This window comes from Rhinoraja longicauda, chromosome 36 (genome assembly GCF_053455715.1).
Source record: "Rhinoraja longicauda isolate Sanriku21f chromosome 36, sRhiLon1.1, whole genome shotgun sequence".
NCBI classification, from domain to species: Eukaryota; Metazoa; Chordata; class Chondrichthyes; order Rajiformes; family Arhynchobatidae; genus Rhinoraja; species Rhinoraja longicauda.
Window position 1 is genome coordinate 8,098,791 of NC_135988.1, and position 144,179 is coordinate 8,242,969.

General features: G+C 47.6%; 1 protein-coding gene across 1 annotated transcript; it reads right to left on the bottom strand.

Annotated features, from left to right (window-relative positions):
* Positions 1–14,861: 14,861 nt before the first annotated feature.
* Positions 14,862–79,564, bottom strand: LOC144610289 (zinc metalloproteinase-disintegrin-like MTP8). Its single transcript, XM_078428879.1, has 24 exons — positions 79,460–79,564; positions 71,217–71,305; positions 68,718–68,794; positions 64,506–64,584; positions 59,854–59,930; positions 58,163–58,346; positions 55,959–56,021; positions 54,329–54,397; positions 51,495–51,664; positions 49,249–49,330; positions 48,018–48,148; positions 46,900–47,077; positions 44,455–44,544; positions 42,449–42,644; positions 36,069–36,168; positions 33,605–33,770; positions 33,242–33,310; positions 30,908–30,980; positions 29,783–29,888; positions 23,942–24,032; positions 19,469–19,531; positions 18,446–18,517; positions 17,896–17,952; positions 14,862–15,014 (listed from the first exon to the last, which is right to left on the bottom strand). Exons 1-24 carry the CDS (start codon positions 79,518–79,520, stop codon positions 14,982–14,984), a joined length of 2,376 nt encoding a protein of 791 aa, XP_078285005.1. The 5' UTR covers positions 79,521–79,564; the 3' UTR covers positions 14,862–14,981.
* Between the last annotated feature and the right edge of the window lie 64,615 nt (positions 79,565–144,179).

Here is a 144,179-nt window from a genome sequence, read left to right on the forward strand (position 1 = left end):
AACCAGACGCCAGTTGCCCAGATTGACTACTCTTCACAAGATCATCAACTAGGACATCGACCTCGATGCTGATTTATACGTCAAAGAGAAAATAACAAGGTCCGGAAGAAGCCACAACAAGCAAGTTGTAGTTCAACAACACACATCTACTCGGTGGCACAGCGGTAGAGTTGCTGCCTTACAGCGAATGCAGCGCCGGAGACTCAGTTTCGATCCTGACTACGGGCGCCGTCTGTACGGAGTTTGTACGTTCTCCCCGTGACCTGCGTGGGCTTTCTCCGAGATCTTCGGTTTCTTCCCACACTCCAAAGACGTACAGGTATGTAGGTTAATTGGCTGGGCAAATGTTTAAAGAAAATTGTTCGTAGAGTGTGTAGGATAGTGTTAATGTGCGGGGATCGCTGGGCGGCGCGGACCCGGTGGGCCGAAGGGCCTGTTTCCGCGCTGTATCTCTATAATCTAAAAAAACTCCCAACATCCAGTCATTTTTCCCTGAAGTAATTTCCCTCTGGAATGCCCTCCCACAATCCTCTGTTGATATGCCCCGTGACGTAACCTTCAAGACCTCCAGGCCCACAGACGGCAAAGCCTCGACCAGGCCCACTCTCGTCAACTTCCAGTATAGTCCCCGGTGAACTCTTCAAAGGTGATGACTGCAAGATACAAGATGTTTCCACCTTGGGGGAAAAAGGTTCTGACTGTCTACCCTATCTATGCCTCTCACATTTGTATGTGCTTCTATCAGGTGTCCTCTTAACCTCTGGCGTTCCAGTGAAAATGGCCAACCTCTCCTCATGACTAATGGGCAGCACGGTGGCGCAGCGGTAGAGTTGCTGCCTTACAGCGAATGCAGCGCCTGAGACTCGGGTTCGATCCTGACTACGGGCGCCGTCTGTACGGAGTTTTACGTTCTCCCCGTGACCTGCGTGGGTTTTCTCTGAGATCTTCGGTTTCCTCCCACACTCCAAAAAGACGTACAGGTATGTAGGTTAATTGACTGGTTAAATGTAAAAATTGTCCCTAGTGTGTGTAGGATAGTGTTAGTGTGCGGGGATCGTTGGGCGGCGCGGACTCGGTGGGCCGAAGGGCCTGTTTCCGCGCTTTATCTATAAATCTAAATCTAAAAATCTAAAATCTAATAACAGAAAAAAAAAGTAATGGCAGCAAAAAAAGGGATTTAGTTCTACCATCCTCTTTATTCCCATTCACGTACTTATGGCTTATGGCAAATAAAATTTTAAGCTGATACTAAATTGAGGGAAATTTAATTGGGGGGGGAATAAAATGTGAATAGTCGAGGGTTGGTATAAATGGTTGGTATCTGGTCGACACAGACCCAGTGGTCTGTTCCTATAGTTTAGTTGAGTTTATTATTATTGTCACCTGTACCAACTACAACAAAAAGCTTTTGTTGCGGGCTATACAGTCAGCAAAAAAGACTATATACGATTACAATCAAGCTGCCCTCAGAGTACAGGTAAGGGGTACATCATTTAGTGTAAGATAAAGATAGTTCAAAAATATAGTTTAAAAAATATTATATTCTCTCTGTCACTCTACATTTCTTTGCATTTCTACTTTCCGTTTCCCCCACAACGTTATTCCTTTTTCCTCTCTCCCCTTCAAATCTTTTCTCTTTCTCTCTGTCTCTGTCTCTGTCTCTGTCTCTGTCTCTGTCTCTGTCTCTGTCTCTGTCTCTGTCTCTGTCTCTGTCTCTGTCTCTGTCTCTGTCTCTGTCTCTGTCTCTGTCTCTGTCTCTGTCTCTGTCTCTCTGTGTCTCTCTGTGTCTCTCTGTGTCTCTCTGTGTCTCTCTCCCTCTCCCTCTCCCTCTCCCTCTCCCTCTCCCTCTCCCTCTCCCTCTCCCTCTCCCTCTCCCTCTCCCTCTCCCTCTCCCTCTCCCTCTCCCTCTCCCTCTCCCTCTCCCTCTCCCTCTCCCTCTCCCTCTCCCTCTCCCTCTCCCTCTCCCTCTCCCTCTCCCTCTCCCTCTCCCTCTCCCTCTCCCTCTCCCTCTCCCTCTCTATCTCTGTCTGTCTGTCTCTCTCTGTCTGCCTCTCTCTCTCTCTCTCTCTCTCTCTCTCTCTCTCTCCCCCTCTCTCTCTCCCCCCCTCTCTCTCTCTCTCTCTCCCACTCTCCATCAGTGTCTCTTTCCACTCCCTGAGTTATCCACGAGCTCCCTCTAGTGCCCACTGGCTGAATCAATGCTGATTCCACCAACAGGGAAAACATTTTGAATGCTGTATAGTGTAAAGATTCTACAGGACAGGCAGCATCCGTGGGGAGTTTAGTTAAGTTTGGCAATACAGTGCGGAAACAGGCCCTTCGGCCCACCGAGTCTGCACCGACCAGCGTTCCTTCACGCTAACACACACGAGAGACAATTTTCCATTTACCAACCCAATTAACCTACAAACCTATCCGTCTTTGGAGTGTGGGAGGAAACCGGAGCACCCGGTGAAAACCCACGCAGGTCACGGGGAGAACGTACAAACTCTGCACAGATAAGCACCCATTGTCAGAATCGAACCCGGGTCTCTGGCGCTGTAAGGCAGTTGCTCTACCACCACGTTTCGCATGGTGGGGCATGGTGGCGCAGTGGTAGAACTGCTGCCTTACAGCGCCAGAGACCCGAGTTCGATCCTGACCATGGGTGCTTGTTTGTACGTAGCTTGTACGTTCTCCCCAGGACCTGCGTGGGGTTTCTCTGAGACCTTTGGGTTCCTCCCATACTTCAAAGATGTACAGGTTTGTAGGTGATTGGTTTAGTTTAAATGTAATATTGCCCTTAGTGTATGTAGGGTAGTGTTAATATGCAGGGATCGCTGGTCGGCGTGGTTTCGTGGTTTTTCCTGTGGTTTCTGCGCTGTATCTCTAAACTAAACTAAAGGAACCAATTCACACCTCTTCTATTCTTATCTCAAACCTTTTGTATTTTCATTACTGGTCTTTGTCCAACCATCTGCCCATTAGACAATAGGCAATAGGTGCAGGAGGAGGCCATTTGGCCCTTCGAGCCTGCACCGCCATTCAATGTGATCATGGCTGATCATTCTCAATCAGTACCCCGTTCCTGCCTTCTCCCCATACCCCCTGACTCTGCTATCCTTAAGATTAAAAAACACCTTCACCTGTATCCACCTATTACCCATCAGGCTTTGTCCCACCTCATTTTCTCTTCCAGCTTTCACCAGGACCAGAGTGGCCGAAGGGCCTGTTTCCGTGCTGTGTTTCTCCAGGTCTCTATGAGTAACCCATTACATCCATCGTGACTGCTACACCATTCATTCAGTAAGATTATGGCCAATCTTGGACTCCAGCACCACTTTCCTGCACTAATTGCCACCCCTTAATCTCCAATTGAATTTGTTGAATGATTCAATATGATAATCAGCAGTTGAAGCAAGTATTTAAGGGTGACACAAATTGCTGTAATAACTCAGCAGGCCAGCCACCATCTGTGGAGAGAATCGATAGGTGACGTTTTGGGTTGGGACCCTTCAGTTCCCTCCACAGATGCTGCCTGACCTGCTGAGTTACTCCTGCACTTTGTGTTTTTCCTCAAGATTCTAGCACCTGTAGTTTAGTTTAGTTTAGTTTTGAGATACAGCGTGGAAACAGGCCCTTCGGCCCACGATTTACAGAGCCAATTAACCTACAAACCTGCACGTCTTTGGAAACTGAAGCAAACCAGAGCAAATCAACGTGGTCACAGGGAGAATGTACAAACAATGTACAGACAAGCACTGGTCTCAGGATCAAACCCAGGTCTCAAGGCAGTAACTCTACCAATGCACTATTGTGCTGCCCCATGGGCCTCCTCCATTTTCACTGTGGTTACTTGCATCTCTAGTTAAGGGAGTTAGTTCATTGATGCACATTGGGGTGGGAAGAAAGGGGTGGGAAGGAGGTTGGTTTGGGCTGATCAGGCTGGGGACAGAGTCTGCTTGGTCCAACTCACTGGCGCTACCTCCACCCTCACCCTTGTGCTCACATCAAGTGGCCTACTGCTGTTCTGATTCCTACTGTTCTTGTGGTTGGATTATAGCCCTTTTGCGTTGCAGTACCCGTTGGTCCCACTGGGTGTCAGGACAAACCTCAAAGTGTAGTCTCTCCTGCCAGTTAGTCCGGTTTATTGTCACGTGTACCAAGGTACTGTACAATTAAAATATTTTTTGGCGCGTGCTAATCAGTCAGCGGAAAGACTACACATGATTACGAGCGAGCCACCCACAGTGTACATGTTAAAGGGAAGCATGTTTAGTGCAAGATAAAGTCCGATTAAAGATAGTCCAAGGATCTCCAATGAGGTAGATGGCAGCTTGGGGCCCACTGTCTCGTTGGTGATTTAACGGTTCAGTTGCCTGACAACAGGTGGGAAGAAACTGTTGCTGAGTTTGGAGGTGTGCGTTTTCACATTTTTGTACCTCTTGATTAATCGGAGAGGGAAGAAGATGGAGTGACCGGGGTGAGACTCGTCCTTGATTATAGAAACATAGAAGCATAGAACATTGGTGCAGGAGTAGGCCATTCGGCCCTTTGAGCCAGCACAGCCGTTCAATATGATCATGGCTGTTCATCCAAATTCAGTACCCCGTTCCTGCTCTCTCCCCATATCCCTTGATTCCGTTAGCCCGAAGAGCTAAATCTAACTCTCTCTTGACTACATCATTATGTTGGTTTTACAGGAGGTTTGCAAAGCTGTCAGGTGCTGAGCCAAAGGAACTGAGGGGCAATGAGAGCAGACTGCATAAAGGTCTGAAGGATCCCGACCCACAACGTCACCTATCCATGTCCTCCAGAGATGCTGCCTGACCCGCTGAGTTACTCCAGCACTCTGTGTCTTTCTCTTGTAAACCACCGTCAGCAGTCTCTTGTGTCTCTGATCTTAATATTCCCATCTATGTTATCAATCTTCATAGCCTCACCTTACATCGTCTAGAGCTCTCCAACCTGACCCTAATGCCATGACCTCCGCTTGCCCTATGACCCCTCGCGTGCTATAACCTGCACCAACCCCACCAACGAGTCTGAGGAAGGGTCTTGACCCAAGGAGTTACCCTTTCTTTCTCTCCCGAGATGCTGCCTGGCCCGCTGAGTTACTCCAGCTTTTTCTGTCCACCAACCCCTACCAAATCTCCCCACCTCTGTTATCTCCTGCAACCCTATAACTCCACTCTCTTGTTCGACCCACCTGCAGCCCCACAACCCCATGCCGATCTCTGTAGCCTCTTCCAATCCTACAAGCTCTCCCTATCGCTGTAACCATCTCCAGCCCAACAACCCCTCTATCTCTGTAATATAAGAAAATAACTGCAGATGCTGGTACAAATCGAAGGTATTTATTCACAAAATGCTGTAGTAACTCAGCAGGTCAGGCAGCATCTCAGCGGAGCAGGAATGGGTGACGTTTCGGGTCGAGACCCTTCTTCAGACTGATGTCAGGGGGGCGGGACAAAGGTCATAGGTGGAGACAGGAAGATAGAGGGAGATCTGGGAAGGAGGAGGGGAAGAGAGGGACAGAGGAACTATCTAAAGTTGGAGAAGTCGATGTTCATACTACTGGGCTGCAAGCTGCCCAGGCGAAATATGAGGTGCTGTTCCTCCAATTTCCGGTGGGCCTCACTATGGCACTGGAGGAGGCCCATGACAGAAAGGTCAGACTGGGAATGGGAGGGGGAGTTGAAGTGCTCGGCCACTGGGAGACCAGTTTGTTCAATGCGGACCGAGCGCAGGTGTTGAGCGAAGCGATCGGCGAGCCTGCGCTTGGTTTCGCCGATGTAAATAAGTTCTATCTCTATCTCTGTAACCTCCTTCAGTCCTATAACCCCTCCCCACTTCTAACGACCTCCAGTTCTACAACCTGTCCTGAATTTTGTTCCCTCCTCTAGCCCAACAGTCCCTCCCTACCTCCGTGACCACCGCCAACTCCATCACCCTTGCCTTCCTCTTTAACCTCCTCTAGCGCACACACCCTTTGACATCCCTTCCCTCCTCCAATTCTTGGCTTCATCCCCTAAATATATTTTCCATCCCAATTGGTGACGATGTCGTGAGCTGCCAATGCCCTATGCAGTGGAATCGCACACTGACATGCCAGGAGCGAGTCACAGAGTGATACAGTGTGGAAAGAGGCCCTTCAGCCCAACTTGCCCACATGTCCCAACCACACTAGTCCCACCTGCCACCATTTGGTCCTTATCCCTCCAAACCTGTCCTATCCATGTACCCGTCTAACTGCTTCTTAAATGTTGCGATGGTCCCAGCCTCAACTACCTCCTCTGACAGCTTGTTCCATACACCCTCCACCCTTTGTGTGCAAAAAGTTAGAGTTGCTGCCTTACATTGAATGCAGCGCCGGAGACTCAGGTTCGATCCTGACTACGGGCGCCGTCTGTACGGATTTTGTACGTTCTCCCCGTGACCCGCGTGGGTTTTCTCCGAGATCTTCAGTTTCCTCCCACACTCCAAAGACCTACAGGTATGTAAGTTAATTGGCTGGGCAAATATTTAAAAAAATTAAAAAATGTCCCTAGTGGGTGTAGGAGAGTGTTAGTGTGCGGGGATCGCTGGGCGGTGCAGACCCGGTGGGCCGAAGGGCCTGTTTCTGCGCTGTATCTCTAAATCTAAAATCTAAAAATCTCCATGCACAAATCCTTCCTATTGCACCATTTAGATTTTTTAGATTTAGATTTAGAGATACAGCACGGAAACAGGCCCTTCAGCCCACCGAGTCCGCGCCGCCCAGCGATCCCCGCACATTAACACTATCCTACACACACTGGGGACAATTTTTACATTTACCCAGTCAATTAACCTACATACCTGTACGTCTGTGTTACATACCTGTACGTGACGTGTTACTGAGGAAGAGGTCAGGCCGTGAATGGCCTCCGCCCACTCACAAGGCAAGTGATTGTTTCGCCGAAGGCTAAAGGTGGCCGGGGGAGGAGAGGAACGACAGTTCGCAGGACGATCCAGACCATGGCGATGTCTGCAACAGGCCTTCATGACCAGCTGCAGCTGGCACTCTGAAAATGGTGGCAAAACCTGGCGGCTCTTGCACTCCCCCCCCCTTCTGTCGTGGGGTAGACTGACGCTCCTCCCACACACCCCCCCCCCTCCCCTCTCCACAAATCTTTGCACATCCCCACTTGTGATTTTAATTTAATATTTCGTGTTTCTTGCATTTTATGACTGCTGGCAGATCAATTTCCCTCCTGGGATAAGTAAAGTTCTATCGTATCATATCGCATCGTATCGTATCGTTATCATATCCTGTGTGTACTCAGTGGACTGTTTCTTTACATTCTGTACTTAATTATGGACTGCACATGCGTCGGGCTGTACATCTTACTGGTCTGTACACTGTGCGGCTTGGTGGCGCTGCGGTAGAGTTGCCGCCTTACAGCGAATGCAGCGCCGGAGACCCGGGTTTGATCTCGACTAAGGGTGCTGTCTGTACGGAGTTTGTACGTTCTCCCCGTGACCTGCGTGGGTTTTTCTCCCAGATCTTCGGTTTCCTCCCACACTCCAAAGACGTACAGGTTTGTAGGTTAACTGGCTTGGTAAATGTAAACACTGTCCCCAGTGGGTGTAGGATAGTGATAATGTGCGGGGATCGCTGGTCGGCGTGGACCCGGTGGACCGAAGAGCCTGTTTCCTAGGGCTGTATCTCTAAACTAAACTACACGAAAAAATAATTTCACTGTGTCCTGGTACATGTGATAATAAAGAACCATTGAACCATTGAACCATTGAACCATTGAACCATTGAACCATTGAACCATTGAACCATTGAACCATTGAACCATTGAACCAACCCTCTCCACCTCCTGCTCTCAGTGCCTCCATCAGACCTCCTGATGTGGTGGGGACCCGATGGCATTTCACCAGAACCCTGTGTCCTGTGGCCCTGCTTTGACCTCTATGCTCCAGTTGCTGGTGTCGGACGTCAGGGCTCTGAGTCACACTGCGTCACACGAGGCCGTGGCCTCTGCTGACCACAGCTGAACCAACGTGGTCTCCTCAAAGGGAAATGATGGATGCGCATGATGAAGCTGTATTGGCCGGATGACGTTGAGCAATAGCACTGTGCAGCCACTTCACAGCTCCGTGACACCAAACCACAGCATTGCTCAACCAAGTCAGTCAGAGCTGGGCCGTCTTCCCAACATCCCTGCAGTTTCCATATCCGACATACGTTCATGTCTTTCCTAACGACATCCATTCAGTCCATGGAATCTATGCCAACTAGAGTCATAGAGACATCTTGCACCGAAACAGCCCAACTCGTCCATGCCGACCAAGACGCCCCATCTACACTAGTCCCACCTGCCCGTGTTTGACCCATATCCCTCCAAGCCTTTCCTATCTATGTTCCAGTCCAAACTCAGAACAATCTCACTCGAAGGTATTTATTCACAAAATGCTGGAGTAACTCAGCAGGTCAGACAGCATCTCTGGAGAGAAGGAATGGGTGACGTTTCGGGTCGAGACCCTTCTTCAGACTGATGTTAGGGGGGCGGGACAAAGGAAGGATATAGGAAGATAAAGGAAGAATGTCCACTTTGAAGAAGTTCTCCTCTCTTCGACAAGAGTTTAGCACCATGCTCTCTCGCTGCTCCCCCTCTGTGATTTCTCCTGCCCTCCTACTCTACCACCACATATTGACCCTAGATCCTTCCTTTGTCACGCCCCCCTGACATCAGTCTGAAGAAGGGTCTCGACCCGAAACGTCACCCATTCCTTCTCTCCTGAGATGCTGCCTGACCTGCTGAGTTACTCCAGCATTTTGTGAATAAATACCTTCGATTTGTACCAGCATCTGCAGTTATTTTCTTATACAATCTCACTCACTCAGTCACCTTTCCCCGTAATGAATGAATGAATGAATGAGTGAATGAACAAGTTTATTGGCCAAGTATGTGCATATACAAGGAATGTGCCTTGGTGCTCCGCTCACAAATGACAACACAAACATACAGTTAACAATTAAGAATAAAGCATAACCACATCAAAACAATAAGGACACAACATTACGGTCTAAACACGTCGGGGAAAATAAACCAGAGCAAAAAAGAGACTGCAGACTTTGGTTATTGAGTAGAACTATTAGTAACCTAGTCCCTTCACAGTCCGTCAGTTCCTCCCAGATCCTAACATTGTGGCACGGTGGCGCAACGGTAGAGTTGCTGCCTTACAAGGCTTGCAGCGTCGAAGATCCAGGATCGGTCCTGACTACGGGCGCTGTCTGTACGGAGTTTGTACGTTCTCCCCGTGACCTCCGTGGGTTTTCTCCGAGATCTTTGGTTTCCTCCCACACTCGAAAGACGTACAAGTTTGTAGGTTAATAGGCTTGGTAAATGTAAAAAAGTGTCCCTGGTGTGTGTGAGATAGTGCTAGTGTGTGGGGATCGCTGGTCGGCGCGGACCCGGTGGGCCGAAGGGCCTGTTTCCGCGCTGTATCTCTAAAGGTGGAGGCCGATACAATAGAAGCATTTCAGGGGCCTCTGGATAGGCGCATGGATGCACGGGGAATGGAGGGACACAGATCACGTGCAGGCAGAGGAGATTAGTTTGTGTTCATCACCAACATTGTGGCATGTTCCTGGGTTACTCTTTGTTATGTTCTACGTTCTATCTCCTTAATTTGGGACTTTTGCCCCACCAGGACAGACGGTTCATCAGCTGAAAGGATGGAAAGTGGCAGTCAGGAGGATTGTGTAATCTGGTCATGTAATTTAACCCTTTCAGTGTGTGGAAGCTTCAGTCTGACAAGGGATAAGCTGGCTGTGTAGCAGAAGGACCTTCAGACATCCTTTGACGTACAGAACAAGGTTCTTGATAGACATACTTTGACATACCGCTAGCTAACGTATAAGGATAGTCATCCTTACTGAAATTAAATGCAAATAAAGGATTGAATAGCACATAGTTTTATTCGATACTAGACCAAGTGGACCCGTTTGGCCTCCCCTCCCCCCTCCCCCTCCCTCCCCTCCCCTCCCCTCCCCTCCCCTCCCCTCCCCTCCCCTCCCCCCTCCCCCTCCCCTCCCCACTTCCCCTTCCCCCTCTCCATCCTCCTCAACCCCCCTTATCCACCTTCCACCTCCCCCCTCCCTCCCTCCCCCCCCTCCCTCCCTCCCTCCCTCCTCCCTCCCTCCCCCCCACCTTCCTCCCTCCCTCCCCCCCCTCCCTCCCTCCCTCCCTCCTCCCTCCCTGGGAGGTAGATTTAAACTTTAAAATGTGAATAATTGTAAAAATATAACACCGATTTCAATAAAACTACTTGCTTTACCATTAAAGGGATGACGGTGAGTAAGGTGGGCCTAAAATTGTCAAGCTATCGTGTACCGTTTTGGCTGTAGTTTGATCACAAATAAACAAACAAACGAGAGTTTTAGTATATAGATTAGTGTCTTCGAGAATGTATTGTGATTGATGATAAGAAATGGGTGGTTCGGTGGCGTACAGAGCTACTGCCTTACAGCACCAGAGACCCGGGTTCGAACCTGACCACGGGCACTGTCTTTACGGAGTTTGTACGTTCCCCCTGTGACCTGCGTGGGTTTTCTCCAGGGTCTCCAGTTTCTTTCCACACTCCAAAAGCGTACAGGTTTGAAGGTTAATTGGCTTGGCATTAATGTAAAATTGTCCCCAGTGTGTGTAAGATAGTGTTAGTGTGCGGGGATCACTGGTCGGTGTGGACTCGGTTGGCCGAAGGGCCTGTTTCCGCGCAGTATCTCTAAACTATAAACGAAACTAAAAATAAAGGATTGAATAGCGTGTTGTTTTATTAGATATCAGTGTATTCGGGTATATATTGTGATTGATGATAAGAAATTAGAGAGTGCGCACGATTTCAAAGGCCAAAATCTGTATAAAAGCTGACAGGGCCAAGTTGAATTTCATAGAAACATAGAAAATAGGTGCAGGAGTAGGCCATTCGGCCCTTCGAGCCTGCACCGCCATTCAATATGATCATGGTTGATCATCCAGCTCAGTAACCTGTACCTGCCTTCTTTCCATACCCCCTGATCCCTTTAGCCACAAGGGCCACATCTAACTCCCTCTTAAATATAGCCAATGAACTGGCTTCAACTACCTTCCGTGGCAGAGAATTCCACAGATTCACCACTCTCTGTGTGAAGAAATGTTTTCTCATCTCGGTCCTAAAAGTCTTCCCCCTTATCCTTAAGTTGTGACTCAGAAGAGTATGGTAACTGGGAGTGTTCTGCTCTCATGCACAAGCTGAACAATGAATGAGAGTTGTCAGAGTCCAGTTGATCGGCAATGACAAGTGTCGATAATCGGATCACGAGAATGGTCCTGGGAATTACTGGATTCACGCACGAGGAACGGTCGATGGCTCTTCATGCTATTCAATCCTTTATTTTTAGTTTAGTTCATAGTGTTGTACTCACTGGAGTTTAGAAGGATGAGGGGATCTCATTGAAACCTATCGATTAATGAATGGCCTGGATAGAGTGTATGCGGGGTGGCCAGAGGGTGGTGAATCTATGGAGTTCATTGTCGCACGTTGTTGTGGAGACTAAGTAATAGGGTATTTTTAAAGCGGAGGTTGATAGCTTCTTGATTAAGCGTGTCAAAGGTTGTGGGGAGAAGGCAGGAGAATGTGGCTGAGAGAGAAAAATAGATCAGCCATGATCGAATGGCAGAGTAGACTCGATGGGCTGAATGACCTAATTCTGCTCTTATGCCCTTTGATATTATTATACTAGTTCATCACATCAAACTGATGTATCCTCCTGATATACAGCCCTGGATAGCTCAGTGAATTATTCTGCTGGAGAACTCCACATGGTCACATTTGCTGGATGCCTTTTCAACAATGACAAGAGAATAAGTAGAAAACCAGGACTTTTCATTTGATTATTTTTATTTGAGAATAAATTGCACATTACCTCCACCTTTAAATGGATGTCAAATAGAGTCAGCCATACAGCTTGGAAACAATAGACAATAGGTGCAGGAGTAGCCCATTCGGCCCTTCGAGTCGGCACCGCCATTCAATGTGATCATGGCTGATCATTCTCAATCAGTACCCCATTCCTGCCTTCTCCCCATACCCCCTGACTCCGCTATCCTTAAGAGCTCTATCTAGCTCTCTCTTGAATGCATTCAGAGAATTGGCCTCCACTGCCTTCTGAAGCAGAGAATTCCACAGATTCACAACTCTCTGACTGAAAAAGTTTTTCTTCATCTCCATTCTAAATGGCCTACCCCTTATTCTTAAACTGTGTGGCCCCTGGTTCTGGACTCCCCCAACATTGGGGACACGTTTCCTGCCTCTAACGTGTCCAACCCCTTAATAATCTTATATGTTTCGATAAGATCCCCTCTCATCCTTCTAAATTCCAGCGTATACAAGCCTAGTCACTCCAATCTTTCAACATATGACAGTCCCGCCATTCCGGGAATTAACCTAATAAACCTAAGCTGCACGCCCTCAATAACCTGCATGCTTCCTTTCAGTGACTGATGCACTAGGACACCCAAATCTCATTGTACGTCCCCTTTTCCTAACTTGACACCATTCAGATAATAATCTGCCTTCCTATTCTTACCACCAAAGTGGATAACCTCACACTTATCCACATTAAACTGCATCTGCCATGCATCCGCCCACTCCAACAACCTGTCCAAGTCACCCTGCAACCTCATAGCATCTTCCTCACAGTTCACACTACCACCCAGCTTTTTATCAACTGCAAATTTGCTAATGGTACTTTTAATCCCTTCATCCAAGTCATTAAAGTATATTGTAAATAGCTGCGGTCCCAGCACCGAGCCTTGCAGTACCCCACTAGTCACTGCCTGCCATTCTGAAAGGAACCCATTTATCCCCACTCTTTGCTTTTTTTCTATCCATGTCAGTACCCTACCCCAAATACCATGTGCTCTGATTTTGCCCACTAATCTCCTATGTGGGACCTTGTCGAAGGCTTTCTGAAAGTTGAGGTACACCACATCCACCGGCTCTCCCCTGTCAATTTTCCTAGTTACATCCTCAAAAAATTCCTGAAGATTAGTCAAGCATGATTTCCCCTTCGTAAATCCATGCTGACTTGGAACGATCCTGTTACTACTTTTCCAAATGCTCTGCGATTTCGTCTTTTATAATTGACCCCAGCATCTTCCCCACCACTGATGTCAGACTAACTGGTCTATAATTTCCCGTTTTCTCTCTCTCCCTCCTTCACATCCTTCAGTCCGATAAGATGTCCATCTAAACTAGTCCCATTAGTCCACTAAACCTTTCCTATCCTTGACAAGTCAAAATGTGTGTTTAAATATTGTTATTGTACCTGCCCCAATCAGTACTTTTAGTTTGCTTTAGAGATACAGCACGGAAACAGGCCCTTCGGCCCACCGAGTCCGTGCTGACCAGTGACCCCTGCACACTAACACTATCCCACACACACTAGGGACAATTTACAATTATACCAAGCCAATTAGCCTACTAGCCTGTATGTCTTTGGAGTGTTGGTGGAAACCACAGTTCCCGGAAAAAACGCAAGCAGGTCATGGGAAGAACGTACAAACTCGTACGGACAGCACCAGTAGTCAAGATCAAACCCGGGTCTCTAGCGCTGTAAGGCAGCAACTCTACCGCTGCGCCACCGTGCCGCCCCAAGAAATAAGGCTGCATACAATGGCATACAGTGGTGGGACCTCTCGTGGCACTTTCAATATACCTGCCACTCTGTATGAAAAATTTGCCACTCAGGTTTCTATTACATCCTTCCTTTCTCCCCTTAAATATCAGTCCTCTAGTTCTTGATTCCCTCACCCGGAAAAGACTCCGCATTTACCCTATATATTCACCTCATGATTTAATACACCGCTATAAATAAGATCACACCTCAGCCTCCTGCGATCCAAGGAATAAAGTCCTAGCCTGCCCAACCTCCCTGTAGCTCAAGCCCTCGAGTTCTGGCAACAACCTCATGCATAACCTCTGCATAAAAAAATAAATGATGGCATTTTTCTTATAGCAGTGTGACCAAAAGTGAACACAATACTCCAAATGTAGTCTCACTGGCGTGTTGTACAACTGTAACGCAATGTCATATCCCTTTGTTATCACCTTCTCTACAGCCAGCAATGGACCATTGTTCGATCCTTGGCCATCCGTGCCGGCTCCGATTTGTTCTGTACCTTTTCATATCTCTGTTTCCAACTCCCCAGAATCCCAGTCTGAAGAAGGTGCCACGACTCGAGACGTCACCTCTTCCTTTTCCCCGAGAGATGCTGACTGACCCGTTGAGTTACGCCGGCATTTTGTGTCTGTCTTCAGTGTGAACCAGCACCAGCAGTTCTTTCCTACACACCATGCTTCCTTCTTTTTCCAGACCAGAGACTCTATTTCTCTAGTCATCTAGTGGATGCTTATTCCCACCTTCCTCGTCCTCCACTCTACAAGAAACATGCATACTCTCACTGTGACCCTTATAGAAACATCCCCACTTTGCACACATCGATAATCTCCCATGTAAAATCCCACTGATCATTATAAGAAAATAACTGCAGATGCTGGTACAAATCGAAGGTATTTATTCACAAAATGCTGGAGTAACTCAGCAGGTCAGGCAGCATCTCGGGAGAGAAGGAATGGGTGATGTTTCGGGTCGAGACCCTTCTTCAGTCTGAAGAAGAAACGTCACCCATTCCTTCTCTCCTGAGATGCTGCCTGACCTGCTGAGTTACTCCAGCATTTTGTGAATAAATACCCACTGATCATTACCAGAGGCTGTTGATGCATCATGTACTCTCCTGCCTTTCCCTTGTCAAGATAGAGACAAAGGAGTCCTATTGCTTTGCATCCTTGGCTATAAGTCAACGGAATAAATAGAGAAGAAAAAACCTTTGAGAATTTCACCGCTACAACATATAAATAAACAGAACAAATATTGCAAGCTGCAGGTAACTGAGAGGTTGCAGCAGTTGGTTCCCATCTGATGTTCAGTTTCTCGGTTTGTTTGGAGGCATCAAGACCTGGAAAGAAGTTATTGATACATTCAGTACGTTCCTTAAAACACACACGTAAGATCGACAGCCTGAAGAAGGGTCTCGACCTGAAGTGTCACCAATTCCTTTTCTCCGGAGATGCTGCCCGACCCGCTGAGTTACGCCAGCATTTTGAAATTGCAGAGAATTGTGGACACAGCCGAGACCATCACACAAACCACCCTCCCTTCCACCGACTCCATTTACACCTCACGCTGCCTCGGTGTGGAATTCTCTGCCTCAGAAGGCAGTGGAGGCCAGTTTGTTGGATGCTTTCAAGAGAGAGCTGGATAGAGCTCTTAAGGATAGCGGAGTGAGGGGGTATGGGGAGAAGGCAGGAACGGGGTACTGATTGAGAGTGATCAGCCATGATCGCATTGAATGACGGTGCTGGCTCGAAGGGCTGAATGGCCTACTCCTGCACCTATTGTCTATTGTCTATTGTCTATCAGGGACCAGTCACACTCCCTCTTCTCCCATCAGACAAAAGGTATGGAAGTGTGAAAACGCACACATCCAGATTCAGGGACAGTTTCTTCCCAGTTGTTATCAGGCAACTGAACCATCCTATCACCAGCAGAGAGCAGTCCTGAGCTACCATCTACTTTATTGGAGACCCTCGGACTATCTTTGATCGGACTTTGTTGGACTTTATTTTGCACTAAACGTTATTCCCTCTATCAAACATCTGTACAATGTGGATGGCTCGATTGTAACCCTGCATTGTTTTTTTTGCTGACTGGGCATCACGCAACAAAGGCTTTTCACTGGAGCTCGGCACATGTGATATTAAACCCTCAAACTCAAACCTCTCGCACTATCATGGATTTATTTTCTAATTGCATCCTAATGTCTTTTTTGCGCACTTTATTTTTCATTTTACAGTCTTGCAGAATTTATGTGTATGTGTGAGTTTATGTACCTTTGAGGTTGCTGCAAGCAAGATTTTCATTGTACCCAGACCTCACCGTACACGTGCATATAAAACAATAAAGTAGACTTGACAAACCGAATGGCCTTCTTCCGTGCTGTAACTGTGCAGCAGCTCTGTGTCTCCATACAGAGAGATAAATAATGGCCAAGGTGAAAACCAAGATGGCGCCCAAGCCAGGCGACTCTCTGCTTGCTGGTCCCAGAAGTGGATCTGCATTCACTCATTATAATCGCTCCACTCTTTCAAACCTCTACTCCATCATCTGAATTTCTTACTTTAACTATGCTCTTCTTAATCTCCTCTCAGATCTGCCACAGACTATCTTTAATCGGACTTTACCTTGCACTGAGAGTTATTCCCTTTATCCTGCATCTGTACACTGTGGACGGCTCGATTGTAATCGTGTTCAGTCTTGATGCTGACTGGTTAGCACGCAACAAAAAGCGCTTCATTCTACCTCGATGCACGTGATGATAAACTAAATAATTAAACTAAACTAAATAATTATGAGCCATTTAACCGAGAGAGGATCGGAGACAAAAGCTCTTTGTGTGCTTTAAATCTCATGGTGCTATAGAGTCATAGAGTCACATAGTATGGAAACACGCCCTTTGGCCCAGCTTGCTCACAGCAACCAAGATGCCCCATCTACACTAGTCCCACTTGCCTGCATTTGACCTGTATCCCTCTGAATCTTTCCTGACCATGTACCTGTCAGGAAGTATAGTATAGATTAGTTTACAGATACAGGACGGAAACAGGCCCTTCGGCCCACCGGGCCCGCACCAACCAGCGATCCCCGCACATTGACAAAGTCCTACACACACTGGGGACAATTTACACTTATACCGAGCCAATTAACCTACAAACCTGTACGTGTTTGGAGTGTGGGGTGACACTGAAGATCTTGGAGAAAACCCACAAGGAGAATGTACAAACTCCGTGCAGACGGCAGATCGAACCCGGGTCACCGGCGCTGTAAGGCAGCAACTCTACCGCTGTGCCACAGTTTCGCCCCCATGTTGTGTGATCTACAGGAAGTGTGTCTGTGATCTGGGAAGCTGGATTAGTTTGAGTCAATCTGTTTGACCAGACTCCTGCTTCCAATTCTTACATTCTTATATGGTGGCACACTGGGCCCCACTTTTAACTATCTTTTCAGATGTTTCATTAGCCCACTGAAGTTTAAGGAATATGACAAGGGATGTCACACTCCAGTCAAACCTGGGCCATTAATTCACCCAAAATAGGCAAAAGACAATAGACAATAGGTGCAGGAGGAGGCCATTCGGCCCTTCGAGCCAGCACCACCATTCAATGTGATCATGGGTGATCATTCTCAATCAGTACCCCGTTCCTGCCTTCTCCCCATACCCCCTGACTCCGCTATCCTTAAGAGCTCTATCTAGCTCTTATATCATGTTATATAAATATAACATTAGTAATAAAATATTATCTGCCACCCGACTGCCCATCTGATCAAAGAGCCCACGTTCTTGCACTCTCTCTGCTTTTGTTTTAGACTTTAGAGATACAGCACGGAAACAGGCCCTTCGGCCCACTGAGTCCATGCAACCAACGATCGCCCCAAACACTAGCACTATCCTACTAGGGACACGTTACAATTTTACCGAAACCAATTAACCTACACACCTGTATGACTTTAGAGTGTGGGGGGGAAAGCGGTGCAGCAAGAGAAACCCCACGCGGTCACTGGGAGAACGTGCAAACTCCGTACAGACAGCACCACCTGTCAGGCTCCGACCCTGGTCTCTGGCGCTGTAAGGCAGCGTCTCTACCATTCCACCACTGTGCTGCCTCACCCTATTTGGTCAACCTATTTCTGTGTGTGTTATCTGTTAATCAGGTTGAAGCGGTGCTGGTTTGAAGGGCCAAATGGCCTCCTCCTGCACCTATTCTCTATGTTTTAAGTACCTTGGCCGTTGGCGGAGGTAAGACCGGCTTCTTTACTGGAGCCCGAGGAGGAAATGGCTGGAAGAAAAAGACGAGAAATAATATTAATAGTGTAAGAAAATAACTGCAGATGCTGGTACAAATCGAAGGTATTTATTCACAAAATGCTGGAGTAACTCAGCAGGTCGGGCAGCATCTCTGGAGAGAAGGAATGGGTGACGTTTCGGGTCGAGACCCTTCTTCAGGCTGATGTCAGGGGGGTGGGGCAAAGGAAGGAGACAGGAAGATAGAGGGAGATCTGGGAAGGGGAAGGGGAAGAGAGGGACAAGGGAACTATCTAAAGTTGGGGAAGACAATGTTCATACCACTGGGCTGCAAGCTGCCCAGGCGAAATATGAGGTGCTGTTCCTCCAATTTCCGGTGGGCCTCACTATGGCACTGGAGGAGGCCCATGACAGAAAGGTCAGACTGGGAATGGAGCGATCAGCTGATTCTTTAGTCTCTCAGTGGCGCTCTTGTTCCCGGTGGTAATTTCACCCTGAATCAACCCAATGCTGGGATGTGGACTTACCTTGGCATGGGGGATTGGTGCAGACGGTGGCTTTGCATTTGGCGGAAGGGGTGGAGCGGTATTCATTGGACCCTGGAATATAACGTGAGAATTAGTGTGGTTATCTTGAAGGAAAAGCCAATAACTGGACTTTACCTCGCACTAAACTTTATTCCCTTTATCCTGTACACTGTACACGGTGAACTCAATTGTAATCATGTGTAGTATTTTCGCTGACTGGTTAGCACACGACAAGAAGCTTTCCACTGTACCTCAGTACACGTGATTATAAACCGAAACGAAACTAAACTAAACTAAAACAGAACACAAAGGGTGCTGGGTGCATGGAACGAGCTGGCAGAGAAGGCAGATACGTCACCGACCATTACATTTAAGAAGCAATTAGACAGGTACACGAATAGGACAGGTTTAGAGGGATATGGCACAAACACAGGCAGGCGGACTAGTGTAGATGGGAAAAAAAGAAAATAATTGCAGATGCTGGTACAAATCGATTTATTCACAAAATGTTGGAGTAACTCAGCAGGTCAGGCAGCATCTCGGGAGAGAAGGAATGGGTGATGTTTCGGGTCGAGACCCTTCTTCAGACTGAGATGGGACATGTTGGTTGGCGTGGGTAAGTTGAGCCAAAGGGCTGTATGACTCTATCACTCGATGACTCTAAACTGTTCAGCACTGCCTTCAACCACTGACCGTCACCTCACCTTATTTTTCCTTTTCTGTTCGTTTACTTATTTTTTTAATTTTTTTCTATGTTTTAGTAAAGCGTCTTTGAGTGTTTAGAAAAGCGCTTTACAAATGTAATGCATTATTATTATTATTATTATTATTAAACTAATCGAACCTAAACTAAACTCAACTAATTTACTGGTGCTTGAGAAGCAAATGATGACAATAAAGGCAGCAGAATTAGTATGAACTGTGATCAGATGGTGCTCTGGAATGAGTGCTTATCCTCAATGAACCGATGGTGCTTGTGCACCAATGGAGCCAGAATAACCCAGCGGAGGGACGTGGACTCACCTTGGCGGGTGCAGGAGGCGCCCTGGCGTACGGAGGTGGGGGTGGAGCCACTTGCATTGGACCCTGCAATTTGAAGCGAGAATTAGTGAGAAGAGAGAACAAATCAAGAACAAGAGGGGCTGGTGAGAATGGGAAGTCAAGTCAAGTCAAGTCAATTTTATTTGTATAGCACATTTAAAAACAACCCACGTTGACCAAAGTGCTGTACATCTGATTAGGTTCCAATGGAAAAAAAAAATGAAACATACAGTAGCACGCAAACAGTTCACAGCGCCTCCTCAATGAGCCTCAAACGCTAGGGAGTAGAAATAGGTTTTGAGCCTGGACTTAAAGGAGTCGATGGAGGGGGCAGTTCTGATGGGGAGAGGGATGCTGTTCCACAGTCTAGGAGCTGCAACCGCAAAAGCGCGGTCACCCCTGAGCTTAAGCCTAGACCGCGGGATAGTGAGTAGCCCCAAGTCGGCCGACCTGAGGGACCTGGAGTTAGAGAGGGGGTTAGAAGATTTTTGATGTAGGGGGGGGAGTGTCCATTTAGGGCTTTATACGTGAATAGGAGGAGCTTGAAGTTGATTCTGTACCGTACAGGGAGCCAGTGGAGAGAGGCCAGAATCGGGGTGATGTAGTCCCTTTTACGGGTACCCATCAGGAGTCTCGCTGCGGCGTTTTGGACCAGTTGCAGGCGGGACAGGGAAGATTGGCTGATCCCAGTGTATAGGGAGTTGCAGTAGTCTAGGCGGGAGGAAATGAAAGCGTGAATGATTTTTTCTGTGTCGTCGAATTGGAGGAAAGGTTTGATTTTAGCTATGGTTCGAAGTTGGAAGAAGCTGGCTTTTACCACAGCGTTGACTTGCTTATCAAATTTTAATGCAGAGTCAAATATCATGCCGAGGTTTTTGACATGCGGTTTGACTAGGCAGGATAGACTTCCAAGACTGCCTGTTATCAATTTGATGGAGTCGGGGGAGCCGAATAGGATGACCTCAGACTTGCTCTCATTTAATTGGAGGAGGTTCTGTGCCATCCAACATTTTATGTCCTCAAGGCAGTGTGAGAGGCTGTTTAAATTTGACTGGTTGTTGGGTTTCAGGGGGAGGTAAAGCTGAGTGTCATCGGCATAGCAGTGGAAAGAAATGCCGTGCCTTTGAATGATTTGGCCAAGGGGGAGCATGTATAGAGAGAAGAGAATGGGGCCTAGGATGGAGCCTTGTGGAACTCCGCAGGAGAGGCTAGCTGGAGCAGAGGAATAACTGCCTATGTTGATGGCGAAACTCCTATCTTTGAGGTACGAAGCGAACCAGCTCAGGGCAGTGCCATCAATGCCAACCGCGTACCGGAGACGGTCAATAAGGATGGTGTGGTCCACTGTATCGAACGCTGCGCTGAGGTCGAGAAGGAGCAGGATTGCACAGTCGCCGGTGTCGATGGTGAGAAGCAGGTCGTTGTGTACCTTCAACAAGGCAGACTCTGTGCTGGAAGGGGTGACCAGTCATCTCAACAACAGGCAGAGTTGTACCCCACTCTGATAGATTCTATAATAGCCTTTGGACTTTAGGCCGCAGAGATATAGTGCAGAAACAGGCCCTTCGGCCCACCGAGTCCACGCCGACCAGCAATCACCCCGTAGACTAGCACTAACTATCCTACACACACTTGCGACAACTTCCAATTTTACCGATGCCAATTAACCTACAAACCTGTACATCTTTGGAGTGTGGGAGTACCCAGAGAAAATCCATGTGGTCACAGGGAGAACGTACAAACTCTGTACAGACAGCACCCGTAGTCAGGATCGAACCCAGGTCTCCGGCTCTTTAACAGAGCAGCTCAACCACTGTGCCACCGTGCCGCTCTGAATATATTGTAATATTGCCGACCCTTCTCTCTTGATGATAAATAGTCCACTCGGGCAATGAAGGATTTTTCTCCATTCTGATTTTGAAAGGTACAGCTTGGAAACAGGCCCTTTGGCCCGCCAGATCCATACTGACCATAGATCGTCTCCACCAACCCGACTCCAATGTACCTCCCCCATCTGGATCCATCCATCGCTGGCCAGCTGACACGAGCTCTACGTTATCCCACTTTCCCATCCACTCCCCACACAACAAGGCCAATTGACGCACAGACCTGCACGTCTTTGGGACGTGGGAGGAAACTGTGGAGCATCCGGAGGAAGCCCAAGCGGTCACAGGGAGAACGTACAAACTCCACACAGAATTAGATTAGTAAATCTCTTCTGGACTGAGTACCTCCCGCTGCTCTCCTGATTTTGCCACAGATTCCTGCATCTGTAGTCTCTTGTGCCTCTTAATAGACAATAGACAATAGGTGCAGGAGGAGGCCATTCAGCCATTCGAGCCAGCACCACCATTCAATGTGATCATGGCTGATCATTCTCAATCAGTCCCCCGTTCCTGCCTTCTCCCCATACCCCCTGACTCCGCTATCCTTAAGAGCTCTATCTAGCTCTCTCTTGAATGCATTCAGAGAACTGGTCTCCACTGCCTTCTGAGGCAGAGAATTCCACAGATTTACAACTCTCTGACTGAAAAAGTTTTTCATCATCTTCATTCTAAATGGCCTACCCCTTATTCTTAAACGGTGGCCCCTGGTTCTGGACTCCCCCAACATTGGGAACATGCTTCCTGCCTCTAACGTGTCCAACCCCTTAATAATCTTATATGTTTCGATAAGATCCCCTCTCATCCTTCTAAATTCCAGTGTATACAAGCCTAGTCGCTCCAGTCTTTCAACATATGACAGTCCCACCATTCCGGGAATTAACCTAGTAAACCTACCACAATAGCAAGAATATCCTTCCTCAAATTTGGAGACCAAAACTGCACTCAGTACTCCAGGTGCGGTCTCACTAGGGCCCTGTGCAACTGCAGAAGGACCTCTTTGCTCCTATACTCAACTCCTCTTGTTAAGAAGGCCAACATTCCATTGGTTTTCTTCACTGCCTGCTGTACCTGCATGCTTCCTTTCAGTGACTGATGCAATAGGACACCCAGATCTCATTGTATGTCCCCTTTTCCTAACTTGACACCATTCAGATAATAATCTGCCTTCCTAATAATCTGCCTCCTATTACCCACATGTGCATTAGGCTCACCAGGGCCCTGATTCTCAGCTTCTCTTTTCTCTCACTGGGGACCTGGGACTGGGGACCTCAACTCATCAGGTCCACAGTTCCCATTCTCCACAGATTCACTGTGAAAGATATTATATCATCAGTTATTTGAGCAGAATTAGGGCATCTGCCCCATCCCACCCTGGGTTGGCAGGACTTCCATATGAAGAAAGACTGGATAGACTCGGCTTGTACTCGCTGGAATTTAGAAGATTGAGGGGGGATCTTATGAAACTTACAATATTCTTAAGGGGTTGGACAGGCTAGATGCAGGAAGATTGTTCCCGATGTTGGGGAAGTCCAGAACAAGGGGTTACAGTGTAAGGATAAGGGGGAAGTCTTTTAGGACCGAGATGAGAACGTTTTTTTTCACACAGAGAGTGGTGAATCTGTGGAATTCTCTGCCACAGAAGGTAGTTGAGGCCAGTTCATTGGCTATATTTAAGAGGGAGTTAGATGTGGCCCTTGTGGCTAAAGGGATCAGGGGATATGGAAAGAAGGCAGGCACGGGATACTGAGTTGGATGATCAGCCATGATCATATTGAATGGCGGTGCAGGGTCGAAGGGCCGAATGGCCTACTCCTGCACCTATTTTCTATGTTTCTATGTTTCTAAGTCTACTCCACCATTCAATCATGGCTGATCTATATTTTCCTCTCAACCCCATTCTCCTGCCTTCTCCCCACAACCCCTGACACACGCACTGATCATCAATCTCTGCCTTAAAGGTATCCATTGACTTGGCCCCCATAGCCGTCTGTGGCAATGAATTCCACAGATTCACCACCCTCTGAATGAAGAAATTCCACTTCATCTTCCTACGTCCTCTTATTCTGTGGCTGTGGCCTCTGGTCCTAGACTCTACCACTGGTGGAAACATCCTCTCCACATCCACTTATTATACTCCAGTGTAAGGTCACTAAAGTTGCAAGGGTGCTGGACTGTCACGAGCTTTACACAGTTGGGACATATCATATCATATCATATATATACAGCCGGAAACAGGCCTTTTCGGCCCTCCAAGTCCGTGCCGCCCAGTGATCCCCGTACATTAACACTATCCTACACCCACTAGGGACAATTTTTACATTTACCCAGCCAATTAACCTACATACCTGTACGTCTTTGGAGTGTGGGAGGAAACAGTCTTTGTGACAGTGACAGTGTGACAGTCTTTCTTTTTTTGTTGTTGCTTTTTTGTAAAAACAAAACTCAAATTTAGCGACGTGGATTCATTACTTCAGTGTCGTGGTAGTTCTCTGGAACACTAGTTCAGCAATAAACCTCACAGCAGTGCTCTGATCATCGGACAGCAGCATGAAGCATTGCCGGGACTTACCTTGGGGTTGTGGGCTCTTTGCATCTGTGGAGTGGCCGGTGCACTTCCTGCAAAGGCTGGGTTTGCTAGTCCGAGCGTTCGTGTTTGGAACCTGAGAACAGAATCAGATGATCGTCAATAAAAGGGAAGAGTATCACCTCATATTTCAACCCAGCATATATATCACCCTTGATTTTTCTAAAGGGCCTATCCCTCTTAGGCAATTTTTAAGGCGACTGCTGGCGACTGTCAAAGTCGTAGCAGATCGCCGACATTTTTTTTAACCCTACGACAATGACCACGACAATGACCATGACAATGACCATGACAATGACCACAACAATGACCACGACAATGACCATGACAATGACCATAGTGACCATAGTGACCACAGTGACCATGACAATGACCACGACAATGACCACGACAATGACCACGACAATGACCACGACAATGACCACGACAATGACCATGACAATGACCACAGTGACCACAGTGACCACGACAATGACCACAATGACCACGACAATGCCGAGTCCGGTCGACACAAGTTACTTTTTTTGTGAAACTAGCACCTGGCTAAGAGATCGCACCGTCTTCGGAAACATCGCGAAACTCCCACGCTTACCTGACCGTCAAACTGTCGCCTCCAATCTACCCGTCAAATCTCCTGACGTTGAATAAATTGGTTAAACAAAACTATCTTCTGGTATCTTCAAAATGCCTTTTCTTAATTTAATATTACGTGCTTTTAAATGCATCTGCGACAACCTAGCAAACCTGGGGACAGCGTGCGACAGACAGCATCCGCAATAAGCTACCATACCTGGCGACAAGCCAGCTGTCGCCGAGAAATTTCTATCTGGAATTTTTTTCTGCGATGCGCCGAGATCCGCTACGATTCATCGAAGGCTCCTCACGATCGTGCCCGCGACACCCCGGCGAACGTCCGCGACAGCCTAGTCGCCGGTAGTCGCCTTAAAACCGCCTAAGTGGGACAAGTCCTTAACTTCAACTAACCCTTGCTTTCCCTCTCTCTCCGTCCATCTCCCACACAACTTCTCCGACTAGTTTCACTGTCCGTCCGATTACTTTTTACTGATTATATGCCCCCTTGCCACCTTTCCCCTCAGCCAACAACGAACCATTTTACCATTTCTTAATCAACGTCTGCTTTGATCTGTCGCTTTCACACCTTACCCCATCCATATCTCTAGACTCCCTCTCTCCTGACTCTCAGTCTGAAGAAGGGTCTCGACCCGAAACATCACCCATCCCTTCTCTCCTGAGATGCTGCCTGTCCCGCTGAGTTACTCCAGCATTTTGTGTCTACCTTCAGCATCACTTTGGATACCATCTCCAGGGGTTACGGTCTGGAAGCCAGATATCATTACCACAACTCAACGTGACATTGGATAACAAGTCTAATTTAGTTTTGGTTAGAGATACAGCATGGAAAATTTGCATCATTAGCAAATTTGCCGATGATACAAAGCTACGTGGCAGTGTGAACTGTGAGGAAGATGCTATGAGGTTGCAGGGTGACTTGGACAGGTTGTGCGAGTGGGCGGATGCATGGCAGATGCAGTTTAATGTAGATAAGTGTGAGGTTATCCACTTTGGTGGTAAGAATAGGAAGGCAGATTATTATCTGAATGGTGTCAAGTTAGGAAAAGGGGACGTACAACGTGATCTGGGTGTCTTAGTGCATCAGTCACTAAAAGGAAGCATGCAGGTACAGCAGGCAGTGAAGAAAGCCAATGGAATGTTGGCCTTCATAACAAGAGGAGTTGAGTATAGGAGCAAAGAGGTCCTTCTGCAGTTGTACAGGGCCCTAGTGAGACTGCACATGGAGTACTGTGTGCAGTTTTGGTCTCCAAATTTGAGGAAGGATATTCTTGCTATTGAGGGCGTGCAGCCATAACAGCCATGATCACATTGAATGGCGGTGCTGGCTCGAAGGGCCGAATGGCCTTCTCCTGCACCTATTTTCTATTGTCTATTGTCTATTGAAAAAGCCCCTTTGGCCCATCAAGTCCCCGCCGACCATTGATAACCCATTGACACTAATTCTATGTTATCCATTCGCATTCCCATTCACACCCAACAATTTTACAAAGGCCAATTAACCTGCAAACACACACATAGAGGCATAGAGCATGGAGATAGTCCCTTTAGTCCAACATGCCCACGCTGACCAACATGTCTCGTCTATAGTAGTCCCACCTGCCTCTGTTTGGCACACACCCTACTAAACCTACCCTTTGGGATGTGGGAGCACTGGGAGGAGAAACGCGTGGTCACATGGGGAATGTGCAAACTCCGCACAGTCAGCACCCAAGGTCAGGATCGGACCTGGGTTTCTGCGTGCAAGGCAGCAGGTCTACCGCTGCACCACTGTGCCTCCCTCCTTGCTGAATAAGAAGCAAGAAGCTCTCGAAGCAAACTTTAAAAGAACTAGATTTCATGGGAATGTGAGAACAGCTGCATTTCACGGGGACTTTCACAGAAACCTTGGAAAAGATGAAAACCCAGGAACATATCGTAAACAGCAGCACGAGGCACCCAAGGACGAGTCTCACCCCGGTCGGTCACTCCCCTCTTGTCCCCTCTCCCATCAAGCAAGAGATGCAGAAGTGTGAAAACACACAGCCTCAGATTCAGGGATAGTTTCTTCCCCGCTGTTATTTGGCAACTGAACCATCCTATCACCAGCTAGAATGGTCCTGATCTACCATCTATCTCAGTGGAGACCCTCGGAATACTTTTAATCGGATATTGCTGGATTTGCTCTAAACGTTATTCTCCTGTATCTCTACACTTGATTGTAATTATGTATAGTCTTTCCACTGACTGAATTACTTGCAACAAAAAAGCTTTTCACTGTAACAATAAGCTAATCTAAACTAAACTGCTAAGCTAATCTAAACTAAATTAATCTAACTTAACCAAAATTAACTGAACTTAACTTAACTAAGCTAAACTAAACTAAGCTGAGCTAAACAAAACAAGACTAAACTGGCTTAACCTAACTTAGCTGAATTTAACTTAACTTAACTTAACAAAGCTAAACTAAGCTAAGCTAAACAAAACAAGACTAAAGTGGCTTAACCTAACTTAGCTGAACTTAACTTAACTTAACAAAGCTAAACTAAACCACTAAGCTAAACTAAACTAAACTAAATTAACCTAACTTAACCAAACTTAGCTGAACTTAACTTACCTAAGCTAAACTAAACTAAACTAAGCTAAGCTAAGCTAAACAAAACTAACTTAACCTAACTTAGCTGAACTAAACTTAAGTTAAACAAAACAAAACAAAACAAAATGAAAGGAAACGAAACTCAGAATCAAACGACTACCCAGTGAAGTTCTGGGCTGTGGTTGACAGCAGGAAGCAGGGCAGCTGCCCCTCATCTGAGAGTGGAACTGGTGTGTGCCTGAGGTGAAATAGTGGGCAATTGTATCAAGTGGAGTGAACCACTCCTTCCCTGCTCTTCCACTAACTCTCACCATTCCCTGCCTTTCTGTCTGAGGCTCGGGACAGGGGATCACCACCATTCTTCAGGACAGATAACCTCGGTGTGCTTAGATGTGGAGGAGGGGTGGGTTTGTGGTCAGGGTTGGCGGTGGCTGTGGTAGAGGTATCACAGTCTGCAGTCAGGCAGGGGATGCAGAATAAACCACAGAGCCTGTTAAACCACTCAGGCGATGTTGCGTCCTGAGATGTTGCAAAGTCGCTGCAACACAGCAGGCAGCGGCAAATCGACCAGGTAATCAAGTCCTGTCACCAGTTCTAGCCTGAGGGATGAATATGGGCATGGGGGCTCCCGGATTCTTTCATATCCTTCTGACAAGAGAGAGGGGCCTCAGCTTAAAAGCAGTACCTCCAATATTGTTGCACCCCCTCAACTCTGAGATGTCAGCTTCGATCTGGACCCAAGGCCCTAGAGTACAACTTGGACCCACGGTTCTGAGTTGGAGGTGTTGCGGCTACTTAATTTGGTTCAGAGATACAGGGTGGAAACTGGTCTGTCAGCACACCGAGTCCACGCTGACCAGCGATCACCTGTACACTAGTTCTATCCCACACACCTGTAAGCTAGTTCTATCCTACACGCCCGTACACTAGTTCTATCCCACACACTGTACACTAGTTCTATTCTACACACCCGTACACTCGTTCTATTCTACACACCTGTACACTAGTTCTATCCTAAACACCTGTACACTAGTTCTATCCTGCACACCTGTACACTAGTTCTATTCTGCACACCTGTACACTAGTTCTATCCCACACACCTGTACACTAGTTCTATCCTACACCTGTACACTAGTTCTATCCTGCACACCTGTACACTAGTTCTATCCCACACACCTGTACACTAGTTCTATCGCACACACCTGTACACTAATTCTATTCTACACCTGTATACTAATTCTATCCTACACACCTGTACACTAGTTCTATTCTACACACCCGTACACTCGTTCTATTCTACACACCTGTACACTAGTTCTATCCTACACCTGTACACTAGTTCTATCCCACACACCCATACACTAGTTCTATCTTACACACCCATACACTAGTTCTATCCTACACACCCATACACTAGTTCTATCTTACACACCCATACACTAGTTCTATCCTACACACCTGTACACTAGTTCTATCCTACACCTGTACACTAGTTCTATCCTACACACCCATACACTAGTTCTATCCCACACACCTGTACACTAGTTCTATCCTACACACCCATACACTAGTTCTATCCTACACACCCATACACTAGTTCTATCCTACACCTGTACACTAGTTCTATCCTACACATCTGCACACTAGTTCTATCCCACACACCTGTACACTAGTTCTATCCCACACACATGTACACTAGTTCTATCCTACACACCCATACACTAGTTCTATCTTACACACCCATACACTAGTTCTATCCTACACACCCATACACTAGTTCTATCCCACACACCTGTACACTAGTTCTATCCTACACACCCATACACTAGTTCTATCCTACACCTGTACACTAGTTCTATCCTACACATCTGTACACTAGTTCTATCCTACACACCTGTACACTAGTTCTATCCTACACCTGTACACTAGTTCTATCCTACACCTGTACACTAGTTCTATCCTACACACCCATACACTAGTTCTATCCCACACACCTGTACACTAGTTCTATCCCACACACCTGTACACTAGTTCTATCCCACACACCTGTACACTAGCTCTATCCCACACACCTGTACACTAGTTCTATCCCACACACCTGTACACTAGTTCTATCCCACACACCTGTACACTAGTTCTATCCCACACACATGTACACTAGCTCTATCCTACACACCTGTACACTAGTTCTATCCTACACCTGTACACTAGTTCTATCCTACACACCTGTACACTAGTTCTATTCTACACCTGTACACTAGTTCTATCCCACACACCTGTACACTAGTTCAATCCTACACCTGTACACTAGTTCTATCCTACACACCTGTACACTAGTTCTATTCTACACACTAGGGACAATTTACGGAAGCCAATTAACCTACAAACCTGCACGTCTTTGGAATGTGGGAGGAAACCGGAGCACCCGGAGAAAGCCCACGGTCTCGGGGAGTACGTACAAACTCCGTACTGACAGCACCCGTAGTCGGGATTGAGCCCGGCTCCCTGGCGCTGTAAGGCAGCAACACTACCGCTGCACCAGCTGTGGCGGCCTGTAGTGTGGCCCGGGCCACAGGAGACGGGCCAAGACTCCAAGTTCAGCAACCTGGCTGTGAGCGAGGTGGGCAAAAGACAACCGGCCCTTCTGAAGGGGCACTCACTGTGGCAGCGATGGGCTCTTGGCTTTGCACTTCCACCTGTACACGAAACATCCCACTCCAACCATGACGATGATCAGTACCGCAACCACAATGATGATCACTATTGCTGCAGGGTACGAAGCACAAACACACATTATCACCCGAGACACACAGCCGTTCATAGTTACCTTGAGTTTAGGTTGCTACAGCAGATTGGTTTATCACAGGATTATTACCCAGGACCATGGGCTTATTGCAGCTGAGTCTCCAATGTACAAGTCCCCCATCCATTCACAGCAAGAACCGATGAGATTAGAGTCATAGAGACATACAGTGTGGAAACATGCCCTTCAGCCCAACCTGCCCACACCAAGCAACTTCTGAAGAAGGGCCTCGACCCCAAATGGCACCCATTCCTTCTCTCCTAACCCCGCTGAGTTACGCCAGCTTTTTGTGAGCATCTACGCTCATCACACCTGCATGCGTTTGGCCCATATCATACGAAACCTAACCTTATCCATGTACCTGTCTAAATGTTTCTTACAGATTATGATAGTACCTGGAGCAATTAAAGAATGTCACTGTGTGTTTGCACTTTGCACATGTGACAATAAAAGCTCCATTAAACCACCACTAAACCAGTGAACAATTGCACTCTGGCTGACAAGACAAGTGGTATTTGCGCCAAGGTATTTTTTTCCTGCTAACCCTCACTCATTTAGTTTGGATTTCCGGCAAAGATGTTTCTTTATCACAAGGGGGGTGTGGGTTTGTGAGGAAGGGGGTGTTGTGTATTCATGCCAATACACAAGAGTTGCAACTCATAGTTTATTTGTACTCAAGCGGAGGTATCAATACGTGCCATCGTCATCACAGTCTGGTCGCGGTCTGCCTGGAAGGCAGCGACCGGCAGCGTATATAGTCAAGGTGGGGGGTGAAGATCCGGACTGGATCGTGTGTGGAATGTGCAGCATGCATAATGAATGTGACGCTATATATATATAGTGAAGGTGAACTAGCATGCACAATCTACAGGGGGAGATTCAGTGTTCGGAGTGGGGGCAGATACAATAGAAGCATGGTTAAGTGGGGATTATTAAACTCAATGTGGGCACCGAGGCCTTGACTTGCGGTAGGTAACGTTACCAGTAACTGGGAGCATTCTGCTGTTTTCAGTATAGCCCGCCTCGAACTGGCACTGGTCCATGTGATTGCAGACCTGTGAGAATGAACATAAAGATGCAATGAGGATCCAAATACTCAGCAATTCCTAAATTCCTCGCACAGAGGGTACTCCAGCACATTGTCCAACCACCAGGGCCCTTTAGTACTGCCACGGCATCTGTATTTCAGTATAAACTCACTGCTGGGATGCGTGGCATGCCAGAGAGGGTGGGACACTTGTTATGATAGAGCACGCCTTTCTTTTTTTGCTCCCTGCTCACTGGACGGTCCACTGGACGGTCCACTGGACGGTCCAGTGGCAGAGCGGTAGAGTTGCTGCCTTACAGCGCCAGAGACCCAGGTTCCATCCTGACAATGGCTGCTGTCTGTGCGGAGTTTGTACAGTTTGGATCAAACCCGGGTCCCGGGTCACAGCGAGGCAGCAGCTCTACCCGCTGTGCCACTGTGCCTCAGGTTATAGGTTCATCGGACATTGTAAATCACCCCTCGTGTGCGGGTGAGTGGCAGATGGTGGGGAGAGCGGATGTGAATATGGGGGTGAATAAAAACATAGAAGCAGAGAAAATTCTGTGGAATTCTCTGCCTCAGAAGGCAGTGGAGGCCAGTTCTCTGAATGCATTCAAGAGAGAGCTAGATGGAGCTCTTAAGGATAGCGGAGTCAGGGGGTATGGGGAGAAGGCAGGAACGGGGTACTGATTGAGAATGATCAGCCATGATCACATTGAATGGTGGTGCTGGCTCGAAGGGCCGAATGGCCTACTCCTGCACCTATTGTCTATTGTCTAAAATAGGTGCAGGAGTAGGCCATTCGGCCCTTCGAGCCAGCACCGCCATTCAATAGGATCATGGCTGATCATCCAAAATCAGTACCCCGTTCCTGCTTTCTCCCCATATCCCTTGATTCCCTTAGCCCTCAGAGCTAAATCTGACTCTCGCTTGAAAACTCAGAATAAATCACCCAATCTGTCTTTAAGTGTGGTGTTTTATTACATGCCTGATATGTAAATATCACTTGCACATACACCGATCAGCCAAAACACAGAAGTGGTAATAGTGTCAGATTTGTGCAAGCAGGGGTTTGGCGGCTGGTGTGGGCATAGCTCGTTTCCATGCTGTTTTGCTTGTTCAGTTCCTGAAAACTCCAGACTAAGGCTGGGATGATAGGGGAGGTTGAGATTTGATAGAAGCATATGACATTACGAGAGGCGTAGAGTAGACAGTCAGAACCTTTCTCCGTGGTGGAAATGTCCAACATTAGAGGGCATGTATGGTGAGAGGGGGAGAGTTTAATAGAGATTTAATGAGTTTGATGAATCCTTTTACACAGAGAGTGGTGAGGGCCTGGAATGCCATGCCACGGCTGGTGGTGGAGGCAGTTACGATAGTGGTCTTTAAAAGAGGCTTTTTGATAGGCACATGGAGGTTCAAGGAATAGAGGGATATGGAGGGATATGGAGGGATATGGAGGGATATGGAGGGATATTAGTACAGAGAAGGTTCACCAGATTGATTCCTGGGATGGCAGGACTTTCATATGAAGAAAGACTGGATAGACTCGGCTTGTACTCGCTGGAATTTAGAAGATTGAGGGGGGATCTTATAGAAACTTACAAAATTCTTAAGGGGTTGGACCGGCTAGATGCAGGAAGATTGTTCCCGATGTTTATGGAAGTCCAGAACAAGGGGTCACAGTTTAAGGATAAGGGGGGAGTCTTTTAGGACCGGGATGAGAACGTTTTTTTTCACACAGAGAATGGTGAATCTGTGGAATTCTCTGCCACAGAAGGTAGTTGAGGCCAGTTCATTGGCTATATTTAAGAGGGAGTTAGATGTGGCCCTTGTGGCTAAAGGGATCAGGGGGCATGGAGAGAAGGCAGGTACGGGATACTGAGTTGGATGATCAGCTATGATCATATTGAATGGCGGTGCAGGCTCGAAGGGCCGAATGGCCTACTCCTGCACTATTTTCTATGTTTCTATGTTTCTATGATCATGTACAGGCAGATGAGATCTGTTCAACTTGGCATCATGCTTGGCATGGACATTGTGGGCTGGAGGGTCAGTTCTTGTGCTGTCCTGTTTGTTCTATGTTCTATGTTTAATTCCCACACTACTGCAGAGTACCACAGCTGAGCGGGGCTGTGATGGTGAACAGGATGCCTGCTGACCTAGGCAGTGCCTGCCTAATGCCAAGCCCCAGGGTCGACCACGCTGAAAGGTGCAGACAAGGACGTTTTGGAGGATGGAGAGGCAAGGGACAGTCACAAACGTGGCCGGGCCAATTATCAACCCTACCGCGTGCTGAGGGCACTTGCTGGAGCAGTTCCTCATTCTGACTTCGACACATTCTGCGTTCAAGCACATCTGTGGAGAGGGCAGATTTACAAAATGTTGAAACAAGGAACCGCAGAAGTTGACACACGAATAAGAAGACACAAAGTGCTGGAGTTAATCAGCGGATCAGGCGGCATCTCTGGAGAAATTCGATAAATGACTTTTCGGGTTGGGTTATCGACTTCTTCAGGCTGTCTCAGCCCAACACGTCACCCATCCGTTTTGTCCCGAGATGCTGCCTGACCCGCTTAGTTACTCCAGAACGTGGTGCATATCGTTGGTCGAAACCTGCATCTGCAGTTGCTTGTGCCTGTGTCTCATTACCTTGTTGTCTCCACACCTTGTGCCACTGTGTACTAATCCTGGGTTAACTCCATCCCGGTCCAGAACGATTTTGCACATTTCACCTCCAACGGTTATTGTCCCAATGCTGTGAAACTGCGGTCTTGAGTTGCCACCGGTACAGTACAGTTGCCCACACATTATGTCCCTACGGAGGCAGGAGAATGTTAGAGTGACACCACCTACCGATTCTCAGTTCCCTACAGTGGTGGGCCATGTCGTCAGAATGCCCGAGAGTCGACTGCCAAAACAGCTTCTGTATGGAGAACTGTGTCAGGGCAAGCGCTCAGTAGGAGGACAGAAGAAACAGTTTAAGGACTGCCTCAAAGTGTCCCTCAAAGACCTGGACATCAACCTCAGCACTTGGGAGTCTCTTGCTCTGGTCCTTCCAACCTGACGTAGCAAGCTCACCGCAGGAGCGCGTGCAGCAGAGAACAAACGCACTGCAGAGGCCCAGAGGAAACGCACCGCGCGCAAGGCCCGGGCTACCTCCACTTCCACTGCAGCACCCATCCACTTGTGTCCTACGTGTGGGCGTGGCTTCCGGGCCCGGATTGGCCTCACCAGTCACTTCTGGACCCACAGTCACCAATCCTCCAACTGAAAGTGAAGTCGTGGTCATCTTCCAACCCGAAGGACGAACACCAACAACAACAACAACAACAACAGTGGTGGGACAGGAGGAAAGGCCAGTGATAACCCACATCTCTCACCTCCTAAAACCCATCGAGAGTGTAGGTCTGATGGAAGTTTCAACATTGCGATTTGACTTTGGAAACTAGAAATTGGTTGAGTAGGAAGGAACTGAAGAATGCTGTTTTAAATCGGAGACAGACACAAAATGCTGGAGTAACTCAGCGGGACGGGCAGCATCTCTGGAGCGAAGGAATGGGTGACGTTTCGGGTAGAGACTCTTGTCTTGACATTCCTTCTCTCCAGAGATGCTGCCTGTCCCGCTGAGTTACTCCAGTATTTTGTGTCTTTCTTGGAATTGGTTGATTTTGGTTGTTTTGACCTGGAATAAATTTAAGGGCTGGGATTTCTTTCAAAGTAGAATAGGCTTGGCCAGCTAGATGGCCTCATACCACCAGGTACTTTACTACCATTAGCAGGTTCTACCGTAATTCTTGCTTGTCAATGAAACAATAGAGACCACCTTTTGCACTTCCATGAACTTGGTTTTTTTTCTAATTACGTGTTGCATTTGTGTCTTGCTTTTTGAAGTCATAGAATCGCAGAGTCATACAGCATGGAAACAGGCCCTACGGCCCAACATGCCCACGACCGACCAACATGTCCCATCTGCACTAGTTCCACCTGCTTGCGTTTGGCCCACATCCCCTCTAAACCTGTGCAATCCATGAACCTGTCCAAATGTTTCTGAAACGTCGCGATAGTCCGTGCCTCAACTACCTCCTCCGGCAGCTCGTTCCAGACACCCACCACCATTTATGTGAAAAAGTTACCCCTCAGGTTCCTATTAAATTTTCCCCCCCTCATCTTAAAAGTCTATGTCCTCTGGTTCTCGATTCCCCTACTCCAGGCAAGAGAGTCTTTTTTTCTTTCCACTGCCTTGCAGAATTTATTTGTCTATGGAGTGTGGGAGGAAACCAGAGCAACTGGAGAAAACCCACGGTGCTGTAAGGCAGCAACTCTACCACTGCGCCACAGCGCCTCCCTTTGGTTGTCTCCTGCATCCTAACAATGCGCAGATCAGTTAGTTAGTCACTGTAAGCTGGAGTAACTCAGCATCTCTGGGATAGGTGACGTTTCGAGTCAAGACCCTTCTTCAGTCTCAACCCTAGAACGTCACCTATTCCTTTTCCCCAGAGACACTGTCGGACCCGCTGAGTTACTCCATCATTTTGTGTCCACCTTGCGGTTTAAACCAGCATCTGCAGTTCCTTCCTACACAGTTAGTCACTGTAAATTGCCCCTGCGCTGAGGAGGGACAGGGGGATCAGTGAGGAGCTGATGATTCTGTGAGAGAGAATAGGTTACAAGGAAATAAACGGGCAACTTTATTTTTTTTTTAGTTTTATAGACGCAGCGCGGAAACAGGCCCTTCAGCCCACCGAGTCCGCGCCGACCAGCGATCCCCGCACATTAACACCATCCTACACACACTAGGGACAATTTACACATACACCTAGCCAACTAACCTACATACCTGTACGTCTTTGGAGTGTGGGAGGAAACCAAAGATCGTGGAGAAGACCCACTCGGTCACAGGGAGAACGTACAAACTCTGTACAGACGGCGCCCTTAGTCGGGATCGAACCCGGGACTCTGGTGCTGCAAGCGCTGTAAGGCAGCCACCATGCAACTGGAACACACGCTGCATGTGCAGAGGATTGGGAGGCTGTGTGTTGCACTGAGCGATCAGCAAGTTATAAATGGGCAAGTGAAAAATATTTTATCCGACGGTTTGACCATTAACACTCACTCAGTCCTGCAGGGTCGATACGTGGTTGTCTTCTTACAGTAACTGTACTGAGAGCCCACTGTGTTGGTTTGGAAACATCGTTGAGATGCTGTCTGACTCCCTGATAACAAAAAGCGAAAACTCCCAAGATTAGCCGTGGCACAAAGTACGTGACTGATCAATGTGAACTTTTAAATGTGCTCTGACGTTGAATTGTATTCAACATCAGAGCACAGAAGATGGCAGCAGCAAGAGGATCAGGCCATTCAGCCCATCGGGCCTGCTCCACAGTACAACAGCATTATGACTGATCCTCACACCTTTAGAGAGAGAGAGAGATTTTAGAGAGATGCAGCACGGAAACAGGCCCTTCGGCCCACCGGGTCCGCGCCGGCCAGCGATCCCCACCCCGTACACTAACACTATCCCACACACCACAGGCAACTTACAATTTTACCAAAGCCAATTAACCTACAAATCTGCACGTCTTTGGAGTGTGGGAGGAAACCGGAGCACCCGGAGGAAACCCACGCGGTCGCAGGGAGAATGTGCAAACTCCGGACACACAGCACCCGAGGTCAGGATCGAGCTCGGGTCTCTGGCACTGTGCGGCAACAAGCCTGTGTTACTGTTCCACCCTAACACTCTTGACTCTTGACATTCCTGACAAATAACACTGTATTCCACTGGTCACTATCCTGTACTGCAACCCATAGAGGAAGCTTTGAATTCTGAGAGTTTTTGTGAGGATCAATGGGGAGAATTGTGCATAATATGTTCATACACTCATAAATTATAGGAGCAGAATTAGGCCATTCAGCCCATCAAGTCTACTCCGCCATTCATCTACTCCGCCATTCAATCATGGCTGATCTATCTTTCCCGCTCAACCCCATTCTCCTGCCTTCGACCCCATAACCCCCGACACCCGCTCTAATCAAGAATCTGTCAGTCTCCACCTTAAAAATATCATTTGACTTGGCCTCCACAGCCTTCTGTGGCAATGATTTCCACAGACTCACCGCCCTCTGACTAAAGAAATTCCTCCTCCTCATCTCCTTCTTCAAAACAACCAAGGCCAATATCCTGTTGGTGGCCACAATACTAATCGTGGATGTTTGCACGTTGGATGAGTCATTTCCCTCATCTCAGCACTGACCACACGATACAAGGATATCCGCATTAGATGCATGTTACTTGCAACGGAAAACCAATTTGCTTCTCCCTCCATTTCCCCCTCTGCAGCTCCTCCTGGATTTATACATTGTACCATGCTGCGTAACACTCAACTCATCCAGTCAACCAGCTCAAACTCAAACTCTTCCCCTTCTCCCACTAGGCAAGAGGTACTGAAGTGTGAAAATGCACACCTCCAGGTTCAGTAGTGTAAGAAAATAACTGCAGATGCTGGTACAAAGCGAAGGTATTTATTCACAAAATGCTGGAGTAACTCAGCAGGTCAGGCAGCATCTCAGGAGAGAAGGAATGGGCGACGTTTCGGGTCGAGACCCTTCTTCAGTCTGTAGAAGGGCCTCGACCCGAAACGTCACCCATTCCTTCTCTCCTGAGATGCTGCCTGACCTGCTGAGTTACTCCAGCATTTTGTGAATAAATACCTCCAGGTTCAGAATCAGTTTCTTCCCAGCTGTTATCAGGCAACTGAACCATCCTGTCACCAACTATAGAGCAGTCTTTACCTACCATCTACCTCATTGGAGACCCTTGGACTATCTTTAGTCAGACTTTACTGGATTTTACCTTGCATTAATCGTTATACCCTTTATCCTGTATCTGTGATGGCCTGAGTGTTATCATGTATATCCGCTGACTGGATAGCACGCAACAGAATTGCTATTCATGGTACCTCGGTATACATGGCAATAATAAACTCATCTAAACTAAACTGCCGTAGCTGGGAACCTAACACTGGGAACCCCACAAAGCCTTCAATTTATTGTCCTTCATTTCCTTCAATCAATATTTTACCCACTCGCACAAGAATCAATTGATACCAATCAGAACACTTCAACGGAGTGAAGCAGTATGTCCATAACATTTGTAAATGTGTGTAAAGTAAGAATATTTCGTCAAAAATTAGCACATCATCTCTTCCTTCCCTAGGCTATTCCTGCTTCATATTTAACGTCATTTTTTTATCTCCAGTTTCTGTTTCATCATCCACAATGCAATGAGTCAATATTTGGTTAACATTGGAACAGATGGTTCCGGTCACAATTCATCCCAACATCCCAACATCTGCACGCCCCCCCCATCACATTTCCAACATTTGATGACTCTAATTTGTTAACGACTACATTTGGTTCAAAGATTTCGATTTTTGCTACTGACAAAAATAGTACATCACAGTGAACCTATCTTGAATTGAAAGAAACATCATTGTCTATGGTTCCACATTCAATAACCTCCAATCCTGCCCATCGATCCAACGTCACGCATTGAAAGGTTACCTGTTGACTGTCGAGCAGAGAGAGATTTTTAACGTGCATCTTAAAGGAGGAATGCGAGGCAGAGAGATGGAGATTATTAAGAAAATCCAGCGTTTAACCATTGAGACAGTTGTTGTTGAGCATGTGAGAGGGAGCAGACGATGGTGAAACTAAATGACAATGGGATTGCTCAGAGAACCATCATAGACTCAATGGGCCAAATGGCCTGCTTAGTTTAGTTTAGTTTATGGCCTTCTTAGTTTAGTTTAGACTGGATAGACTCGGCTTGTACTCGCTGGAATTTAGAAGATTGAGGGGGGATCTTATAGAAACTTACAAAATTCTTAAGGGGTTGGACAGGCTAGATGCAGGAAGATTGTTCCCGATGTTGGGGAAGTCCAGAACAAGGGATCACAGCTTAAGGATAAGGGGGAAGTCTTTTAGGACTGAGATGAGAAAACATTTCTTCACACAGAGAGTGGTGAATCTGTGGAATTCTCTGCCACAGAAGGTAGTTGAGGCCAGTTCATTGGCTATATTTAAGAGGGAGTTAGATGTGGCCCTTGTTGCTAAGGGGATCAGGGGGTATGGTGAGAAGGCAGGTACGGGATACTGAGTTGGATGATCAGCCATGATCATATTGAATGGCGTTGCAGGCTCGAAGGGCCGAATGGCCTACTCCTGCACCTATTTTCTATGTTTCCATGTTTCTATGTTTAGTTTAGTCTAGAGGTGCAGCAAGTAAACAGGTCCTTTGGCCCACCCAGTCCGCACCGGAGAACGTACAAACTCTGCGCAGACAAGCACTCGTAGTTGGGATCGAATCCGGGTCTCTGGCGCTGCAATCGCGGTAAGGCAGCAACTCTACCGCTGTGCCACCGTGCCGTCTATGTGATGAGAAATAGTGTCATGGAGTCATAGACTCACACAGTGTGCAAACAGGCCCCATCGGCCCAAGTTGTCCACGCCGACCAACATGCCCCATCTACACAAACCCCACCTGCCTGCTTTTGGCCCATATCTTTCTAAACCTACCCTATCCATGTACCTGTCTAAATGTTTCTTAAACATTGCCATAATATCTGCCTCAACTACCTCCTCCTCCGGCAGCTCGTTCCATACACCCACCACCTTTTGTGTAAAAAAGATACCCCTCAGGTTCCCATTAAATCTCTCCTCCCTCACCTTAAACCTATGTCCTCTGGCTCTTGTGATAAGAAAGTACAGTTAAAAGTGAACACCTCAACCCTTCCTTCATTGCGCTATATTACTTCCTCCTTCATATTTAACGTTATATTTTCCCTGCAATTTCTATTTCATCATCGTTTAGGCAATGAGTCAAATATTGGTTAACATTACTCCAGTCCTTTCTCCAGTCAGCCATGGAGTTATTTGAAGAAATAACCATATAACCATATAACCATATAACAATTACAGCACGGAAACAGGCCCGTTCGGCCCTACCAGTCCACGCCGACCACTCTCTCTGACCTAGTCTCATCTACCTGCTCTCAGACCATAACCCTCTAATCCCCTCTTATCCATATACCTATCCAATTTACTCTTAAATAATAAAATCGAGCCTGCCTCCACCACTTCCACCGGAAGCCCATTCCACACAGCCACCACCCTCTGAGTAAAGAAGTTACCCCTCATGTTACCCCTAAACTTTTGTCCCTCAATTCTGAAGCTATGTCCCCTTGTTGGAATCTTCCCCACTCTCAAAGGGAAAAGCCTACCCACGTCAACTCTGTCCGTCCCTCTTAAAATTTTTAAAACCTCTATCAAGTCCCCCCTCAACCTTCTACGCTCCAAAGAATAAAGACCCAACCTGTTCAACCTCTCTCTGTAGCTTAAGTGCTGAAACCCAGGCAACATTCTAGTAAATCTCCTCTGTACCCTCTCCATTTTGTCGACATCCTTCCTATAATTTGGCGACCAGAACTGCACACCATACTCCAGATTCGGCCTCACCAATGCCCTGTACAATTTTAACATTACATCCCAACTTCTATATTCGATGCTCTGATTTATAAAGGCAAGCATACCAAACGCCTTCTTCACCACCCTATCCACATGAGATTCCACCTTCAGGGAACAATGCACAGTTATTCCCAGATCCCTCTGTTCCACTGCATTCCTCAATTCCCTACCATTTACCCTGTACGTCCTATTTTGAAATGAAGGGCATTTAGTTTGGTTTAGAAATACAATGCGGAAGCAGGCCCTGCGGCCCACAGACTCAATAGACAATAGACAATAGGTGCAGGAGGAGGCCATTCGGCCCTTCGAGCCAGCACCCCCATTCAATGTGATCATGGCTGATCATTCCCAATCCGTACCCCGTTCCTGCCTTCTCCCCATACCCCCTGACTCCGCTATCCTTAAGAGCTCTATCCAGCACCGCACCGATCAGCAATCACACCGTACACGAGCCCTGTCCCACACAACTAGGGACAACTCACAATTTTGCATTACCAAAACCAATTACCCAATTACAAACCTGGACGTCTTTGGAGCATGGGGGGAATCCGGAGCACCCGGAGAAACCCACGCAGGTCACGGGGAGAACGTGCAAACTCCACACAGACAGCTCCCATGATTAGGATCGAACCCGGGCCTCTGGGGCTGTAGGGGCAGTAACTCTACCGCTGCACCACAGAGCCGTCCCCAAAGGAGGAATGCGGCAGAGAGACGGAGACTTTAAGGAAGGAATTCCCAAGTTTACGTTTTCACTGGGATGCCGATGGGCATGCGCGAGAGAACGGACAATGGTGAAAATAAATGGAGCGATGGGATAGCTCTGAGAGCTGTCGTAGAATCAATGGGCTGAATGGCCACCTTCGATGTGGTGAGGAACATACAGGGGTAGCTGAGAGCTCGGTTGCCAGCAGTGAAACAGAAGCATTTGGGGATGTCAAGAGTTGGAGACGGAGGAGTGGAGATACATAGAAACATAGAAACATAGAAAATAGGTGCAGGAGTAGGCCATTCGGCCCTTTGAGCCTGCACCGCCATTCAATATGATCATGGCTGATCATCCAACTCAGTATCCCGTACCTGCCTTCTCTCCATACCCCCTGATCCCTTTAGCCACAAGGGCCACATCTAACTCCCTCTTAAATATAGCCAATGGACTGGCCTCAACTACCTTCTGTGGCAGAGAATTCCACAGATTCACCACTCTCTGTGTGAAAAAAACTTTCTCATCTCGGTCCTAAAAGACATCCCCCTTATCCTTAAACTGTGACCCCTTGTTCTGGACTTCCCCAACATCGGAACAATCTTCCTGCATCTAGCCTGTCCAACCCCTTAAGAATTTTGTACGTTTCTATAAGACCCCTCCTCAATCTTCTAAATTCCAGCGAGTACAAGCCGAGTCTATCCAGTCTTTCTTCATATGAAAGTCCTGCCATCCCAGGAATCAATCTGGTGAACCTTCTCTGTACTCCCTCTATGGCAAGAAGAGGGCTTCCAAGCAGGAGGAGATTATTGAGATGAGGGCTTTGGGTAGCAAAGTATAGATAAGGAAGTTGGGTACCAGGAATTGATTTAGAGCAGAGAGTGCAGGGGGGAGTTGAGGAGAGGACAGTTGACCCTTTGGTTGTGAAGATAGATGCAAAGTGCTGGAGTAACTCAGCGGGTCAGGCAACATATCTGGAGAAAAAGGATGGGTGACATTTCGGGTCGCGACCCTTTTTCAGACCTTCAGAGATCATGTCTGAAGACTCATAATCAGTCTCTGAAGACTCGGAGATTGTGAATCTGTCCCGACCCAAAACACCGCCCATCCTTTTTCTCCAGAGATGCTGCCTGACCCGCTGAGTTACTCCAGCACTTTGCGTCTGTCTATCTTCGGTATAAACCAGCATCTGCGGTTCCCTGCTACACAGAGCGTTGGTAGTGTTTACATTTTTAGGGTTTTTGCAGCAGTAATGAAGAACATTGACTTACCAGGTCCCCACAGAGAGGTACACTGGTCTTGGTGAGTGGGGCACGCTCCATTGTAACAGAAACCCGCCCCTCTCTTACAAGGGGTCCCGTTCTGGCAGAAAGCATTCTTCGGGCAGATGTTGGACGTGCCGTCACAGTTTTCCGAAAGGTCGCACTCGTCTCTGACTTTCCTGCACATTATCCCCGCGACTTTGATCTAAGGACAGCGGGGAGAGCGGATTCACAGTCAGTTCCTGCACAGGGACCCTCACCTCTGCACAAACCTGGCAACGCCTCGCGTCCAAGGAGAAGACCGAGAGAGGCAGGGGGAGGCGGGCACAAGCTGACAGCGAGCGTGAGTGAGAGTGGGTCAGTGAGGGACAGAGAGAGGCTGACATAGAGAGGGTTAGTGAGAGAGGGGGAAGATGGCGAGTCAGAGAGAGAAAGATGTAAAGACAGAGCATGGAAAAGAGGGAGGGAGGGGGGGGGGAGGGGGAGGGAGAGAGAGGGTGGGGGTAGGGGAGGGAGAGGTTGGGGGTGGAAGGGGGAGGGTGGGGGAGAGAGGGAGAGGGTGGGGGAGGGTGGGGAAGGGTGGGGGAGGGAGAGGGTGGGGGTGGGTGGAGGAGGGTGAGGATGGGTGGGGGTGGGTGGGGAGGGAGGGAGAGGGGGGGAGGGGGAGGGAGAGAGAGGGTGGGGGTGGGGGAGGGAGAGGTTGGGGGTGGAAGGGGGAGGATGGGGGAGAGAGGGAGAGGGTGGGGGAGGGTGGGGAAGGGTGGGGGAGGGAGAGGGTGGGGGTGGGTGGGGGAGGGTGAGGATGGGTGGGGGTGGGTGGGGGAGGGGGGAGGGAGGGGGAGGGAGACAAACAGACAGTGGGGGGTTGGGTGTCACATTGGTGCAGTGTGCAAAGATCGCAGCTCCGGTGTGCAGGTTCAATCCTAGCCTTGGGTGCTGCCTGTGTGGAGTTTGCATGTTTGTGTGGAGTTTGCATGTTCTCCCTGTGACTGCGTGGGTTTTCCTGGATTCTCTGGTTTCATTCCGCATCATAATGCGTGCCGATTGGTAAATTAATTGGAGATTGCCCCTTGGGTGTGTGTGAGTGTTAGAATCAGAGGGTAGAAGATGAGAAGGTGGGCAGTACGAAATGGCTTTGGGATGGATTGGTGTGAATGGATGCTAGATGGTTGGTGTGGTCAGGTTGGGCTGACGAACCTGCTTCTGTGCTGTACCTCCGACTATGAAAATACACAGGAACAATGAGGGAGCGAGAGAGAAAAATAATGAAGGTTGGGAAACACACTTAAACACGCACACACATGCACACACTTACACACGCACATGCATGCACTTACGCACACACTTACACAAACACACGCACACACTTACGCACACACATGCACACACTTACGCACACAAGCACACACACACATTTGCACACAAACACACCCATATACACACACTCAAGCACACACACAAATACACATTTGCACACACAGGCACACACGCACATGCATGCACCCACATACACACACACGTCACATACACACACAGATTTGCACTCACACATGCACGTTCGCACACACACACACGCACACACACACACACACACACGCAAGCACACACGAACACACACGCAGGCATAGAAAAAATAAACTGAGAGGGAAAAAGAGAGAGTATATACAAGTAATTATAAATTCTGAAATCTTGTGTTAAACTCCAAGTAGCTCAGCGGATCGGAAAGCCTATCTGGAGGACATAGTTTGCTGATTTTTCAGGTCGGGACCCTTCATCTTCACCCAAAACATCACCTATCCATGTCCTCCAGGGACGTAGGCCAACCCACTGAGTTGCACCAGCAATTTGCATTCCACTGAAGGAGAAAGAGAGACACGTACACTGGGAGAGAGACCAGAGGGAGAGGTAACATCAAGGGATGCAGGAAGATACAAAGAGGAGCAGTGAATGGGTGATGGAGCTGAGAGTAGCACCAGATGAAGGAAAATAGAGCCGACTGAATGGATCGAAGGTACCTTGCAATCCTGGCAGCATTCTCCATCTGCACACTGGGCTTCCTCTTTCAGTTTGCATGTCTTCGGCTCACAGCAAGGGTTCTGACATTCCTATGGGTGACAAGAGACCATGATGGGCGACACCCTCACCGACAGAAGGAAGCCTGCCCGCCTAGGACCCACGACGCAAATCGGCTCGCCCACCGCGGACTCCGAACCCGCCCCTGGGCCACCAGCGCTGACCGGACCCCGCTGCCGAGAGTGAGGAGGGACCCGCGAGCAACCGCTGAGAGCGAGGGGACTGGCAGAGAGAGAGGGGGGGGGGGCCGTCGAGAGCTACCTGGTTGGGGGTCACCGAGAACGGAGGGTGGACCTGGCGGGGGAAGGGTGGGGGTGGGGGAAGGGTGGGAGAAGGGTGGGGGAAGGGTGGGGGTGGGGGAAGGGTGGTGGAAGACTGGGGGTGGGGAAGGGTGGTGGAGGGGGAAGGGTGGGGGAGGGGGAAGGGTGGGTGAAGGGTGGGGGAAGGGTGGGGGTGGGGGAAGGGTGGGGGTGGGGGAAGGGTGGGGGTGGGAGAAGGGTGGGGGTGGGAGAAGGGTGGGGGTGGGGGAAGGGTGGGGGTGGGGGAAGGGTGGGGGTGGGGGAAGGGTGGTGGAGGGGGAAGGGTGGGGGAGGGGGAAGGGTGGGTGAAGGGTGGGGGAAGGGTGGGGGTGGGAGAAGGGTGGGGGAAGGGTGGGGGCGGGGGAAGGGTGGAGTGAGGGAAGGGTGGGGGTGGGGGATGGGTGGAGTGGGGGAATGGTGGGGGTGGGGGAAGGGTGGTGGAGGGGGAAGGGTGGGGGTGGGGGAAGGGTGGGGGGTGGGGGGGGGGGGTGAGGTTTGCTGCCTCCCGGAGATGGGGAGGGAGGATAAGACAATTCGGTGAACTTTTGCAACGTTATCGGCACCAGAAACATGGGGCCACTCGTGTACTGCCCGGGTACGGTCTGCCACATGATTTCACCGGGTTGTACGTAAAACAAAGCATTTCACTGTCCCTAGGTACACGTGACAATAAAGCACCATTGAATCGTTGAACATATCGGAGGGACACGTTGATCTGATGATGGACTGCCCGACCGTCCTGGGGTGTCTGGATCGGTGGTGGAGGTGGGAACCCGCACCACATCTAAACAGCAGGCGGAGGTGCCCTCAAAGAGCTGTGACCTGCAGGGCCACTCACCCAGAGGTAGAAGCTGGTGCTAGCCCAGGCAGCTCTTCATGAACTACTATGGACTGAATGGCCTCCTTTTGTTTTTCGGTTTAGAGATACAGTGCAGAAACAGGCCCTTGGGCCCAGCGAGTCCACGCTGCCCAGCGATCCCCGCACACTAACACTATCCTACACACACTAGACAAAATTTACATTTATACCGAGCCAATTAACCTACCAAACCTGCACGTCTTTGGAGTGTGGGAGGAAACCGGAGATCCCGGAGAAAACCCACGCAGTCCACGCGGAGAACGTACAAACTCCGTACGGACAGCGCCCGTAGTTGGGATCGAACCCGGGCCTCTGGCGCTGTGAGGCAGCAACTCCACCCCCTTTATAATACTTTATAATACCCCCTTTACAGCCTTTATAATGCTGGACAGGAGACTGCCTGCCAAGCAGACTGCCTGTCACTTTGAGCACAGGAAAAGAGATACGTTGACACAGAGGGAGAGATAATACAGGTAATCAGGGGATGCAGGGAGAGGTACGGAGATGGAAAGGTAAGTTCTGAGCTCAGCCTCCCACCCACTGCGCCTCTCCTCACACCTCCTTACATCACCTAACTACCTGCATTATTTCTCCCTCTGACTCATACCCTGTGGATCTGCTCAGGGGATAGTTCATCGCTAACTGTCTGCCCATCCTGTAGACTGGGAGGCACTTAAACGCTGCACGATCAAAGAAGGGTGTGGGAACAAACAATAGTCTAAAATATTGAAACACACTGATTATTTGTCAAGGAATCGCAGAGCTGCATAATGACAAGGAAAATGTGTTTGTGAACCAGAAAGTGCTGGAGGAACTCAGCGAGTCCGGCAGCATCTCTGGAGGACACGGACCCGAAACGGCACCTAATCATGTTCTCCACATGTGCTACCTGACCCATTGAGTTACTCCAGCACTTTGTGCTTCACTCACCATTCGAGCACCTGCAGTGTCTAGAAAGGAATTGCAGACGCTGGTTTACACCGAAGATAGACACAAATTGCTGGAGTAACTCAGCGGGTCAGGCAGCATCTCTGGAGAAAATGGGATGGGTTGACGTTTTGGGTCGGGATTCTTCTTCCGTGTAGAGAAGGATGGGTGATGTTTGAGTCAGGATTCTTCTTCGGTCTGAAGAAGGGTCCCGACCTGAAACGTCACCCGTCCCTCTTCTCCAGAGATGCTGCCTGACCCGCTGAGTTACTCCAGCACTCTGCGTACATTTACATCCTTACCTGGGGAGTGCCGCAGTCACAGTCTTCTCCCTTCTCCACAAAGTGGTTCCCGCAGATGGGTGCCGCCACAATCTCTTCCAGGCGGGGAACATCACGCATGCAGGAGGCCGTGAGCGACAGCGTGAAGCTCTGGAAGTTCTGGTGACTGCACGAACTGAACTCCGTCGGCAAGTTATTGCTATCGAGGAAGAATAGAAGAAATAGCGTTTACATGGACTTGCAGAGTCCATCGCTGCAGAAAGTAGGCTCCTGTGAAATGACTAGAAAGTGGATCGTCCTGATCTGGTGGCGAGCTCACACTCAGGGCGAGGAAGGTCCAGAGGAATCCGTGACCCAGTGGTGCAGGCAGGGCAAGTCAATAGACAATAGGTGCAGGAGGAGGCCATTCGGCCCTTGGAGCCAGCGCCGCCATTCAATGTGATCATGGCTGATCATCCACAATCAGTACCCCGTTCCTGCCTTCTCCCCATACCCCCTGAATCCGCTATCATTACGAGCTCTATCTAACGGGCGGCACGGTGGCGCAGCGGTAGAGTTGCTGCCTTACAGCGAATGCAGCGCCGGAGACTCAGGTTCGATCCCGACTCCGGGCGCCGTCTGTACGGAGTTTGTACGTTCTCCCCGTGACCTGCGTGGGTTTACTCCGAGATCTTCAGTTTCCTCCCACACTCCAAAGACGTGCAGGTTTGTAGGTTAATTGGCTGGGCAAATGTTAAAAAAAAATTAAAAATTGTCCCTAGTGGGTGTAGGAGAGTGTTAGTGTGCGGGGATCGCTGGGCGGCTCGGACCCGGTGGGCCGAAGGGCCTGTTTCTGCGCTATATCTCTAAATCTAAAAATCTAAATCTAACTCTCTTGAAAGCATCCAGAGAATTGGCCTCCACTGACTTCTGAAGGAGAGAATTCCACAGATTCACAACTCTGAGTGAAAAAGTCAGTGACTTCAGAACTTTTCCTTGGTGATTTGGTTCTGAATCTGGCAAGCACAAGAACGGGCTCACTCCCTCTTTGCCTCCATCTGTTCCTGCACGCCCTCCATCTCTGGCCTCTGTCTCTGCCTACTGTGGCCATGGACGATCCCTCATGTTCCAGGGGTGGCGGGGGCCTGCATCTCACCTACCTTAAGACTGGAGACATGATGCAAGAATTGGAATTGCACAGGCAAGCTTCATTGTCGTGATTCATGCCCAAGTTGTGTCCCATCTCATGAGCCATGGTCGAGGCGACTCCATGAACATTGGACGCGTGATCCTGAGGAAAGACATCAGACTTATCCACCCGTGACCGACACGAGGGCATTTCCCAAACCCAGAACCTCTATTGCCAAGAGTAATCGAGTAATTAGAGATACAGGCCCTTCGCCCACTGAGTCCACGCCGACCACTTCACTAGTTCTATCCTACACTCGCAATGTTAAGAAACATTTAGACAGATACATGGATAGGGCAGGTTTTAGAGAGATGCTAGACCAAGTAGACCCATTGGGCCCAAATCTCTCCTGCATTGGTACAGCACCCTCTCCTCCACTTTCCCCTCCCCCCCCACTCCATCCTCCTCAACCCCCTTATCCTCCCCTCTCCCCTCCCCTCCCCCCCCCCCCCCCCCCCCCCCCCCCCCCCATTCCATCCCCCTCAATCCCCCTGGAGTATTGTGTGCAATTTTGGCCTCCTAATTTCCTAATTTCAGGAAGGACATTATTGCTATTGAGGGAGTGCAGCGTAGGTTCATCAGGTTAATTCCCGGGATGGCGGGACTGGCGTTTGATGGGTCGACTGGGCTTGCATTTGCTGGAATTTAGAAGGATGAGAGGGGATCTTACAGAAACATATAACATTTTTAAAGGATTGGTCAGGCTAGATGCAGGAAAAATGTTCCCGATGTTGGGGGAGTCCAGAACCAGGGGTCACAGTTTAAGAATAAGGGGTACGCCATTTAGGACTGAGTTGAAGAAAAACTTTTTCACCCAGAGAGTTGTGAATCTGTGGAATTCTCTGCCACAGAAGGCAGTGGAGGCCAATTCACTGGATGTATTCAAGAGAGAGTTAGATTTAGCTCTTAGGGCTAAGGGGATCAAGTGGTATGGGGAAAAAGCTGGAATGCTGTACTAATTTTAGATGATCAGCCATGATGATATTGGGTTGCGGTGCTGGCTCGAAGGGCTGAATGCACCACACCTATTTTCTATGTTTCTATGCACCACGATGCAATGAAAAGCTTTGTGTACTAAAGGCTTGAAGCCTTAAGCCTAATAATTGGGGACAATCGTGCAAATTGGTTCAGGCAACTCCTCGCACCAAACGCGTTCGGCAAAAGGACTACCTGCGCCCTGTTGTTGTGATTGTGAAGCTCACCTGATTAACTGCACCAGAGCCCCCAGTGCACATCGCACTCACTTGAGCCAAGCCAATGGTGTCTCCATCGAAATCGACGTAACTGCAAATAGGAGATGGCACTATGAGCTTCGTCACAAGGAGGACCCGGCTTGGGGGGACCGCCGTGAGGGGATGGGGGGGGGGGGGGGGGGGAGAGAACAAAGGAGGATGGTGTGGGATACTTTATAACTTCGTCGGCGCCCTTTATGTGGTGACTCTTTGCATACCTTGTGTATGCAAAATGAAGAATATCACCGGGGCTTATCGCATGTGACAATAAAGTATCAGTCATTCATTAATTCCTTTTGTCTGTGTGACTACCTTATCCTTCACACGTCTAACATCCCAGTTGTCTTTGTGAAATGCCAGGGGTTTCTTCAGGCGAGAAGGATGGACGTGATTTCCATTCTCATTTTACAATCAGCAAGGAAGGGGCCCTTCGGCCCACCGAGTCTGTGCTAACCATCAAGCACCCAGATACACTAATCCTACTCTGAAGGTATATTATTCTCCCTATATTTTTGTCAACATTCCCCGGATTCTACCGCACGCTAGGGGCAGTATACAGAGGCCAGTTCACCTACCAACGCGCTCGTCTTTGGGATTTGGGAGGAAACCGGAGCACTCTCAGGACAGCCATGGAGTCATAGGGAAGAAGAAGCACTAACACATGGTACAGAGGTAGAGTTGCTGCCTTACAGCGCCAGAGACCCAGGTTCAATCCTGACCACGGGCACTGTCTGTACCGAGTTTGTACGTTCTCCCTGAGATCGCGTGGGTTTACTCCGGGTGCTCCGGTTACATCCCACATTCCAAAGACGTGCAGTTTGAAAGTTAATTGGCCTTTGCGAATTGTTCCCAGCGTGTAGAATGGAACTAGTGTGGCGTGACCATTGGTTGGCGCGGACAAGGCAGGCCAATGGGTCTGTTTCCACGCGATACCTCAGATCCTGGGGGGACAGGGCTTTCTCCACCGCTGCTCCCACGCTATGGAACTCACTACCCCAAACCGTCACAGACTCCTCCTCACTCACCACATTCAAAACATCACTGAAGTCTCATCTGTTCAGCACTGCCTTCAATCACTGATCGTTACCTTACCTTCTTTTTCCTTTTCTCTTCGTTTACTCATTTATCTATTTATTTTCTTTTATGTTTTAGTAAACCCTGTAAAGCGTCTTTGAGTGTTAGAAAAGCGCTATATAAATGTAATGTATTATTATTATTATTATTATTATTATTATTAAAACTGAAACTAAACTAAAACTAACATCAAGCATGAGTTTGAGGCCACAGAGAGCAGTGAATAGATGTGCATATATATTTGTGACTGAGCATGAAAGGAACTAGTGTGAATGGAAGATCAATGGTAGATGGGCTGTGCGCTTTTGTCTGTGCATGTACATGTGTGCTTGTGTCTGTGTGTACACATGTGCATTTTTATCCATGTGTGTTCATGAGTGTTTATCTGATACATGCACTAGAAACTAATCAGCATAATGAGATTCTTGCATTAGATGCACCAACGACAAATATATATATCAGTTCTTCTAAGTAAGCTAGACCACGATAGTATGTATGTGCTTGTGAGTTGGTGTGTGCGTGCGTGCGTGCGTTTGTGAGTGTGTGTGCGTGCATGTGCCCATGAGCGTGTGCACGTGAGTGTGTGCATGTGTTTCTATGCGCACATGCACGGGATGTGTGTATGTTTGTATGCGTGCAGTTAAAGACGCAGAATGCTGGAATTTTACTTCCAAAGTCGATGCTGCCATCGATTTCTCTTCGCACCTCAACAGCCATGTGGGCCTTTTTGCAGAAGGAAATGGAACAACGACCCAGGGCAGCACGGTGGGGCAGTGGTAAAGATGCTGCCCCGCAGCACCAGAGTCCTGGGTTCAATCCTGACTACGGGCGCTATCTTTGCGGAGTCTGTACGTTCTCCCTGTGACTGTGTGGGTTTTCTCCTGGTGCATCGGGTTCCTCCCACACTCCAAAGATGGGCAGGTTTGTAGGTTAATTGGCTTTGGTAAATCTTTAAAGTGTGTAGAATAGTGCTAGTGTCCAGGGTGATCGTAGGTCGACGTGGACTCGGTAGACAAAGGACCTGTTTCCACGCTGTATCTCTAAACTAAACTAAACTAAACTAAACTAAACTAAACTAAACTAAACTAAACTAAACTACAGAACTGCAAGGAAGCCATTGCCCTGATTCCACCAGCACTTACGTGATGAATTGGATGTTGTCATGCTCATGCATTGGTAGAAGCTGCTGATTGCGCCAGGCCAAGATGTTTCTCAGAGTCTGGTCAGAATTACTTAGGACAGATATTTTATTTCTCCTGGTCCAGATATCCAGACCAACCAGGGCCACGTGTGTTCTCAACGGCCTGTACAGCTGTGGAAAGCAGGAGATAAGTGTTGGGATTGTCTATAATCCATTACGACCTCTTATGACACGGTAACCTCCCTCAAAGGGGGGTTTGACATTAGGGTAATCACAGCCTAGGCGGTTGGCACAGGAGCGTGGCAGCTTGGTCCGCTGTGGATCTGATTGAAGGGCAAACAGGCCCGGGGGGAGGGGCCAAACAGACACTTTCTGTTTCAATTTATGACGGTTTCGTGTTTTCGGTAAATGTCAGGAAAAGAACGATGTGTCTTTCCGGACTACCAGCGGCAGGACTGCCAACTGCACATCCACCTCTGGGATAAAGTTGTGGATTCATGTTCCACTCTGTCGAAGGGGATATCTGATGGAAGTACATCGGAAGTATCTCCAGCACCCACAGACAGGCCGAACGATCGATCCATTGATTGATCCATCGAGCGATCCATCGAGCGATCCATCCACCGATCGGCACAGATAGGGTAGATAGGACATTTCTCCCAGGGTGGAAATATTAAAGATTAGAGAGCATTTAGATGTAAGGTGAGGGGGTGAAAGTTTAAAGATGGCGTGTGGGGCAAATTCTTTGCATGAGAGTGGTGGGTGCAAGTGGAACCTGCTAGCAGAGGTGGTGGTGGAACTACATACGATAGTGGCTTTTAGATCGGTGTATGGATATGCAGGGAATGGAGGATTAAGGATTACATTCAGGCAGAGGAGATTAATTTGGCATCATGCTTGGCACCGACATTGTGGGGTGAGGAGCCTTTTCCTGTGTCGTACTGTTCTATCGAAGATAGACACAAGATGTCACTAGACAATAGACAATAGTAGGCCAGGCCTAACTCTCTCTTGAAAGCATCCCGAGAATTGGCCTCCACTGCCTTCTGAGGCAGAGAATTCCACAGATTTACAACTCTCTGACTGAAAAAGCTTTTCCTCATCTCCGTTCTAAATGGCCTACCCCTTATTCTTAAACTGTGGCCCCTGGTTCTGGACTCCCCCAACATTGGGAACATGTTTCCTGCCTCTAGCCTGTCCAATCCCTTAATAATCTTATATGTTTCAATAAGATCCCCTCTCATCCTTCTAAATTCCAGCCTATACAAGCCTAGTCGCTCCAGTCTTTCAACATACGACAGTCCCGCCATTCCAGGAATTAATCTAGTAAACCTACGCTGCACCCCCTCAATAGCAAGAATATCCTTCCTCAAATTTGGAGACCAAAACTGCACACAGTACTCCAGGTGCGGTCTCACTAGGGCCCTGTACAACTGCAGAAGGACCTCTTTGCTCCTATACTTAACTCCTCTTGTCAGAAAGGCCAACATGCCATTTAGCTTTCTTCACTGCTTGCTGCACCTGCATGCTAACTTTAAGTGACTGATGAACAAGGACACCCAGATCTCTTTGTACTTCCCCAATTCTTAACTTGACACCATTCAGATAATAATCTGCCTTCCTGTTCTTTCCACCAAAGTGGATAACCTCACATTTATTCACATTAAACTGCATCTGTCATGCATCTGCCCACTCACACAATCTGTCCAAGTCACCCTGCATCCTCCTCACAGTTCACACTGCCACCCAGCTTTGTGTCATCCGCAAATTTGCTAACGTTACTTTTAATCCCTTCATCTAAGTCATTTCGGAGTAACTCAGCGGGACAGGCAGCATCTCTGGGCAAAAATAGCATGAGTTACTCTAGCATTTTGTGTCGATCTTCGATTTAAACCAGCATCTGCTGTTCCTTCCTGCGCACTGTACTGTTCTATGTTCGATGACCATTCCAGAGGCCTGGGACACACAGCCAACTCTTCCCGTCCCAGTGTGATGCTGCACTGTCAGGGCCGACATCTTTCAGGGTTGAGAAGTTAAACAGTATTTTCTTCCAGGTGGGTAAAATATTTCAAAGAACCAAATTGAAATTGGTGGGGTTACCCTGCAACCAGATTTGTGAAATCTTGTGGCATTGTGAAAAAAGCAGATTGCCACTCAGCCCAGCTCATCACAGGCACAGCCTTCCCCACTATCGAAAACTGCCCCACAAGTTCCTGCCTCAATGGGTGGTGTCTAGCATCAATGATCCCTCCAGTGCAGTCCATGCCCACTTCTCACTGCTACCGTTGGGCAGGAGATACAGAAGACCATAAGACCACAACACATCAGAGCAGAATTAGGCCATTTGGCCCATTGAGTCTACTCTGCCCTTCGATCATGGCTGGTCTATTTTTGCCTCTCAACCCCATTCTCCTGCCCTCTCCCCGTAACCACTGGGGGAATGGCTTAGGGAAAAGGTCTAAAGGTCAAACTGTGGCCAGAGACGACAATAGATCCCAACAAGCAAAGGAGCAAAGGTTGCAAGGGCAATTGGGTGTGATGGCTTTAGCACAAGGATGCAAAAACATAACAAGGAGAACCGTGATAGACACAAAATGCTGGAGTAGCTCAGCGGGGACAGGGAGAATCTCTGGAGAGAAGGAATGGGTGACGTTTCGGGTCGAGACCCTTCTTCAGGCTCATACAGGAAGAGAACTGTGAGCTGGATATCAGTCAGGGAAGGATAAGCGATATGACTTAAATGGTGCAAGAGAGCCCTCTGTAATGGGAAGGGTTGCGGCTCAACTAGTCCGCAGGGACATTGTAACAGGAGGTCAAGATTTTAGAATAACTCACCAGGTTGATGTGATTGACTGCTTCAAACACCCTGCTCCGCACAGCTTCCACTGACCCAAAGTGTTGGAACTGAAAAGCAAGGAGGAGCCATTAGATCTGAATCCATCAAGACGGCTTGAATGCTTTACAAGAATCTACTCCTCGGTGCACGGGAGGATGATGGGTGATGTAATAGTGGTGTACAAAATCATGAGGGGAATGGATCAGGAGAGATGAGTAGAAACATAGAAACATAGAAAATAGGTGCAGAAGTAGGCCATTCGACCCTTCGAGCCTGCATCGCCATTCAATATGATCATGGCTGATCATCCAACTCAGTATCCCGTACCTGCCTTCTCTCCATACCCCCTGATCCCTTTAGCCACAAGGGCCACATCTAACTCCCTCTTAAATATAGCCAATGAACTGGCCTCAACTACCTTCTGTGGCAGAGAATTCCAATGATTCACCACTCTCTGTGTGAAAAAAAACGTTCTCATCTCGGTCCTAAAAGGCTTCCCCCTTATCCTTAAACTGTGACCCCTTGTTCTGGACTTCCCCAACATCGGGAACAATCTTCCTGCATCTAGCCTGTCCAACCCCTTAAGAATTTTGTAGGTTTCTATAAGATCCCCCCTCAATCTTCTAAATTCCAGCAAGTACAAGCCGAGTCTATCCAGTCTTTCTTCATATGAAATTCCTGCCATCCCAGGAATCAATCTGGTGAACCTTCTCTATACTCCCTCTATGGCAAGACTATTGCAGGGTAGATGCACAGATTCTCTTGCTCGGAGTAGGGGAATCAAGAACCTGAGGGGTGACTTTTCCGCACAAAGGGTGGTAGGTGTATGGAATGAACTGCCGGAGGAGGTAGTCGAGGCCAGTACCATCACAACGTTTGAGAAACGTTTAGACAGGTACATGGATAGGATAGGTTTAGAGGGATATGGACCAAGCGCAGGCAGGTTGGACCAGTGTAGATGGGACATGTTGGCCTGCGTGGGCAGGTTGGGCCGGAGGGCCTGTTTTCACGCTGTATGACTGCATGACTCTATATAAAACAAGCGGCCCATCGTACAGTTCTTCCTGTGCGTGGGCAGTGATGAGGAAGTGCTGCACTCCCTCTCACACAAGCTACTCCATCCTCTCTCATAGAGCGCTAATAGCCATCTCATGATGCTCTTCCAAACAGAAGCTAGCAAGCCGCAGTCTTCAATCATCCTCCAGCCAACACCATTACATTGTGGGAATGCTACAATGAACACAGCCTTACCTACCTGGCCAACACACATCCCAAGCCAAACTGGGTTGGGAAAGAGACTCGGGAAAAGGTATTTCACCACTTTTATCAGATATGTGAATGGACCTCTCGTGTGCTAGTGATTACTTTCACGGTCTTCCAATCTACCTCATTGCGGCCTTGCGCTTTTTAAAATCTGCACTCACTATGTGGCTGCAACACTGCATTCTGCATTCAGTTTCTTGACTTTTTGTTACACCACCTGATGTACTCATGGCGTGGATGATTTCCCTACATAGCACACAATACAAAGTTTTTCACTGTATCATGGTAAGGATGACAATAATAAAATTACCATCGCCAGAGGCACTGATACCTTTGACAACCCAATTCAGCGGAAGCCTCACTCACCTCTGAGTTATCTACTACCACGAACATTTCAATATATTTCTTTGCCTTCAAGAACTCACTCCTCTGCAATAGAAAGGTACAGTCAGTGCAACATCACCCAGCGATTCCCATTACAGTTAGTTCAGTTTAGTTTAGCTTGGAGATACATACAATACAATACAATACAATACAATATATCTTTATTGTCATTGTACAGGGGTACAACGAGATTGGGAATGCGCCTCCCATACGATGCAATAAATTAATTAGCTAGTCAGTATTAATTTAAACAACCCAATGAAACAAATTAGAACAGTTTTAAAACAGAATAAAGTGCAAGTAGATCTGTGCCGGTTCGCTGTGCGATGTGACCATCCGGCTCAGCAGGACCGGTTCATGGCAGCTATGGCCCTGGGGATGAAGCTGTTCCTGAGTCTGGAGGTGCGGGCGTAGAAGGCCTTGTATCGTCTGCCCGAAGGTAGAAGTTCGAACAGACTGTTGCAGGGGTGTGAGGAGTCTTTGTGGATGCTGGTGGCTTTTCTGAGGCATCGTGTGTTGCCGATGCATCACGGAAACAGGCCCTTCGGCCCACCGAGCCCGCACCGACCAGCGATCCCCGCCCATTAACACTACCCCACACACACTAGGGATGGTTTGCACTTGTGGGGTCAAGGAAAGAGCGTTCACGCCGTGGCCCTGTTTCCACCAATCTTTCCACACCTGCGCACAAGAGGCACAAGCAGCACCAGAAGCACGAGACGCCATTGTGTGCAGATGCCGAGAAGTGTGTTCAGATCTGGCTGAACAATTTCCAATCTTGTGACGTGGACTCGATAAGAAGTAGATTTACACTTATACCGGGCCCAATTAATCTACAAGCCTGTACGTCTTTGGAGTGTGGGAGGAAACCGAAGATCTTGGGGAAAACCCATGTGGGTCACGTATAAACTCCGTACAGACAGCCCCCGTAGTCAGGATCGATCCCGGTTCTCCGGCGCTGCATGTGCTGCAGGGCGGCAACTCTACCGCTGTGTCACCGTGACGCCCCGTGTTATTGTTCTCATTGTTACCAAAGCAGTGTGCAACCAAATAAGATATCGACCCCAATGTAAAGAAAGGGCTTCACAAGCAATGCACACTTCACAAGGATGATGTACGCGGATGTGGCCAGGACTCGAGTGCCTGGGCTATCGGGAGAGGTTAGGCAGTCTAAGACTCTAATCCTAGATGAGGGGTGATCTTATCGAGGTGTATTGGATCATGAGGGGAATGGATAGAGCAGATGTATAGAATCTTTTACCCAGGGTAGGGGAATCAAGAACCAGAGGACATCGGTTTAAGGTGAGAGGGAAAAGATTTAACAGGAACATAGAAACATTCGGCCCTTCGAGCCTGCACCGCCATTCAATATGATCATGGCTGATCATCCAGCTCAGTAACATGTACCTGCCTTCTCTCCATACCCCCTGATCCCTTTAGCCACAAGGGCCACATCTAACTCCCTCTTAAATATAGCCAATGAACTGGCCTCAACTACCTTCAGTGGCAGAGAATTCCACAGACTCACCACTCTCTGTGTGAAGAAATGTTTTCTCATCTCGGTCCTAAAAGATTTCCCCCTTATCCTTAAACTGTGACCCCTGGTTCTGGACTTCCCCAGCATCGGGAACAATCTTCCCGCATCTAGCCTCTCCAACCCCTTAAGAATTTTATATGTTTCTATAAGATCCCCCCTCAGTCTTCTAAATTCCAGCGAGTACAAGCCTAGTCTATCCAGTCTTTCTTCATATGAAAGTCCTGCCATCCCAGGGATCAATCTGGTGACCCCTGAGGGGTTACTTGATCACACGGAGTCTTGTGGGTTGTAGGAATGAGCTGCCAGAGGAGGTAGTTGAGGCAGATGCTATAACACCATTTAAAAGACATTTAGACATGTACATGGATAAGGCAACCTTTTCACACAGAGGGTGCTGGGCATATGTTATGAGCTGCCAGGGGAGGTAGTTGAGGCAGGTACTATAACAACATGTAAAAGACATTTAAACATGTACATGGATAGGAGATGTTTAGAGGGATATGGGCCAAACAGGGGCAGGTGGGACTAGTGTAGATGGGACCAAGCACTGGGAAATGGGATGAGCTGAGATGGGACATCCAGGCCATCATGAATGAGTTGAGGCAACGGGCCTGTTTCTGTGATCCTGTGACATTATGGTTTGAAGTACCTCACTTGCAGAGCTAAATGTCTCTTCCACTCTTGGTTCTGGGCTATCCCACGAAGTGTTGACCACACCGCAAGATTGCAGAGGCAGCCTGAGTTCTTCATATTTGTAGAATGCGTGTTCATTGCTGTCTGATTCTTTCAGAGGTTCCATCAGATAGCGTTGACCCTTGGTGCGGATGTAACCACTGGAAAAGAAGGGCAAAGATCCAAAGATAATACCGGCTGTGGTCAGAATTGTGAGCAACCAAGAATGTTGAAGCCGGCGCCAGCCTGTCAATGCTGCAAGGCTAATACTTTTGGCACCAGTCATTACAGACCATCTTGTGGCACATTGTTACAGCTGGTGGAGCTGCAGCCTCACGGCACCAGAGACCAAGAGTTCAAGAGTTCAGGTGAGGTCTGTGTGGAGTTTGCACGCGCACTTGTGGTGCTCCTCCCCGGGTGCTCCAATCATCTCCGATATCCCAAAGACGTGGGGGCTGGAGGGCTAATCAGCCATCATGGCGTGTGAATAGTCAGAGTCATAGAGCCATCGAGTCCTACAACAATAAAAAGACATTTGGACAGATACATGGATAGGAAAGGTTTAGAGGGATATGGACCAAATGCGGGCAGGTGGAACCAATGGGGCATCTTGGTCAACATGGGCAATTTGGGCCAAAGGGCCTGTTTCTTCGGCCTGACTTTCCCCATGCCGACCAAAATGCTCTATCTGCACTGGTTCCACCTACCTGCATTAGGCCCTTATCCCTCTAAATCATTCCTATCCATGTACCTGTCCAAATGTGTTTTAAATGTTGTTACAGTACCCACCTCAATTACCTCCCAAGGCCGCGGGCCGCATGGATATCGGAATCTCGCAGGCCCCTGGGTGGGGGCCGACATCGGGAGCTCTGGCAGAGGCAGCGGCAGTGGCATCGCCTTCGCCCGCCCCGAATCGCGCGGCTTGGGTCGGCCCGCTGCGGACCTTTCACCGTCCGACATGGACTGAAATAGGCCGCGGGATTTTCTCCGCCCGGCGGGGGCTTCAATGTCGGGAGCCACGACCGCCCCGACGTGGCAACTTCAACAGCCTGACCGCGGGAGAAGACGGCAGGGGAAGAGAAAAGATGCCTTGCATCACAGTGAGGAGGTGACTGGAGGAGACTCACTGTGATGGATGTTTCTTTTTTTTGTTTTGTGTTGGTTTGTGATTGTGTGTGTTATTGCTTATTTTTATTGCTCCTATTGTTGGACTGTTTGGCAACGGAATTTCGTCCACAAGACTTGTTTTTTTGGATGAGAATAAAGGGTATTCTGATTCTGATTCTGATTCTGATCCATTCCATGTACCCACCACTGCGTGTCTGTGTGAAAAAGTTGCCCCTCAGGTTCCTATCAAATCTTTCCTCTCTCACCATAAACCTGTGTCCCCAGGTTCTTGATTCCCCTACTCTGGGCAAAAGACTCTGTGCCTTCACCCTGTCTATTCCCCTCATGATCATATATACCAGCATCAAATCTTGGGGGAATTAGTGCGACCGTGAAAAGGATTAAAAAAAGAATCAGTGCAAATAGATGGTTGAAGGTGGACATGGACTCTGTGGGCTGAAGAGTCTGTTTCTGTGCTGTATATCTCTATCACTATCTGAATGGTTTCTTTATTAATGTAGAGCCCCAGGCTGGGAGGTTTTTCAGGTGCCCTGACCTTACCTGAGCCCGTCACAGGTGCTGAAGCTGGCCGAGGAATCTTCTTCCCCCCTTATGTAACCATGGTAATAGCAGTGGTCCTATACGCGGCAGAAAATGGGGATTGTCAGCAAATTAAGTCACCCAGAAAACTTACATTTAAAACAGGTCAACATTAATCAATTAATTTTGGTAGCAGGAATAAATAAAGGCCTAGACGATTTTCTAAATGGGGAGAGAATCCAGAAATCGGAGGACTTGGGAGTGCCGGTGCAGGATTCCTAAGAATTTCATCCGCAAGTCGAATCGGTAGTAAAGAGGGCAAATGAAATGCTAGCATTTTCAAGAGGGCTAGGATACAAAAACCTAGGGAGGTAATGCGGAGGATCTATATAGTGCTGGTCAGACCGCATTTGTGAGAAATTATCGGCACCATATCTGAGGAAGGACGTTGCTGGCCCTGGAGGGGGTCCAGAGGAGGTTTACAAGAATGATCCCAGGAATGAGAGGGTTAACATATGATGAGCATTTGATGGCAATGGGTCTATAGTCGCTGGAGTTTAGAATGGGGGAGGACCTCGTTGAAACGTACCGAAGAGTGATAGGCGTGGATAGAGTGGGTGTGGAGAGGATGTTTCCACTGGTGGGAGAATCCAAGACGAGAGGCCATAGCCTCGGAATGAAAGGACGTTCTTTTAGGAAGGAGGCGAGGAGGAATTTCTTTAGTCAGAGGGCGGTGAATCTGTGGAATTCGTTGCCACAGAGGGCTGTGGAGGCCAAGTCAGTGGATATTTTTAAAGCAGAGATGGATAGATTCGTGATTAGTGTCAGGGGTTGTGGGGAGTTGGCAGGAGAATGGGGTTAGGAGGGAGAGATAGATCAGCCACAATTGAATGGCGGAGTAGACTTGACGGGCCAAATGGCCTAGTTCTGCTCCCATAACTTATGACACATAGTCCATGCAGCAGACCTGGAATCATTTGGTCTCTTTCACAACTGAACCTCAACTCTCTGGGTAAAGGCCTGAGCTGGCTGAATGAGATCGATGACCTCGGCCTTTAATCTCCATTCATTCGATGTCGGTCCAGGGAGAAGAAGAGTGTGGCACCATAGCGCAGCAGTGGAGTTGTGTCATTGACTCAAAGCACCAGAGACCCGGGCTCGATCCTGACTACGGGTGCCGTCTGTATGGAGTTTGTACGTTCTCCCTGTGACCGCGGGGGTTTTCTCCGGCGCTCCGGTTTCCTCCCGCATCCCAAAGACCTGAGGGTTTTTAGCTTAATTGAGTGTGCAGGATCAAGGGTGTTGTGATATTGCAGGGACTACTTTGTTGTATCACAAGGACTACTTTGTTTGCCTGTGTAGTAATGTCTATATAAGAGAATGAGTTGATTAGGTGGCCACTCTGGTTCCAGGTGGCCGTGGAATAAACAGCCTGGATTTAAGTTCCAGTATGATAACCTTTTAAACACGTGTACTTGTGGTCCGTCCAGAGTCTCAACAAAGGTACAACAGATACCGGACCACGAAGTACAACATAGGGGAGGGAGTGGAATTGATGCGAATGTGAGGCAAGTTAGTTGCAGGAGTAGAGGGGAGATATGAAGGGCGTAAGGGACTGATACGATTGCTCAGTGTGAACAGCATGGACTTAGTGGACCGAATGGCCTCCGTCTGAGTTACAGGTAAGTTTACACATTAGCTTGTTAACAGCAGGAGGGTGTCAATGATGGAGACCACTATCTCAACCAGTTATCAGACCACATAGATGGCACCAATAGGAGTCACACAGATTGTGGGCCAACAGAGTGGTACAGCCATAGAGTTGCTGCTTTACAGTGCCAGAGATCTGGGTTCGATACTGACTACGGGTACTATGTGTATGGAGTTTGAACGTTCTCCCCATGACCGCGTGGGTTTTCTCCGGCTGTTCTGGCTTCCTCCTGCACTCTAAAGATATACAGATTTGCAGGTTGATTCGCTTCTGTAAACTGTAACATTTTCCCTAATTTGGAGGATAGTGCTAGTATATGGGGTGGTCACTGGTCAGCAAGGACTCGATGGGCTGAAGGGCCTATTTCCACGCTGCATCTCTAAAGCTTTTGCAAGCACAGTGGTGCAGCAGTAGAGTTGGTGTCTACAATGCCAGGTTGGATCCTGACTATACAGACTCTATACTGTCTGTACAGAGTTTGTACGTTCTACCTGTGACTGAGTGCGTTTTCTCCAGGAGCTCTGGTTTCCGCCCGCACTCCAACGACGCACAGTTTTCTAGGTTAATGGGCTTCGGTCCAGATTGTAAATTGTCCCTAGTGTGTAGAATAGTACTAGTGCACAGGGATCACTGGTCAGCGCGAACTCGGTGGGCTGAAGGGCCTGTTTCCACACGAAATCTCTAAACTAAATTTAAAAATAGTGCGTGCTGACTAGCCTGAGGCAAGAGTTGTTTTTTATTGAGTTAATCATCGGCCTAAAAGCAGATTTCCTTCATCAAGTTGCAGCATGTTTTGGAATGCACCATCACCAACAAGGACATTCACAGCTCAGCTGTAAACAAGATGTTCCGAGAGCTCGCGATGGCTGTCGTCTTAATCACCATTTTCTTAATTAAAAAGTTATCTTTATTTAACACTCTGTGAATAATGAAAGGCCTGGATAGAGTGGATGTGAAGAGGATGTTTCCACTAGTGGGAGAGTATAGGAGCAGAGGGCACAGCCTCAGAATAAAAGGATGTACCTTTAGCAAAGGAATTGAGGATGAATTTCTTTAGCCAGAGTGTGGAGAATCTGTGGAATTCATTGTCACAGACAGCTGTGGAGGCCAAGACAATGGAGATTGACAGATTCTTGATCCCTACGAATGTCAGGGGTTTTGGGGAGCAGGCAGGAGCATGGGGTGGGGAGGGGAAGATAGATCAGCCATGATTGAATGGTGGAGTAATGGGCCGAAAGGCCTCATTCTGCTTCGGAAACGTATTAACAAAACTCTTTAGATTCTGGAGTAGTTCCTGAGGATTGGAGGGTAGCTAATGTAACCCCACTTTTCAAAAAGGGAGGGAGAGAGAAAACGGGGAATTACAGACCAGTTAGTCTAACATCGGTAGTGGGGAAAATGCTAGAGTCAGTTATTAAAGATGGGATAGCAGCACAGTTGGAAAGTGGTGAAATCATCGGACAAAGTCAGCATGGATTTATGAAAGGTAAATCATGTCTGACGAATTTTATAGAATTTTTCGAGGGTGTAACTAGTAGAGTGGATAAGGGAGAACCAGTGGATGTGTTATATCTGTACTTCCAGAAGGCTTTCGCCAAGGTCCCACATAAGAGATTAGTATGCAAACTTAAAGCACACGGTATTGTGGGTTCAGTATTGATGTGGATAGAGAACTGGCTGGCAGACAGGAAGCAAAGAGTAGGAATAAACAGGTCCTTTTCAGAATGGCAGGCAGTGACTAGTGGGGTACCGCAAGGCTCAGTGCTGGGACCCCAGCAATTTACAATATATATTAATGATTTGGACGAGGGAATTGAATGCAACATCTCCAAATTTGCGGATGACACGAAGCTGGGGGGCAATGTTAGCTGTGAGGAGGATGCTAGGAGGCTGCAAGGTGACTTGGATAGGTTAGGTGAGTGGGCAATTGCATGGCAGATGCAGTATATTGTGGATAAATGTGAGGTTATCCACTTTGGTGGCAAGAACAGGAAAGCAGACTATTATCTGAATGGTGGTCGATTAGGAGAAGGGGAGATGCAACGAGACCTGGGTGTCGTGGTACACCAGTCATTGAAAGTAGGCATGCAGGTGCAGCAGGCAGTGAAGAAAGCAAATGGTATGTTGGCATTCATAGCGAGGGGATTTGAGTATAGGAGCAGGGAGGTTCTGCTGCAGTTGTACAGGGCATTGGTGAGACCACACCTGGAGTTTTGCGTACAGTTTTGGTCTCCTAATCTGAGGAAAGACATTCTTGCCATAGAGGGAGTACAGAGAAGGTTCACCAGATTGATTCCTCGGATGGCAGGACTTTTATTTGAAGAAAGATTCGGCTTGTACTCGCTGGAATTTAGAAGATTGAGGGGGGATCTTATAGAAACTTACAAAATTCTTAAGGGGTTGGACAGGCTAGATGCAGGAAGATTGTTCCCGATGTTGGGGAAGTCCAGAACAAGGGGTCACAGTTTAAGGATAAGGGGGAAGTCTTTTAGGACCGAGATGAGAAAGTTTTTTTTCACACAGAGAGTGGTGAATCTGTGGAATTCTCTGCCGCAGAAGGTAGTTGAGGCCAGTTCATTGGCAATATTTAAGAGGGAGTTAGATGTGGCCCTTGTGGCTCAAGGGATCAGGGGGGTATGGAGAGAAGGCAGGTACGGGATACTGAGTTGGATGATCAGCCATGATCATATTGAATGGCGGTGCAGGTTCGAAGGGCCGAATGGCCTACTCCTGCACCTATTTTCTATGTTTCTATGTTTCTATGTCTCAATGCTGCAATGGGGCGACCAGAACTGCAAGTAGTGCTGTGTATCTCATGGGCTGACACGGCGTTTGGAGTTTCCCGAGCCTGTGACAAGTCTGGTTCACGAAAGGAATTTGCAGATTGTTGTTACACAAACACGCTGCGACCTGCCGCACAGACACTGCTTCGTCGACATTGGAGACACTGTGCGGTACTCACGGGATAGGGTGGGGTCTCCCACACTTCTGTCCCGTTCTCCAGAGTGTAGCTCTCCGAGTAGTTCCTGGCAAATAGACCCCTGTACGTTGGAGAGAGGGGAAACAGGGTCAGGGGGTTTAGGCAGGAGGGACCGCTGGCGAGGGAGCAATGTTTATTCAGCTGTAGTCGGCTGCAGTCAGTGTGAGGGAAGTAAAGGAAACTAAAATGCAGCGCGCAGACAAAATGTAGAAACGAGGAACTGCAGATGCTGGTTTACACAAGAGGACACAAAGTGCCGGAGTCAGTCAGCCAGCATCTCTGGAGATTGTGGACAGGTGACATTTTGGGTAAGGACCCTTCTTCAGACTGGTGCTGGTCTTCCGTCTGAAGAAGGGTCCCGACCCGAAATGCCACATTGATACATAGACAATAAGTGCAGGAGGAGGCCATTCGGCCCTTCGAGCCAGCACCGCCATTCAATGTGATCATGGCTGATCATCCACAATCAGTACCCCGTTCCTGCCATATCCCTTAATTCCGCTAGCCCTAAGAGCTCTATCTAACTCTCTTTTGAATGCATCCAGTGAATCGGCCTCCACTGCCTTCTGAGGCAGAGAATTCCAAAAATTCACAACTCTCTGTGTGTAAAAGTTTTTCCTCATCTCAGTTCTAAATGGCCAACCCCTTATTCTTAAACTGTGGCCCCTGGTACTGGACTCTCCCAACATCGGGAACATGTTTCCTGCATCTAGCGTGTCCAATCTCTTAATAATTTTATAAGTATCTATAAGATCCCCTCTCATCTTTCCAAATTCCAGTGAATACAAGCCCAGTGGCTCCATTCTTTCATCATGTGACAATCCCGCCATCCCGGGAATTAACCTCGTGAACCTACGCTGCACTCCCTCAATAGCAATAATGTTCTTCCTCAAATTAGGAAACCAAAACTGCACACAGTACTCCAGGTGCGGTCTCACTAGGGCCCTGTACAACTGCATAAGGACCTCTTTGCTCCTATACTCAACTCCTCTTGTTATGAAGGCTAACATTCCATTGGCTTTCTTCACTGCCTGCTGCACCTGCATGCTTACTTTCAGTGACTGATGCACTAGGACACCCCGGTCTCGTTGTACTTCCCCTTTTCCTACCCTGACACCATTCAGATAATTTTTTTTATTCACAAAATGCTGGAGTAACTCAGCAGGTCAGGCAGCATCTCGGGAGAGAAGGGTCTGAAGAAGGGTCTCGACCCGAAACGTCACCCATTCCTTCTCTCCCGAGATGCTGCCGGACCTGCTGAGTTACTCCAGCATTTTGTGAATAAATCGATTTGTACCAGCATCTGCAGTTATTTTCTTATACCATTCAGATAATAATCTGCCTTCCCGTTCTTGCCTCCAAAGTGGATAACCTCACACTTATCCACATTATACTGAATCTGCCATGCTCCTGCCCACTCACCCAACCTGTCCAAGTCACCCTGCAACCTCATAGCACCCTCTTCACAGTTCACACTGCCACCCAGCTTTGTGTCATCTGCAAATTTGTTAATGTTATTTTTAATTCCTTCATCTAAATCATTAATGTATATTGTAAATACTGTAGCTGAGGTCCCAGCACCGAGCCTTGCGGTACCCCACTAGTCACTGTCTGTCATTCTGAAAGTGACCCATTAATCCCTACTCTTTGTTTCCTGACTGCCAACCAATTTTCTATCCATGTCAATACCCTACCCCCAATAGCATGCATTCTAAATTTGCCCACTAATCTCCTGTGTGGGACCTTATCAAAGGCTTCCTGAAAGTCCAGGTACACTACATTCACTGGCTCTCCCTTGTCCATTTGACTTGTTACATCCTCAAAAAATTCCAGAAGATTTGTCAAGCATGATTTCCCCTTCGTAAATCCATGCTGATTTGGACCGATCCTGTTACTGCTATCCAAATGCACCACTATTACATCTTTGATAATCGACTTCAGCATCTTCCCCACCACCGATGTCAGGCTAACTGGTCTATAATTCCCTGCTTTCTCTCTCCCTCCTTTCTTGAAAAGTGGGGTAACAATAGCTACCCTCCAATCCACAGGAACTGATCCAGAATCTATAGAACATTGGAAATTGATCACCAATGTGTCCACGATTTCTAGCGCCACCTCCTTGAGTACCGTGGTATGCAGACCATCAGGCCCTGTGGATTTTAGCCTTCAGTCCCATCAGTCTACCCAACACCATTTCCTGACTAGTGTGAACTTCCTTCAGTTCCTCCGTCACCCTAGGTCCTCTGTCCTGTGGTACATCTAGGAGATTGTTTGTGTCTTCCTTTGTGAAGACAGAGCCTAAGTACCTGTTCATTTCCTTGTTCCCCATAATAAATTCACCTGTTTCTGTCTTCAAGGGACCCACATTTGTCTTAACTATTTTTTTCCTCTTCACATACCTAAAGAAGCTTTTACTATCCTCCTTTATAGTCTTGGCTAGCTTACCTTCGCACTTCATCTTTTCTCCCCGTATTGCCTTTTTAGTTACCTTCTATTGATCTTTAAAAGTTGCCCAATCCTCTGGCTTCCCGCTCACCTTTGCTATGTTATACATCTTCCCTTTTATTTCTATACTGTCCTCGACTTCCCTTGTCAGCCATGGTCACCTCTTACTCCCCTTAGAACCCTTCACCTGTCCATGTTCTCCAGAGCTGCCTGGCCTGCTGAGTTACTCCAGCAAATTGTGTCCTTTTATGCAGCGGCAGATCTGTCCCTCGAATTCAAAAATGATTGGGCGAGTCAGTCTGGAGAGAGATCCCTCACCCTGGCCCCAAACTGGAAAGATATCGCTGGTCACAGAGCTCCAGGAAGGAAGGAGACCATTTACCTGGAGAAGCTCCAGAGGAGGTTTACAAGAATGATCCCAGGAATGAGTAGGTCGACCTATGATAAGCGTTTGATGGCACTGGGCCTACATTCGATGGAGTTGAGAAGAATGAGGGGGGAACCTCATTGAAACGTACCGAATAGTGAAAGGCTTGGATAGAGTGGATGTGGAGAGGATGTTTCCACTGGTGGGAGAGTCTAGGACTCGAGGTCATAGCCTCGGAATTAAAGGACGTTCTTTTTGGAAGGAGATGAGGAGGAATTTCTTTAGTCAGCGGGTGGTGGAATTCTTTGCCACGGAAGGCTGTGGAGGCCAAGTCAGTGGATATATTTAAGGCAGATAGATAGATTCTTGATTAGTAAGGGTGTCGGAGGTTATGGGGCGAAGGCAGGAGAATGAGGTTTGGAGGGAGAGATAGATCAGCCATGACTGAATGGCGGAGTAGACATGATAGGCCGAATGGCCTAATTCTATTCACATCACATGATCTTATGATCTTATGATCTTATGACCTGCCCCAGGCCTCCACCTGGGGAATGACCTGGTGACTGAAGGCTTGACCATGGGCAATAGTCTGGTGAGTGATGGGGTTGGCTGGACAAGGGGAAGCTGGCAGGCCTAGTGATTTTGTAGTAACTTGGATCATTACTGTTCTGTCCTCCCCAGTTGACCTCTTCTCCTGAGACTCTCTCCCTTGCCCTGTTCACTCCATTGAGGGGGAAGAGGACTCTCAGCGTCTGCTTGTCAAAGTCTCCAGGTATTTTGGTGTTGGCTTTCTGGGGTGGGCAGAAGGAGGATGGTCTGCAGTTCCTCGTGAAGTCGGAGTGAGAAGGAGGTAGAAACAAGGAACTGCAGATGCAGGTTTACACAAAAAGACACAAAGTGCAGGAGTAACTCAGCTGGTCAGGCAGCATCTCTGGAAAACACAGATGGGTGACATTTTGGGTTGAGACCCCTCTTCAGACTCTTAGCTTGAGGAAGGGACTCGACCCGAATGTCACCTACCCTTGTTCTCCAGACATGTTACCTGACCCTTTGAGTTACTCCAGCACTTTATGTCCTTTTATGAGAAGGATGAACATTGCATTGATTAGCATGAAGAGTAGGGCCCTCTTGACCCTCTGGTTTTACCCTTTGACCTGCAACCCTTCCCTGAAGCTGCCTACACTTTGGAGGCCTAATCACCCATGTGGATGTTGGTCCCTCTCTGATAGACGTCCCTGATTTCTCAGGAATCTTTGAGATACTTGGTTCGAAGCACAGGGCGCACTGTCAGGAGAAACCCAACCCCAGGGAAACATGGTAGAAGACACCAACCCTCTCAGGGTTTTCATGCCAATAGACAGGAACAACTCAAGGCCACTTACTCATTCTTCTCGAGATGTATGACCAGCTCCTTGCCTTCTACAGGTACTTCATACTGGACAACCGATGGATAAACACCCTGCAACAGAAAAGGTCTCAGATAAAGCAAACTGGAAAATGAATTTTGAATCCTTTAAATATATATAATGACTCAATCGGCATGTCTCATCTCACTCAAAGTCAGACTATCAGCTATCGGTTTTCTGCCTGATTTTTCTAGTTATTAACCAAAACCACACTATATTCCTGTCCCATTAGAGACCTCCTTCATTATTACTTCTCTCTTTAAAAAAATCTCTCTCATGCAGATGATACAAAGCTAGGTGGTAGTGTGAACTGTGAGGAAGATGCTATGAGGTTGCAGGGTGATTTGGACAGGTTGTGTGAGTGGGCGGATGCATGGCAGATGCAGTTTAATGTGGATAAGTGTGAGGTTATCCACTTTGGTGGTAAGAATAGGAAGGCAGAGTATTATCTGAATGGTGTCAAGTTAGGAACAGGGGACGTACAACGAGATCTGGGTGTCCTAGTGCATCAGTCACTGAAAGGAAGCATGCAGGTACAGCAGGCAGTGAAGAAAGCCAATGGAATGTTGGCCTTCATAACAAGAGGAGTTAAGTATAGGAGCAAAGAGGTCCTTCTGCAGTTGTACAGGGCCCTAGTGAGACCACACCTGGAGTACTGTGTGCAGTTTTGGTCTCCAAATTTGAGGAAGGATATTCTTGCTATTGAGGGCGTGCAGCGTAGGTTTACTAGGTTAATGGCGGAGTCAGGGGGTATGGGGAGAAGGCAGGAACGGGGTACTGATTGAGAATGATCAGCCATGATCACATTGAATGGCGATGCTGGCTCAAAGGGCCGAATGGCCTCCTCCTGCACCTATTGTCTATTGTCTATTATTGTCTCGCTATCTGCTGATTTGCTATCCGCAGATCTACAAAGTTAGTCGCAGATCCAATCTCAATTTGTTTCCTAACAAATACATCTATGCCCACATGCACACTGAGGAAACAATCATTGTCTCCTGGTTCCCCACTCTGTGCTGTTCTAATACAGACGCTTTCCTGTTTACAAAGTTACACCTTATGATTTCATTACCAATGACTGCTTGTAAGTTTTGATAGAAGTAGTTACATTAAGGGCAATATGGTGGTGCAGCGGTAGAGTTACTGTCTTACAATGTCAGAGTTGCGGATTTGATCCTGACTATGGGTGCTGTCTGTATGGAGTTTGTACGTTCTCCCTGTGACCTGCGTGGGTTTTCTCCGGGTGCTCTGGTTTTCTCCCACGCCCAAAGACGTATAGGTTTGTAGGTTTAAATTGTAAAATTGTCCCCTGGGTGTGTGGGATAGTATTAGTGTGCGGGAATCGTTGGCCGAAGGGCCTGATTCCGCGCTGTATCTCTAAACTAAATTAACTAGGTTTATTTGCTAATGCCATTTTTTTTCAGGCATTTCAATGTTTCAGTCTGAAGAAGGGTCTCGACCAGAAATGTCACCCATTCCTTCTCTCCTGAGATGCTGCCTGACCCGCTGAGTTACTCCAGCATTTTGTGTCTACCATCAATTTGAACCAGCATCTGCTGTTATTTTCCTATACATCAATGTTTTAAAAAGTTTTTAATGCTTTTAATATAACACAGAGCATATTCATATTTATTTGAAGGATGTTTAGAGATATCGCATGGAAACAGGCTTTTCAGCCCACACTGAGACCACACTGACCATTTATCACCTGTTCACACTCGTTCTATGTTATCCCACTTTCACATCCACTCCCTACACACGAGGGACAATTTACAGAGACCAATTAGCCTACAAACCCGCGCATCTTTGGAATGAAACCGGAGCACCCGGAGGAAACCCACAAGATCTCAGTGAGAATGTATAAACTCCACACAGACAGCACCTGAGGTCAGGATCGAACCTGTATACCGGGCGCTGTGAGACAGCGGCTCTACCAGCTGTGCCACTGTGCTACCCTAGATGCACTGGGTACAAAGGAGAGGGCCTTAATAGTATCCACATTTATTGTTATCTGCGGAACGTTCTCATTCAGATTTCACGTTGATAATAAGGACTTGGTTAAGTATTGTTTTAGTTTAGTTTCGGTTGGAGATACAGTGCGGAAGCAGGCACTAGGGCCCACCGTGTCCGCACCGACCTGCGTTCCCCTCACACTGACACACACTGGGGACAATTTACATTTATACCAAGCCAGTTAACTTTCAAGCCTGTACGTCTTTCGAGTGTGGGAGGAAACCGAAGATCTCAGAAAAACCCACGCAGGTCACGGGGAGAACGTACAAACTCCGTACAGACAGCGCCCGTGGTCGGGATCGAACCCGGGTCTATGGTGCTGTGAGGCAGTAGTTCTACCGCCCATGCGCTGGCATGCCGCCCATTACTCTCTGCCCGTCATTGTTACCCTGGGACCCCTGTTCAAGCACCCCATGTGTGAAGGATCCGTGCATTGAGAAGTCACTGGGTTTTGCACCGTACCTCGGCCTCTCGTTTCTGCTTGGCGTGGAGTTTGCGTGGTTTCACCACCTGGTAATTCTGAACTCCGGGTAGCCTTGCGGTCGAGGTCACTGCAAACAAACAGCAGATATGGATTAGGCACCACCCTGGAACCAAAATGCCCGACGGTAGGGACAAGAATAGCTGTCGCGCCGGACCAGTCTGGAGACTAGAACTTCAATAATCCCTTGGCCAACTGAGTTTAGTTTAGAGATGCCGTGTGGAAACAGGCCCTTCGGCCCTCCGAGCCCATGCCAACCATCGATCACCTGTTCACACCAGTTCTATGCTATCTCAATTTCGGGGATACGAGGAGAAGGAGCACTGCATTAAATGCTCGGTGGCAACACGGTGGCATAGAGGTGGAGTTGCCACCTTACAGAGCCAGAGACCCGGCCCTGACTAGGGGGTGCTGTCTGTATGGAGTTCATACGTTCTCCCCGGGACCTGCGTGGGCTTTCTCTGGGATCTCCAGTTTCCACCCACATTCAAAAGACGTACAGGTTTGTAGGTTAATTGGTATAATTGTCCCTAGTGTGCGAAGGATAGCTAGTGTTAGTGTGCGGGGATCGCTGGTCGGTGCCGACTCACTGGGCCGTAGGGCCTGTTTCCGCGTTGTATCTCTAAACGAAATTAAACTAACCTAAGCTCATCTAAACTAAGCTACAGGAGCAGGTGGGAGGTGCGACCAAGGTAGGTCTGGGAGTCTATGGTCTGAGATACTAGCCCAACTCTTGAGGTAGAGATTAGGATATCAAGAAAGGAATGAATCAGAGGGGTGGTAGAGTGGTAGAGTTGCGGCCTTACAGCATTTACAGCGCCGGAGACCCAGGTATGGGTGCTGTCTGTACGGAGTTTGTACTTTCTCCCCGTTTGCAGGTTAATTGGCTTGGTATAAGTGTAAATTGTCCCTGGTGTGTGTAGGATAGTGTCAATGTGTGGGCATCACTGGTCTACGCAGGCTCGGTAGGCCGAAGGGCCTGTTTCCGGGCTGTATCACTAAACTAAACTAAACTAAATTAAACTAAACTAAACTGGGAGCAAAGATGATGAAACTGAATTCTGAGTGAGAGCAGGAAGGGGGCAACCAATAAAGTCCATATACAAATCAAGGGAGGCGTTGAGAAGGACTGGATCAAGTATTGATCTACCTAACCCAGATGGAAACAGGCAGAGCTTGGACCAACATGGGTTCCCAGAGTCACAGCCTTGACTTAGAGGAAGTGAGAGGTGTTAACGAAGAAGTTGTTCAATGTGAGGTTATTTTCAGCAGGTGAAGGAAGTTGGTAGTGGGTGAGTAATTTGGTTTCTGCGCAAGGGAGAAGTGCAGAGTTCTGAAATTAAATTTTAAAAAACCCAAATAATCGGAAAACAAATGATGCAAAGTCGTTGATGTGAATTTTCCTTTTAATGTTTCTGTCTGTGCAGATGCTGCCACACCTGCCGATTATTCCCAGCATTCTCTGATAGAGCTGTGCAGCACGGAAACAGGCACTTCAGACCATCACATCTGCGCCAACTACTATCTATATTAGTTAATTAATTAATTAATTAACACTCATCCATATTAGTTCCATATGTTGAAAGGCTGGAGCGACTAGGCTTGTATACACTGGAATTTAGAAGGATGAGAGGAGATCTTATCGAAACGCATAAGATTATTAAGGGGTTGGACACGTTAGAGGCAGGAAACATGTTCCCAATGTTGGGGGAGTCCAGAACCAGGGGCCACAGTTTAAGAATAAGGGGTAGGCCATTTAGAACTGAGATGAGGAAAAACGTTTTCAGTCAGACAGTTGTGAATCTGTGGAATTCTCTGCCTCAGAAGGCAGTGGGGGCCAATTCTCTGAATGCATTCAAGAGAGAGCTGGATAGAGCTCTTAAGGATAGCGGAGTCAGGGGGTATGGGGAGAAGGCAGGAACGGGGTACTGATTGAGAATGATCAGCCATGATCACATTGAATGGCGGTGCTGGCTCGAAGGGCCGAATGGCCTCCTCCTGCACCTATTGTCTATTGTCTATCTTCCAGCACTTGGTCCATGGCTTTCAATGCCTGGGTGATACAGGTGTTTCCTTAGGTACTTGAATGCAGTCAGTGACCGCTTCCACCACCCTCCCAGGCCATGTATTGTAAGTACTCGCCACTCTCTGGGTGAACAGGTCACCCGCTAATCTATAGACTAAAACTCTCCTTTGATATCTTGTTTGTGACTGAACTTTAGCCAAAACGGTACACGATAGCGCGACAATTTTAGGCCCACCTTACTCAGCGTCATCACCTTATTGATAATGCAAGTAGTTTTATTGAAATCGGTCTTATATATTTTAAGTTATTCACATTTTAAAGTTTAAATCTGGCTCCCAGGGAGGGAGGGGGGGGAGGATGGAGGGAGGGGGGAGGAGGGAGGGGAGGATAAGCTGGGTTGAGGGGGATGGAGTGGGGAGGAGGGGAGGCGGAAGGGGGGGTGGGAGGGGGTGGGGGGTTGGGGGATAAGGGGGGTTGAGGGGGATGGAGTGGGGAGGAGGGGAGGCGGAAGGGGGGGTGGGAGGGGGTGGGGGGTTGGGGGATAAGGGGGGTTGAGGGGGATGGAGTGGGGGGGAGGGCAAGGGGGATGGAGGGAGGGGAGGGGGTGGAGGGAGGGAGGGAGGTGAGAGAGGAGGGAGGGGGGAGCGGGGGGGAGGGGGAGGGAGAGTGGGGGGGGGGGGGGAAGGGTGCTGCACCAATGCAGGAGAGGTTTGGGCCCAACGGGTCCACTTGGTCTAGTCCTCTCTAAAATCTCCTCTCCCTTACCCGAAATCTTCGTCCTCGAATATGGTCCCACTGGTTCGAGCACAGCATTGGAGCAGGCTTTTCGGCCCATTGGAAAGGAGATGGGGAGGATTCTCATAATCCAGCAAACACATACATCTGGAGCCACAAACCCAGCCTTCCGGGGTGGAAGTGCACCAGCCACATCACAGATGCACAGAACCCACAGCCCTAAGGCAAGCCCTACCAATGCTTCATTCTGTTATCAGATGGTCAGAGCACAGTTGTGGTTTTATTGCTAAACGAGTGTTCCAGACAACTACTACGACACTGAAGCAATCAATCCACATCCCTAAGCTTGTATTGTTTAAAAAAAAGCCAAAAAAAAGAGACTTTCAAAGTTGCCCAACTGTGTAAAAACTCTGATAACATCCAGCGCCTTTGCAACTTTGGTGAGGTTACACAGGAGTATAACAAGTGGATGTGGAGAGGATGTTTCCACCAGTGGCGGAGTCCAGGACCAGAATAAAAGGATGATGAGGAGGAATTTCTTTACTCAGAGGGTGGTGAATCCATGGAATTCATTGCCACAGACGGCTGTGGAGGCCAAGTCAATGGATATTTTTAAGGCGCAGATTGACAGATTCTTGGTTAGTACAGGTGTCAGGGGTTATGGGGAGAAGGCAGGAGAATGGGGTTGAGAGCGAAAGATAGATCGGACGTGATTGAATGGTGGAGTAGACTTGATGGGCCGAATGGCCTAATACTGCTCCTATCACTTAAGAACAATGTCTGTGCCAAACATGATGCCAATTTAAACTAACGTCTGCCTACAGATATGGGGGTACGTTTCCTGCAGTCTACCCCTATCTATGTCCCTCATCATTTCATATACCTCATTCAAGTCCCCTCTCTGCTCCAGGGAAAACAATAACATTTCAGATTCAGAAAAAAACTTTTCTTCACTGCCGCACAGTGGCGCAGCAGTAGAGTTGCTGCCTTACAGCGCCAGAGATCCGGGTTCGATCCTGACTACGGGTGCCATCTGTGCGGAGTTTGCATGTTCTCCCTGTGACTGTGTGGGTTTCCTCTGGTCTCCTCCCACATTTCAAAGGTGTGCGGGTTTGCAGGTTCATTGTCTTCCGTAAATTGCCCCTCGTGTGTAAGGTGGAACTAATTGGTGGCCAGCACAGGCTCGATGGGCCGATGGGCCTGTTTCTACACTATCTCTAAGGTAAACTAAGCTTACAATCGGGGTCTGTCATACAACAGCAGGTTGCATGGCTATTGGCACAAGTCCCTGGTATGTTCTGGACACGAAGGTCATCCACGAATCTTTTAATTATACCACGCCTTGTTCAACAATATCGGCTGCTGGGGTTTATAGGCTCAGTTATACCGCTTTGCAAAACTGACGCACTACAGGATGGTGCAGAAAATTGCAAAATGATGCTTGCAGTTAGATAGTAAATGAAATTTGTTTTAAAAACTCAAGAGGTCGAAAATTAACTCAGACAGAAAATTGGTGGAAACCCTCAGTGGGTCAGGTGGCATCTGTGGAGAGAGAAACAGGAGTACCGATTTGGGTCCAAGCCCCTTCTCCAGGTGCTCCGGTTTCCTCCCACACTCCAAAGACATGCGGGTTTGTAAATTAATTGGCTTCTGGAAATCGTGTACAGGGTAAGGGCGGCACGGTGGCGCAGGGGTAGAGTTGCTGCCTTACAGCGAATGCAGCGCCGGAGACTCAGGTTCGATCCTGACTACGGGCGCCGTCTGTACGGAGTTTGTACATTCTCCCCGTGACATGCGTGGGTTTTCTCCGAGATCTTCGGTTTCCTCCCACACTCCAAAGACGTACAGGTATGTAGGTTAATTGACTGGGTAAATGTGTAAAATTGTCCCTAGTGTGTTTAGGATGGTGTTAATGTGCGGGGATCGCTGGGCGGCGCGGACTCGATGGGTCGAAGGGCCTGTTTCCGCGATGTATCTCTAAATCTAAAAAAAATAAATCTAATCAATTGTGTACTGGGTATTTGGTGGTTGGCACAGACTTGGCGGGCCGAAGGGCCTGGTTCCGTGCTGTATCTCTAAAGTCTAAAGTCTTTCGCAGATGCTGCCTGACCCACGGAGTACTTCAGGCATTTTCCACTTTCACTGCAGTTGAACACACTCATTAAGGTGAAATGCTGAGCAAGACGGTATACACAAGGAATGGAAGGATATACATTATGTGCAGGCAGATAAGAGTTTGTCTTGACATCATGTTTGGCACAAACATTGTGGACTGAAAGGCCTGTCTGTCTGTTGTACTGTTCTATGTTTAATGTTTTAATGTTTAACGCCCTGTATTCCTCTTTAGAATTTGGACTTTAGTTTAGAGATAGAGCGTGGAAACGGGGCCTTCGACCAGCGATCACCCTGTACATGAGTACTATACTACACACACTAGGGATAATGTGCAAATTTACCGAAGCCAATTAACCCACCAACCTGTATGTCTTTGGAGTGTGGGAGGAAACCGGAGCACCCGGACTAAAACCCATGTGGTCACGGGGAGAAGGTACAAGCTCTGTGCGGACAGCACCCGTGGTCAGGATCGAATCAGGGCCTCTGGCGCTGTAAGGCAGCAACTCTACCGCTGCACCAGCGTGAAACAATGTTCTAAACCGAAACTCAAAAAGACAAGAAATGTCCAGACAGAGCAAGAAATATCTTAAAGGATGTTCTCACATCTCTGGACAAGCACTTAAGTGACGAAGGCAGAGAAGAGTACAGGCCAAGTGCTGATTAATGGTACAATACATGAGTGCTTAATGGTTAGCATGGACCATGTGGGCTGAAAGGCCTGTTTCTCTGCTGGATGAATCTATGACTCGAACTTCTTGAAAAATTGCAACTGTTTTCTGGGCCTTAGCCCAAGACTGTTACAAATAGGGAAGGAAATGGGTTCAGGAAACTGGTCTCCTTGTTTAGTCTCAGCAAATCTGAGAACATTGCCATCAATTATATTGCCCACTTATTTCTATGTAACCAATTCTCTCTCACGTACCGATAAACAGCTCGCCCCTCCAATTTTCCTATTGCCCACCGAGACTTGGGGCCATTTACATGAACCAGTTTAGCTAACTACCAGAAGATAGGCACAAGAAGCTGGAGCAACTCAGCAGGTCAGACAGCATTCCTGGAGAAAAGGAATGGGTGGCGTTTCGGATCAGGGCCCTTCAATAGACAATAGACAATAGGTGCAGGAGTAGGCCATTCAGCCCTTCGAGCCAGCACCGCCATTCAATGCGATCATGGCTGATCACTCTCAATCAGTACCCCGTTCCTGCCTTCTCCCCATACCCCCTCACTCCGCTATCCTTAAGAGCTCTATCCAGCTCTCTCTTGAAAGCATCCAACGAACTGGCCTCCACTGCCTTCTGAGGCAGAGAATTCCACACCTTCACCACTCTCTGACTGAAAAAGTTCTTCCTCATCTCCGTTCTAACCCGGATGTGTTTGAGATTGAAGTATTCATTCAAGAGGTGTGGGCCTTCGAAGGCTGAACCAACATTTAATTAGGGGTGGCACAGTAGCACAAGGGTGCCACTGCCGCCTCACAGCACCAGACACCCGGGTTCGATCCTGGCTAAGGTGCTCTCTGTGTAAAGTTTATATGTTCTCCCTGTGACTCCATGGGTTTCCACTGGGTGTTCCGGTTTCCTCCCACATTCCAAAGACACGCATGTTTATAAATTAATTGCCTCATGCAAATTGCCCCCAAGTGTGCAGGATGCAAAAGTGGAAAAGCATAGAAAGAAAAGTTCAGTGTGCGTGTATATACAGTATTTAAACACATGCACACACACGCACATGTGTGTGTATATATACACTAATGAGCCAAAACATTATGACCTGATGAGCCAAAACATTATGGCCACCTGCCTAATATGCTGAGGGCAGCAGGATGCGATGCACTGTGTATTGTGACACATTCCTCCCGTGACCACCATTAACATTTTCTGTGACTTGTGCCACAGTAGACCTTCTGTCGGTTCGGACTAGACGGGATAGCCTTCGTTGCCCTCGTGCATCAATGAGCCTTGGGTGCCCAACACCCAGTCTGTCGCCGGTTTGTGGTTTGTCCCTCCTCGGACCACTGTCGGTCGGTACTCACCACTGCTGACCGGGAGCACCCCACAAGCCTTGCTGTTTCAGAGATGCTCTGACCCAGTCGACTGGCCATAACAATTTGGCCCTTGTCAAAGTCGCTCAGGTCTTTACTCCTGCCCATTTCTCCTGCATCCAACATATCAACCTCAAGAACTGACTGTTCACCTGCTGCCTAAGATATCCCACCCCTTGACAGGTGCCATTGTAACAAGATAATCAATGTTATTCACTTCACCTGTCAGTGGTCATAATGTTTTGGCTCATCGGTATATATATATATATATAGATACACACATACATATACATACATACACACACTTTAAAACAATCACACAAACAAGAATAATGCAAAAAGACAAAAGCAATGCCCCCAAGTCCATGCAGTTCAGAACATATTCAGACTTTATTTAAACTAGTTACAGCTACAGTTAGAAGCTGCAGGTACTATCTACCTCATTGGTGACCCTCGGACTATCCATTCCCACACTGATCTTTCTGTCCTCTTCCCATTCACACAGATCTCTCTGTCCTCGGTCTCCTCCATTGTCAGAGTGAGGTTAAACACAAATTGGAGGAACAGCATCTCATATTTCGCTTGGGCAGCTTGCGGCCTAGTGGCATGATATCGATTTCGCTAACACTAAGTAACCCCGGCATTCTCTCTCTCTCTCTACCCCTCCCCCACCCAAGTTGCACCAGCTTCTCATTCCCACCCCATAAAACAGCTTACAATGGCCTGTTTCCTTTATCGCCATTATGTTTTTGCATATCTTTCATTCGTTGTTCTTTATCTCTCGACATCATCTCCTATATCTCGCGTTTCCCTTTTCCCTGACGGGACAAATGTCCTCTTTCTATATAGTTAGGAATAAAGGTATTTGAAGGGCGGCACGGTGGTGCAGCAGTAGAGTTGCTGCCTCATAGCACCAGAGACCTGGGTTTGATCCTGACTACAGGTGCTGTCTGTACGGAGTTTGTACGTTCTCCCCGTGACCGCGTGGGTTTTCTCCGGGCGCTCCAGTTTCCTCCCACACTCCAAAGACGTGCAGGTTTGTAGGCTAATTGGCGAGGTGAAATTGTAAACTGTCCCCGGGGTGTGTAGGGTAATGCCAGTGTGCTGGAATCGTTATTCGGCGCGGACTCGGTGGGTCGCAGGGCCTGTTTCCATGCTGTATCTCTGAACTAAACTAAACTAAACTAGGAAGTAGGAAGAAAGGAGGATAAATTCATGGCTCACAGTAAATATTCTCAAAGAACTGATTGCACATAATTCTGGTTGAGTAAAGGTACATGGTTTAGCAATGGAGAGCACAGACTTACCAGGCTCTGGCAGGATGGAGCAGAAGAGAAGAGAACACAGGAGAGATCGGGCATCAACCATGTTTGCTGACACTTCACCTGTGCTGGCGGCTGCTGCCTGATCAACCAGAATGTTCGCAATTCAGACTTACTTCCTCATTCAGTGTCTTTGTAACAACTTGCACGAGGAAGAATTTCATCAGAGGATGGTGGTGATTGAGCCAATGAGCAGAATTCTCTCTCACAGACGCCTCACATGGAAACCTTACTTTCTGAGCAACACTGAAAGGAGTAAAGTCACAAAAACTGAACGAGCGCAAGCCTTTATAAACAATGATTTATTCACAAAATGCTGGAGTAACTCAGCAGGTCAGGCAGCATCTCGGGAGAGAAGGAATGGGTGACATTTCGGGTCGAGACCCTAAACAATGTCCTGGCTTAAGGCAGTAGATTGAAGCTCTTCATTTAGAAAACTTCCTTTTTAACTTCCACTAATGTCCCTCATCCTCTGGTCCCCACAACATACTGTGGATGGCCGAGTGGCAACAAAGACTCACCACTCCCCTCGACCTGAAGAAGTCTGAAGAAGGGTCTCGACCCGAAACGTCACGCATTCCTCCTCTCCTGAGATGCTGCCTGACCTGCTGAGTTACTCCAGCATTTTGTGAAATAAATACCTTCGATTTGTACCAGCATCTGCATTCTTACACCCCCCTCAAACTGATCGCGTTCAGCACTTGCTATCTCTGGTGAGGTTCTGATCTGGTCTGGCCTGGCCAGAAACAATGGGGATGTAACTATGTCTTCTGCTGGTATCTAAATAAATCACAGACGTGACCAAGCGCAGGCCCGACGATCGTTTCGCTGAGCACCTCCCCTCAGTCCGCCTAAACCTACATGATCTCATGGTTGCAAAACACTTTAACTCCCCTTCCCATTCCCACACGGACCTTGTGTGTAGGAAGGAACTGCAGATGCTGGTTGAAACTGTAGACACAAAATGCTGGAGTAACTCAGCGGGTCGGGCAGCATCTCTGGACAGAAGGAACGGGTGACGTTTCGGGTCGAGACAATATCTCAGCATCTGGTGGCTGGTGCCATACAACTGAATATGATCAAGTCAGTGGATATATTTAAGGCAGAGATGGACAAATTCTTGATTAGAACGGGTGTCAAGGGTTACGGGGAGAAGGCAGGAAAATGGGATAAGGAGGCAGAAATCAGCCATGATTGAATGGCGGAGTGGACTGGACGGGCAAAAATTAGATTGCAGATGGGTCTGGGAACATTAATATAATATTCCCACCATGACTCTCCTGACTTTGCTGGCACATTACTTGTATATCAGAGTGTTAAACCCACTGAGCCAGGTTGACAGGAGCATGGATGTTGCAAGGCATGTTTCATCCTCTCCCATCTCCAGAGTTGTGAATTAATATAAGAAAATAACTGCAGATGCTGTTACAAATCAAAGGCATTTATTCACAAAATGCTGGAGTAACTCAGTAGGTCAGGCAGCATTCCAGCATTTTGTGAATAAATACCTTCCAGAGTTGTGAATCTGTGGAATTCACTGCCTCGGAAGGCAGTGGAGGCCAATTCTCTGAATGCATTCAAGAGAGAGCTAGATAGAGCTCTTAAGGATAGCGGAGTCAGAGGGTATGGGGAGAAGGCAGGAACGGGGTACTGATTGAGAACGATCAGCCATGATCACATTGAATGGCGGTGCTGGCTCGAAGGGCCAAATGGCCTCCTCCTGCACCTATTGTTTATTGTCTATTGTCTATTGGGCAAACACACACGTCTGCCAGACTTTCCCCTCATCCTATTCCACAAATTCAAAAGTAAACTCGATCGGGTTGAACGTGAGGTTTACTGAATCCTGCTTCAGGGCAACCTTACACATTCCACTGGCAAAGCACGCAAGCCTGCCGCGTATGGATAGTCTCTCCTCTGGTCTCTAATCTTAAGCAGATCAGTCGGTGCAAATCCCGCCAGAACCCATCTCCACTCACTGCATGAGGGCAGCGAGTTAATCGAAGGAAGGATTCCAGAGAGAACAGGCTCACACAGGTGGAACAACAAATAACAGTGGCCCCCTCAATGCCTTCCTTATCTGATCTCCTCTGTCATATCATGTCTGCTTAACCTGCTCCATTCTTCGGAAGCAATGCGTCAGACAAAGGCCATTCAGCCCTACAGGCCTGGTGCTAGCTTCCTGCCTGTCTTAATTTACCTCATTCAAATATTCATGCATTTCCTTGTTTGTACACCATGAGAGATTCTCCTTCTAGAACTTTCTCCAATCAATATTCCCAGTCCTGACAGCCTTCTGCCTTAAACCCCTGTCCCACTTAGGCGATATTTTAGGCGACTACAGGTGACTAGGCTGTCTCCACACGGATGTAGCCTGTACGGTCGTGAGTCGGCTCCAAAGAGTCGTAGCGTTTTTCTGGTCGCCGCTGGATTTTGAAATGTTTAAACATTTACTGCGACTGTTGGTTTGATGCCAGTGATCGTAGCTTGACGTCTCCTGACGGGGGCGCTGTCGTAGGTTGTCGCCGGTGCTGACTTTGGTGAATTCCATTGGCGACTACCTACGTCAACCGGCGACAGGTACCGGCGTCAAAACCGGAGGCCAAACTGACGTGAATTGACTTTATAGACTTTAGAGATGCAGTGCGGAAACAGGTCCTTCGGCCCATCGAGTCCGAGTCGACCAGCGATCACCCTGTCCACCAACTCTATCCAACACACAAGGGACAATTTACAATTTACAGAAGTCAATTAACCTACAAACCTGTATGTTTATCTTTAAACTTTTTAGACTTTAGAGATACAGCTGGAAACAGGCCCTTCGCCAACTGGAATTTAGAAGGATGAGAGCGGATCTTATTGAAACGTATCAGATTATTAAGGGGTTGGACACGTTAGAGGCAGGAAACATGTTCCCAATGTTGGGGGAGTCCAGAACAAGGGGCCACAGTTTAAGAATAAGGGGTAGGCCATTTAGAACTGAGATGAGGAAAAACTTTTTCAGTCAGAGAGTTGTGAATCTGTGGAATTCTCTGCCTCAGAAGGCAGTGGAGGCCAATTCTCTGAATGCAATCAAGAGAGAGCTGGATAGAGCTCTTAAGGATAGCGGAGTCAGGGGGTATGGGGAGGAGGTAGGAACGGGGTACTGATTGAGAATGATCAGCCATGATCGCATTGAATGGCGGTGCTGGCTCGAATGGCCAAATGGCCTACTCCTGCACCTATTGTCTATTGTCTATTGTCTAACATGGTCGTAGCTTGTCGTAGCTTGTCGCGGGTAGACGTAGGTTGACTTTGGTTGTCGTAGGTTGTCGCCTGTTTGGCCGTAGGTTGTCGTAGGTGCGGTCGTAGGTGGGCGTCCTAAGCCACGACGATTGGGCCGCCGGTTGTCGGTAGCTTGCCGTAGCTTGACGTCGACTGGGTGGTAGGTTGTTGTAGCTTGTCGTAGACATTGTCGTAGGTGGGGTCCAGTCGCCCGTTTTTCGGCGAACTGCAATGACTATGACAGTCGCCGGCAGTTGCCTAAAAAAAGGCCTAAGTGGGACAGGCCCCTTAGTTTATCTTTAGACTTTTTAGACTTTAGAGATGCAGTGCGGAAACAGGTCCTTCGGCCCATCAAGTCCGACGATCACCCTGTCCACCAGCTCTATCCAACACACAAGGGACAATTTACAATTTACAGAAGTCAATTAACCTACAAACCTGTATGTTTATCTTTAAGCTTTTTAGACTTTAGAGATACAGCTGGAAACAGGCCCTTCGGCCCACCGAGTCCACATCGACCGGCGATCACCCAGTACACTAGCTCTATCCAACACACCAGGGACTATTTACAGAAGCCCATTGACCGACAAACCTGTACGATTTTGGAGTGTGGGAGGAAACCGGAGCACCCGGAGAAAACCCACGCGGTCACAGGGAAAATGTCCTAACTCTGTACAGACAGCACCCATTGTCAAGGTCGAACCCAAGCCTCTGGCGCTGTAAGGCAGCAACTCTAACGTTGTGCCACTGTGCAGCCCCCCTTATGATACATAAGGGGAAATCAAGAAACCAGAGGACAGAAGTTTAATGTGAGAAGGGAAAGATTTAATAGTAACCCGAGGGGCAATATTTTCACAGAACATGCAGCCAGAAGAAGTAATTGAGGCAGCTGTAACAATATTTAAAAGACACAAAAGGACACAAAGTGCTGAAGTAACTCAGCAGGTCAGGAAACGTTGCTGGAGAAAGCAGATAGGTGACATTTCGGGTCAAGGAACTTCTTCAGACCCTGAGTCAGAAGAACAGTCACGACCCGAAAGGTAACTTATTCATCTTCTCCAGAGATGCTGCCTGACCTGCTGAGTTACTTCAGCACTTTGTATCATTTTGTGTATTAACTAGCATCTGCAGTTCTTTGTTTCAACATATAAAAGACACAGGGGCAGATAAATGGGAAAAAAAGGTGTAGAAGGATAAAGGGAAAATTGACTAGCTTAGATGGGCATCTTGGTTGGCAATGATGAGTTGGACCAATGGGCCTGCTTCCATGTCGCATGGCTCCATGACTAGTCAATAGTCAATAGTCGTTTATTTGTTACATACACATAAATGTGTAGTGAAATGAAACATTACCCGCAGTTGAACAATAAGACCAATAAGATTAATCAATAAAAATGCAATAACACATACAATCATAAACTAACACCAAACAAAAAGAAACATCCATCACAGTGAGTCTCCTCCAGTCCCTCCTCACTGTGATGAAAGGCCAGAATGTCTTTTTCTCTTCCCTGCCGTCTTCTCCCGCGGTCAGGCTGTTGAACTTGCCACGTTGGGGCGGTCGGGGCTCCCGACATTGAAGCCCCCGCTGGGCGGTGAAAAATCCCGCGGCCTATTTCAGGCCGCGCCGGACGGTGAAAGGTCCGCGGCGGGCCGACCCAAGCGCCGCGATCCGGGGCGGGCGAACACGCTGCCTCTGCCGCTGCCGGAGCTCCCGATGTCGGCCCCCATCCAGGGGCCTGCGGGCTTCCGACGTCCACGCGGCCCGCGCCGGAGCCTCCGGAGACGAATCGCAGCCGTTCCCGCAGCATCCGCAGGCAGCCAGCGCCGCAGGTGGTGAGTCCGGGCCGTGGGCTCTGCGAACCAGAGCCCCAGGTGGTCCCAGGTGCATGGCCGGTGGTAGGCCGCAACGGGAACGGAGACACGACACAGAACAAAGGTCGCGTGTGAAATGCCTCTTCCCATAACTCTATGACTTCATGGCTTCTGAACATTGGAACCACAACATGCAAAGTATAAAAGTGGAATTGATATATCAATGATAGCAATTTACAGGATATGATTCAGACATTTTCAATTCTCACAGCAGTTATGAGAAAATCGGAAATCATGTCACAAATTGACAGTTGCTTAAATCCTGAATAAATAATGAATGATGAAGGCAGAAAATTTAGTTTAGTTTAGTTTAGTTTAGTGTAGTGTAGTTTAGTTTAGTTTAGTTTAGTGTAGTTTAGTTTAGTGTAGTTTAGTTTAGTGTAGTTTAGTTTAGAGATACAGCGTGGAAACAGGCCCTTCAGCCCACTGAGTCCGCATCGACCAGCGATCCCCGCACATTAACACATGCGTACGCATACTAGGGACACTTATACCAAGTATACAAACCCAAGCCAATTAACCTACAAACCTGTACGTCTTTGGAGTGTGGGAGGAAACCGGAGCACCCGGAGAAAACCCACGCAGGTCACGGGGAGAACGTACAAACTCCGTACAGACAGCACCCGTAGTCGGGATCGAACCCGGGTCTCTGGCACAACAAGAGCTGTAAGGCAGCAACTCTACCACTGCGCCACCGTGCCACACATATCCTCAACATATCCTCAAATGTTGAGGATACTCATTAGGTCAGGCAGCGCCTATGCAGAGAGAAAGAGAGTTAACGTTTGAGGAGAGGGCAGAAGAATGGGGTTGAGGCCCATAACGTTTGAGGCACATGATCATTTAACAGTTTTGATGCAGCCAGGTGAAAGAGCATAGAGCTTCGTTCTCCTCCCATGTACTCCTGCCACCCTGCTTGCCACTGTCTGTCGCACTTTCTGCTGAGATTCAGTGCGTGAGGTGATTCATTCTCACAATGCCCGTCACACATGGACCAGGCCAGCGAGCTACTGAGGCGGATGGAAGCCAAAAACCACAAGCCACGTCACTCATGTAAAGCAAAACACATTTATAGATCTCAGAAAAAATCCCTGAGCTAGTTCTGTCTTCTGATGATGATTACAGATTGAACAAGACACAAGAGTGCTTCACTTTGTAAGCATTCTTGGTCTTTCCGCTGACTGGTTAAGTTTAGTTTAGTTTAGTATAGTTGAGTTGAGTTGAGTTGAGTTAAGTTGAGATGAGTTGAGTTTAGTTTAGTTTAGTTTAGTTTAGTAGAGTTGAGTTGAGTTGAGTTGAGTTGAGTTGAGTTGAGTTTACTTGAGTTGAGTTGAGTTGAGTTGAGTTGAGTTGAGTTTAGTTTACTTGAGTTGAGTTAAGTTGAGTTTAGTTTAGTTTAGTTTAGTTTAGTTTAGTTTAGTTTAGTTTAGTTTAGTTTAGTTTAGTTTAGTTTAGTTTAGTTTAGTTTAGTTTAATTGAGTTTATTTTAGTTTCATTTATTGGTACGTGTACCGAGATACAGTGAAAAGCTTTTGTTGCGTGGTAACAGTCAACAGAAAGACAATACATGATTTCAATTGATCCATTTACAGTATATAGATACATGATAAGTGAATAATGATCAGTGCACGGTAAAGCCAGCAAAGTCTAATCAAGGATAGTCCGAGGGTCACCAAAGAGCTAGGTAGTAGTTCAGCACTGCTCTCTGTACACGTAGGAACATATAAACGTGCAGAAAAATATAAACGTGGAGGAAAATATAAACATCCCACACTGAGGGGCCAATGATACTTATGGGAAAGGGGGAGCAGGGGTGGGATGTCGGCTATGGTTTTGTTGAGTGGTAAAGCATCCTACCACAGCTCGAGAGCCATCCTGAACCACTATCTACCTCAGTTAGGGTTGCCGGGACATCCCATATTTTGGGCTAAATTAGTTTGTCCCGTACGGGACCGCCCATGTCCCGTATTAGTAGGGTTGCCAACTTTCTCACTCCCAAATAAGGGACAAAGGGTGACATCACCACCCCGCGCCCCACGTGACCTCACCCAGCGGGAGCACGTGTCCGCTGGTTGGGTGAGGGTCACGTGGGGCGCGGGGCGGTGACGTCACCCGTTGTCCCTTATTTGGGAGTGAGGAAGTTGGCAACCCTAACCTCAGTACACGTGACAATAAACAAAACTAAACTAAACTAATCTAAACTAAACTAAACTAAACTAAACTAAAGGGCTGAATGGCCTGATTCTACTCCAGTTTTATCTGCCCTCACTCCTTGATTGAAAAGCCACTCTCCCACTTATTTTCCCATCAATACAATACAATACAATACAAAACAATACAATACAATACAATATATCTTTATTGTCGTTGTACAGGGGTACAACGAGATTGGGAATGCGCCTCCCATACGATGCAATAATTTCATTAGCTAGTCAGTATTAATTTAAACAACAACCCAATGAAACAAATTGTAACAGTTTTAAAACAGAATAAAGTGCAAGTAGATCTGTGCCGGATCACTGTGCGATGTGACCATCCGGCCCAGCAGGACCGGTTCATAGCAGCTATGGCCCTGGGGATGAAGCTGTTCCTGAGCCTGGAGGTGCGGGCGTAGAAGGCCTTGTCTCGTCTGCTCGATGGGAGGAGTTCGAACAAACTCTGACGATGTCAGGTGCTGATGTTGATGGATCCACATAAAGCTGGATTGACAAGGATAATGATAGTCTGTTCCTGTGACGATCTAATAAATGTCGAAGGAGCTATTAACACAAGGTCTGAGTCATCCTGATCTTTCGCCAGCCGGCTATGATTTAAAAAGTGCTTGCAAGTGCTGCAATCGTACCGCTGCTTAGCTCAGCAAGGATCGCTGAGAACAAGGAAGTGTGAGTACAGCAGGCCGCACAATTGCGCTACGAAGACATGGGGTGCAAGGCAGACTGACGTATCGAGCGGGAGTCACGCTTCCCATTGAAGTGGGGAATTAATCGGGAGTCATGTTGACGCAGCGGTAGAGTTGCTGCTTTACAGCGCCAGAGGCCCGGGTTCGATCCTGACTACGGCCTCTGTCTGCACGGAGTTTGCACGTTCTCCCCATGACCGCAAGGGATTTTCTCCGAGATCTTCGGTTTCCTCCCGCACTCCAAAGATGTGCAGGTTTGTAGGCCAATTGATTTGGTATAAATGTAAATTGTCACTCGTATGTGCAGGATGATGTTAATGTGCGGGGATCGCTGGTCGGTGCGGACTCGGTGGGCCAAAAGGGCCTGTTTCCGCGCTGTATCTCTAAACTAAATTAACACTAAACTACTGATCTCTTCAGAGGTTACAAGTTACACAAACATCAGGCGAGGGAAGGAACACTGGGGCCCAAGGGGAAGGTTACGGGCAAGCCCATGCATCTTCCTGTGGCTTGGAACAAGTTTTCATTAGACCAAAGCAAGTCTACGATGGCATGAAGGAACATGGACTATCAGTGTTGTTGCAATCTGCAAGAGGAGGAGTCATGGTAAACAATCGGCAACTGTACGACAAGAAAGGTTTAGGTTTAGGATTATTATTGTCATGCGTACCGAGGGACAGTGAAAAGTTGTGATTTGTGTGTTATCCAAACAGATCCAAAAACCTTCCTCCCCCAATTTTCCCGCTCCTTCTCTCCCCTCATCCTTCCCTCCCCTATGCCCGACCTGGACTCCCACTTTTATCTCCCCTACACTCCCCCCCCCCCTGCCCCCCAAACCTCCCACCCCCCTCTCCATTTTTCTCCCTCTGGCTTTACAAACCGTAACTCTTCAAACCTGTCTCACACCTTCCCTTCTTATCTCTGGCCTTTGTTCCAACCATCTGCCTATCAACACCCTTCTCTCTAATGTTGCCTTACTACCTGCCACGCTTAGTCCTGCCTTTCCCCTTTTCCAGCTTCCTTCTCTCCCCACTACAATCCGTCTGCAGAAGGGTCTTGACCCGAAACGTCACTTACAGTATCGCTGTTCTCCAGGGATGCCGCCTGACCCACTGAGTTACTCCAGCACTTGGTGTATTAACCACCATCTGCAGTTCTTTATTTCTTCAGATATACTATACATAAACATAATCACGTCAAACGCAACCAAAAGAGATAGAGCAAAGGGGAAGATACAGACTGCAGAATATAGTTATCAGCATTAATTAAAGAAGGCCAACTAACTTACGAAACCACATGTCTTTAGGATGTGGGAGGGAACTAGAGCAGCTGGAGGAAACCCACACAGTCACGAGGAGAGTGAACAAACTCCGCACAGATAGCACATGAAGTCAGCTTCAAACCTGGGTCTCTGGCGCAGTGAGCAAGCAGCTCTACCAGCTGTACCACCTGCGACACTTACACATAACAGATTGGTTACAGCACCAAAGGCCATTCAGGCTGTTGAGTCTGTACTGGTTCTATGTAAGAAAAACCCGGCTAGCCACTACTCTACATATCCCTATGGATTCTGGATCAACTACTGGGGGCGGCACAATGGCACAGGGGTAGAGTTGCTACCTTACAGCGCCAGAGACCCCGGGTTCCATCCGGACTACGGCTGCTGTCTGTACGTAGTTTGTGCATTCTCCCTCCCTCCGACTGTGTGGGTTTTCCCCCAGTGCCCTGGTTTCCTCCCAAACTCCAAAGATGTAGAGGTCTGCAGGTTAATTGGCTTCGGTAAAAAAGATTGTTAATTGTCCCTAGTGTGCTGGATAGTGCTAGTGTACAGTGTGACCGCTGGTCGGTGCCGACTCGAAGGGCCTGTTAAAGTACAAAGTCTAAAGTCTGCCATTATTAGACCAGGAAGTACATTCCTGATCCCAAGTCAAGTTTATTATCATGCGCACAATAAGGGTGAGGTCCAGGCACAATGAAAATCGTGCTTGTTTCAATATCATAGGCACAGGTGCACTATGTATAAAGGTTTGTCATATGCCTCTTCTGGTTATTTTCCCAATCAACTTCAGTCCATGTTTCCTGGTTCAGGATCCCTCCACCAAATCAACCATTTCCTATCACAACACTGTATGTTTTGTGTAGGAAGGAACTGCAGGTGCAGGTTTAAACTTTAGCTATGCATAAAAAGCTGGAGTAACTCAGCGGGACAGGCAGCATCTCTGGAAAAAATAGAATAGGTGATGTTTCTGGTCGAGACCCTTCTTCAGACACATCTGATCTGCTGAGTTACTGAGTTACTGAGTGTTTATCTTCCATATGTTTTTCTTCTTGATGAATTAAAATGCTTGAATTTACAAACCTTCACTGTTCGCTTCCACCCATATCCCTCCCTGCAGCTTTACATTTCACTCCTCGTCTCCTCTCTTGATCTCACACTCTTTTGTCTCCTTTTCATCTCAAACCTTTATCGTTTACTCCACTAATCAAACCCCCTCCCCCACCCTAGTTATCCTACTAGTTTCACTGTTCGCATCCTTGTATCCCTTTGTTATCACCTCTTCCCCAGCCAACAATGGGCCATTGTGGGCTCCAACCTTCCTTGGTCATCTGTTGTCAGCCCTGCTTTGCTCTGGCCTTTTCTCACCTCCAGTTCCCTCCCCTCTACTTTCAGTCTGAAGAAGGGTTCCAACCCGAAACGTCTTTTTCTCCAGAGATACTGCTTGAACGGCTGAGTTAGACAATAGACAATAGACCACAAACAATAGGTGCAGGAGGAGGCCATTCGGCCCTTCGAGCCAGCACCGCCATTCAATGTGATCATGGCTGATCATTCTCAATCAGTACCCCGTTCCTGCCTTCTCCCCACAACCCCTGACTCCGCTATCCTTAAGAGCTCTATCTAGCTCTCTCTTGAATGCATTCAGAGAATTGGCCTCCACTGCCTTCTGAGGCAGAGAATTCCACAGATTCACAACTCTCTGACTGAAAACGTTTTTCCTCATCTCAGTTCTAAATGGCCTACCCCTTATTCTTAAACTGAGTTCCTCCAGCACTTTGTGTCTTGCTCAACATTCCAGCATCTGCAGTTTCTTGTTTCTCCCATATTTGATAACTAATATGACCGCAGATCCTGCTTTATTCAGTTTCGAGATACAGAATGGAAACAGGCCCTTTGGCCCACCTAATCCGTACCAACCAGCGATCATCTACACACTAGTTCTATCCTGCACACCAGCGACAATTTACAGAAGCCAATTAACCTGCAAACCTGCACGTCTTTGGAAATGAAACCCACAGGGGGAATGTACAAACTCCGTACAGACAGCACACGTAGTCAGGATCGAAGCCGGGTCTCTGGCGCCTTACTGTGCTGTAAGGCGGCAACTCTACCGCTGTGCCACTGTGATGTACTACTTTGCCAGCCAACAGTTGTCAAAACGTTTGGTTCCACCACCATCCTATCACCACTAGAAAGCGGGCCTGACCTACCATCTGCCTCATTGGAGACCTTCGGACTCGCCTTTAACTGGACTTCACTGGCCTTTATCTTGCACTAAACGTTATTCCCTTTCTCCTGTATGTGTACACTGTGGACCGCTTGATTGCAACCATGTGTAGCCTTCTCACTGACTGAATAGCATGCAACAAAAAGCCTTTTCACTGTACCTCGGTATACATGACAATAATGAACTAAACTAAACCACTTTGAACATAGCCCTTGGATCTGTTAACAGCTTCAATTTCTGCACCATTCACCATTGTATCCCAGTGCTTTAGTCTGTGTGGAACCTTGTTGTGGTCTTTGCTGCCACCTAGCGAAGCTTTGCTGAAACGCTGACTTAAAGGGGAAATTAAACTGCAGACAAATAAACTGAGCCATGTGTGGGGGCCGTGCACAGGAGGCTCCTGGTGTCTTGTTTAGTTTAGTTTAGAGATACAGCGCGGAAATAGGCCCTTCGGCCCACCGAGTTCGTGTCGGTCAGCGATCCCTGCTGATTGGGGAAGTGAAGACTGTTGGGTAGAGACATGGCCGGATTAGGCTAGTGCGGGGCCTGGTAGCTAGGGGTTGCCAACTTCCTCATTACCAAACACGGGACAAGGTGACGTCACCGCCCCGCGCCCCACATGACCTCACCCAGCCAGCGGCCACGTGCTCCCTCTCCTGCAATGGAGGCCGTCCCAGCTACACAACCTCCGTTAGGCCTACAGTGTCCGGAGGTAGACACAAAATGCTGGAGTTACTCAGCGGGTCAGGCAGCATCTCAGGAGAGAAGGAATGGGTGACGTTTCGGGTCGAGACCCTTCCGCAGGGAGAAGGTCTCCACCCATTCCTTCTCTCCAGAGATGCTGCCTGACCCGCTGAGTTACTCCAGCATTTTGTGTCTTCCTTCGATTTAGACCAGTTTTTCTTTCCTACCCTTGCGAAGAGTGAAGAGAGGAGTGAGGAGAGGAGATGGAGTGAGAGAGATAGAAGAGAGAAAGATGCAGATATAGAAAAGGAAAGAGAACCACAAACAATGAGGAGTAATCTTATTGAGGTGTTTAAAATGTTTGAGTAATTTGATTGGCTAGATTCAGACGTGCAAGAAGTACAGGTTCCTGCAACTTGCAGATGTTCACATTGGGCAGCACAGTGGCACATCTGGCATAGCCACTGGCACTCAACGCCAGTGACCCGGGCTTGATTCTGACTTCAGGTGCTGCCTGTGTGGAGTTTCCACCTGCTGCCTTCCAGGGAGAATGATGTTGCGTGACCTGCTGAGTTTCTCCGGCACTCTGTGTTTGGCTCAGAAAAAATTGCAAAGTCTTTCACGAGCCCCAGTCGACGGTAGAAATGCCGTGGAAACTCTGCCTGATATACTGGAGGCCCCTTTGCTTTAGTCATCCAAATCTTACCGGGTGGTCATTAGTTTTTCCTGACATTTCTCACCTACACACTGCAGTTTCCTGCAAGTTGGTGAGTTTCCACCAACTCACAAGACATTGGCGTGAGATGTAATTCCAAGAAACAGTCTCCACAGAACACCTCCACCTGCACTGAAACACAGCGTGGCAGGGCACCAGCATTTGGGCTCAGAGCCCGAGTGCCTGGATAGTTACATTTCACACACATCCTTACAAGCTAGATAGATGCCATTCGGCCCGCCACGCTTATGGTGGTGTCAGAGGAATTCTATCTCCCCCCCCCCCTCACTAATTTCACTGTCATCTATTCCCTCTCACATGCCCATTAATACTTCCCAATTCCCCCACCACTGATCTACACTGGGAAGGAACATAGAAACATAGAAAACAGTTGCTGGAGTTGGCCATTCGGCCCTTCGAGCCAGCACCGCCATTCAATATGATCATGGCTGAACATCCAAAACTGTGGAAGAACTTACATCCACCAAATTCCCCAAGCAGGTGTAATTGCAGAGTCATGCTGTACGTACAGAGGTACAAAAGACATTCTAGCCTTAGAGGGAGTACAGAGAAGGTTCACCAGATTGATCCCTGGGATGGCGGGACTTTCATATGAGGAAAGACTGGATAGACTGGGCTTGTACTCGCTGGAATTTAGAAGACTGAGGGGGGATCTTATAGAAACATATAAAATTCTTAAGGGGTTGGAGAGGCTAGATGCGGGAAGATTGTTCCCGATGTTGGGGGAGTCCAGAACCAGGGGTCACAGCTTAAGGATAAGGGGGAAGTCTTTTAGGACCGAGATGACAAAACATTTCTTCACACAGAGAGTGGTGAGTCTGTGGAATTCTCTGCCACAGAAGGTAGTTGAGGCCAGTTCATTGGCTATATTTAAGAGGGAGTTAGATGTGGCCCTATTTGCTAAAGGGATCAGGGGGTATGGAGAGAAGGCAGGTTACCAAGCTGGATGATCAGCCATGATCATATTGAATGGCGGTGCAGGCTCGAAGGGCCGAATGGCCTACTCCTGCACCTATTTTCTATGTTTCTATGTCTATGTTTTCTATAGAGTCCTGGGGCTAGGGGTGGATTGGGCTCTGCTCCAAGAGGCCGAGCACTTGGACCGGACGTGGCCTACAGCGGTGGAGCAGCAGTGGAGACCACCAAAGGCCAAGCTTACCAATGGCCAAGCTTGGCCAGGCCAACACTGCAACGCTGCCAGGACAACAGCCCTTCGTGGCCAGGGGAAGAAACTCTGCACTTACAAGAAGCACTATCTCTATAAGCTTCTACAGTATCTAAGATGTGCTTATGTATGGTAATACATGTACTGAACTGTCTGCAAAAAATTCACTGCACCTCAGGGCGGCACGGTGGCGCAGCGGTAGAGTTGCTGCCTTACAGCGAATGCAGCGCTGGAGACTCAGGTTCGATCCTGACTACGGGCGCCGTCTGTACGGAGTTTGTACGTTCTCCCCGTGACCTGCGTGGGTTTTCTCCGAGATCTTCGGTTTCCTCCCACACTCCAAAGACGTACAGGTATGTAGGTTAATTGACTGGGTGAAATGTGAAAATTTGTCCCTAGTGTGTGTAGGATAGTGTTAATATGCGGGGATCGCTGGGCGGCGCGGACTCGGTGGGCCGAAGGGCCTGTTTCCGCGCTGTATCTCTAAATCTAAAAAAAATCTAAATCTACATGTGGCAATAAAGTAACATTAAACCATTGAACTCTGCACCCTGACACAAAGGACTGGAGTAACTCAACGGGTCGGGCAGCATCTCTGGAGAACATGAATAGATGATGTTTTGGGTTGGGACCCTTAGAGTCACAGTCATAGAGACATACAGTGCGGAAACTTGCCCACACCGGCCAACATGTGCCAGCTACACTAGTCCCACCTGCCTGCGTTTGACCCATATCCCTCCAAACCTGTCCTATCCATATACCTGTCTAATTGTTTCTTAAATGTTGGGATAGTCCCAGCCTCAACTGTCTCCTCTGGCAGCTCGTTCCATACACCCACCACCCTTTGTGTGAAAAAGTTACCTCTCAGATTCCTATTAGATATTTTCCCCTTCACCTTAAACCTATGCCCTCTGGTTCTTGATTCCCCTACTGTGGGCAAGAGATTCTGTGCATCTACCCGATCTAAACTTCTTCTTCAGTCTTTTGATGTAAACCAGCGTCTGGAGTTCCTTGTTTCTACATACTCTGCACTCTGTTCATTTTATGTTTTGCGCTACCTAATGTAATCGTGTTCAGCAAGATTTATCAGGTAGCGCGTAAAACAAAGTGTTTAACCGTGTCTTGGAGCAAGTGACAATAATAACCAACACTAACACCAGTGGCAGTCTAACAATCATAAGGTCACCAGGTCGTAAGGATTAGGAGTAGAAGTAGGCCATTCGGCCCATCAAGTCTACTCCGCCATTCAATCATGGCTGATCTATCTTTCCCTCCCAACCCCATTCTCCTGCCTTATCCCCATAACCTCTGACATGAGTCCAATCATGACTGGTGAACTGGTTCAGCATTCCTCCATCTCAGTCGTTACTCAGTCTTCACATCGAGTCCCATGTTAAAACCAAAGCAGAGAGAGTTTAGAGTGGTGAGGCTTCGCCACCACAGAGCAAAGCCACATCTGGAGCTCTGTGTAAGATTCTGGCCACTGCACCTTAGAAAGATATTGACCTTGGAAGGAGTCCTGTGTAGAGTCCCTAGAATGTTCCCGAACTTCCAAGTAGAGATCGTATCAACTAGACATTAATTCCGCGAAATCCAACAGATTAAGGAAGCTCTTAACTCTGATTTAAAGGATTCTGAATGCTATTGATAGGGCCAAGAGAGAAAGGGGTGTTTCACACTGATGGGTGAGTTGAGGACAATGGGGCATAGCCTTCAGATTAGAGCCTGGCCGGTTAACACAAAGGATCTCAGATTTGAAACTTTGTTCTATTTAATGCAGGAGCACCTAGCTCAAAAGTTAATGCTAAATCTGACACTGTTACGTTTTTATAAGTCAGTGGAATAACGGAAATATGGAACGGAGGGATGTTTAAGTTTTGGTTTAATGTTATTATTGTCGCGTGTACCGAGGTACAGTTTTTAAATCAGATAATACTAGACATAAATACAATCACGCCACACTCAAGTACAATAGGTACAGCCAAGGGGAGGATGCAGTGTTCTCCCCGTGACCTGCGTGGGTTTTCTCTGCGATCTTTGCTTTCCCCCCACACTCCAAAGATGTACTGGTTTGTAGGTTAATTGGCTTGGCATAAATGTACGTTGTCCCTAGTGTGTGTAGGATAGTGTAAGTGTGCGGGGATCGCTGGTCGGTGTGGACTCGGTGGGCCAAATGGAGCAGTGGAGGCCAATTCTCTGAATGCATTCAAGAGAGAGCTAGATAGAGCTCTTAAGGATAGCGGAGTCGGGGGGTATGGGGAGAAGGCAGGAACGGGGTACTGATTGAGAATGATCAGCCATGATCACATTGAATGGCGGTGCTGGCTCGAAGGGCCGAATAGCCTCCTCCTGCACCTATTGTCTATTGTCTATTGTTTATTGTCTATTGTCTATTGTCTATTGTTTATTGTCTATTGTCTAATGGCCTGTTTCCGCGCTGTATCTCTGAACTAAACTACACTAAAATGTCATTTTAAAAATTCTTCACCTGGAGGTGAGTGAATCCTTTGGAGTGCCCTACTCCAGAAAGCATTGATTACATTCAAAACAGATTGATAATTATCTCAATGTTAAGATAATGAAAGGTAATGGGAAAGTATGTAAGCAGAAAAATGGTGTTAATGTTGAACAGCTGCCATGATGTTGAATGGCAGACAATTTGAGGAGATCTGGTGTCTTAATGTTCTTATTGTGTCTGTGGAGTTTAGAGTTTAGAGATACAGCGTGGAAACAGGCCCTTCGGCCCACCAAGTGTGCGCCGACCAGCAATCCCCGCACATTAACACTATCCGACACACACTAAGGACAATTGTTTTACATTTACCAAGCCAATTTACCTACACACCTGTACATCTTTGGAGTGTGGGAGGAAACCGAAGATCTCAGAGAAAACCCACGCGGTCACGGGGAGAACGTACAAACTCTGTACAGACGGCGCCCGTAGTCAGGATTGAACCCGGGTCTCCGGCGTTGCAAGGGCTGTGAGGCAGTAACTCTACCGCTGCGCCACCGTGCAGCCCAGGTTTTCTTGAGCAACAGAGAACCGTTATTGCTGTACTGTTCAATGTTCTATGTTCCTGGTCTAATATTAAGGAGAGGGCCATCGCTGTGATTAAAAGTTTCGTTTCAGGTTTGACGTACACCAGTCCTACTCCAACTGGATCAGAAAGATCTATCGCTTATCTCATTCCTCATCCCCTATCCCCCTTTCAAAATGGCTCTGATCCGAGCGAAAGTCTTGTCCTATGTGGGCCAACGGATGATGACTTGGGACTGTTCAGAGGTGAGCGAGGTTGGGGTAGGGCGGGTGTCAGGGATAGAAGATGATAAGCAGGGTTAGTTGGCACTTGAAATTGGGGCTGAAGATTGTGGAAAATAATCGTCTTCTGAGTGTAGGCCCCAGACATGATACCACTCCAGAAACGTAGAGACATTGAAACATAGAAAACAGGTGCAGGAGTAGGCCATTCAGCTCTTCGAGCCAGCACCGCCATTCAATATGATCACGACGTACAAAGACGTACAGGTATGTAGGTTAATTGGCTGGGTAAATGTAAAAATTGTCCCTAGTGGGTGTAGGATAGTGTTAATGTACGGGGATCGCTGGGCGGCACGGACTTGGAGGGCCGAAAAGGCCTGTTTCCGGCTGTATATATATGATATGATATGATGATATGACTGATCATCCAAAATCAGTACCCCGTTCCTACTTTTTCCCCATATCCCGTGATTCCGTTAGCCCAAAGAACTAAATTTAACTCGAAAACATTCAGTGGATTGGCCTCCACTGCCTTCGGTGGCCAAGAATTCCACAGATTCAACAAACCTCCGGGTGAAAAATGTTTTCCTCATCTCAGTCCTGAGAAAAACATACCTCACTGCGTAAGACCCACCTCACTGCGTAAGAGTCCTTCGAGTCATTCCTGAAGAAAAGTTGGCAATTAACTGGAATATCCAGTAACTGTTGACTCTCTTTCAAAGAAACAGGCTATTGACACTTGAAATTGGCTCACTTCTGGAATTTGTCACCAGTAGACAGTGAAATGAAAGAAGAAATATTTGCTGTTACAAATTATGGAAAGAGATTTTGAAGTTTCATCGAGCGACGGATTTCTGAGATAAGTTTGTTCCACCAGACATCAACGTAACACAAAATGTGACCAATTACTCTCAGGGATTCGTGTATCAATTGTTGGCAAAATGCTTCATCTCAACACTGGTAAGATGTATCTGTTTTGTGACACGATTTAAGGGTGAGGCAGAGCTTACAGAAAGAAGCAAGCTGTTGCTGAATTTTATGGGATTGTGAACAGGGGTACTATTGATGCAAAAGTAAAGGTGTGATTTAGGCAGAAAAAAAGACACATTTCTGCAACGAGAGCTTCAAAACTGTGGAATTCACCTTGTATAAATGGTAAAGATTGGGTTGGATAGAGAGACAGATGTGCAGAATACAGGGGGTCAGGGAACAAATTAGATAATTAGGCCTCCGCATGTTTGGCTAATGGGAAGGTAAAGCCTGACTCACCCCAGACCGAGCGAATGTCCTGTGACCATGTTGTATGTAATACAGGTACCTCCATTACATTGTGTCGGTCTGCTAAAGCTAAAGCTCTCCCAGTGGCAGGGAGAGGCCACTCAGCCCCTCCAGCGTGATAGGCACTTAAGTGGCAGAGCACTTAAAAGTTACTCTGGAAATTGACAAGAAGGAAAAAAAGCTGCCTTGGATTCATAAACAGTTCAGGCGGAAAAAACTGTTTCCCGGCAGCAATGGATACCATTGTCTCTGAAGAACGCAGCTGCTACTTTCACCACAAGGGGGGGGGCATTGAATTTGACAAGCGATCACATCTTTGCACATTTGGACAACAAGCCACTTTCAGGGCTTGTTCAAAAATTTTCTTTTCATTCAACCCCCCCACCCCCTCCCCCATCCCAACCTCACCCACAATTCTTCTGCCTCTGAAATCTAGAGGTACGGTGGCCCGGTGGAGTTGCTGCCTTACAGCGCCAGGGACCCAGGTTCCATCCTGACTGCAGGTGCTTGCCTGTACGGAGTTTGTACCTTCTCCGCGTGACCCGCGCGGGTTTTCTCCGGGATCTCCCAGTTTTCTCCCACACTCCAAAGAGGTACAGGTTTGTTCGCTAATTGGCTTGGTCTAATCGCAAATTGTAAATCGTCCCCGGTGTGTAAGGTAATGTTAGTGAGCGGGGATCGCTGGTCGGCGCGGACTCGGTGGAAACAAAGGGCCTGTTTCCGCGCTGAATCTCTGTCTGTAGATTTCCCGCAGAGAATAAAGGAAATCTCCAAGTTCCTGTGAGGATTTGTACTGCAGCAGCAGAAATATCAACGGTAAGTTCTTCACCATCGAGTAGGTCAAGTTTCACTCACAACTTATCTAAACCCACCCACCTTGGCTCCATTCCTTTTGACCCCCACCAGTCATTCCTTCTTTGCTCCCCTCTCCCATCGGGCAAAAGATACCAAAGCTTTAAAGTGCGCACCACCAGTTTTCTCGCCTCTGTTATCATGCTTCTAGACCAATCCCTTCGAGAAGCTTGGGTACCGTCCGATTCACCTCTTCCCCACTGTCGTCCATTGTTGGACTCAGTCTCTGGAACTGATGCGCTTCAATGCTGAGAACTAAATTCTGCACTCTGTATCCTCCCCTTTGCTCTGCCTATGGTACTTAAGATCCGGTTGATTGCATTAATGTATAGTATTATCCATGTAAAAAGGAACTGCAGATGCTGGTTTAAACCGAAGATAGACACAAAATGCTGGAGTAATGCAGCGGGACAGGCAGCATCTCTGGAGAGAAGGAATGGGTGACGTTTCGGGTCGAGACCCTTCAGAAGAGGAAGGGTCCTGACCTGAAACGTCACCCATTCCTTCTCTCCAGAGATGCTGTCTGTCCCGCTGAGTTACTCCAGCCTTTTGTGTCTATCTATCGTATTATCTGATTTGATTGGATAGCATTCAAAGCAAAGTTTTCCACTGTACCTCAATATATGTGCCAATAATAAACCTAAACCTAACCCTCAGGCAATTTGAATGGAATGGAATACTTTAAGTCACATGTGACAAGGCACGGTGACATTCTTTGCTTGCACACACAAAGTATGCAAATAGTTGCCACACACAGCGCTGACAAAGTTACAAAGTACCCCCACCAGCTCCTCCAATGTTCTTCCTTCTCTCCGCTCACAGTGATTCCTCTGTGGCCTCATCGACCACTGACCATGGGTCGACCCGCATGGCTTCACTGCTGCCGCGGCGAGGCTCCAACGGCCACGAGGCCCCACCGCTGCCACCGAGGCTCCACTGCCACCGCCGAGGCTCACCACCGCCGAGGCTCACCACCACCGAGGCTCACCACCACCGAGGCTCACCACCGCCGAGGCTCCACTGCCACCGCCGAGGCTCACCACCGCCGAGGCTCACCACCGCCGAGGCTCACCACCGCCGAGGCCCCACTGGCCCAGGAAGGCTTTGTCGCCCGGCTTCCCCACGGCCTTCCGGGAGGTGTTACAGTTGTTACCAGTACAATTGTTACCAGTACAGTTGTTACCAGTACAGTTGTTACCAGTACAATTGTTACTAGTACAATTGTTACTAGTACAATTGTTACCAGCACAGTTGTTACCAGTACAGTTGTTACCAGTACAGTTTTTACCAGTACAGTTGTTACCAGTACAGTTGTTACCAGTGCAGATGTTACCAGTACAGTTGTTACTAGTACAGTTGTTACCAGTACAGTTTTTACCAGTACAGTTATTACCAGTACAGTTGTTACCAGTACAATTGTTACCAGTACAATTTTTACCAGTACAGTTGTTACCAGTATAATTGTTACCAGTACAGTTGTTACCAGTACAGTTGTTACCAGTACAGTTGTTACCAGTACAGTTGTTACCAGTACAATTGTTACCAGTACAGTTGTTACCAGTACAGTTGTTACCAGTATAATTGTTACCAGTACAGTTGTTACCAGTACAGTTGTTACCAGTACAGTTATTACCAGTACAGTTGTTACCAGTACAGTTGTTACCAGTATAATTGTTACCAGTACAGTTGTTACCAATACAGTTGTTACCAGTACAGTTGTTACCCGTACAGTTGTTACCAGTACAAGTACAACTTTAATGTTGAGAATTGTTAGAAGTGGGTGACACAGTTGTTCAGCTGGTAGAGCCTTAGTAGAATAGTGACACTGTTCAATCCAGACCTTTAATACAGAATACCTTTATTGTCATTCGATACCGAATGAAAATTTGATGCTGTCTGTGTGGAGTTTGCACATTCTTGCTGTGGCTACATGGGTTTCCTCTGAGTGCTCCGGTCTCCTCTCACATCCCAACTATGTATGTGTTGGTAGATGAGTTAATGGACCCAATGGATGGGTCAATGGACCCAATGTGTGGGTTAATGTATGGGGTAAAGTGCCCTGACTGTGTTGTCGTAGAATTGAGAAAGAGTTGATGAGAATGTGCTGGGAATAAAATGGGCTTAGTATAAATGGGTGGATGATGGTGTGTGGAAGGTTAGTTTTGGTTTTCAGTTTTAGAGATACAGTGTGGAAACAGGCCCTTCTGCCCACCGAGTCCATGCTGACCATCGATCACCCGCCCAGTAGCTCTATGATATCCCACTTTTGCATCCTACACACTAGGGGCAACTTACAGAATCCAATTAATAGGCTTGTATACACTGGAATTTAGAAGGATGAGGGGGGATCTTATTGAAACATATAAGATAATGAGGGGATTGGACACATTAGAGGCAGGAAACATGTTCCCAATGTTGGGGGACTCCAGAACAAGGGGCCACAGTTTAAGAATAAGGGGTAGGCCATTTAGAACGGAGATGAGGAAGAACTTTTTCAGTCAAAGAGTGGTGAAGGTGTGGAATTCTCTGCCTCAGAAGGCAGTGGAGGCCAGTTCGTTGGATGCTTTCAAGAGAGAGCTGGATAGAGCTCTTAAGGATAACAGAGTGAGGGGGTATGGGGAGAAGGCAGGAACAGGGTACTGATTGAGAGTGATCAGCCATGATCGCATTGAATGGCGGTGCTGGCTCGAAGGGCTGAATGGCCTACTCCTGCACCTATTGTCTATTGTCTATTGTCTAACCCACAAGCCAGCACGTCCTGGGAATGTGGGAGAGCGGAGCACCTGGAGAGAACCCAGGCGGTCAGAGCGAGGTTTATAGGTCTATGTGGAGCTTACACAGGAACGTATAAGCTCCGTATAGACGGCACCCGTGGTCATGATTGAACCCGGGTCTCCGGCGCTGTGAGGCAGTTAAATGGGCTTCAGGTCTATTTGTCTGCTGGATGTCTCCATGAGAAGTTGTTTGAACATCAAGGAATCAAACCTCAACTCACTTTGCTCCTTCAACTTTTGATTTATTTATTCATTTTGCAAAATATGCATATCACTGCCAAGGAAAACATTTATTACCCATCCCGAATTGCTGTGAGCTGTGAGCTGCATTCCTGAACAGTTGATCGACACAAAATGCTGGAGTAACTGTGGCATGGTGGCGCAGCGGTAGAGTTGCTGCCTTACAGCGAATGCAGCGCCGGAGAGCTGGGCTTGATCCCGACCACGGGTGCCGTCTGTACGGAGTTTGTACGTTCTCCCCGTAACCGCGTGGGTTTTCTCCAAGGTCTCCGTTTTCCTCCCACACTCCAAAGACGTACAGGTGTGTAGGTTAACTGGCTTGGCGTACGTGTAAATTGTCCCTAGTGTCAGTAGGGTCGTGTTAATGTGCGGGGATCGTGGTTTCGGTGGGCCGAAGGGCCTGTTTCCGCGCTGTATCTCTAAACTAAGCTAAACTAAACTCAGTGGGACAGGCAGCATCTCTGAAGAGAAGGAATGGGTCAGGGTTTCATGTCGAGACCTTCGCCTTCCTGAATAGTTGCACCTTCCGGCTTAAAGTCCAGCCACTGTGCTGTCGGAGTGGGTGTTCTGGGAATTAGAGCTAAAAGAGGGAATTAGAGGTAGTTGAGGTCAGTTCATTGGCTATATTTAAGAGGGAGTTAGATGTGGCCCTTGTGGCTAAAGGGATCAGGGGGTATGGAGAGAAGGCAGGTATAGGTTACTGAGCTGGATGATCAGCCATGATCATATTGAACCTGCCTTGGTGAGACCGCATCTGGAGTATTGTGTACAGTTTTGGTCTCCTAATCTGAAGAAAGACATTCTAGCCTTAGAGGGAGTACAGAGAAGGTTCACCAGATTGATCCCTGGGATGGCAGGACTTTCATATGAAGAAAGACTGGATAGACTAGGCTTATACTCGCTGGAATTTAGAAGACTGAGGGGGGATCTTATAGAAACATATAAAATTCTTAAGGGGTTGGAGAGGCTAGATGCGGGAAGATTGTTCCCGATGTTGGGGAAGTCCAGAACCAGGGGTCACAGCTTAAGGATAAGGGGGAAGTCTTTTAGGACCGAGATGAGATAACATTTCTTCACACAGAGAGTGGTGAGTCTGTGGAATTCTCTGCCACAGAAGGTAGTTGAGGCCAGTTCATTGGCTATATTTAAGAGGGAGTTAGATGTGGCCCTTGTGGCTAAAGGGATCGGGGGTATGGAGAGAAGGCAGGTACAGGTTACTGAGCTGGATGATCAGCCATGATCATATTGAATGGCGGTGCAGGCTCGAAGGGCCGAATGGCCTACTCCTGCACCTATTTTCTATGTTTCTATGTTTCTAGAGTGGAAGACAATGCAGGGCCAGCGATACCCTTCCAAGATCAGGACCATGTGCGACTTGGAGATGAACCTATAGGTGGTGGTGTTTCCATGCGCCCCCTAGTTGGCAGAGGTGGCATAACCTGGGCTAGTTACTGAAGTGCCTTCACTGGAGCCTGAAGGCACCAAGGGTGGGAAGTATGTGGTTCCAGTCTTCGGTGGTGTCCGATGATTGAAGCACTCGGCTTGGCACACTGCAGGGAGAACATGTACGAGTGATGGCAATCGCACCATAAATACAGATATAATATGATTTCAGCAATCTGCAACATCAATCTCCAGAGATAGGCACTTTCAGCATTTCTCCTGCAAATAAATGCTCTGCTTTAGCACTTGGGTACAGCTTTGCACTTTGCAGGAAGGTTTAATAAACACAGAACAAGGACAGGATGTAACTCAATCCATCCGAAATTCAATTACTTGCATCTGGGATTTGTAATTTACAATCAGCTCCAAGAGGTTCACGACCTTAGCAAATGAAATTGTGCACATTCAACAAGTGTGTGTCTGCTTACTGGGTTAGTGGCTTCAACGTGAGGTGGGCCTGTTGGACGGGGGAAGAGAGGGAGGGAGAGAGGGAGAGGGAGAGGGAGGGAGGGAGAGAGGGAGAGAGGGAGAGAGGGAGAGAGGGAGAGGGAGAGGGAGAGAGGGAGAGGGGGAGGGGGAGGGGGGGGGGAGAGAGAGAGAGAGAGAGAGAGAGAGAGAGAGAGAGAGAGAGAGAGAGAGAGAGAGAGAGAGAGAGAGAGAGAGAGAGAGAGAGAGAGAGAGAGAGAGAGAGAGAGAGAGAGAGAGAGAGAAATTAGAAAAAAGAGAAAAAAGAAGCAAGATAGAGCAAGAAAATAACAAATGTGAACAATAATCAAACTAGAATTGAGGGATTGAAATCAATGACACAAGAGAGAAAGAGAACAGGAAACTGAAATTAAAAAGGGGAACAAAACAATAAAGGAAATAGTGAGAGTACAAAAACAGGTGAAAGGGAAGAAAGTGGGAAAGGGATGCAAAGGGAAATGCAGAGGAAGGAAGGTGTAATCAAGGATAATTTATTTTCCCATAATCAGAAATCATTGTTAACTTCAGTCTACAAAATGCAAAGCCCTGAGGTCAAAGCCCAGAAGTCTGGCTTTGCAGGAGTTGCTTGGGCAGGTTGAATGTCGGCCTGTGGGATCTGACTTTTCCGCACGGCCCATCCATTGTTTGGCCCGTCCGAGCCTGCAGCACCCCAGCTGCGATGTTGGCCAGGGTTCTGCCCCCCGGTGAACTTTCACCCAGATCTTTTGGGAGGATTGACACTGTTAGCAAGGCCCACTGAGTCCGCGCCGACCAGCGATCCCCGTACACTAGCACTATCTGAAACACTGGGGTCAATTTTGCGATCTTTACCGAAGTCAATCACCTGAGAAACCTGCACGTCTTCGGAATGGACAAGCTGGATGCAGAGAAAATGTTCCCAATGTTGGGCGAGTCCACAACCAGGGGCCACGGTCTTAGAATAAAGGGGAGGCCATTTAAAACTGAGGTGAGAAGGAACTTTTTCACCCAGAGAGTTGTGAATTTGTGGAATTCTCTGCCACAGAGGGCAGTGGAGGCCAAATCACTGGATGGATTTAAGAGACAGTTAGATAGAGCTCTAGGGGCTAGTGGATTCAAGGGATATGGGGAGAAGGCAGGCACGGGTTATTGATTGTGGATGATCAGCCATGATCATAATGAATGGCGGTGCTGGCTCGAAGGGCCGAATGGCCTCCTCCTGCACCTATTTTCTATGTTTCTAATGTGGGAGGAAACCTTAACAAGTGGGGGAAGCCCACGTGGTCACGGGAAAAAGTCCAAACTCTACATAAACAGCACACACAGTCCGGCTCGAAGTGAGTCACTGGCACTGTAAGGCAGGAACCCTGCTGCTGTGCCACCGCGCCACCCAACTAGAACTAGTGTACAGATGATCAATGGTCGGCATGAGGAGTATAAGATCATGAGGGGAGTAGATAGGGTAGATGCAGAGTCTATTACCCAGAGCAGCGGAAGCACGAAGCACAGGACGTAGGTTTAAGGTGAGGGGGAAATGATTTAATAGGAATCTGAGGGGCAACTTTTTCACACAGAGGGTGGTAGGTATATGGAATGAGCAGCCAGAGGAAGTAGTTGAGGCAGGCACTATGCAACATCTAAAAGACATTTGGACATGTACATGGACAGGAAAGGTTTAGAAGGATACTAGACCAAGTGGACCCGTTGGGCCCAAACCTCTCCTGCATTGGTGCAGCATCCTCTCCTCCCCCACTCCTCCCTCCCTCTCCCCCCCACTCCCCCCTCCCTTCCTCCCTCCCTCCCCCACCCTCGCCCCCTCCCCTCCCCTCACCCCTCCCCCTTCCCCCTCCCCTCTCCCTCCCCCCACTCCACCCCCCTCAACCCCCCTTACTTCCCCTCCTCCACCTCTCATCCATCCACCCCCCTCCTTCCCCTTCCCCCTCCATCCTCCCCTCCCTCCCCCCTTCCTCTCCCCCTCCCCTCTCCTCCCTTCCCCTCCCCCTTCCCCCCTCCCCTCCCCCCCCCCACTCCATCCCCCTCAACCCTCCTTATCCCCCCCTCCCTCCCTAGGAGATAGATTTAAACTTTAAAATGTGAATAACTTAAAAAATATAACACCGATTTCAATGAAACTTCTTCCATTAGCACCAAAGGGTCGACGGTGAGTAAGGTGGGCCTAACATTGTCGCGCTATCGTGTACCGTTTTGGCAGTAGTTCAGGAACAAACAAACAAATAAACGAGAGTTTTCGTATATAGATGGGCCAAACATGGGCAAGCGGGACTATTGTAGATGGGATATCTTGTTCGGCATGGGCAAGTTGGGCCGAAGGGCCTGATTCCATGCTGTATGACTTTGACTCCATAACTAGTGTAAACGGACAATTGATGATCAGCACTGACTTGATGGGCGAAGGGCCTTTTTCCATGCTGTGTCTCTAAGCTAAACAAATCTAAACAACCAAAACTAAAGTAAACAATGTTCTGCTCACAAAGTGCACCGTTCATGTAATCTCAAGATATATTGCACTGAAGAGGTGTGTAAAACTGTGCCATATACAAGGCAATTGCTCATATAATGGTTTCCCAGCAGGGTAGCCCTGTTTTATATCTGTTCGGCTGTAAAACTGCAGAGCCAAGAATCAGTTAAGCTTAAGGTGATACTTGCTTCTTTATCAATGTGTGTTTGTTGCAGTTAAACAGCTTGGGTGAGATTGCGGAATGGCTGTTGGGACTAATGGTGCTGGCTGTCAGTGCAAAGACAAAGCCGGCAACGGGAAAGAGAGCAAAGAAATGCTGGAAATGCTCAGAAGGCCGGGCAGCAGCAGTTGAGAGAGCTGAGCCAGAGACACGGGCTCGATCCTGAACTCGGCTGATGTCTGTGTGGTGTTTGCACGTTCTCCCTTTGACTGTGTGGTGTTCCTTCAGGTACTCTGGAGTCCTCCCACACCCCAAAGACGTGCGGGTTTGTAGTTTAATTGGCCTCTGAAAAACCAAAACAACATCCCCCCTAGTGTGCAGGGAGTGGATGAGAAAGTGGGATATCATGGAATTAACATGAATGGGTGGTTGATTGTCATAGAAACATAGAAACATAGAAAATAGGTGCAGGAGTAGGCCATTCGGCCCTTCGAGCCTGCACCACCATTCAATATGATCATGGCTGATCATCCAACTCAGTATCCCGTACCTGCCTTCTCTCCATACCCCCTGATCCTTTTAGCCACAAGGGCCACATCTAACTCCCTCTTAAATATAGCCAATAAACTGGCCTCAACTACCTTCTGTGGCAGAGAATTCCACAGATTCACCACTCTGTGAAAAAAAACGTTCTCATCTCGGTCCTAAAAGACTTCCCCCTTATCCTTAAACTGTGACCCCTTGTTCTGGACTTCCCCAACATCGGGAACAATCTTCCTGCATCTAGCCTGTCCAACCCCATAAGAATTTTGTAAGTTTCTATAAGATCCCCCCTCAATCTTCTAAATTCCAGCGAGTACAAGCCGAGTCTATCCAGTACAAGCCGAGTCTATCAACTTGAATTCGGTGGGCCAAAGGGCCTGTTTCTGTACGGTACCCCTAAAGTCTAAAGGCTAAGTAGAAAGAAGAAACTGCAGATGCTGGTTTATTTAATTAAAAAACACACAAAGTGCTGGAGTAACTCAGTTAGTCAGGCAGTAGCCCTGGAGAACATGGATAAGTGACATTTTGGGGTCAGGTGTGAAGAAGGGTCCTGACCCGACATGCCAACTTCATTCATGTTCTCCAGGGATGCTGCAGACCTGCAGAGAACTCCAGCACTTTTTGCCTCACCAAGATGTACTTCGGTTTAAAAACTCGTTAATTGTAGCATTAGCTGTGTTGGGCTGGATCCATGAGGCACTGATGCACCGTGGAATCTTAGACATTTATGGAATGGAATGGTTTGGGAGCAGTCAGCGAGAGGTTAGTCAGACTGAAGATAGAGACAAAATGCTGGAGTGACTCAGTGGGACAGGCAGCGTCTCTGGCGAGAAGGAAGGGGTGATGTTTCGGGTCGGGGTCTGAAGAAGGGTTTTGCCCCGTAACATCACCCATTCCTTCTCCCCAGAGATGCTGCCTGTATCTCTGGAGATACAGTCTATATCTCTTGCTTTCCTTCCCCGTGACTTTCAGTCTGAAGAAGGGTCTCGACCCGAAAGGTCACCCACTCTTTCTCTCCAGAGATGCTGCCTGACCCGCTGACATACTCCAGCTTTTTGTGTCGATCTATGCTGCCTGGCCCGCTGAGTGACTCCAGCATTTTTCTGTCTATCTTCGGTGTAAACCAGCGCCTGCAGTTCCTTCCTACACAGCTAGCCAGACTGATGCAGGTTCACAGATGTCGGTACAACACCATGTGTTCCGTTCAGACCTAAACGAGGGGTGTCTTTGTGACATATCCAAGTTAGGAGGCATGAGCCTGTGGTTTATCTTTGAAAAGGCTTGTGAAGAGCAGCGTGAGGTTTGGTTACTCACTGTTTTCTCACAGACCGTGATCTAGCCCTGTTTGCTCTCTGAGCCAGTTCGGAAGGCCGTAAAAAACCAACCAGATTAGTGTGTCTAGACCCACACGTGATCCTGACTGGGGGGAGGTTTCTCTCCTTCAATGACATTTGTGAACCAGATTGACTTCCGACAGTTTGACTATTATCAATACTGAGGCTGGTTTTCTCATTCCAGATCTGTCTTCTTCAACTTATATTTCCCCACTGCCGTGGAAGGGTTTGAAGCAGTGGTCCAGGACACCAGTTCATGGGTTGATTTCGCTTTAGGTAGACACAAAGTGCCCGAGTAACTCAGGCAGCATCTCTGGAGCAAAAGTATAGTCATAAGGTCCTAAGGCCTAAGGAATAGAATTAGGCCATTCGGCCCATCAAGTCTACTCTGCCATTCAATCATGGCTGATCTATCTCTCCCTCCTTCCTTCACCTGCCTTCTCCCCATAACCTCTGACACCTGTACTAATCAAGAATCTATCTATCTCTGCCTTGAAAATATCCACTGACTTGGCCTCCACAGCCTTCTGTGGCAAAGAATTCCACAGATTCACCGCCCTCTGACCATGCTTCGGGTCGGGACTCTTCTTTAAACCAGCATCTGCAGTTCCTTCCTACTCCCTTCTAGCTTTGTTTGTTTTGTTCCACCGGTTTTGCTATTTGGAGAGAAAGCCCTCTGCAATGGTTTAGTTTAAATTGTTTTAGAGGGAGAGCAGGGAAACAGGCCCTTCAGCTCACCAAGTCCACACCAACAGTCTGAAGAAGGGTCTCGACCCGAAACACCACCCATCCCTTCTTCCAGAGATGATGCCTGTCCCGCTGAGTTACTCCAGCATTTTGCATCTACCAACCACCTATCACCCATCCACACTCGTTCTATGTTATCCCATTACCTCATACACTCCCTGGGGTCAAGGGAAAGAGCGTTCACATCGCGGCCCTGTTTCCACCGATCTTTCCACCACTGCGCACAAGAAGCACAAGAAGCACATGAAGCACAAGAAGCCATTGTGTGCAGATGCCGAGAAGTGTGTTCAGCTCGGGCTGAACAATTTCTAATCTTGTGACATGGACTCGACAAGAAGATACACTCCCTGCAAACGTTGGGGCAATGTACAGAGGCCAATGAACCTATAAACCCGCACATCTTTGGGATGTGGGAGGAAACCGGAGCACCCGGAGGAAACTCTCAATAGACAATAGCCAATAGACAATAGGTGCAGGAGGAGGCCATTCAACCCTTCGAGCCAGCACCGCCATTCAATGTGATCATGGCTGATCATTCTCAATCAGTACCCCGTTCCTGCCTTCTCCCCATACCCCCTGACTCAGCTATCCTTAAGAGTTCTATTTAGCTCTCTCTTGAATGCATTCAGAGAATTGGCCTCCACTGCCTTCTGAGGCAGAGAATTCCACAGATTCACAACTCTTTGACTGAAAAAGTTTTTCCTCATCTCAGTTCTAAATGGCCTACCCCTTATTCTTAAACTGTGGCCCCTTGTTCTGGACTCCCCCAACATTGGGAACATGTTTCCTGCCTCTAACGTGTCCAACCCCTTAATAATCTTATACGTTTCGATAAGATCTCCTCTCATCTCCTCTCAATTCCAGTGTATACAAGCCTAGTCGCTCCAGTCTTTCAACATATGACAGTCCCGCCATTCCGGGAATTAACCTAGTAAACCTACGCTGCACGCCCTCAATAGCAAGAATATCCTTCCTCTCGTGGTCACGGGGAGAATGTGCAAACTTCACCGAACCCCACCGAGAGGCAGCAGCTCCACCCGCTGCACCACTGTGTCGCCCAATGCGTGTCGTACTGGTGTTGGAATTGGGTTATTGTTGCTACGTCTACCAAGATACAGTGAGAATCTTTTGTTTGCCTGTTAACCATCAAATTAAATCAGACAATACATGAGTTCAATCAAGCCATACGCAAATACAATATATAGACGCAAAGTGCTGGACTAACTCGGTGGGTCAGGCAGCATCTCTGGGGAACATGGATAGCATCAGGCGGCATCTCTGGGGACATTTTGGGTCATTATAAATGCAATAAGCAGAGCAAAGAGAAAGTCGAATATAGTATTACAGCTTCGTAATGTTAGAGTTAGAGAAAAAAAAGTCCAGTGTTTGCAAGTAGGTAGGTTGGAAGATCAGGACTATACCCTAGTTTATCGGACAACAATTCAGTAGTCAGATAACAGAGTGGAAGAAGTTGTTCTTGAAACCTCTGGTGTGTGCTTTAAAGCTTCTGTACCTTCTGCCCTCTGACGAGAACGGAGAGAAGTGGGAATGACCAGAGTGAGAAAAGATCCTTGATTATGTTGGCTGCTTTCCTGATGCAGTGTGAAGTGTGGATGAAGTCAATGATGAGGAAGTCGAGCCTGGGCGATGGACTGGAATACATCCACAGCTCTCTGCAATTTCCTGCGGTCTTGGGCAAAGCTGTTCCCAAACCAGGCTGTGGAGTAACCCAATATCCTGTAGGAGGAGCACGTTTATTGGCGTCCAGTTTGAGCATGGGTGGTTTAACTCTTCCTCTGTTCCAGTGGACGGTGGAACCTATGCTGATTCACTGGACTTCATCAACCCTCATCGACACGGGAAGGGAAAATGGAGGACCTGGCATGGGGGGGACCTCCGTCAGGGAGGGGGGAAGAACAACGGACAATCGGGACCTGGCGTAGGGGGGAGGGGAGGGGAACGAAGGGGGACCTGGTCCTTGGATTGTGGGAGAAAATTGGAACAAACCCACGCAGTCACAGGGAGAACGTGCAAACTCCACAGAGACAACACCCAAGGTCAGGATCGAACCCGGGTCCCTGGTGTTGTGAGGCAGCGTCTCACCATTGTGTTCCCAAAACTGTATCGCTTCCCAGATGTTACTGTATACCAGGGGAACACCTTGTGTGATGGTCTCCTGTTTTCAGTCTAGGTGCAGTGTTGACTTCTATGTTACTTTGTGTTCCAAACGAACAAAGACCTTCACACTGAAGGCCACAAAGACCAACTACTAGAGAATGGTCCTGAGCCACTGTCTACATCATTGGAGACCCTCGGACTATCTTTAATCTGACTTTACTGGACTTTTCTTGAGCATGTATCTGTACACTGTGGGTAGCTCGATTGGAATCATGTATTGTCTTTCCACTGACTGGTTAGCACGCAACAAAATGATTTTCACTGTACCTCGGTACACGTGACAATAAACAAAACTCAAACACCCAGACAGTGGCCTTAAATCTGTGTCCACCAGATAAATGTTGCATCAATAGTTGTTCCTTATGTATTTTTTTTTATCATTCATTTACAGGATTTGGGTCTCGCTGTAAAATCACCAGAACCATCCCACACTAACACAGACTCTTCTGACTTAAACTAAACTAAACTGAACTAAACTGAAGAAGGGTCCCAACCTGAGACATCACCTATTCATGTGCCACAGAGAGGCTGCCGCACCTGGAGTACTGTGTGCAGTTTTGGTCTCCAAATTTGAGGAAGGATATTCTTGCTATTGAGGGCGTGTAGCGTAGGTTTACTAGGTTAATTCCCGGAATGGCGGGACTGTCATATGTTGAAAGACTGGAGCGACTAGGCTTGTATACACTGGAATATAGAAGGATGAGAGGGGATCTTTTCGAAAATATAGGATTATTAAGGGGTTGGACACGTTAGAGGCAGGAAACATGTTCCCAATGTTGGGGGAGTCCAGAACAAGGGGCCACAGTTTAAGAATAAGGGGTAGGCCATTTAGAACTGAGATGAGGAAAAACTTTTTCAGTCAGAGAGTTGTGAATCTGTGGAATTCTCTGCCTCAGAAGGCAGTGGAGGCCAATTCTCTGAATGCATTCAAGAGAGAGCTGGATAGAGCTCTTAAGGATAGTGGAGTCAGGGGGTATGGGGAGAAGGCAGGAACGGGGTACTGATTGAGAATGATCAGCCATGATCACATTGAAAGGCGGTGCTGGCTCAAAGGGCCGAATGGCCTCCTCCTGCACCTATTGTCTATTGGCTATTGACCTGGTGAGTTACTCCAGCACTTTATTTATTTTATTTTGGAAGACGGCATCAGCAGTTCCTTGTGTGTACACTTCACACCTTTAACTCTGTTGACCTAATATCCTAACCAATTGTCCTGCTGTCTATCAACATACCCCCACACCTGAACACTTCTCATTCACCGATCCGTGACACACTGAACAAATCGCAAATCTCCTGAACTACATGGTGGCGTAGCGGTAGAGCTACTGCCTTACAGCGTCAGAGTCCCGGGGTTCAATCCTGATCAGGGCGGGTGCTTGTCTGTACTGAGCATGTACCTTCTCCCCGTGACCTGCGTGGGTTTCCTCCGAGATCTTCGGTTTCCTCCCACACTCCAAAGATGTACAGGTTTGTAGGTTAATTAGTTTGGTCTAAATGTAAAATGTAAAATTGTCCCTAATGTGTGTGTGTGTCGGGTAGTGTTAATGTGCGGGGATCGCTGGTCGGTGCGGACTCGGTGGGCTGAAGGGCCTGTTTCCGTGCTGTATCTCTAGAGTGAAAATAAACTGGGTGACCCCAGGGTTAAATAGTGCCACCACACAATACAGTTTCAATGTATGAAATGCGTGCTTCTAGATTTTGGCAAAGTGGTGACAGACTTGACTGAGTGTGAGCTCCAGTCTATCTCCCAAGACTTTAGCTTGTCGTGTCAGCACGATTTTGGGCATGAGAATTTATTAGTCCCGTCCATCCTGCACTGAATACACAAAGACCCTTGGCACTGTTTGGAAAATAAATGAGATTCTCACAATAAACCAGGCAGTATGTAGTTCCAATCTAAATGGATTACCTGGTCTCTTATATCATTACTGATGCGGCCCCTTTGTCAGGCACGTTGCCACAGTCGTTCCCCATCTTAAAACCCGGCTTTGCTTCAAAATCACTTCATAAAAAAGGGTTGCATAAACACTTTCTAATAATGGCAGTATTGTTTACTAGAAGAGTCAAGAAAGCAAAGAGAAATCACTGAAGCAAGCTCTGGCTAGGTGGTTAAGCTCTCCATCTTTCCCCAGTTCGTGCAGGGTGTCTTCAACTAGAATCACAAAATCTGCTTCCCTCTCCAAAGATGCGGCCAAATCTGTGACATGTTTCTGACTCAGTCTGCCTAGGCTTATACGATCTCCCGGTACCGAAACACTTTAACTCCCCCTCCCATTCCCTGACCTTTCAGTCCTGGGGCTTCTCCACTGTCAGAGTGAGGCCACACGCAAATTGGAGGAACTGCACCTCATATTTCGCTTGGGCAGCTTACAACCCACTCTTGATTTCTCTAACATCAAGTAACCTTTGCTTTCCCTTTCTCACCGTCCCTTCCCCCACCCGAGTTTTCTGCCTAGTTTCACTGTCCTCCTGATGCATGCCTCGTTGTCACTTTCCCCGTAGCTAACAATGAACCATTCTACATTGCCTTGATCATCGTCTGCTTTGATCTGAAATTTTCACACCTTATTGTTCCACATATCTCTAGTCTTCCTCTTCCCTGACTCTCAGTCTGAAGAAGGGCCTCGACCCATAATGTCACCCATTCCTTCTCACCAGACATGCTGCCTGTCCCGCTGAGTTACTCCTGCATTTTGTGTCTGTCTCCAGTTTCCCTCTCCCCAGACCTTCAATCTGAAGAAGGTGTCTTGACCCGAAACGTCACCCATTCCTACTCTCCAAAGATGCTGCCTGTCCCGCTGAGTTACTCCAGCATTAAGTGTCTATCTTAGGTGTTTCCAACAATTTCTGTTTTGCCTTTTTTTTTCCTGTTGCTGCTCGTGTTAGCTGAAGGTGGAGAGGAAATAGTTGGCAGGAAGGATGAGAGGAGATCATATCGAAACGTATAAGATTACTAAGGGGTTGGACACGTTAGAGGCAGGAAACATGTTCCCAATGTTGGGGGAGTCCAGAACAAGGGGCCACAGTTTAAGAATAGAACTGAGATGAGGAAAAACTTTTTCAGTCAGAGAGTTGTGAATCTATGGAATTCTCTGCCTCAGAAGGCAGTGGAGGCCAATTCTCTGAATGCATTCAAGAGAGAGCTAGATAGAGCTCTTGAAAATAGCGGAGTCAGGGGGTATGGGGAGAAGGAAGGAACGGGGTACTGATTGAGAATGATCAGCCATGATCACATTGAATGGCGGTGCTGGCTCGAAGGGCCGAATGGCCTCCTCCTGCGCCTATTGTCTATTGTCTATAAAGTGAGTTGCGGATTTGGGTGCATTGATGATTCCGGTAGAGTGGACAAACAGGAGCTCCTTCCTGATGAACAATCTTACAGAAACGATCCGGTCCAAATACTGGGAACTGCAAGTTCCAAAACCTCTCTGAAGACCTATCAATGATGTCACACGGAAGCCATTTTCATTTCACGATTGAAAAATGAAACAACACGTTAACCCATTTCAATCAATTCACTTGGAGTCAAGATGGCAACGTGCAGTCCCATTGTGGTTCAGGTCTCAAACGCAGGAGGACAGGAGGTGGAGTACGGTGGCACAGTGGTAGAGTCGCTGCCCCACAGCGCCGGAGACCTGGGTTCGATCCTGACCACGGGTGCTGTCTGTACAGAGTTTCTACGTTCTTCCTGTGACCACGTGGGTTTTCTCCGGGTGCTCTGGTTTTCTCCCAGATTGCAAAGACATGCAGGTGTGTAGGTTAATTGGCTTCTGTAAGTTGTAACTTGTCCCCAGTGTGTAGGATAGTGCTAGTGTACGGGGTGATCGCTGGTCGGCGCGGACACGGTGGGCCGAAGGGCCTGTTTCCGCACTATGTCACTGATGTTTAAGTCTAAAGAGTAGCTTGCACAAGGGATCCATAGTTAATGGTCTCAACTCCCTACAACAACACAGTTCTTACTGCAAGGATCTCTTAAATGAGGAGCTCGTTCCCATCACCATCCACCCATTCACCCCCTCCCCATCCTCCCCACCCCCTCATAACTCAACACTCATCTCAATTCCTCTCTGTAAGCAACTTGAGATGGTGGATTCGATAACATCCTCCATAAGTGTATCGGGATGACTACATGGCAAATAACGTGACAAGAATGTGGCAGGAATGTGGAAAAGAGAGTGAACCTAACAGCAGCCCGGTGACAGAAGAGGTTGGAAGGAGGAACTGCAGGTTCTGCTTTACAAAAAAAGACAGAAAGTGCTGGAGGAACTCAGCGGGTCAGGCAGCATTTTGTGCCAGAGCCCTTCTTCCGACTGTTGTTTGACCTGCTGAGTTACTCCAGCACTTTGAGAAATCAGTCTGAAGAAGGATCTCGACTTGAAACATCACCTATCATGTTCTTCGGGAAATCGGTCTGCAGAAGGGTCCCGACTCGAAACGTTATCTATCCATGTTCTCCCGGGATGCTGCCTGACCCGCTGAGTTACTCCAGTACTTTGTGGAATCAGTCTGAAGAAGGGTCCTGACCCAAAGCATCTCCTATTCATATCCTCCAGGTAATCAGTCTGAAGAAGGGTGCTGGACCGAAATGTCATGCATCCATGTTCTCCAGGGATGCTGCCTCACGTGCTGAATTACTCTAGCACTTTCTGTCTTTTTTTTTTAACAGAAGAGGCGATTGAACAGGGACATTATCTTGGTTGTCCTCTCCACAGAAGCTGCCCGACCTGCTGAGTGTTTCCAACACTCCATGTTTCATTTTGCTCGCTTGTGAAAACAGCTGGTTGCAAACCCCAGCTGTTTTCACAAGCAAGCAAAGTGCGGTAGATGCCGGAAATCTGAAAGAAAATAGGAATGCTGGAAATACTCAGCTGGTCAGGCAGCAATTTCAGCCTGCACCAGTCCAGTTTATTTTTTTACTGATTTTAACAGGTTTGTTTGATTTGTGTTGCCTTTTGGGTGATTGAGAGTGATCAAGGGTAGGTTCATTAGTTCATAAGTCATAGGAGCAGAATTAGGCCATTCGGCCCATCAAGTCTACCCTGCCATTCAATCATGGCTGATCAATCTTTCCCTCTCAACCTCATTCTCCTGCCTTCTCCCCGACACCCATACTAATCAAGAACGTAACAACCTTAAAAATATCCATTGACTTGGCCTCCACAGTCTTCTGTGGCAATGAATTCCACAGATTCACCACCCTCTGACTAAAGAAATTCCTCCTCATCTTTCCAAAGGTCTATCCTTTTATTCTGAGGCTTTGGCCTCTGATCCTAGACTCTCCCACGAGTGGAATCATTCTCTCCAAATCAACTCTGACCAGGTATTGGAGGAAGGGAGAGGGTAGGTTGACTTATTCACGGGACTACAAGTGTTGATGGCTTCACCTGTGCCAATTGGCCACTCCTAATTGCCCTAGAGTTAAATGTTTGTGTTAGACTATTTTATAGAGCAGTTGAGAGGCCACATACCATAGCGTTTCTGGAATGGCACGGAGATCCAGACCAAATAGAACAACAAATTTTCTCTCTCAAAGGCTGTCAACAACAATGTGGTAATGTGGTAATTTAATTGTCTCTATTACTGCCAACAGTTTGTTCCAGAGTTATTTAATTTGCTGGCTGCCTTTGAGGACTCATGCCTTCACATCATTAGCTCTGGTCGAACCGTGGCCTCACAGAGCCAGGCACCCGAATTCGCTCCTAGCCTCAGGTGCTGTCTGTGTGGAGTTTGCACGTTCTCCCTGTAACTGCGTGGGTTTTCTCCGGGGTGCTCCAGTTTCCACCCACATCAACAAGGACGTGCGGATTTGGAGGTTAATCGGCTTCTGTAAATGGCCCCTCGTGGTTGGGGAGTGGGAGGGTGGGATAACAAAGAACTAGTGTGAACGGGTGATCAATGGTCTTTGTGGACTAATGGGGCTGAAGAGCTTGTTTCCACGCTGTACCTCTGAAATTAAAAAAAAACTAAAACTGTACCTGCAGTGTAAAACACACCCTAGCGTGTCGGGAATGGTGAATCTGTGGAATTCTCTGCCTCAGAAGGCAGTGGAGGCCAATTCTCTGAATGCATTCAAGAGTGAGCTAGATAGAGCTCTTAAGGATAGCAGAGTCAGGGGGTATGGGGAGAAGGCAGGAACGGGGTACTGATTGAGAATGATCAGCCATGATCACATTGAATGGCGGTGCTGGCTCGAAGGGCCGAATGGCCTCCTCCTGCACCTATTGTCTATTGTCTATTGAAAGTGGGATAACATAGAACTAGTGTGAAAAAATAATCAACGGTTGGTGTGGACTCAGAGGGCCAAAGAACTAGTTTCCATGCCGTCTCTCTTAAACAAATGTTTCCAGACCTCTGGATTACTAGTCCAGTAACATAACTGGAGCCTAGAAGGATGAGTGGGGATCACATTGAAACCTACCAAATAATGAAAGTCCTAGAGTGGATGTGGGGAGAATGTTTCCAGGAGTGGGGGAATTTAGGACCAGAGGGCACAGCCTCAAAATAAAAGGACGTACCTTTAGAATAGTGAAGAGGAGGAATCTCTTTAACCAGAGCGTGGTGAATTTGTGGAATTCATTGGCACAGACGGCAGTGGAGGCCAAGTATTTTTAAAGCAGAGGTTATTAGGTTCTTGATTAGTAAGGGCATCAAAGGTTATGGGGGAAAAGGCAGGAGAATGGGGTTGAGAGGGAAAATTTGATCAGCCATGATCATTGCCGCAGACGGCTGTAGAGGCCAAGGCAATTGATATTTGTAAGGTGGAGATTGACAGATTCTTGATCAGTAAGTGTGTCAGGGGTTATGGAGCGAAGGCCGGAGAACGGTACGGAGAACGGAGAACGGAGAAGGCCGGGCGGCACGGTAGCACAGCGGTAGAGTTGCTGCTTTACAGCGAATGCAGCGCCGGAGACTCAGGTTCGATCCTGACTACGGGTGCTGCACTGTAAGGAGTTTGTACGTTCTCCCCGTGACCTGCGTGGGTTTACTCCGAGATCTTCGGTTTCCTCCCACACTCCAAAGACGTACAGGTATGTAGGTTAATTGGCTGGGTAAATGTAAAAATTGTCCCTAGTGGGTGTAGGATAATGTTAATGTATGGGGATCACTGGGCGGCACGGACTTGGAGGGCCGAAAAGGCCTGTTTCCGGCTGTATGTATATGATATGATATGATATGATATGAACGTGGTTGAGAGGGAAAGGCAGATCAGCCGTGATTGAATGGCGGAGGAGACGACGGGCCGAATGGCCTAATTCTGCTCGTAGAACATGATCTTATGAATGGCGGAGCAGACTCGATGGGCCGAATGGCCTAATTCTGCTCCGAGAACATGATCTTATGAATGGCAGAGCAGACTCGATGGGCCGAATGGCCTAATTCTGCTCTGAGAACATGATCTTATGAATGGCAGAGCAGACTCGATGGGCTGAATGGCCTAATTCTGCTCCTATGCCTTATAGTCTTATACAATACAATACAATACAATACAATATATCTTTATTGTCATTGTACAGGGGTACAACGATAATGGGAATGCGCCTCCCATACGATGCAATAATTTAATTAGCTGGTCAGTATTCATTTAAACAACAACCCAACGAAACAAATTGTAACAGTTTTAAAACAGAATAAAGTGCAAGTAGATCTGTGCCGGTTCACTGTGCGATGTGACCATCCGGCTCAGCAGGACCGGTTCATAGCAGCTATGGCCCTGGGGATGAAGCTGTTCCTGAGTCTGGAGGTGCTGGCGTAGAAGGCCTTGTATCGTCTGCGGTTCCTGAGTCTGGAACCTATCTTCTAACCACCTATCTACCTCTATCTACCTATCATCAGATGGGGTATGAAGCATGGGAGATGAGGAGCAAGTTGAATGATTTGCCCAATGGCATCTCAAAACTCAGTTGCACCGTTTGGCCAACAAGACCCCAACCAAAAAAAAAGGTCAATAAATCTCTGAAAAGCCCCTCAAGGTTACCATCAATCCTCTTGCCCAAGGACTTTCAGTACTAATGGAGGATGCGAGGCTCCCTGTCGTGGTGCTGAGTGCGCTCAGGTCTCAGATTTATGAGCTTCCAGCGCTAAGATCCCACAGCCATCCTGCAAGAGTCCACACGGAAACCCAAGCAACTTGTGTTGTGCGGAAGGAATTTTTTTCTCCTGCGCGGAGTTATGTTGCAACATTTCTAATGCTCAAGATCGCTGAGAGTGTGACGTGGAGGCCACGTAATGTTTCCTGCGTCTTTGTAATTGTGATTGCCCGCAGAGTAAAGCTAACAAAAACCCATGCAAAAACATAAAAAAACCCCATCATCTGAATCGTGCATTTCATCAGTGGGAGAATATATAAACATCTGTTTTTAGTTCTGAAGAGCCTCTGTACGCATTGACCTTTATAAGGCATTACCATCGCATCCAGATGGAAGATATAACGTTTGCTGGATTCAGAAATGCTTGTATAAATATTACTGTTTGGCAGCCAGAAGTATGGATGCAGCCTCCCTTATTAAATCTGGCTTATGGTCTTAACTATGTGTAACTGGGGGGTAAATAATTGACTTGAAACAAAAGCCACGAACGTCACAGAGTCACACTACTCAATTGTGCTCAACCGTCTCTTCCTTGTTAAAATCCATATGTCATTATTAAGTGGGTTGGAGAGAGATGGCAATGAGGCCGTAATATTTTTAAACTCCGAGTGGAACCAAGCTGTGTGTCGGCTGAGGCAAAAACAGAAAGAAAAATGGGGGATCAGCTCTTGAAACCCCCTCCCCCCCCCCCCCCCACTCAGCTTTAGATCAGTTCCTCAAAACGCTCAGAGAAACTCAGCGGGTCAGGCAGCGTCCCTGGAGGAAAAGGAATAGGTGACGTTTCGGGTCGAGACCCCTTCTTCCGACTGGGAGTCAGGGGGGGAGGGGGGGGGGGGGGGGGAACGAGAGACACAGAAGGTACACGGAACAAATGAGTGAAAGATATTCAAGAAGCAACGATGATCAAAGACAGGTGGAGCCCACAAAGGTCCGTTGTTGGCTGTGGGGAAGGTGATAACAAGGCACATATGACGGTGAAATTCAACAGGATGACTGTGAAACTAATACAATGACTAGGTGGGGGGGGGGGGGGGGAAGGAGGGAGAGGGGACGCAAGTGAGGAATCAATATTCATACCGCTGGGTTTCTCCCCTTCTATAATCTCTCGTTCAGTTCCTTGAAACACTCTGAGTAACCCAGCGGGTCAGGCAGCATCTCCGGAACACATGGATAAGTGATGTTTCGGGGTCGGTTCTGGAGAAGGTTCCTGACCCGAAATGCCAACTATCCTTAAAACACTTAAACATAGAACAAAAATAGGTGCAGGAGTAGGCCATTCGGCCCTTCGAGCCTGCACCGCCATTCAATATGATCATGGCTGATTATCCAGCTCAGTCACCTGTACCTGCCTTCTCTCCATACCCCCTGATCCCTTTAGCCACAAGGGCCACATCTAACTCCCTCTTAAATATAGCCAATGAACTGGCCTCAACTACCTTCTGTGGCAGATAATTCCACAGACTCACCACTCTCTGTGTGAAGAAATGTTTTCTCATCAAGAGGATAAAGAGGATGAGGCATGGGTTTGTGTTGGACAGAAGTCCTGTCCATTAGTGAGGCATTAGGGCCCTCTGTTACTTTCTAGAACATCGACCCAAACAGTTCCTCTTCACGAACACTCTCCTCCGCCTGGTGGAACTTGTTCTTACCTAAACGACTTGAGCTTTTTGTGTTTTGCTCATGATCCCAGTAGCTGTAGTTCCTTGTGTCTGCTGTCTCTTTGTTGTCTATGTGAAGCATCCTTTAGTCCAAACCTTCTCTGGTACCACTTCCCGACTCTTCCTCTGCTCTATCGACGGCTGCATTGTTGCTGCCTCCTGCACCCACGCAGTACTCATCAGTTTCACCAACTTCCACCCTGCCTGCAACTCCACATGAAGATAGACGCAAAATGTGTGTGGGCCGAAGGACCTGTTTCCACAGCCTGAAGAAGAGTTCCGACCCGAAATGTCACCCATCCTTTTTCTCCAGAGATGCTGCCTGACCCGTTGAGTTACTCCAGCGCTGTGTGTCTATCTTCTGTATCTCTAAAGTAAAGTCTGAAGTGGGTACCACACCAGTAAAAAAGTTCATTGGTCGTAGAGTGATTTTGGATGTCTTGAATCTCGGGCAGATAAGGAGGCCATCAGACCGTTGAGCCTGTCCTGGTTCCGGCTACAACAATCCAATTAGTCCCACTCCTCTGCTGTCTCCTCAGACCCATGAGCATTATTATCTGCCAAGTGTCGATCCAATTCTCCTCTGACTGCACTCGTTATTGTTGTTGCTGCACCTCCCACAGGCACGGAGTTCCAGGTCATCACTAATCTCGGGAACGAAAGTTAATCCTTGTAAGTAGACACAAAATACTGGAGTAACTCAGCGGGTCAGGCAGCATCTCTGGAGAGAAGGAATGGGTGACGTTTCGGGTCAAGACCCTCCTTCAGTCTGAAGAAGGGTCTCGACCCGAAACGTCACCCATTCCTTCTCTCTCTCTCTCTCTCTCTCTGCCTGACCCGCTGAGTTACTCCAGCATTTTGTGTCTGCCTTCGATTTAAAACGCATCTGCAGTTTTCTTTCTTACTAAGTTAATCCTTGTATTATTTGCCAACAAATCCTCGTCTGTACTCCTTTGTCATTGAACCAAATGCTCACTGGAACAGCTTCTGTTTAATTTGCCTCCATAGTTGTGATAGAATCTGGATGATAATCCGTACAGCATGAGAACAGGCCCTTCGGCCCACAGTTTCTGTGCCAGACATGATGCCAGGACTATCCCTTAAATGCCTGCCTATCATCTACATCCCTCTATTCCCTGTATATCCGTATGCCTATCCAAAGCCTCTTCATTGTATCTGCCTCAACCACCACCCCTGGCAGCATGTTCCAGGCACGCATCACCCTCTGTGGAAAAATATCATACCCCACACACATCGCCTTTAAAATTTGTCCCTCACATCTTAAAGCCATACCCTCCAGTTTTTGATATTTCTGTCTGGGAAATAGGTTCTGACTGTCTACCCTATCTGCGCCTCTTATAATTTGATATGCTTCTATCTGGTCTACCATTCCAGAGAAAACAGTCCAAGTCTGTCTAACCTCTCCCTGAGCTAATACCCTCTAGTCCAGGCACCTTCTGGGAAATGTGAGTTCTATCTTGCACATCCACCAAAAAAAGGTTTCCTCTCAATCTTAAGAAGTCTGAAGAAGGGTCCCGACCTGAAACAATGCCCACCCACACCCTTCATTGATGCTGCCCGACCCGCTGAGTAACTCCAGCACATTGTGTTTTACTCATGATTCCAGCATCTGCAGTTCTATGTGTCTTCCTCCCAACATTCTATGCTGCAGGTTTCTGATCCTCAATGGCATTGTTTTTAGTAATAGGCACAAAATGTTGGAGTATCAGCAGGTCAGGCAGCATCTCTGGAGAATAGGAATCGGTGACGTTTCGTGTTGAGACCCTTCTTCGGATTGAATTGACGTCAGACCTCAGTCTGAAGAAGGGTGTTGACCTGAGCCGTCACCTAATACTTTTCTCCAGAGTTGCTGCCTGACTCACTCAGCTACTCCAGCATTATGTGTCTATCTCCAGTGTAATCTAGTTCCTTCCTACACGTACTGTTTTGGTATCACTCTCTTTAGCAACTTTGCAACCTTCCAAAGTAAGGACAAAAGGTTACCAGTTGCGAGTGAACGAGCATATTGTACTGTTTCAACAAAACTTTCTTGCTGTTTGCATTTTGTGCCTTAATTTACAATATCAGGATCACAATTGTTTCATGAATCCTTCTCTTAACCTGTCACGTTACTTTCCGATAACCTCATTTCGCCTTGAGCGAAAGACAGAGTGGTGGAGAAACTCAACGGGTCAGGCGGCATCTGTGGAGGCCACTGGACAAATGAATTTTCAGGTCAGGATTCCTCTTCAGACTGAAGAAGGGACCCTGATTTGAAAGTAGACACAAAATGCTGGAGTAACTCAGCGGGTCAGGCAGCATCTCGGGAGAGAAGGAATGGGTGACGTTTCAGGTCGAGACCCTTCTTCAAAAAGAAGGGTCTCGACCCGAAAGGTCACCCATTCCTTCTCTCCAGAGATGCTGCCTGACCCGCTGAGTTACTCCAGCATTTTATGTCTACCTTCAGTTTAAACCAGCATCTGCAGTTTTTTTCCTACCCTGATTTGAAATGCCGTCTGTCCATTGCCTTCTCACCCACTGAGTTCCTCCAGCACTTTGATTTTTTTGCTCAAGATTTCAGCATCTACACTCTCTTCTTTGGTCCCTGCATAACCACGAGTTGTTAGTTTCGTGTTCTTGTTCTATGCCTGTATGAAACTTTGCGAGTCTTCAAGGTACAACAGAAGTCTTTATGCTGGCATAATGCTGGCAGCAAGACAATGCTGGTAGCAAGACAACTAAAATGGCTGCCACCCCACAATCTGACTGCACACTCCAGCCCAGATAACTATGTACAAAACTTCTCCGTTTGTCCTGTGCAGCGCCACCTGCTGCACGGGAGGAGCAACCGGTCCTCCCACCCCACACAGTCCATCAAACATCACAGTTAGTTAGTTAGTTTAGTTTTATTGTCACGTGTACAGCAGGCACAGTGAAATGGATTTGATGAGGCTAACCAGTCAACGGAAAGACAATACATTATTACAGTGTACATATACAAGATAAAGGGAATAATATTTAATCCAAGATAATGTCCAGTAAAATCCAATTAAAGATAGTCCGAGGGTCTCCAAAGAGGTAGATGGTAGCTCAGGATCGCTATCTTGTTATTGATAGAATGGTCCAGTTGCCTGAAAACAGCTGGGAAGAAACTGTCCTTGAATCTGGAGGTGTGCGTTTCACACTTCTATACCTCTTGCCTGATGGGAGAGGAGAGAAGAGGGAGTGGCCAGGATTAGACCGGTCCATGATTATGCTGCTGGCCTTGCTGAGGCAGTGTAAGGTGTAAATGGAGTCAATGGAAGGGAAGGTTGATTTGCGCATGAATAAACTGCAGAGGCTGGTTTGCACTGAAATGGACACAAAACGGAGCAACTCAATGGGTCAGGCAGCATCTCTGGAGAAAAGGAATAGGTGACGTTTTCGGGTCGAGACCTTTCTTCAGGCTGAGATTCAGGGGAAAGAGAAACTAGAGGCATGAAAAGGTACAGACCAACTCAGAACCGGCACCGATGACTCAGGAGCCCACAATGGTCCATTGTTGGCCGCGGAGGAGGTGATAACGAAGAGATACGAACAGTGAAACTAGTAGAACGATTTGGGTGGGTGAGGGATGGGGAGAAGGGGAATGCAAGGGTTTTGATGGTCCGGGCTGCGTTATTTTTTAATTGATTAATTTTCAGGCTCTGGGCATTACCAGTCAGCAGAAAGAAACTATATTATTACAATCGAGTGGGCAGCACGGTGGCACAGCGGTAGAGTTGCTGCCTTACAGCGAACGCAGCGCCAGAGGCCCGGGTTCGATCCCGACTACGGGCGCCATCTGTACGGAGTTTGCACGTTCTCCCCGTGACCTGCGTGGGTTTTCTCCGAGATCTTCGGTTTCCTCCCACACTCCAAAGACGTATAGGTATGTAGGTTAATTGGCTTGGGAAATGAAATTGTCCCTGGTCGGTGTAAGATAGTGTTAATATGCTGGTCGGCGCGGACCCAGTGGGCCGAAAGGGCCTGCTTCTGTGGTGTATCTCTAAACTAAACTAAAAACTAAACTACTGACAAGGCCAGCATTAATTGCCCTCCCCATTTGCCCTTGAAAAAGAAACGCTCCCTTTTCGAGCCACTGCTGTTCCACTGATATAACTGAGTCACTTGCTTAGCTCTGGTTAAGTGTCTCCCGTAGAACAGATTGGGTAAGGATGGCAGATTTCATTTCTTGCAGAGAGGTCAGTGAACCAGATTTTTTACAGCAATCCTGTCGTTTTATGGTCACCATTACCGAGACCCAGTTTCCTTATTTATTTTCCACAGATTATTTTAACTGAAATAACACAGCTGTCAGAGCTTCATGGATCACTGGGCCAGTCACGTCATCACTGTACCTGACTGCAAAGTAAGAGACCCGTGTTGTAAGAAATGCATAGAGAAATCGCTGCATGACACGAGCTTCATTGACTGCCACTGTCCACCGGTCATCTTGGTAGCTTCCCCGCATAATCAACTACATGGAAAACTTCAAGCCTTTGTACAAAGGAAATTGAATTCAGCTTTGTCCAAAGGAAGGAAAAAAAAAATCACCATGAAGAAAACTACAGAAGCTTCAGAGAAACCTATTAACCGTGAATGGCGGCACGGTGGCGCAGAGGTAGAGTTGCCGCCTCACTGCGCCAGAGACCTGGGTTCGATCCTGACTACGGGTGCTGTCTGTACAGAGTTTGTACGTTCTCCCCGTGACCGCGTGGGTTTTCCTCAGGTTTCCTCCCACATTCCAAGGACATACAGGTTTGTACTGTCGGTTAATTGGCTTCGGTAAAGAATTGTCAATTGTCCCTCGTGTGTCGGGTAGGGCCAGTATACAGGGATCGCTGGTTGGCACGGACTCTGTGGGCCGAATGGCCTGTTTCCACGCTGTATCTCTAAACTAAACAAAAACGGAACTGTATTTAAGTCAGAGGGTTTAGACTGAACTGAAGCAATGATGTTTCGGTTGGAAAATCACGTTGCTTTTCCCAAGATAGACACAAAATGCTGGAGTAACTCAACAGGTCAGGCAGCATCTCTGGAGAAACGGAATAGGTGACGTGGAGGGTCAAGACCTTTCTTCAGTCTCCCAAATATAGGTTGTGGTTTATCCAAGACTGGAAGTCTATCGTGTATCTGACGGGAAAGGGGCAGCACTGGACTGAGGAAGAGGTTGAGAGGTTCAGCTTAATGTCCTCAACTCGCGCAATCTTTCACCCAGAGTCGGGGAGTTGAGAACCAGCGTCAAAAGAACTTTCCCCGCTCATCTCATTTAAACTTTCCCCCTCACACTTTAAAGCTATGCCCTCTAGTCTCCGTATATTTCCTGGGGAAAAACGCTTCTGACTGTCTACCCTATCTATGCCTCTCAAAATCTTATATACTTCTGCCGGTCTCTCCTCAACATCTGAGACTCCATCGAAAACAATCCCGTACAACAATTGTGGTCGGCGCGGTGGCGCAGCGGTAGAGTTGCTGCCTTACAGCGCTTGCAGCGCCGGAGACCCGGGTTCAACCCCGACTATGGGTGCTGTCTGTACGGAGTTTGTACGTTCTCCCCGTGATCACGTGGGTTTTCTCTGAGATCTTCGGTTTCCTCCCACACTCCAAACATGTACAGGTATGTAGGTTCATTGGCTTGGTGTATGTGTAAAATTGTCCCTTGTGTGTGTAGGATAGTGTTAATGTGCGGGGATCGCTGGTCAGCGCGGACTCGGTGGGCCGAAGGGCCTGTTTCTGCGTTGTGTCTCTCAACTAAACTAAACTAAATCCAAGTTTGTTCAGCTTCTGCTCATAGCTAATCCAGCACCGTTCTGGCAAACCTCTTCTGAATCCTTTCCACCGCCTCCACGTCCTTCCAGTGTTGGGACGACCAGAACTGCACACAGTTTTACAAAGCTGTCACATGAAAGAAGGTTTCATGAAGTATGATAAGCCTTTAGACACGAGTGTTACCTTGCCTGTTGTGCTGCTTCAGTGTAATGGTGATCACCCGAGGGGCAGAGGGTAGACCACCGACACAGGGAGTAACAAAAGATTCAAGTGTTGTGGAGAAGAAAGGGAAGAGGAGGATGAGGGGTGAAAAGGTTTTCTTGGTAGGGTGGGGATGAAATATTTGAAAGGAGGGTGGGCAATGTCAGAGGAAGAAAATCTCGGGGGCTAGAAAGCTAGGATGGATGATCAGGAATTATTTGGACACATGGTCAAGGGATCCATGTAGAAGTTTTAGACTTTATTTGGGAGATACAGCGTGGAAACAGGCCCTGTGGCCTACCGAGTCTGCACTGACCAGTACATTAAGTACAAGAAAATAACTGCAGATGCTGGTACAAATCGAAGGTATTTATTCACAAAATGCTGGAGTAACTCAGCGGGTCAGGCAGCATCTCGGGAGAGAAGGAATGGGCGACGTTTCTTCAGACTGAAGACCCCGTACATTAACACTATTCTACACACTACGAACAACTTACAATTTACAGAAGCCAATTAACCTACAAACCTGTACGTCTTTGGATTGTGGGAGGAGACCAGAGCAGCTGGAGAAAACCCACGTGCTCACAGGGAGAAGGTACAAACTCCATACGGACAGCGCCCGTAGTCAGGATTGAACCCGGGTTTCTGGCGCTGTAAGGCAGCAACTCTACCGCTGCGCCACCGTGCCGCTCCATGTGTGAGAGAATTCACTGATGTGGGCAACAAACCATGAATGTCGTTAAAGAGATGATAGGTCAGGAAGGCCATGAAAAATAAACTGTTGATTAAAAAACAGGCGACAAAGTATTTTTATATTTAAAAAATTTTGCAAAGAGACCAGGCAAAGCAGAAGACCTCCACTTGGAATATGGAACATGGTATAAAGGGGGAGAACCAAACTTTAGACATTAAATTTTAGGGGCATCAAAATGACACAGCAGGAGAGCTGCTCCCTAACTGTGCCTGGGACCCAGGTTCAATCTTGATTACGGGTGCTGTCTGTACGGAGTTTGTACCTTCTCCCTGTGACCTTATGGGTTTTCTCCGGGTGCTCCGGTTTCCTCCCACACCAAAGACGTACAGGTTTGTCACTTAATTGACTTAATTGACTTTGGTATAATTGTAAATTGTCCCTAGTGGAATTCAGAAGGATGAGAGGGGATCTTATCGAAACGTATAAGATTATTAAGGGGTTGGACACGTTAGAGGCAGGAAACATGTTCCCAATGTTGGGGGAGTCCAGAACAAGGGGCCACAGTTTAAGAATAAGGGGTAGGCCATTCAGAACGGAGATGAGAAAAAACTTTTTCAGTCAGAGAGTTGTGAATCTGTGGAATTCTCTGCCTCAGAAGGCAGTGGAGGCCAATTCTCTGAATGCATTCAAGAGAGAGCTAGATAGAGCTCTTAAGGATGGCGGAGTCAGGGGGTATGGGGAGAGGGCAGGAACGGGGTACTGATTGAGAATGATCAGCCATGATCACATTGAATGGCGGTGCTGGCTCGAAGGGCCAAATGGCCTCCTCCTGCACCTATTGTCTATTGTCTATTGTCTATTGTCTAGGATAGTGTTAGTGTGCCAGATGGGATGAAGGCCCTTTCTCAGCGCTGTATCTCTAAAGTTTCTAAAGTCTAAAGTTAAACCAAAATTTAATTCCAGAGTTTCAACGGTTCTGCTATGCACACTTACCTAACCTTTCTCTTGGTGACTTTAAGTTATCACCAAGGACTTTTCGTTCCAATACCTTTGCACACAAATATGCCATTAATATAAAAATATTGATTTGTCGTCAGTGCCTTCTGCACAGATCTCCGAGCCAGATATGTATAAGTGGTTCTTTTGCTTCCCTCCAAACTGTTTCCATTACTTTCAGATCTATTGTGGGAAGTTTTATGAACTTGGGTGTTCCTTGTTCGTTTTGTTGCCAGGCGACCACATGCAGAAGCAAGCGAGGAAGACATACCCTCGCAAAGAATGCTGAGGTGAGCTGGGCCTGATAATGATTTTGCTCAGTAGGAAAAAAAATTGCAGATGCTGGTTTCAATCGAAGGTAGACACAAAATGCCAGAGTAACCCAGCGGGTCAGGCAGCATCTCAGGAGAGAAGGAATGGGTGACGTTTCGGGTCGAGACCCTTCTTCAGACTGATGTCAGGGACAAAGATAGGATGTAGTCGGAGGCAGGAAGACTAGTAGGAGAACTGGGAAGGGGGAGGGGATAGAGAGGGGAAGCAGGGGCTACCTGAAGTGGGAGAAGTCAATATTCATACCGCTGGGGTGTAAACTGCCCAAGCGAAATATGAGGTGCTGTTCCTCCAATGTGCATGGGCCTCACTCTGACAATGGAGGAGGCCCAGGACAGAAAGGTCAGATTGGGAATGGGAGGGGGAGTTGAAGTGCTGAGCCACCGGGAGATCAGGTTGGTTGAGACAGACTGAGTGGAGTTGTTCAGCGAAACGATCGCCGAGCCTGCACTTGGTCTACCAATGTAGAGACGTTGACATCTGGAACAGCGGATGCAATAGATGAGGTTGGAGGACGTGCAGGTGAACCTCTGCCTCACCTGGAAAGACTGTTTTGTGTCTACCTATGATTTTGTGTCTACCTTTGATTTTTCTCAAGATGCATTTTGTCGGTCAATGCCTTCTTCAAAGCACTCACACTGTCATGCAATTGTTACACAGCCAAAAATCCCTCCTTGCTATCAAACGTCTTGGACATCTGAACAAGAATCGTCCCAGAATAACTTTGAGTTAAACAGCAGGCAGAGAGGGTGGTGAATCTGTGGAATTCACTGCCACAGAGGGCTGTGGAGGCCAAGTCAATGGATATTTTTTATTTTTTATTTTTTTTAATTTTTTTTTTCTTTGGAAGTAAGCACATTACATTTTAATGGTTCCTTTTTACAGGTGCCAAGAATTATTAAAACATTATTTGTACAACTTCCTTTTTTAAAAAGAAATGAGAAAGAAAGAAGTAGTGAAGAGTAAAGAATAAATTAGTGAGTATAGAGTGAAAAAAAAAAAAAAAAAAAAAAAAAAAAAAGAAATGTGCGAAAGTAAAGCAGAAAGGAGATTCTTAATCAATTTTCAATCAAACCCAGAATTTTTAATTTTATGCTGATATTACACCGCATGATTCCACAAGGTCAATAAATGGAGACCAACTCGATAAGAATTGGTCTTTTTTTTCTATTAGGAGGAGTCTCATTTCTTCCAAATGTGCTGTTTCCAACATATTACCAATCCACATTTTAAGTGTTGGTGGAGTAGACTTTTTCCACAATTTAAGTATGAGTTTTTTCGCTATTATTAAACCATAATTCAAAAATGAGATTTGGGATATATTTAATTTATTTAATTTATTTACATCTCCAAAGATAATCATTTCCATGCTAGGTTCCATTTTTGTCTTAAATAAACTAGTAAATACATCAAATATATCACCCCAAAAACTTTGAAGTTTTATGCACGAAACGAAAGCGTGTGTAAGATTGGCATTTTGTGAAAGACATTTATCACAAATGGGTGAGATATTTGAATAAAATTTATTCAACCTAACTTTTGAGTAATATAGTCTGTGTAATATTTTAAATTGGATTAAATTATGTCTAGAGTTAATCGAACATTTATGTATGTATATCAAATACCTCTCCCATGTTTCTTTAGAAATTTTTATCAGTAATTCTTTTTCCCAGTCTTCTCTAATTGCCTCTGTTGGAGGCAATTCTCTATTAAGAATACTGTTATATAGATATGATATTAATTTTTGTGAGTCCGCCTTAATATTCATTGCTTCTTCCAGTGGGTCTATCGTTATATTCTGTGATCTTGGTATATATTTTTTTATAAAGTCACATATCTGTAAATATTTAAAGTATTGGTTATTATTGAGATTAAATTTTGATTTTAATTGTTGAAATGATAATAAATTTCCCGTTTCATACATGTCACCCAACTTTTTAATTCCCTGTCTTTCCCATTGTCTATATGTTTTATCCATAATAGCTGGTTTAAATACCGGGTTATTCACTATTGGTGTTAATGAAGATAAGTTTCTTAATTTTAAATTTAATTTTATTTGTTTCCAAATTCGAATTATATTGTGTATAATTGGATTCTTCTTATATAATATATTATTCAATTTTATCGGGGAGAAGAGGATCGCTCCTAAATCATAAGGCAGACAATCCTCTTTTTCCATTCTTATCCATTCCATCTGTTGAGAAGGACACTCCAACCAATAAATAATATTCTTAATATGCACTGCCCAATAATAATATAAAAAATTAGGCAGTGCAAGTCCCCCTACATCTTTAGGTTTACACAAATGATTTCTTTTAATTCTATGTGCTTTGTAGTCCCATATAAAATTAGTAATATTTGACTCTAGTTTTTAAAAAATATATTTTGGTATATATATTGGTATGGATTGAAATAAATATAATATTTGTGGTAGCACTATCATTTTGATAGCATTTATTCTGCCAATTAATGATAGTGGGAGCGTTTTCCAAAATATAATCAAAGCGTTCAATTTATTTAACAGAGGACTAAAATTAGCGTTAAATAATGATATCAATGGATATTTTTAAGGCAGAGATAGATAGATTCTTTATTAGTGCGGGTGACAGGGTTATGGGGAGAAGGCAGGAGATTGGGGTTGAGAGGGAAAGATTGATCAGCCATGATTGAATGGCGAAGTAGACTTGATGGGTTGAATGGCCTAATTCTGCTCCTATCACTTATGTATTTATGAACATATGAAGCAGGCAAAGAGGCCCAGCTCACTGGGTCTGTACTGACCACCAAGCACCCAGTTACATTAATCCAACACTAATCCCGTTTTGTTTCCCTTGCATTCCCGGCAATTCCTCCCACACTAATGATTCTACCACTCACTGACGCAGTGGCTAAATAATCCACTAACATGCACGTCTTTGGGATTATAGCAGGAAGCTGGAGCATCGAAGAGAAATGCGTTCCATCACAAGGAGAACATGCCAACTCAACGCAAGCTGTGGCAGAGGTCAGTGTTGAACCGGGGTCACTGGAGCCGTGAAGGAGAACCCTTACACTTCTCCAACTTTAGATAGTTCCTCTGTCCCTCTCTTCCCCTCCCCCTTCCCAGATCTCCCACTGTCTTCCTGTCTCCAACTATATCCTTCCTTTGTCCCGCCCCCCTGACATCAGTCTGAAGAAGGGTCTCGACCCGAAACGTCACCCATTCCTTCTCTCCCGAGGTGCTGCCTGACCTGCTGAGTTACTCCAGCATTTTGTGAATAAATACCTTCGATTTGTACCAGCATCTGCAGTTATTTTCTTATACTCACACAGAGGCTGGTGAGTATGTGGAACGAGAGGAGGTAGTTAAGGCAGGTACCATAACATCACTTAAAAGATATGCGGACAGGTACATGGACGGGAAATGTTTAGAGGGATATGGGCTAAATGCGGGCAGGTGGGACTAGTGTGGATGGGGCATATAGGTTAGCAAGGGCTATTTGAGCCGGAAGGCTTGTTTCCGTGCTGTATGACTTTATGAGGTGGTTTCACTCTCTACCCTGTTCTCTAAAGGAAGAAAGGGACCCAGCGGAGGGGGGGGGATTGCCAAGATCGAGGGGGGACCCAGCGTGGGATCACATGCTGCGGCAGGCAGTAGATATGTCTGTCGGGGTGAATGTTTGTAACTTTGTTGGCCAGAAACGAGGCAACCTTTGTGTACTGCCCAGGTGAGGTCTGCTGTATGACTTTACCCGCATTGTAGCAAAAGGAAGAATTTCACTGTGCAATAAAGTCTCATTGAATAATTGAGTTTTCTCTTCCTTCGTGCTACCCTCGTTAAAAGGAACAAAACACATTCATAGAAAACATAGAAAACATAGAAAATAGGTGCAGGAGTAGGCCATTCGGCCCTTCGAGCCTGCACCGCCATTCAATATGATCATGGCTGATCATCCAGCTCAGTAACCTGTACCTGCCTTCTCTCCATACCCCCTGATCCCTTTAGCCACAAGGGCCACATCTAACTCCCTCTTAAATATAGCCAATGAACTGGCCTCAACTACCTTCTGTGGCAGAGAATTCCACAGATTCACCACTCTCTGTGTGAAGAAATGTTTTCTCATCTCGGTCCTAAAAGACTTCCCCCTTATCCTTAAGCTGTGACCCCTGGTTCTGGACTTCCCCAACATCGGGAACAATCTTCCCGCATCTAGCCTCTCCAACCCCTTAAGAATTTTATATGTTTCTATAAGATCCCCCCTCAGTCTTCTAAATTCCGGTGAACAAGTGCTGCCAGAACGCACAGTTCCGTTGATTCATGGCACCATTATTTGCGATGCCAACATTATTCCACAGAGGGAAAAAATGAATGGATATCTGTGATCCCAGCAGCAGTGAGTCTGGATATCAAGGTTATTTAGACTTCAAAGACAACTTTGGAACAACTCGCAAAGGCCAGTCGCGTCTCAGTATTGTAGCATATGGTACGCTTGCCTTCATCAGTCAGGGTATTGATTATAAGTTTAGTTAAGTTTAGTTTAGTTTAGTGATACAGCGCGGAAACAGGCCCTTCAGCCCGCCGAGTCCGCGCCGACCAGCGATCACCGCATACTAGCAGTTTCCTGCACACACGAGGGGCGATTTACAATTTTTACCAAGAGTGTGATGTTTGATGGACTGTGTGGGGTGGGAGGACCCGTTGCCCCTCCCGTGCAGCAGGTGGCGCTGCACAGGACAAAGGGAGATGTTTTGTACATAGTTATCTGGGCTGTACACAGTGTGAGTGTGCAGTCAGATTGTAGGGTGGCAGCCATTTTAGTTGACTTGCTGCTAGCATTGAGTTACTGTAATAAAGACTTCTGTTGTACCTTGAAGACTCGCAAAGTTTCATACAGGCATAGAACAAGAACACGAAAGTGGTGTCAGAAGTGGGATACTTCGGATTGTGTCCAAAGACCCAGATAACAACCTATTTTGCGATATTTTTTAAACATGTCTCTGCAATTTGATCGTTTCGATCCCGAGCGAGAAAGGTCGTCGTCGTATTTAATGCGCGCTAAGTTTTATTTTGAAAGTATGGGAATTACAACTGACCTGAGGAAGAACATTGTGTTCATCAATGTCTCCAGAAACATTTGCACTACTTCAAAAACTTTCGTGTTCTTTAGCCTACGGACCTGTATGTTTTTTGGAGTGTAGGAGGAAACTGGAGCTTTCGGAGAAAATCCACACAGGTCACGGGGAGAACGTACAAACTCCGTACAGACAGCACCTGCGGTCAGGATCGAATCCGGGTCCCTGGCGATGTGAGGCAGCAACTCTACCGCTGTGCCACTGCGCCGCCCAGGTCAGGAAGTCATGATGCAGCTTCATAGGCCTTTGTCAGGACATTTGGAGCCTTGTGTGCAGCTTCTGGTCGCCCCATTACAGGAAGGATGTGGAGGCTTTGGAAGGGATGCAGAGGAGGTTTACCAGAATGGTGCCTAGATTAAGGGGAATCAGGGAAAGGTTGACACACTTGTTTCCCTGGAGTGCCAGAGGTTGCCGTCAGACCTGATGGAAGTACATAAAACGATGAGAGGCGTAGATAGCGTGGACAGTCAGAACCTATTTCCCAAAGTGAAAAAATCAAATACTAGAGGGCATAACTTTAAGGTGAGAGGGGTAAAGTTTAAAGTTGATGGGCAGGGCAGGTTCTTTACACAGAGGATGGTGGGTGGGTGGAAGCTGTTGTTGGGGGTAGTGGTTGAGGCAAATATGATCTGGGCATTTACGAGACTTTTGGAGAGGCATGTGGATTTGCAGATATGGATTATGTGCAGACAGGATAAGATATTTTGTCTTGGCATCATGTTCAACACAGACGTTGTGGGCCAAAGGGTCTATTCTTGCGTTGTGCTGTTCGATGTCTATGTTCCTCGTTCTAAAACAGGGAGTTCTCTCGTCAAAATCATATTCATATTCGGACCAGAAACACAGTCACAGAATCAAAGGGATTATGCATCTCAAAACTCAAAACTATGGTGTGCAAAGTATGAGCAAAAACTGCAGTATATTAATCTCTCACAGATGGCCGAGGTTATATGGAAAAAGATTATTGCTTTTCTTTTTTCCAGATTAGCATTGAGCACATTAACTGAAAATCAAAAAGGAAAATAGCAGATGTTAGGAAATTTGAAATAGAAATAGATAAGGCTGAAAACATCCAGCAGGTCAGGCAGCATCTGTGGAGAGAGAAACAGTTAACATTTCAGGTTGATGACACTCAGCAGAACTGGAAAGGTAAGACAATAAGTCCACTTTTAAATGCAGAGAAGGCGGGGTGGATTGAATAACATTGGCACAGGAGACCAAGGCTGTTGAGATGATTGTGTAGGAAGGAACTGCAGAGGCTGGTTTACAATGAAGGTTGACACAAAATGCTGGAGTAACTCAGCGGGTTAGGCAGCATCTCAGGAGGATAGCAAAATGGTGATGCCTCGGGTTTGAAGAAGGGTCTCGACCCGAAACGTCACCTATTCCTTTTCTCCAGAGATGCTGCCTGACCCAGTGAGTTACTCCAGCTTTTTTGTATCGATCTGCTGAGACGATTCCTCTGTTTAAGGGGGCCGTCTGGTTGATAGGCATGCCTGATGCACTGAGCATATCCAGTATTCCCCTGCGACGGACGCAAAATGCTGGAGTAACTCAACGGGTCAGGCAGTATCTCTGGAGAAAAGGAATTGGTGACGTTTCAGGTCGAAACCCTTCTTCAGACTGGAAAACAGGGGAGAGGGAAACTAGAGGTATGAACAGGTACACAACAAATCAGAGCCAGCACCGATGACCCAGGATAGGTGGAGCCCACGATGGTCTGTGGAAGAGGGATAACAAAGGGATAAGAACAAGCAGTACTAGTGTGGGGGAGGGACAGACAGCGAGGGAACGCAGGGGCTAGCACAAAGTAAGGCCAGCATGGATGATCAAGGAAAGGTGGCGCCCCCAATGGCCCATTGTTGGGGTGACAACAAGGAGGTACGAATAGTGAAACTAAACAGGACGACAGTGAAACTAGTTGGACAACTATGTTGGCGGGAGGGATGGAGAGAGAGGCCATGCAAGGGTTACTTGAAATTAGTAAATCAAAAGTCATACCATTGGGTTGTAAGCTGCCCAAGCAAAATATGAGGCGCTGTTCCTCCAGTTTGCGTGTGGCCTCTCTCTGACAGTGGAGGAGGCCCAGGACAGGAAGGTCAGGGAGGGAACTGGGAAGGGGAGTTAAAATGTCTTCTCCTTTTGGTTTCAGATCGCAGCAACGTCTTTGACCTGATTTCAAAGTTTTTGTATGTTCAAATTGATTGATTGATTGATTGATTGATTGATTGATTGATTGATTGATTGATTGATTGATTGATTGATTAGAAACATAGAAACATAGAAACATAGAAAATAGGTGCAGGAGTAGGCCATTCGGCCCTTCGAGCCTGCACCGCCATTCGGCCCTTCGAGCCTGCACCGCCATTCTATATGATCATGGCTGATCATCCAGCTCAGTAGCCTGTACCTGCCTTCTCTCCATACCCCCTGATCCCTTTAGCAAAAAGGGCCACATCTAACTCCCTCTTAAATATAGCCAATGAACTGGCCTCAACTACCTTCTGTGGCAGAGAATTCCACAGACTCACCACTCTCTGTGTGAAGAAATGTTTTCTCATCTCGGTCCTAAAAGACTTCCCCCTTATCCTTAAGCTGTGACCCCTGGTTCTGGACTCCCCCAACATCGGGAACAATCTTCCCGCATCTAGCCTCTCCAACCCCTTAAGAATTTTATATGTTTCTATAAGATCCCCCCTCAGTCTTCTAAATTCCAGCGAGTACAAGCCCAGTCTATCCAGACTTTCCTCATATGAAAGTCCCGCCATCCCAGGTGGGATCTGGTGAACCTTCTCTGTACTCCCTCTAAGGCAAGAACGTCTTTCCTCAGGTTAGGAGACCAAAACTGCACACAATACTCCAGGTGCGGTCTCACCAAGGCCCTGTACAACTGCAGCAGAACCTCCCTGCTCCTAAACTCAAATCCTCTTGCTATGAATGCCAACATACCATTCGCTTTCTTCACTGCCTGCTGCACCTGCATGCTTGCTTTCAATGACTGGTGCACCATGACACCCAGGTCACGTTGCATCTCCCCTTCTCCCAATCGGTCACCATTCAGGTAATACTCTGCTTTCCTGTTCTTGCCGCCAAAGTGGATAACCTCACATTTATCCACATTATATTGCATCTGCCATGCATTTGCCCACTCGCCTAATCTATCCAAGTCACTCTGCAGCCTCCTAGCATCCTCCTCGCAGCTAACACTGCCACCCAGCTTCGTGTCATCCGCAAACTTAGAGATGTTGCATTCAATTCCCTCGTCCAAATCATTAATATATATTGTAAATAACTGGGGTCCCAGCACTGAGCCTTGCGGTACCCCACTAGTCACTGCCTGCCATTCCGAAAAGGACCCGTTTATTCCTACTCTTTGCTTCCTGTCCGCCAACCAATTTTCTATCCACCTCAACACTGAACCCTCAATACCGTGTGCTTTAAGTTTGTACACCAATCTCCTATGTGGGACCTTGTCGAAGGCCTTCTGAAAGTCCAGATATAACACATCGACTGGTTCTCCCTTATCCACTCTACTAGTTACAGCCTCGAAAAATTCTATAAGATTGATTGATTGATTGATTGATTGATTGATATATTGAAGCCTGCAGCATGGAAACAGGTCCTTTGGCCCACCGAGCCCATGCCGGCCAGCGATCGTCCGTACACATTAGTTCTATGTTCACCCACTTCTGCATCCGCTCCATACACACCTGGGGCAAGTTACAGAGACCGATTAAGCTACAAACCCGCATGTTTTCGAGATGCAGGAGGAAACCGGGACACCCCAAGGAAACCCACGGGGTCACAGGGAGAACGTGCAAACTCCGCATAGACAGCACCCGAGGTTGGGTTGGAACCCGTGTCTTTAGCGCTGTGAAGCAGCAGCTTTAGCGGCTGTGCCATTTGTGTTCCTGTGTTTACCCTCTCTCTCTATAACAGATCTCCTCAATCAAACCAGGCTACTTCCTAATCATTGAGATCACCCGGCCGACCTTGGTCTCTCCCTGTCAGAAACAGTCTCTTTGCTTCTGAAGCCATTTCCTTCAAAATAGGAAGTGGGGGAAAATAGGATAGAGGTTTCCTCTCGTATTAAAACTTAGCTACTGATCGCAGGCGCTACCTCCAGAGATGCTGCCTGACCCGTTGAGTTACTCCAGCACTTTGTGTTTATCTTGGGAGGGTACTGGATATGCTCACCGAACCTGAACTCCAATGTACGAATGTCATTTGGACAGGAGCTGGAAGATGGCTGCAAAACAGAGTCACCATTCAGGCAGGCTAATGAGATGTGAGTTCACAACACCAATTCACAACTTAATCCCCAGATCTTACCCAACTCAGCAAAATGAGAGTTGGCCAGAACAAAGGGTTTAAATAGAATCGCAGAAAACAAACTGCTGGAGGAGGTGTCTTTTGCCCAGAGTAGGGAAATCGAGAACCAGAGGACATGGGTTAAAGGTTTAATAGGAAACTGAGGGGGAACCTTTTTACACAAAGGGTGGCAGGTGTATGGAACGGGCTGCCGGGGGAGGTAGTTGAGGCAGGAAATACCACAACGTATGGACAGGTACAATGAATAGGATAGGGTTTGAAGGATATGGGCCAAATGCAGACAGGTGGGACTAGAGTGGTTAGTTATGTTGGAAAGAAAACTGCAGATGCTGGTTAAATCGAAGATAGACACAAAATGCTGGAGTAACTCAGCGGGTCAGGCAGCATCTCTGGAGAGAAGGAATGGGTGACGTTTCGGATCGAGACCCTTCTTCAGACTCCAGTCTGAAGAAGGGTCTAGAACCAAAACATCACCCATTCCTTCTCTCCAGAGATGCTGCCTGACCCGCTGAGTTACTCCAGAATGTTATGTCTACCTTAGAGTGGTTAGTTAGTTTTGTTCATTGTCACATGTAGCGAGGTACAGTGAAAAGCTTTACTGTACCTCAGTGCACGATGCGCTTGGTAGTGTTGACGGGGCATGTTGTTCAGCATGGGCAAATCGGGCCGAAGGGCCTGTTTCCACCCTGCATGACTCTACAGCACAATGGGTCCACCAGCATCTGTGGAGGCAAAAGGATGGCCAATGTTTCTAGTCGAGACGCTGCATGGGGTTCGCTTTTGAATTGCATACTTTGTTTGGAAACTTTTCCGCTTTACTGGATCTCTATTTTTTCACTCAGTTTACACCCTTGCGAACACATCTATGAACATGTCCACAACCTGCATTCACGCAAAACAATGTCTTTTTTTAAAAGCTGTATTAGCACCAGTCCCAACAGTTGCCACACAGTGTCAAATCAATGTACAATAACGTTCACCGCAAATTAAAAAAAGCATTGCTTGGAATTTCTGGCACAGGATTCAGGATAAATATACGAAGTTTGTTCTTGCTTCGAGAGTTCGTGTCACTGGAAGGCGAAAGTGAATGGAACCAGGAAATCGGTTTTCATTCTTCGCTAAATTGTCATGGAAGCAATTAAAAAGTGTCTGTGGATGTGGGCTAGTGACAGTTGTGCTTTGTATTACTCAAACAGGGTTTATGCAGCTCAATGGAATGCAGTGTGACAATATTCCCTGCGGTTTTGGAAATAATACAGAATCTCACTTAAAGCGCTGGGGGAGAGGAGTTGGGGGGGAGGGTGGGGTTAACGGGGGAGATGTAGAAAGAAGGTTTAATCAATAGAGAGAGAGTTTAGAACTCACTGGCTGGGCTGAGGGGTGTTGCCCCCTCGACTCAGTGCAGGCGGTGGGAGAGAGGAGGATGATGGCAAAGTTAACATCGCTGCTGGACAACGACTCCCACCCCATGCAGGACACTGTCACTGCACTGAGTAGCTCCTTCAGTGAGTCTTTCCAGGTGAGACAGAGGTTCACCTGCACCTCCACCAACCTCATCTATTGCATCCGCTGCTCCAGATGTCAACTTGTTTACATCGGCGAAACCAAGCGCAGGCTCGGCGATCGATTCGCTCAACACCTGCGCTCGGTCCGCTTTGGCCAAACTGGTCTCCCGGTGGCCGAGCACTTTAACTCCCCCTCCCATTCCCAGTCTGACCTTTCTGTCATGGGCCTCCTCCAGTGCCATAGTGAGGCCCACCGGAAATTGGAGGAACAGCACCTCATATTTCGCCTGGGCAGCTTGCATGGTATGAACATCGACCTCTCCAACTTTAGATAGTTCCTCTGTCCCTCTCTTCCCCTCCCCCTTCCCAGATCTCCCTCTATCTTCCTGTCTCCACCTATATCCTTCCTTTGTCCCGCCCCCCTGACATCAGTCTGAAGAAGGGTCTCGACCCGAAACGTCACCCATTCCTTCTCTCCTGAGATGCTGCCTGACCTGCTGAGTTACTCCAGCATTTTGTGAATAAACACCTTCGGTTTGTATCAGCATCTGCAGTTATTTTCTTATCCTTCAGTGACAGACTCCTTCACCCCAAGTGCGTGATGGAGAGATATAGGAGGTCCTTCCTTCCCGCTGCTGTGAGACTGCACAACCAGCACTGCTCCCAGCAGACCAGTCAACAGTAACAGTTAAGGAATACACAGTAAACTGATGACAATTTATCCTTGTCTTTACTTTTATTTATAATGAATGATCTCTTGCTATCCACTTTGCTGCTGTAACACTGTAAATTTCCCTGGTGTGGGACGAATAAAGGAATATATTATAATTATTATTATTATATTATGGGTTGAAGAGTTTCCAAGGATCACCATCTTGCTGTGGTGTTGAAGCTTGCATGTGCCTGAGATCATGAGAGCTAAACTATCCGGGACGCACAGCGGTCTAGCGGTGGAGTTGCTGCCTTCCAGCGCCAGAGACCCCGGATCAAACCTGACTGCGGGCGCCGTCCGTACGGAGTTTGTACGTTCTCCCCGTGACCTGCGTGGGTTTTCTCCGAGATCTTCGGTTTCCTCCCACACTCCAAAGACATACAGGTACGTACGTAAGTTGGCTTGGTACGTGTAAAGATTGTCCCCAGTGTGTGTAGGACAATGTTAATATGTGGGGATCGCTGGTGGGTTTTCTCCAGGAGCTCCGGTTTCCTCTCAAAAACTTACAGGTTGGTGGGTTTTCCCAGTCTGAATAAGGGTCTTGACCTGAAATGTCTCAATAGACAATAGGTGCAGGAGGAGGCCATTCGGCCCTTCGAGCCAGCACCGCCATTCAATGTGATCATGGCTGATCATTCTCAATCAGTACCCTGTTCCTGCCTTCTCCCCATACCCCCTAACTCCACTATCCTTAAGAGCTCTATCCAGCTCTCTCTTGAATGCATTCAGAGACTTGGCCTCCACTGCCTTCTGAGGCAGAGAATTCCACAGATTCACAACACTCTGACTGAAAAAGTTTTCCTCATCCCAGTTCTAAATGGCCTACCCCTTATTCTTAAACTGTGGCCCCTTGTTCTGGACTCCCCCAACATTGGGAACATGTTTCCTGCCTCTAACGTGTCCAACCCCTTAATAATCTTATACGTTTCGATCTTATATGTCTCCTATTGCTTTTCTCCAGAGATGCTGCCTGACCCGCTGAGTTACTCCAGCATTTTGTGTCTATCTTCGGTGTATTAGACATCTGCAGTTCCTTCTTTGGCAGGTTTGTAGGTTAATTGGCTTTGGTAAGAATTACAAGTTGTCCCCAGTGTGTGGGACACTGCTGGTGTAAGGAGATCGCTGGTCGGCTGGGACTCGGTGGGCCGCAGGGCTTGTTTCTGTGCTGTGTCTCTAACCTAAACTAAGCCCATGGCTAGCTACACTGCTGGCACGGTCACTATGCCAGGCAGGTCAAAAGGGAGGCCCCTGACTAAGCGTGATGCTAAGGGCGGCACAGTGGCACAGCTGGTAGAGCCACTACCTCACAGCACCAGAGCCCCGGGTTTGATCCTGACCTTGGGCGGTGTCTGTGGTAAGTTTGTGCGTTCTCCCTGGGACCTTGTGGGTTACCTCCCGGTGCTCTGGTTTCCTTCCCACATCCCAAAATCACGTGGATTTGTAGGTTACTGGGCCTCTGTGAATCACCCTGAATGTATAGGGAGAATAGGTGAAAGAGGGATGGTATTCGATTCGTGTGGATGGGAGATCAATAGGACTGGGCTGGCCGAAGGTCCTGTTCCTCTGCTTTATCTTTCAATTACTCAATGATTCTATGATTCGATGAAAGAAGACCTCATCGGTGAAGCAGGAGATGGTGGCTGGCAGCACAGAGGCTGTACAGACGAAAGAAGGGTACGGCAATCATCGTGGAGTCCATGCTGTTTGACCCAAGTCAAGTCAAGTCAAGTTTATTTGTCACATACACATACACGATGTGCAGTGAAATGAAAGTGGCAATGCATGCGGATTGTGCACAAAAAAGAATTACAGTTACAGCATATAAATAAAGTTAATACAGTTAATACAGAGAAGACAAAATTTAGTCCCTGGAGTTATAAAAGTTAACAGTCCTGATGGCCTGTGGGAAGAAACTCCGTCTCATCCTCTCCGTTTTCACAGCGTGACAGCGGAGGCGTTTGCATGACCGTAGCATCTGGAACAGTCCGTTGCTGGGGTGGCAGGGGTCCTTCATAATCTTACTTGCTCTGGATCTGCACCTCCTGATGTATAGGTCCTGCTGGGGGGCGAGTGTAGTTCCCATGGTGCGTTCTGCCGAACGCACTACTCTCTGCAGGGCCATCCTGTCCTGGGCAGAGCTGTTCCCAAACCAGACTGTGATGTTGCCGGACAGGATGCTCTCTACAGCCCCAGAGTAGAAGCAATGAAGGATCCTCAGAGACACTCTGAATTTCCTCAGCTGTCTAAGGTGGTAAAGGCGCTGCTTTGCCTTACCCACCAGTGCGGCAAGGTCAGTGCGCAGGTCAGTGGCACAGCGGTAGAGTTGCTGCCTTACACACCAGAGTCCCAGGTTCGATCCTGACGACAGGCGCTGTCTGCATGGAGTTTGTACTGTGCAACCTCATTCCCTTTCCCCATTTCATAAAAGGTTTTGGAACTGAAATATTAACTCTGTTTCTCTTTCCAAGTTACCGTCTAACCTGCTGAGTGTTTCCACTGGTTTCTGTTCTTATTTTTCTGGATTCTCTAACATCTGCAGTCTTCAAAAAAAAAAAAAGATGAATTAATGTTCCTCTTGTGAGTCTCCTGCGCTATTATTCATCATCTCGTCAGCTTTCTCTCCGAACCCCACTCCTGCAATGGAAACCCACTCAGACCGATGTGGGTAACAGGTGAATCGGGGTATGGCTGGGCATGCTAACAAAGGGGAGGTTGAACAGAAATGGACGGGGGAATTTGAGGTCAATGAGACTGCTGGCACAGAGTTGATGGGCCGAACGACCCCCCGTTGTAACAAAGTGCACGGTGGCGCAGCGGTAGAGTTGCTGCCTTACAGCGAATGCAGCGCCGGAGACTCAGGTTCGATCCTGACTACGGGCGCCGTCTGTACGGAGTTTGTACGTTCTCCCCGTGACCTGCGTGGGTTTTCTCCGAGATCTTCGGTTTCCTCCCACACTCCAAAGACGTACAGGTATGTAGGTTAATTGACTGGGTAAATGTAAAAATTGTCCCTAGTGTGTGTAGGATAGTGTTAATGTGCGGGGATCGCTGGGCGGCGCGGACTCGGTGGGCCGAAGGGCCTGTTTCCGCGCTGTATCTCTAAAAATCTAAAAAATGATGAGAAGAGTCCTTTGGCATTTGCGATGTTTAATGCTTTGAAGTTTTGACTCTCCTAAGAGATAAAATGGCTGCAAGGGGATGAGGCAAGAGGCAATGGCAGCCCCAGCTATCAGGAGCATGGAACAAACTTAATGGACCAGTTGGCATCTTGCAGCTAGGCAACTTTGTACTAGGATAGAGGGATTTCAGTCTGGTGTGACTGCTTATCACTATTGCAGTCGTTGATGGTCGCTACCCTGGGAGCCAGGGTTTGAAGAAAAGGTGGCGCTGTGGTAAAGTTGTTGCTTTACAGCGCCAGTTCGATCCTG

What these genes read in the sequence shown, in the direction of transcription:
- LOC144610289 (XM_078428879.1), bottom strand. Translation starts at nt 79,520, where the DNA reads ATGGTTGATGCCCGATCTCTCCTGTGTTCTCTTCTCTTCTGCTCCATC. An exon ending in GCTCTGGTGCAGTTAATCAG is followed by an intron (nt 48,149 to 49,248) that starts GTGAGCTTCACA and finishes GTCTTTCCTCAG; the next exon opens with GATCACGCGTCCAATGTTCA. An exon ending in TACCTCCGCCAACGGCCAAG is followed by an intron (nt 15,015 to 17,895) that starts GTACTTAAAACA and finishes ACTTCTTTCCAG; the next exon opens with GTCTTGATGCCTCCAAACAA.